The sequence below is a fragment of the Nerophis ophidion genome, linkage group LG16 (genome assembly GCF_033978795.1).
Source record: "Nerophis ophidion isolate RoL-2023_Sa linkage group LG16, RoL_Noph_v1.0, whole genome shotgun sequence".
NCBI lineage: Eukaryota > Metazoa > Chordata > Actinopteri > Syngnathiformes > Syngnathidae > Nerophis > Nerophis ophidion.
In genome coordinates, this window is record NC_084626.1 from 6,564,928 (window position 1) to 6,709,106 (window position 144,179).

Below are 144,179 nucleotides of genomic sequence, written 5' to 3' on the forward strand. Positions count from 1 at the left end.
CTGTAGAATGGTTGCCCCGGGAGATTTTTGGGAGGGGCACTGAACTTCGAGAGTCTCCCGGGAAAATCGGGAGGGTTGGCAAGTATGAGTAATCGCAGTGAATGTGGTGTTACAGCGATACCGCCGCTCTATAATAATGGTGGGCCAGCTCTGATGAAAATTTTTTACGAAATTACACGGCGGGCCAAATTTAGCCAGAGTTTGACACCCATGGTCTACAACGGGGGTCGGCAACTCGCGGCTCTATGCGGCTCTTTAGGACCGTCCTAGTGGCTCTCCGGAGCTTTTTCAAAAATGTATGAAAAATAGAAAAAGATGAGTGGAATTTTTTTTTTTTTTTAAATATATTTTTTATTTTAATATAGTTTCTGTAGGAAGACAAACATGACACAAACCTCCCTAAATGTTATAAAGCACACTGTTTTTAATAAACATGCTTCGCTGATTCGAGAATTTGGTGAGCGCCGTTTTGGCGGTCCTTGAACTCACCGTAGTTTGTATACATGCATAACTTTCTCCGACTTTCTAAGACATATTTTATGCCACTTCTTTTTCTGTCTCATTTTGTCCAACAAACTTTTAACAATGCGCATGAATGCACAAAGGTGAGTTTTGTTGATGTTATTGACTTGTGTGGAGTGATAATCAGACATATTTGGTCACTGCATGACTGCAAGCTAATCGATGCTAACATGCTATTTAGGCTAGCTATATGTACATATTGCATCATTATGCCTCATTTGTAGCTATATTTCAGCTCATTTGATTTCCTCTAAGTCCTCTTAATTCTATTTATATCTCATGACACACTATCTGTATGTAATGTGGCTTTTAATTTTTTGGGGCTCCAGAAATATTTTTTTTGTAATTTTGGTACAATATGGCTCTTTCAACATTTTAGGTTGCCGACCCCTGGTCTAGAACAACAGGCATGTTCACTTCAGGTTCCGGTGTTAGAATCCCACTATAGACTCATATGGGAGAAAGCTTAAAGTACTTTCCAATTAAGCCAAATACAGATTTGTCCAAACGGGATTTTTCAGTTTCCGAAAATGAGGTCAAAAGGGCACTTAAACGAGGCAAACCCTCAGGAGCTCCAGGCCCTGTCGGTAACAAAATAAGTAAAGTTAGAGAATGGGACTCGGAGGGTTCCAAATTATCCAGGTTATAGGGTTATAGCAAGAATATGCTAATTATCAACACGTCTTAAAATGTAACCAAATATACAATTAATCAAATTTACCTGAGTTATGTATATACATGTGCTCAGATTTTCTGCCACAGTTTCCTACGTCTGGTGGAGAGGTTTAAGTCGGTTTGCAGTTTTGATTCAGTGGGTGTTTTCCAAAGTCTGGCTCTGTTAGAGGAAAAGGTTGACGTTCCAAAAGCTGTTCTAAACGTCCCAATCATTAAGAGAGACGATAACACACACGTCTTATTTGGGGCGATTTTAAAGATGATAACAATACGCTTGGAAATTGCGGCTAAAGGGAGTCCATGTTTAATGTCTCTAAAACAAGTTCAGAACCCTCCATCAATATTTTATATACACACTGCAATTATATATATGATGTAGTAACAGGCACCTTCATAACAATATGGAATATGTACTATATATATATATATATATATATATATATATATATATATATATATATATATATATATATAATGTATATATATATATATATACATATATATATATATATATACATATATATATATGTATATATATATATATATGTATATATATATATATACATATATATATGTATATATATATATATATATATATATGTATATATATATATATATATATATATATATATATATATATATATATATATATATATATATATATACTGAAAGTATATATAAAGAATCGGTAAAGAATCTGGGTATTATGTTTGACATAACTCTCTCGTTTGAGTCACACTTCTTTCATGTCCGTAATATTACTTACATTTTGTCCACTAGCAACGCTGAGATCATTATTCATGCGTTTGTTACGTCTCGTCTCGATTACTGTAACGTATTATTTTTCTGTCACCTTATGTCTAGCATCAAAAGATTATAGTTGGTACAAAATGCGGGTGCTCGACTTTTGACAAGAACAAGAACGTTTTATCATATTAGGCCTATACTGGCTCACCTGCACTGACTTCCTGTGCTCTTAAGATGTGACTTTAAGATTTTAATACTTACGTATAAAATACTACAAGGTCTAGCTCCAGCCTATTCTGCCAACCATATGTCCCGGCAAGAAATCTGCGTTCAAAGAACTCCGGCTTATTAGTGATTCCCAGAGCCCCAAAAAAAGTCTGCGGGCTATGGAGCGTTTTCTATTCGGGCTCCAGTACTCTGGAATGACCTCCCGGTAACAGTTAGAGATGCTACCTCAGGAAAAGCATATAAAAGTCCCTGTGGAGGGGGCCTGCAGCGAAGCGGGGTGTGCCAGGACCGGCCTCGAAGTCAACGATAGGTGCGTAGATGGCCCAGGTGGGCCTTATTATCTAATCGCCTGTCGCTCTGTTTAAGCAGCAGCCGGGGAGAAGAGGGGGAAGCTGGCGTGGGAGAGAGAGAGAGAGAGAACCGGCCTGTCAAAGCCGAAAAAGACAATTGCTGGAAAACAACCGACAGCCTTTTATTGAAAAATAAAACGGTACTGCACCATGAAACAGGCTCGCAGGGTGGTCTGAAGGACCCACTGGAAAGCGACTTCCACAGTCCCATCTTAAAAGTCATTTGCATACTCTAGCCTTTAAAAAGACCCCCCTTTTAGACCAGTTGATCTGCCGTTTCTTTTCTGCTCTGGAAGGGTAGCACAGATTCGGCGACCACAGATGAAGCGCTAGCTGTCCAAAGTCAGAACCCAGGGTGGACCACTCATCTGTGCATCAGTTGGGGACGTATCTGCGCTGCTGACCTGTCTCTGCTTGGGATGGTGTCCTGCTGGCCCCACTTTGGACTGGACTCTCACTATTATGTTAGATCCACTATGGACTGGACTCTGACAATATTATGCTAGATCCACTCGACGTCCATTACACCGGTCGCCCAGGGGAGAGGGGTTAGGGGGTGGTCTATATAAGTAAACATTGATTGATTGATTGATATATAATGTAGTAACAGACGCCCTAACAAAAATATGGAATATGTACAATATTTACCGTGTTTTGGTCATTTTAATCATTGCTGGAACTTATTTTTCGGCGCATTTATTTCCGTGCACGTTCCACAATATGTGTTCTTACTTCCGGGTACAAAAAGCTTGTGTGCGTTCTAATCATGGTAGACTGGTAACAAACAACGAAGATGACTATTTTTGGACAAATTAAGGATTAACAACCTTATCTTTTTGAATCTGAATATGCTGATCATGAACTACTGCTTCTAGTAGCGCACACAAAGGAAGAGTGAGGTGAAAGTGCAAAATGTGGAATTTGAAGCTATGCTATTCTTACATAAATGGAGTGCTTACCCAAATAAACCGTAAAAAACGTATTTGGCCAGCTGGATCAAACTCCATTGAGTGAGTCACACTTTATATTGATCATGATACATGCAGAACGTCATGCGTGTTATTACAACTACAGTACATACCTTGTCCGGCTAGCTGTGTACAAACAAAACATGAAATAATACTTTATAGATACTGTAATATGATTGTTAATGCTTTTAACTATGTAAAAAATTTTATCGTCACATTGTGTTGTGCATTTCAAACTCAAACATGTTTCGTGCTGACGTAGAAGCTAGCTTATCTCTTGTCGTAGCTAGCTTTTACGGCTGGTACCGTAGCACGACAATGTTTTACTACGCTAGAAAAAGAGTTCCTCAGTGTTCACTCCTATAATAACAATGTCACTACAGCTTGGTTATTATACAAGGTACGGGATGTAAATGAAGTATTGGTTTCTGAATGCTTTTTTAAAGTGATTTAGAAGTAGAATTGATAGCTCCCATTAACTGCATTGCTAGCCACCTCGAACGAGACAATTTTTAGAATGCAAAAAACCCCCCAAAACCTTTGTTTTCTTGTCTCTCATAATGATTGTGAACGAAAATCCTAAAACAAACGTCCCCCAAAAAGTGCAGTTCCCCTTTTAATACCTTGATCGCCTACTTGTACAGGACTGTGGCGGAAGTTTGTGGCCATGAGGTTAAACAATCGGAGAAATGTGAGAATATCATTGCGAGAGCAATTCAAATTCTACTTGACCTTTTTACACACTTTTTACCTGGTTTTGGAACATTCGATTATTATCAAGAATTATTTCTGTCTTTAACTTCTTGGATAATTTTATTATTTATACATACCTTAAATAAATTATAAAACTAAACAGATTGTGATTGTCTTTCTTGACATTCAGTTTTATCCTTACTTCAATCAATCAATGTCAATCCATGTTTATTTATATAGCCCTAAATCACAAGTGTCTCAAAGGACTGCACAAGCCACAACGACACCCTCGGTTCAGATCCCACATAAGGGCAAGGAAAAACTCACAACCCAGTGGGATGTCAATGTGAATGACTTCGAGAAACCTTGGAGAGGGTAGACCGGATGCAATGGACGTCGAGTGGGTTAAGAGGGGAGGAGTATATTTACAGCTGTTGTGTGCGCAGTTTCTTTCTAAAGTAGATGTTGTTGTCACATATGCATGATTTGTCGGGAAAACGCATGGCTGCCGTTTTGTTACCCCAAGATGCAAGAACAAATAGAGCTGAGAGCAGGTAAGATGACTTTGATTATCATCAAAAAAAAACACGGCGCAGTCTTGCAAACAGAAGTTCCAAACAGAGAATTATCCTCGAGCACTGAGGAGTGCTCGAGTGAAAACATAACTAGACATATGTTGATTGGCAGGTGAGGAGAAAACAGTGCTCCGCGGAACAAACAGGAAATTTAACAAAATAAGAGCACTGACGGGAAGTAAATACAAAAACAAGGAGAAATGAAGTGACAGATCGTCACATGATTGATTGATTGATTGAAACTTTTATTAGTAGATTGCATAGTACAGTACATATTCCGTACAATTGACCACTAAATGGTAACACCGCAATAAGTTTTTCAACTTGTTTAAGCCACGTTAATCAATTCATGGTACAAAATATATACTATCAGCATGATACAGTCATCACACAAGTTAATCATCATAGTATATACATTGAATTATTAAAATCCAGGGGGTGGGATGAGGAGCTTTGGTTAATATCAGTAATTCAGTCATCAACAATTGCATCAACAGAGAAATGGACATTGAAACACTGTAGGTGTGACTTAGTAGGATATGTAAAGCGAGCAGAGAACATAGTGAGTTCAGATAGCTTAATAACAAGTATATATATTAGAAATACATTCGATTATTTACATTAGGTTATTTACAATCCGGGGAAATGGAATGTGAATGTAGGAGGATTAGTAAAGGGTTGAAGTTGCCTTGAGGTGTTGTGGTGCATGTACAGTAGATGGCAGTATTGTCCTGTTTAAGAGTGTCACATGCTGTTTACGGCAGACGAACTGCCTTACGGTAGAGTGGTAGACGTAAATGTGACTGCTGTTGTTGTGTGTGTTGCTACTGTGCTGGGAGGACGTTAATGAAACTGCCTAACAATAAACCCACATAAGCAACCAAGAACTCGCCCTCGATCATTCTACAGATATAAAGTCATTGGGTAGACACGCTCTCAGACACATCACTCAGGTCCTCATGGAGCTGGAGGGGGCGTGGCCTCCAGCTCCGCATGAATATCGGTAGATTTTCGGGAGAAAATTTGTCCTGGGAGGTTTTCGGGAGAGGCGCTGAATTTCGGGAGTCTCCTGGAAAATCCGTGAGGATTGGCAAGTATGATAATGGTATTTTGTGAATCTCACTTAAATGTAGATATATATTTTCTTTACATTTAAGTGAGGTTTACAAGAGGTGCATATTCACTGTCAACTGATCAAGTTTGTCAAGTGTTCTAATTTACAAAAAAAAAATTCTCTATCTATGATGATAATTCTATCATCAAATCATTACACAATTATATTGCCTGGCTGCTGTAAAAACAATTATTTCTTAGCTTTTAACTTCAGTGTTACAGGGATCCAATTTTACTGTTAGGGAAGTGTTTTATTCACTTTAAAGAAAATACCTGGGAAAGTGTCCAGGTCTCTGACCCACCCAATTTAACCCTTATGTTAAACATGTTTCGGAATGAGAAATAAACAAAGTTTTAGATATATTTTGATGTGTGCTCTTTATTTTATTTATTCATTCAGCATTTCTTAAAAACAATTACAGCAACATAAATGTTACTTGACTTATAAAGGAAGTTTTCTAACTGAAGTAACAAGAATTTCCGAGTTAGTTGAAGGTAAAAATACATGGAATTGAAGCATGAACTTTATTTTTGGTCCGACGTAAATATCATAATTAGGTGAACAAGATCGAGTTGGCATAACTCTTATCTAAACTTGGAAACCTTAGTTAAGTCGAAAACAGTAGTCAAAGTTCAACAAGAATATATGAGTTTCTTGAAGGTAAAAATACATGGAATTGAAGCATGAATTTTATTGTTGGTCCCACAAAAATATAATAATTTGGTGAACAAGAAGATCCGAGTTGACATAACTCTTATCTCAACTTGTAAATCTTAGTTAAAGGCCCACTGAAATGAGATTTTCTTATTTAAACGGGGATAGCAGGTCCATTCTATGTGTCATATTTGATCATTTCGCGACACTGCCATATTTTTGCTGAAAGGATTTAGTAGAGAACATCCACGATAAACTGCGCAACTGGAGAAAAGCCCTGCCTCTACCGGAAGTCGCAGACGATGACGTCACATGTTGATGGCTCCTCATATATTCACATTGATTTTAATGGGAGCCTCCAAGAAAAACAGCTGTTACGACCGAGAAAACGACAATTTCCCCATTAATTTGAGCGAGGATGAAAGATTTGTGTTTGAGGATATTGATAGCGACGGATTAGGAAAAAAAAACAAAAAAAAAGTTAAAAAAAAAAACGCGGTTGCAATCGCGTTGCATTGAGACGGATTCATATGTTTTTAGACACATTTACTAAGATAATTCTGGAAAATCCCTTGTCTTTCTATTGTGTTGCTAGTGTTTTAGTGAGTTTAACAGTACCTGATAGTCGGAAATGTACGTCCACGGCCGGGTGTTGACACGCAGTGTCTCGGGGAAGTCGACGGCAGCTGTACGGGAGGCAGAAGCTCAGCTGATATCCGGTAAGTGGCGACTTTTTAACCACAATTTTCTAACCGAAACCTGCTGGTTGATATGTAGTCGGGATCCATGTCCGCTGTAATCCATACTAAAGTTTCACCTCCGGTAATTTTGAACAAGGAATCACCGTGTGTTTGTGTGGCTGAAGGCTAAAGCTTCCCAACTCCGTCTTTCTACTTTGACTTCTCCAATATTAATTGAACAAATTGCAAAAGATTCAGCAACACAGATGTCCAAAATACTGTGTAAATATGCCGTTAAAGCAGACGACTTTTAGATGTGTGTGTACGCAGCGCTCATATTCATAACAGCCCGTGACGTCACGCATACATGTCATCATTACGCGATGTTTTCAAGAAAAAAGTCCGGGGAAATTTAAAATTGCAATTTAGTAAACTAAAAAGGCCGTATTGGCATGTGTTGCAATGTTAATATATAAACTATTAGACTGCGTGGTGGGTAGTAGTGGGTTTCAGTAGGCCTTTAAGTCAACAATAGTAGTCAAAAGTTGAGAAAACGCAAAAATCTTGTTGCATCATGTTACCTTGAAAATTCGCGTACATAATTAACCATGGTTAATTATGTAAGTTATTGGTCTTGCAAAAACCCCTTTGTATTTCTTTCGTAAAAGTGGATCTTGGAGTTTGAGATTGAGAAGATAATTGTATTGACCTTGTCTTCACTCAAGCATTCCATATTCATCAGAGTGAGTTGTAATCCTCCTTTGAGACCACAGGCCATTGTCCCAGCAGAGTCAGCAGAAGATGTTGATGCTGTGTTCGAGGGTTTACTCAGTTCCAAGATTGAGATTACAAAAGAGTTGTTGAACAAGTTAGCAACCATTAGGCTATCCTTTACAGTGGCTTGTGTATCAGGTATGAGTGTTCTGTAGTTGCAGGAGTTTATGCCAAGTTCAATGGGTTCATTTGTAGTCAGCTCTCTCCCAGATAGATTGTCAATGCACTTCCATATCATCTTACTATTCCCTTTAGCCTGTTGTGGTATTTTTAAGAAAAAGTCTGCATTTGACTCTGAGCTGTCCTGTAACTTTGTCTCTAAGGCAGGGGTCTCAAACTCAATTTACCTGCACTTTTTTGATGAATTCACCTCCTTTGAAAGGTTTTCACGCCCTAGCAATCATCTCACTCACCATGTAGCTAGCTTTGACTGCTGCATCGCTCTTTTCGGTTGCTTTCTTGAAGAAATCTTGTTATCTCAGTAGACTGGTTTTAAAATTTGCAACTTGGTTCACTCTCTCATCTCCCTGGTATTTTGCATGCTCCTAAGCATGTCTAGTTGTATAATGACGTTTCAAATTGTATTCCTTGTGCACCGCAACTTTCTCTGTTCAAATAAGACACGTCGGCGTGCCAATGTGCTCAACAAAGAAATATTGCATTTCCCACTTTTCCTGGAAATGCTTTGCTCATCACCAACCTTGCTGCTAGTGGGGTTTATAATATAGTCAAGAATTGTCATGGATGCAAAGGATTCTGAGTATTTGTTGTGTTGCGTTTGTGTTCTGTTACTGTGAGGATGTTCTCCCGAAATGTGTTTGTCATTCTTGTCTGGTGTGGCTTCACAGCGTGGCGCATATTAGTACGAGTGTTAAAATTGTTTGTATCACAACTATTAGTGAACTCTGTATCACCCAGTATGCCTTGCAGTCGTGTGCGTGTGTCAGTGGAAGCCACACACAACATATTGCTGGACTTGCAAGTAAATTGTACATGTTGTAGAAGGCGTCAAAGGCAAAGGCTTCATAGCACGCCCTAATACTTATTAACTGGGTGACTGCCGGCAGACATACTTGAGACTGTTTACGTCAACTAATGTCTTCTTCGCTTTGTGACACGGGTCCAAAATGGCTCTTTGAATGGTAAAAGGTTCCGATCTCTGAACTATGTATATCATATATTTCCAAATGGTTCAACCGCCACCCGCCCGAATCTATTTAAAATCTATTTTTTCGTCATGTCACCCGCCCGACCCGCGGTTTATCCGCGGACTCTGCGGAGGAGACCGCAAACCGCGCATCTCTAGTCTCTGTGCTTTCACTCATTTGCCGCTTTTCCACTAACGCAGGGGTAGGCAACCCAGAACGTTGAAAGAGCCATTTTGGAGCCAAATAAAAAAAATTGTCTCTGTCTGGAGCCGGAGAGGGAGGGGGGAGGGCTCGCCTTGGAGTTTACAGTTACGGTAGCACAATTATCCCCGAACGGGCTAACCTCACGGCTAACGTGTAACACATCCGATTCCCCAGCAACTCTCTGCTAGAGTATCACCACTGGGGTCAAGTGCACCACAGTTTTGTATTGTTGCTCGGTCCTTCAGCGGGGTGCTTCGGAAACTATCGGACCGCTCGTCTCCCCGGCCTGGACTGTTTACAGCGGCGCCAGGGGAGAGAGCAATAGAGAGACACACACAGTGACAGAGAAAGGTCGAGAGAGAGAGAGAGAGAGCAGGTGGGCAAGCGAAGGAAAGGGGGAGAGAGGAAGAGCGCGTGCGGGTCTAGTGGAAAAGCAGCAAAACGTTTCTCTGCTTGCATCACACAAGTGACGTCAATGTTTGGCCCTTGAGAGTCATATACCACACTTTGATTGGTAGATTCCTTCAACTCCGCACACAACACTGTCAAGCGCCATTCATATAAAACTTGCGGGCTGCACTAACTTTAAACTTTCATATTAAGGTAGGGGCCGCAAAATAACGTCTCACGCTACGTAATTGGCCCGCGGACCGCATGTCTGAGACCCCTGGTGTATGGCTTTTGAAGATTAACTAAGGCTGTTGCCTTGACTTGAGGTATTTCTTTAGGGCAGCATCTCTGTCCTTCATTAAAAGCCGTAACCTCTCTACTTTTATATTTTTTGTGGTGGCCCTGCGATGAGGAGGTGACTTGTCCAGGGTTTATCCCGCCTCCCGCCCGAATGCAGCTGAGATAGGCTGCAGCACCCCCCGAGACTCCCATAGGGACAAGAGGTAGGAAATGGATGGATGGATGGATTTTTGTGGATGTGTTTTGGTGAATTTAGATAGGATCTGAGTGACTGCATTTTTAAAAACACTAGAACCTTTTCTCACCGTCCTGGCCACAAACTAGATTATTATGAAAAGTCGTTTTTAATTCAGTGTCCAAAAGCTCCATATCACGCCTCTTTGATGAATGATATGTAAGCTTTTTCTCTATTTTGGTTTCCATAACGTGTTTTAGAGAGTTTCCTTGAGACCAGTGTTGGATTGTGGCCAGATAAACCAGTTCTTAAATCATATGTTTTATCGACACAATCTATATTATGTGTAAATATCAAGTCTAGCAGGGTTTCAGTGGAGCCAGTTATTCTGGTGGGATCCTTTATCATTTGAGTAAGGTTAAACTGTTTAGGGGGCTTCACGGTGGCAGAGGAGTTAGTGCGTCTGCCTCACAATACGAAGGTCCCGAGTAGTCCTGGGTTCAATCCCGGGCTCGGGATCTTTCTGTGTGGAGTTTGCATGTCCTCACCGTGGGTTCCCACCGGGTACTTCGTCTACCTCCCACTTCCAAAGACATGCACCTGGGGATAGGTTGATTGGCAACACTAAAAATTGGCCCTAGTTGTGTGAATGTGAGTGTGAATGTTGTCTGTCAGTCTGTGTCGGCCCTGCGATGAGGTGGCGACTTGTCCAGAGTGTACACCACCTTCCGCCCGATTGTAGCTGAGATAGGCACCAGCGCCCCCCGCGACCCCAAAGGGAATAAGCGGTAGAAAATGGATGGATGGATAAACTGTTTAGGTAAATGTTTTAGCTTATTGGAATGTGCTTTATCCAACCAATTTAGGATAAAATCACCCATCAAAATATTTTCCTTGTTACTGCAAGCTTTTAAGTACATTTTTCAACATGTCATAAAATACATCCTTCTCATTAGGTGGCCTATATAAAACGACAACATTAAAATACATTTCAGGAGCTAGGCAAATTGTTACTCCGACACATTCCTAGCTGTTCTGGGGACAATTGATCTGCTTGCATTGGATTTTCTTTTTAACATAAAATAACACGCCATCTCCTTTTTTATTTAGTCGTTTTTTTCTTAAAACATTATAATTCTGAATGGTGAAGACACCTACCAGGCTAATTTTTTTGTTAACCATGTTTCTGAGAGGAGTTCAAGTATCTTGGAGTCTTTTTCACGAGTGAGGGAATAGTGGAATTTGAGTTTGACAAGCGGATCGGTGCGGCGTCTTCAGCAATGCGGACGCTGTATCGATCCGTTGTGGTGAAGAAGGAAAGGCAAAGCTCTCAATTTACCGGTCGATCTACGTTCCCATCCTCACCTATGGTCATGAGCTTTGGGTCGAGAGACAAGATCACGGGTACAAGCGGCCGAAATGAGTTTCCTCCGCTGGGTGGCGGGGCTCTCCCTTAGAGATAGGGTGAGAAGTTCTGTCATCCGGGAGGAGCTCGAAGTAAAGCCACTGCCTGTCCACACCGAGAGGAGCCATATGAGGTGGTTCGGGCATCTGGTCAGGATGCCACCCGAACGTTTCGGGCACGAGGCCACGGGGAAGACCCAGGACATGTTGGAAAGAATATCTCTCCCGGGATCCCCCGGGAGGAGCTTGACGAAATGGCTGGGGAGAGGGAAGTCTGGGCTTCCCTGCTGAGGTTGCTGCCCCCGCGACCCGACCTCGGATAAATGGAAGAAGATGGATAGATGGATGTGCCATGATCCGTGGTCCGGATCATGTTTTGTTTAGTTATGTTCTGTTAGTTTTGGACTCCCTTAGTTCCTGTTTTGTGCACTTTGGGTGTTTGTTTTGGTTACTATGGGTGCTAATTGGTTTCACCATGGGGCGGAATGGCGTAGTGGGTAGAGCGGCCGTGCCAGAAACCTGGGGGTTGCAGGTTCGCTTCCCACCTATTGACATCCAAATCGCTGCCGTTGTGTACTTGGGCAGGACACTTCACCCTTGCCCCCGGTGCCGCTCACACTGGTGGATGAATGATGAATGAATGATAGGTGGTGGTCAGCCACGCTTCCGTCAGGGCAGCTGTGGCTACAGATGTAGCTTACCACCAACAGGTGTGAATGAATGATGGGTTCCCACTTCTCTGTTAGCGCTTTGAGTATCTAACAATAGAAAAGCACGATATAAATCTAATCCATTATTATTATTATTATTATTATTATTATTATTATTACCTGCCTCTGATAAGTGCTCAGCACGTTCACCTGCTGTTGAGCACTAATCAGAGAGCTATTTATTGACGTTGCTCGCCACAGTCGGTGTTGCTTCATTGTTTGCGGTGTATTCCTGTTCTTGATTCCTGTGCTAAGTTGTTGCCTTAGCTTCCCGTGCGATCGACACATTTTATGATTTATGATTAATAAATCTACTCCTACCTCACGCTGTCGTTTCTTAGCTGTCCGTTCTGCATTCCGGGAAAACAAACCTCAACCCGACTACCCACATGTGACAGGATGGATGTTTATGAGAGTCCAAAATAATCAAGATTCCAATCGTGCAATATTTTTTTCCAGTTGTTATGTTTTAAATGCAAGGCTTCTGATATTGATGTATCCACCAAATATTCCCTTTGGTTTAGCTAGAGGGTCACGGATCATTTTTGCATGAATAACAGCTTGTAGCAGTTTAATTTTCATTTCATTTGTTACCTTAGTAGTTTTAGATTATGGCGCTGCTGGTGGTTGTAGCTCCGGAGATAGCTCATGATGCATTGCCAGTAGAAGTACCTCCAGTAGTCATTTGCAGCCTGCTGAAAAAAACAGCCTGGTTTTTATTCAGCGGATTCCGAGGCCAGTCGCTCAAGCTGGCAAGATTTTTCAAAAAGTTTCTTCAGCGCAAAAATTATAATTAAAGTGGGGAAGCTGTATTTTCATTTGCACTTCAATAATATTAACAATTGCGTCAAGAAACATATTCATTATCAATTTTCTTTATTTTAGCACAACATAATTATATGTAAATGTGAATGTCATCAATTATTTATGAGTCCCTTCTTATGCAGTATATATTGTTAGAACTTATTTTTCTAATCAGCCTGACCTCAGCCTAAGGTTTTTGTGTTTAATAAAAAATAATCTTTGCGATTAACACATGGTTTCATCTCATGCATGTATGTAATGTAAGTAGGAATAAATCATTATTAAAATCAAGAATAAGATTACTAATTGGGTGTTAATATTTGAGTGGCCTCTCTGTAGTGGATTTAAATGCAGACGAACGAGGAGGCAAACCAAACGAACAAACCAAAAGCGAGAGCAGCAAGGGAAGAGCTCTGACAGGACAGACTATGAAAGCAACAAAACAAAAGGTTGGAACACAGCAAAAACACTTACAAGGCTTGTGGAGCAGACGGCGTCCACAAAGTATGTGCGAAAGAATCAACTATGCTATAGCTCAACTTAAGTAGTGCTAATTATAAACAGGATACCGGTAAGGGGAAACGCGCTCAAAGGTAAGCGTAAAGCTGCTGCAGGAAAAGGAAAAACAGGAAGTGAAAAAACAGAAAATAAGAGCGCAAGATAGGAACTAAAACTACACCCAGATATTGACCCATAAACTATAAATAAGACAGATCCAAGCAAATATTCCTTTCCCATAGGTCTAAGAATAGATAGACTGTTTGAATTTAGAGTTGGAGTGATACTTCCTGTCCCATTTGGGAGTTCAAATACCTCATGGAAAATAATTTTGGGCAAAGGGCAAACAAAACTAGTGACGAAGTAAACACATTTTTAGTGGGGAGAGACGCTGCATGCTATGAATTTTCTTTCTGACATTTCAAAAGAACACAATATTATCAAAACTTCAATAGATATTTTTAATAAAAACCCCATTTCCATATGAGTTGGGAAATTTTGTTGGATGTAAATACTGTATAAAAAGAATACAATGATTTTCAAATCATTTTCAACCTCAAGTCAGGTGAATATGCTACAAAGACAACATATTTGATGTTCAAACTGATAAACATTTTTTTTTGCATATAATCATTAACTTGTGAATTTGATGCCAGCCACACGTGACAAAGAAGTTGGGAAAGGTGGAAATAAACACTGATAAAGTTTAGGAATGCTCATCAAACGCTTATTTAGAACATCCCATAGGTGTGAAGGCTAATTGGGAACAGGTGGGTGCCATGATTGGGCATAAAAACAGCTTCCCAAAAAAGGCTCAGTCTTTCACAAGAAGGGCTTCACGGTGGCAGAGGGGTTAGTGCGTCTGCCTCACAATACGAAGTTCCTGCAGTCCCGGGTTCAAATCCAGGCTCGGGATCTTTCTGTGTGGAGTTTGCATGTTCTCCCCGTGAATGCGTGGGTTCCCTCCGGGTACTCCGGCTTCCTCCCACTTCCAAAGACATGCACCTGGGGATAGGTTGATTGGCAACACTAAATTGGCCCTAGTGTGTGAATGTTGTCTGTCTATCTGTGTTGGCCCTGCGATGAGGTGGCGACTTGTCCAGGGCGTACCCTGCCTTCCGCTCGATTGTAGCTGAGATAGGCGCCAGCGCCCCCCGCGACCCCGAAAGGGAATAAGCGGTAGAAAATGGATGGATGGAATGGACTTTCACAAGAAAGGCTGGGGCGAGGTACACCCCTTTGTCCACAACTGCGTGAGCAAATAGTCAAACAGTTTGAGAACAACGTTTCTCAAAGTGAAATTCTGGGATTTCAACATCTACGGTCCATAATATCATCAAAATGTTCGGAGAATCTGGATAAATCACTCCACATAAGCTGCATGGCCGGAAACCAACACTGAATGACCGTGACCTTCAATCCCTCGGACGGCACTGTATCAAAAACCGACATCAATCTCTAAAGGATATCACCACATGGGCTCAGGAACACTTCAGAAAACCACTGTCACTAAATATAGTTGGTCGCTACATCTGTAAGTGCAAGTTAAAGCTCTACTATGCAAAGCGAAAGCTATCTTTCAATCAATCAATCAATTTATCAACAACATCCAGAAACGCCGCCGGCTTCTCTGGGCCCGAGATCATCTAAGATGGACTGATGCAAAGTGGAAAAGTGTTCTGTGGTCTGACGGGTCCACATTACAAATTGTTTTGGGAAATATTCGACATCGTGTCATCCGGACCAAAGGGGAAGTGAACCATCCAGACTGTCATTGACGCAAAAGCCAGCATCTGTGATGGTATGGGGGTGCATTAATGCCCAAGGCATGGGTAACTTACACATCTGTGGAGGCACCATTAATGCTGAAAGGTTTTGGAACAACATATGCTGTCATCTAAGCGCCGTCTTTTTCATGGATGCCCCTGCCTATTTCAGCAAGACAATGCCAAGCTACATTCAGCACGTGTTACAACAGCGTGGCTTCGTTAAAAAAGAGTGCGGGTACCTTCCTGGCCCGCCTGCAAGTCCAGACCTGTCTCCCATCGAAAATGTGTGGCGCATTATGAAGCGTAAAATACGACAGCGGAGACCCCAGACTGTTGAACGACTGAAGCTCTACATAAAACAAGAATGGGAAAGAATTCCACTTTCAAAGCTTCAACAATTAGTTTTTCTTCAGTTCCCAAAACGTTTATTGAGTGTTGTTAAAGAAAAGGTGATGTAACACAGTGGTGAACATACCCTTTCCCAACTACTTTGGCACGTGTTGTAGCCATTAAATTCTAAGTTAATTATTATTTGCAAAAAAAAAAATAAAGCTTATGAGTTTGAACATCAAATATCTTGTCTTTGTAGTGCATTCAATTGAATATGGGTTGAAAAGGATTTGCAAATCATTGTATTCCGTTTATATTTACATCTAATAAAATTTCCCAACTCATATGGAAACAGGGTTTGTGGTATTCTTTTGTTCTGTGAAAAACAAAAACATTCATCCAAAATGTGTTTCCACTGCGGACTACGCCGTTAAATTTGGCGAAGATATCAAAATAAGAAAATGTGTTCATGGTATTTCACAACAGCGCGGGACGTTTCAACAGTGAAGTCGTGAATGTGTCTCAGCAGCACAATAAATCATCTTAATGGGACAGTTTTAATGCGAACATTTTTGTGAGAATCCATTTTATTGTCTTATTATGCCAACGTGGCTGTGTTGTAATGTTGAAGCCACTGAAATAAATGTATTGAATTGGAGAGCTTAAAAGTACAACATCATTTTGTGCGCCACACATTTCATCTTCACTCATATTCTTACACTGCCGGCGGCTCAGAAAATGAAGTCCTTGCCATTCCAGCCTCATCGTGGCGGTGAAATTGTCGGAAACATTGTCAGTGCCTCCAAATGTGTGCAAGTCTGTGGAGGGTTGATGAGGAGCCGCACGTTCTCGCATTCTCTTTCTAAATCATCAGCCATCTAGCCACACACGGTCAACACAATCACAATAGGCCTCAATGTAAGATGGAGTGTGTCTGTGTGTGTGTATGTGTGTGTGTGTGTGTGTGCGTGTGTGTGCGTGCACGTGTATGTGTGTGTGAGACAGTCCATTCAGTCGCTGATTTTGTCGATGCAGGAGAACAAACTGATTTCACTCATTTACGGAAAGCGAGGTTTATTGACATCTATTTACATGCAAGACCTGCACCCTAACACATGAATTGTGCTCGAACTAACAAAGGAGAAAAATACATATTTTTATTTTGACATCTAACTTGAAGGTTTGACGAATATCCAAACATTTATTTGAGATTTTTTTATCCACCAGAGTAGTATGTTTTTGTCAGCTTTAAGGTGGCCTCCGGGGAATTGAGGATATATATATATATATATATGTATATATATATATATATATATACAATACAGGCCAAATGTTTGTACACACCTTCTCATTCACAACACAACTGATGGTGCCAACCTCACTGATAGAGCAAGAAATTCCACTTACCAGCCCTGATAAGGCACATCTGTGAAGTGAAAACTACTTCAGGTGACTGACTACCTCTTGAAGCTCATCCAGAGAATGCCAAGAGTGTGCTAAGCAGTAATCAGAGCAAAGGGTGGCTATTTTGAGGAAACCAGAATATAAAACATGTTTTTAGTTATTTCACCTTTTTTTGTTTTGTGTTCATTCATAGTTTTGATGCCCTCAGTGACCATCTACAATGTAAATAGTCATTAAAATAAATAAAACATATATAATGAGAAGGTGTGGCCATATATGTGTGTGTGTGTAAATATATATATATATATACACACATATATATATACATATAAAATATAAAATAAATAAAACATATATAATGAGAAGGTGTGGCCATATATGTGTGTGTGTGTGTGTGTGTGTGTAAATATATATATATATAAATATATGTACATATATATATACATATATATATATATATATATATATATATATATATATATATACAAACCCAGTTTCCATATGAGTTGGGAAATTGTGTTAGATGTAAATGTAAACGGAATACAATGATTTGCAAATCCTTTTCAACCCATATTCAGTTGAATGCACTACAAAGACAAGATATTTGATGTTCAAACTCACTAAACTTTTTTTTTTTTTGCAAATAATGATTAACTTAGAATTTCATGGCTGCAACACGTGCCAAAGTAGTTGGGAAAGGGCATGTTTACTACTGTGTTACATCACCTTTTCTTTTAACAACACTCAATAAACGTTTGGGAACTGAGGAGACCAATTTTTGAAGCTTTTCAGGTGGAAATTTTTCCCATTCTTACTTGATGTACAGCTTAAGTTGTTCAACAGTCCGGGGTCTCTGTTGTGGTATTTTAAGCTTCATAATGCGCAACTCACGTTCAATGGGAGACAGGTCTGGACCACACGCAGGTCAGTCTAGTACCGGCACTGTTTTACTATGAAGTCGCATTGCTGTAACCTGTGGCTTGGCATTGTCTCGCTGAAATATGCAGGGGGGTCCATGATTATGTTACTTGGATGGCAATATATGTTGCTCCAAAACCTGTATTTATCTTTCAGTATTAATGGTGCCTTCAAAGATGTTTAAGTTACCAATGCCTTGGGCACTAATGCACCCCAATTCCATCACAGGTGCTGGCTTTTGAACTTTGCTCCTGTGACAATCCGGATGGTTCTTTTCCTCTTTGTTCGAGAGAACACAACGGCCACAGTTTCCAAAAATAATTTGAAATGTGGAATTATCAGACCACAGAACACTTTTCCACTTTGCATAAGTCCATCCTAGATGAGCTCGGGCCCAGTGAAACCAGCGGCGTTTCTGGGTGTTGTTGATAAATGGCTTTTGCTTTGCATAGTAGAGTTTTAACTTGCACTTACAGATGTAGCAGCAAACTGTAGTTACTGTGGTTTTCTGAAGTGTTCCTGAGCACATGTGCTGATATCCTTTACACACTGATGTTGGTTTTTGATGCAATACCAACTGAGGGATTGAAGGCCTGTGATATCGTCACTTAAGTGCAGAGATTTCTCCAGATTCTCTGGACCTTTAGATGATATTATGTACAGTAGATGGGGAAATTCCTAAATTCCGTGCAACAGCTCGTTGAGATGTTGTGCTTAATCTGTTCGATAATTTGCTTGCGCATTTGTTCACAAAGTGGTGACCCTCACCCCATCCTTGTTTGTGAATGACTGAGCATTTCACGGGAGCTACTTTTATACCCAATCATGGCACCCACCGGTTCCAATTGGCCTGCACACCGGTGGGATGTTCCAAATAAGTGTTTGATGAGCTTTCCTTAACTTTATCAGTATTTATTTCCATCTTTCCCAACTTTTTTGTCATGTGTTGTTGGCATCAAATTCTAAAGTTACCGATTATTTGCAAAAAAAAAAAAAATGTTTATCAGTTTGAAAATCAAATATGTGGTCTTTGTAGCATATTCAACTGAATATGGGTTGAAAATGATTTGCAAATCCTTGTATTCCGTTTATATTTACATCTAACACAATTTCCCAACTCATATGGAAACGGGGTTTGTACATATGTATATGTGTATGTATGTATATATGTATGTATGTAAATATGTATATATGTATGTATATATATATATATATATATATATATATATGTATATATATATACATACACACACGTATATATATATATATATATATATATATATATATATATATATGTATATATATATATATATATATATATATATATATATATATATATATATATGTGTGTGTGTGTGTGTGTGTGTATATATACATATATATATGTGTATATATATATATATATATACACACACACATATAAATACAGTTACGCAGTGCTACAATTGATACATTCTAACTAAATTAATAATAAATAACGATAATATAAGTTTCTTACAATAAGCAGCCTACTGGAAAGGTAAACAATATGTATGCTCCCACAAGCATGTTGTGTTATGATTATCTAATGTTATTATTAAGTTGGTTTTATTCCTTTGTTTATTTTAAACAAAAGGCAATTGTACCTCTTGTTCGTTTGTGTTTACTTCGAATACCTCCATAGTTGTATCAAGTCTATGTATGTTTGTTCCTGATAAAAAACAATAAAAAATAAAGTAAACATTTTTTTGTGTTCATTTCTTAACTGTAACAATGAAATCAACGTTCAAATGACAATACAGTTTCACCACTTTAGTTATATTTTTTGCGCTAAAGAAACTCTAGCTCCAGATTCTTCCGCTTGTTTGAGATTGTCAGTACTGCCACAAGTGGTGTAAAGGTTTACTACATGTATTACATAATGCCGCTGCGGCCCATACAGACAACAGCTGAGAAACACAGCCCTATGGTTAATAAACACTGATTTAGACCACAAGGAAGTGTTTTAAATATAGAAAAATAATAATAAAATAATATGACTCTTTTAAAACACCAAAAGTCCATTCCAGATGGTTAATAATAAATAGCGTAGTGTTTTCCATGCCGCTGTTCTCTGTTTGACCTATTTCACTTGACCAAGCCTTTTCTAACATCCCACACTACACAATAACACAAGTGTGTATGATTCCTGCTGATATTCTATCGGCTCAATATCGATATCGGCCGATACTTCGCATTGGAAGTGGAAAAAGTTGTATCTGGACGAGCCTTGTCATACCATACCATACCAACTTCATTTATAAAGCCCTTTAAAAACAACCACAGTTGAAGAACAAAGGGCAGCACACCACAAAGAAATATAGGCAAAGGACAGACTAAAAAAATAACATTTAAAACAGAAGTAAAATATACATTGAAAAAGCAAATACAAATTACCTTAAGAATAATTTGTTAGATAAAAAGCAGTTAAAAAGTTAAAAACATTTAAAAAAGTTAAAAGTTAAAAATAGTTTAAAGTCTCATCCAGTGAATAAAAATGGGTTTAAGAAGGGTCTTGAAAGTAGCCAAAGAAGGGGTCTGTCTCAGAAGGAGAGGGAGATCGTTCCAGAGTTTGAGACCCGCAACAGAGAAGGCTCTGTCCCCTCTGAGCTTGCGCTTTGATCTGGGTAACTCCAGGATCAGCTGATCAGCTGACCTGAGGGACCGGCTGGGGGCATAGAGGTGGAGCAGCTCAGAGAGGTATGGTGGGGCAAGAGGTTTAAAAACGAGTAAGATCATTTTAAAATGGACTCTAAAAGACACAGGCAGCCAGTGGGGGGAGGCTAAAACATGCTCTCTTTTTCTCGTGTTAGTTAAAAGTCGGGCAGCTGCATTTTGGGCCAGCTCCAGACGTGAGAGGGAGGATTGACTAATTTCAAAATACAAACTGTTGCCTAGAAAGAAGATTTTTAACCTTGGCCAGCTGACGTAAATAATGCTGGCTTTCACCACTGTGCCAATCTGACGGTCCAATTTAAAATCACTGTCAATACAAAAGCCCAGGTTGGTAACCATGGGTTTAACGTGCAAAGTCAAGGAGCCAATGTCAACCGGGGGGAACTCACATGTACCACTAGGTCCAAACACTATTACTTCTGTCTTAAGAATCAGAATCAGAATCAGACATATTTTATTAATCCCAGAGGGGAAATAAAAATTTGCAGCACAATCCCATTCAAGATCAGACAAACATTACAGAGAGACAGAACAGGATCGCAGACGGGTCTGCCAACTTCCGGCGCCCCTTTAAAAAAAGAGGTGAGATACAGGTAAACAAATGGGGGGGGGGAATGGGAGAAAAAAATAAAAGATTAAAATAAAATAAAAATAAAAAATCGTTCTAAGCCTGGGCCCCCTGGAGAGGGGGTCCAGACTGAGGCCAAGGGAAAAAAAACAACTCATAGCCATAGTATACATCCCTCTTACACTCATGTAAGAGGGAAACATCAAACATCAAAAACCACAAAGGACATGAAAGACATTAAAGTAGCGGAGCTGATGCAACCAGCCACTTCTACATACAGCTATGAATAAAAAGTAAAAGAAACATATACACTGTGGTGGCCTCTGCGGTGTTCCACGCCGTCGTCTGCTGGGGTGGAGTGAGCAGGGCCAGAGACAGGAGCAGACCCAACAAAGCAACCACTCTCGATCGCCAACCAACTCTTGGCCAGTGTCCAGTCCGCATGGATGAGCGAGGATACGTCCAAGAAGACTGAGATCTCCGATACCTGCTCATTCAGCCAAAACCCTGTGAAGTTTGTCCGTCCCGGCGCTCAGTGCCAGCTCTGCAGCCCAGTTTCTTCATCCGCATCTCCTCCAGTCTCTCAAAATTGACTCTGGTGTAGCAGAGACCCAGCAGCTGGTGTCCATGGCCAAAAGGCTCCCGGGAGGCAGATCCAGAAGTATATATATACATCCACATATATATATATATATATATATATATATATATATATATATATATATATATATATATATATATATATATATATATATATATATATAAATAAAATAACACATGAAAACAAGAGGGAAACACAAACGGATGAAACAAGAGCACAGTGCTCCTGCCAACAGCAGCCACTACAGCGGCGCCATCTTGAGAAAAAATAAACAAATAAATAAAAAAAAGTTTATGAAGTTTAGGGTCATCCAGGCCTTGATATCTTCAAGACAAGCAAGTAAATGAAAAGAAAAGAACAGTGATCCTAAAACTGAGCCCTGTGGGACCCCACATGTCAAGGGAGCAACAGAGGATTCAGAATTGGCAACATTTACAGAGGCGGTCCTGTTAGTCAAATATGACTTCGGCCAACTCAAAGCAGTACCACAGATGCCCACTTGATGCTGTAGGCAGCCAATTAAAATATTATGGTCCACTGTATCAAATGCTGCTGTTAGATCCAGTAAAACTAAAATCACATCAATCAATCAATCAATGTTTATTTATATAGCCCTAAATCACAAATGTCTCAAAGGACTGTACAAACCATTACGACTACGACTCGGAAGAACCCCGCAAAAGGGCTAGGAAAACTCACACCCAGTGGGCAGGGAGTATTCACATCCAGTGGGACGCCAGTGACAATGCTGACTATGAGAAACCTTGGAGAGGACCTCAGATGTGGGCAACCCCCCCACCCCCCTCTAGGGGACCGAAAGCAATGGATGTCGAGCGGGTCTAACATGATACTGTGAAAGTTAAATCCATAGTGGCTCCAACACAGCCGCGACAGTTCAGTTCAAAGCGGATCCAAGACAGCAGCAAGAGTCCCGTCCACAGGAAACCATCCCAAGCGGAGTCGGCTCAGCATCGTAGAGATGTCCCCAACCGATACACAGGCGAGCGGTCCATCCTGGGTCCCGACGAGCGGTCCATCCTGGGTCTCGACTCTGGAGGGGGGGACAGAGGAGAAAAAGAAAAGAAGCGTCAGATCAACTGGTCTAAAAAAGAGGTCTATTTAAACGCTAGAGTATACAAATAAGTTTTAAGGTGAGACTTAAATGCTTCTACTGAGGTAGCATCTCGAACTGTTACCGGGAGGGCATTCCAGACTACTGGAGCCCGAACGGAAAACGCTCTGTAGCCCGCAGACTTTTTTTGGGCTTTAGGAATCACTAATAAGCCGGAGTCTTTTGAACGCAGATTTCTTGCCGGGACATATGGTACAATACAATCGGCAAGATAGGATGGAGCTAGACCGTGTAGTATTTTATACGTAAGTAGTAAAACCTTAAAGTCACATCTTAAGTGCACAGGAAGCCAGTGCAGGTGAGCCAGTGTAGGTGTAATATGATCAAACTTTCTTGTTCTTGTCAAAAGTCCAGCAGCCGCATTTTGTACCAACTGTAATCGTTTAATGCTAGACATGGGGAGACCCGAAAACAATACTTTACAGTAATCGAGACGAGACGTAACAAACGCATGGATAATGATCTCAGCGTCTTTAGTGGACAAAATGGAGCGAATATTAGCAATATTACGGAGATGAAAGAAGGCCGTTTTAGTTACGCTTTTAATGTGTGACTCAAAGGAGAGAGTTGGGTCAAAGATAATACCCAGATTTTTTACCGAGTCACCTTGTTTAATTATTTGGTTGTCAAATGTTACAGTTGTATTATTACATGATCACCTAAATCTGTTGCTCGGAGGTATCATTAAAACCCTTCATAATGCTGACTCGTTACTATGGAGGGGTTTCATCACAGACTGAAAGACGGCGTGGCGCAGTGGAAGAGTGGCCGTGCGCAACCCGAGGGTCACTGGTTCAAATCCCACCTGGAACCAACCTCGTCACGTCCGTTGTGTCCTGAGCAAGACACTTCACCCTTGCTCCTGATGGGTGCTGATTGGCGCCTTGCATGGCAGCTCCCTCCATCAGTGTGTGAATGTGTGTGTGAATGGGTAAATGTGGAAGTAGTGTCAAAGCGCTTTGAGTACCTTGAAGGTAGAAAAGCGCTATACAAGTACAACCCATTTATTTATTTAAAATATCACTGTCCTCTAAAAAAGTGTTTAACTGGGTAAAAACAATCTTCTCCAAGATCTTTGAGAGGAAAGGCCGCTCAGAATTTGGTCTAAAATGGGCTAAAACTCAACTGCCCAGACCATGTTTCTTTATTATTTATCTATTATTTATCATACCAATCCGTTTCCATCCTTGATGCAGATTCCTGTCGGTCATGTAATATTTACAGACATTAAAAAAGGATCTTTGAACAACTTCCCGCTGCAAAATTTTCCCAACTTCCCTTGGGAACAATTTCCCTTGTGGATCATTAAAGTTTTTCTAAGTCTAAGTCTGAGACAAACTGAGAGAAATCCGAGCCGGCCTTTGCGCTCCAACATTGCACCGTTCTCTGCTGGATGTGGACTACAGTCGACTAAAGTGGGTCACTGGGACAAATACTTCCCGGCTTTAATCCATCTCAGCTCTGAGAATGTCTGCGTCATGTAAGACTTGACCCGAGAAGCCCTTGAGGCCATTTTAAAAACAGCAGAACAAGCACACACATGTCCATTTACCCAAAAAAACAACTAATAAGTTATTTCAAATGTCAATCAATTCATTATGTTGTTTTAAAGTGAGCATTCATTTTCTCTGACTGAGTCACTGCAGGGATTCTGTCAAGACCTGAACCCACAGGTCATGCCTTGTCATGCTTTTTGTTGTTATTTTCCTTTGTTTTGAGTCTATTTCTGTTTCAAGCAATTACAAATTATTCATGTAACCCTCGAAGTCAAACAGCAATGACATCGCTGGTCTAAACCCACATCCTGGGTGAAAGGCTGCAAGTGGGTGCAGTTGTTGGAAATTACAAGTTCATTGGGGGGCAAGCAGAGGATTGTAGGGGGTCTTCATCCAGGTCATAGAGAACTGGTCCACGACGGTCCATGACTTAGAACAGTTAGCGCCTCTTAGAGACAGGTTTCTCTCCACGGATTATCCGCGGGCTTCTGGTAACCTCTCCACACAGGAGAGGTGGGCAAAAAAAGAGAAGCGGTAGGTCAACTGGTCTAAAAAGAGTCCATTTAAAAGCCACAGTATATAAATGAATTTTAAGGTGCAACCTAAATGTTTCTACTGAGGTAACATCTTAATAGAAAACGCTCTTTCGGGACTAATAAATCTGCGTTCTTGGAACATAGGTTTTGGTATTTTAAACCTAAGTAATAAAACCATAAAATCACATCTTAAGTGAACTAGGAGCCAGTGCAGGTGAGCCAGTACAGACGTATTATGATCCATCTTTCTTGTTCTAGTCAGAAGTCTAGCAGCAGCATCTTCAGCCGACTGTAGTCTTTTACTTCTGGACATGGGGAGCCCCGAAAATAATAGGTTACAGTAATCGAGACGAGACGTACACGTTGTATGTTTCAGCACTCCTTCCTTTGGGCGGCATATCTCGGTTGGTAGAGCGGCCGTGCAAGCAACTTGAGGGTTGCAGGTTCGATTCCCCCTTCCGCCATCCTAGTCACTGCCGTTGTTTCCTTGGGCAATACACTTTACCCACCTGCTCCCAGTGCCACCCACACTGGTTTAAATGAAACTTGGATATTGGGTTTCACTATGTAAAGCGCTTTGAGTCACTAGAGAAAAGCGCTATATAAATATAATTCAATTCAAATTCAATTCAATTCCTTTGCTTGCTAGGTGCACTGATTACACACACACCAGTGTCTGTTTATTGTAGTGTCCCCACCTGCTGCCGCCACTAATCACGCACCTTTTTATACCCGTCTCACCCTGCCAGTCCTTGCAGAATTTTTGTCTGCCTGTCATATTTTGAGGATCTTTGACTATACTGTTTTTGCAGCCCATCTTTAAAAACCAAAAGCGTGCTCCTGTCATGTATGAAGGATCTTTGTCAAGTGTTTTCCGCAGCACATCTCTAATAACAGCTACATTTAGAGGATCTTTGACTGGTGTTTTTGCAGCACATCTTTAGAAAAAAAACAAACAGCTTTTTGACTACTGTTTTTGTGGTAAACATGTGAAGAAAGAGCAGAGTGCTCCTGTCATTTATAGAAGATCTTTGGCTTAAATGTACTAGTAGCCAGTGCAGGTGGGCCAATATAGGCGTGATATGATCCAACTTTCTTGTCCTAGTCAAAAGTCTAGCAGCAGCATTTTGAACTAACTGTAATCTTTTACTTCTCGAAATGGGGAGCCCCGAAAAGAATACATTACAGTAATCAAGACAAGATGTACATGTTGTATGTTTCAGCAAAATAGTGTCCCCACCTGCTGCCACCACTAATCACGCTCCATTTTATACTCGTCTCACCCCGCCAGTCCTTGCGAAATTTTTGTCCGCCTGTCATATTTTGAGGATCTTTGACTATACTCTTATAGCAGCACGTCTTTAAAAAAACAACCCAAAACTGCAGAGTGCTCCTGTCACGTATGAAGGATCTTTGTCAAGTGTTTTCTGCAGTGCATCTCTAAAAACAGTAGAGGGTTCTTGACATATTTAGAGGATCTTTGACTGGTGTTTTTGCAGCACATCTTAAAAATAAAAAACAGCCTTGTGCTCCTTTCATATATAGAGGATCATTGACTACTGTTTTTGTGTTAAACTTGTGAAGAAAGAGCAGAGTGCTCCTGTCATTTATAGAAGATCTTTGGCTTAAATGTACGAGTAGCCAGTGCAGGTGGGCCAATATAAGCGTGATATGATCCAACTTTCTTGTCCTAGTCAAAAGTCTAGCAGCAGCATTTTGAACTAAATGTAATCTTTTACTTTTCGAAAAGGGGAGCCCCGAAAAGAATACATTACAGTAATCAAGACAAGATGTACATGTTGTATGTTTCAGCACAATAGTGTCCCCACCTGCTGCCACCACTAATCACGCTCCATTTTATACCCGTCTCACCCTGCCAGTCCTTGCGGAATTTTTGTCCGCCTGTCATATTCTGAGGATATTTGACTATACTGTTTTAGCAGCACGTCTTTAAAAAAACAAAACAAAACTGCAGAGTGCTCCTGTCACGTATGAAGGATTTTGTCAAGTGTTTTCTGCAGTGCATCTCTAAAAACAGTAGAGGGTTCTTGACATATTTAGAGGATCTTTGACTGGTGTTTTTGCAGCACATCTTAAAAATAAAAAACAGCCTTGTGCTCCTTTCATATACAGAGGATCATTGACTACTGTTTTTGTGGTAAACTTATGAAGAAAGAGCAGAGTGTTCCTGTCATTTATAGAAGATCTGTTGTATGTTTCAGCACAATAGTGCACCCACCTGCTTTTGCCACTAATCACGCCCCTTTTTATACCCGTCTCACCCTGCCAGTCCTTGCGGAATTTTTGTTCGCATGTCATATATAGAGGATCTATGACTATACTGTTTTTGAAGCATGTATTAAAAAAAACAAAAACAAAAAAACTGCAGAGTGCTCAAAAAAAACTGCAGAGTGCTCCAGTCATGTATGAAGGATCTTTGTCAAGCACATCTCTAAAAACAGCCAAGGGCTCTTGACACATTTAGAGGATCTTTGACTGGTATTTTTACAGCACATATTAAAAAAAAAAAAATAGCTTTGTGCTCTTTTCGTAGATCTTTGACTACTGTTTTTGTGGTACATAGGCGTAATATGATCCAACTTTCTTGTCCGTGTCAAAAATTTAGCAGCCGCATTTTCTACCAACTTTTAATGCTAGACTTAGGGAAACCCGAAAATAATACTGTGTAATAATCAAGACAAGACGTAACGAACGCATGAATATGTTGTATGTTTTAGCACTTTTCCCTTTGTTTAAGTTCTGGTTGCAAGGAGCGCTGATCACACACACCAGTTTCTGTTTATTGATTAGTGTCCCCACCTGCTGCCGCCACTAATCGGAATTTTTGTTCGTTGGTAGCGACTATTTATGTTTGGCTTTACCCTACTACCCAGGTTGTTCAGGTTATGCTAAAAGCTTTATGTTAGCTACGCTTCTATGTATTTTTGCCTTGTTTAAAGACGGATTTAACAAGTAAACGTACCTAATTGTTTCCAAACGATGTCTGTAACACGGCAGTAAAACGGCTGATCAAACAAAACAGAAGTCATCCCCATGGACATACTAGCTGCGGAAGCTAGCTCTCCAATCGGATAAACAGACTCACAGTGACGTTTTGGTGAATTTATTGAGGAATTTGTGAAACAATACAAAAAGAATGCCATTGTAAGTTAATAATACTAACACAGGCACTCGTACATGTTTTAGCATATGCTAATGCTAACGGCACTAGCCTGGTTACATTAAGATAGCACGTACAAATATGCATGAAAACACTCCCACAAACATCACGCATGGGATGGTTCAGTAAGTAAGAATTGTTTTAGTTATATTGTAAAACTTACAAACGTTGCTTGGAGTGATGAATGAAGAGTCCTTTCGAGCAGAAACGCTATTGACGGTTATACTTCCGGTTGAAAGAACAAACCAGGAAGTGCATTTTTCAACCCGCAGCACCTGCTGTGAGCCAACTCGTCCAAAAGTTGGCGCCATAGCCCAAACAATAACACACCTTTTCAGTGTTGAGTACAAAACAACATGGCCGTTAGCAAAGAAAAATCCATCAATTAGCCGCACCCTTTTATAAGCCGCAGGGAACAAAGTGTGGGAAAAATAATTGTGGTTTATATTCAGAAAAATAGGGTAAATGCAGAATATTGGATGATTATCAGAACGCACATAATACTGGGAAGAGGTGATGCAAATGTAATGAAATAGCACATGCAATGTGATTTAGCAAGACTAAAACCATACTGCGGCCGCTGTTTTGCGTTACATTTAGCACATGTTGAAAGTGCGTGCAGACTGGCACAGTGACGCACAAATGGTCATGGAGAAGCACAGACACACGACGTACAGTCAATCCTCGGTCCAAAAGGGAACTGTGAGGGGTGTATTCTCTTCTGATACTGTTCCCGCCATTTTTTACTATACTGATGATGTCATCGGTGTGGGAGAGGGGCAGGTGGTTTTTTGCAGATGTGAAATATGTCTGTGAGCGATGAGCTCCTGACATATGATTCATGGATACATGAATCATCTCCTTCATTTCACTCACGGTGAGGAGAAGGAGAGCACTCATCAATCTCCTCGTACATGTGCTGGATCTTAATCTCCTGGGAATACAACTCCGAGTGTGACATCACTAAAGTCTTTACATGGGCTTGAGGTCTGGGCTCTCAAGTTCTTCTACACCTCACTTTGTGCATGAGGGCATGTCTTCATACTTAAAACTTTGACCCATGTTTTTGTGGATTGTCTTAATAAACTATTTAATGAAATACCACAGCAGAGTACTCCTGTCATATTTAGAGGATCTGTGACTACTGTTTTTGTTCAATATCTTAATAAAATATTTGAAAAAAATAACAAAGTAGAGTAGTCCTGTCAATTATAGAGGGTCTTTGACTAGTGTTTTTGTGGAACATCTTAATACAATATTTACTACAATAACACAGCAGAGTACTACTGTCATATATAGAGGATCTTCGACTAGTGTTTTTGTGGAACATTGTAATAAAATATTTATTAGAATAACAGCAGAGTACTCCTGTCATATGTAAAAGATCTTTGACTAGTGGTGCATCTTAATAAAATATTTACTACAATAATACAACAGAGTACTCTTGTCATTAATGGAGGACATTTGACTAGTGTTTTTGTGGAACATTGTAATAAAATATTTATTAATTAACAGCAGAGTACTCTTGTCATATGTAGAAGATCTTTGACTAGTGTTTTTGTGGAACATTGTAATAGAATATTTACTACAATAATACAGCAGAGTACTCCTGTCATTAATAGAGGATCTTTGACTTGTGTTTCTGTGGAGCATCTTAATAAAATATTTACGACAATAACACAGCAGTGTACTACTGTCATATATAGAGGATCTTTGACTAGTGTTTTTGTGGACATCGTAATAAAATATTTATTAAAAAACAGCAGAATACTCTTGTTATATACAGAGGATCTTTGACGAGTGTTTTTGTGGAACGTCTTAAAAAATATTTAATACAATAATACAATAACTCCTGTCATATATAGAGGATCTTTGACTAGTGTTTTTGTGGAATGTCTTAAAAATATTTAATAAAATAACACATCAGAGTAGTCTTGTCATATATAGAGGGTCTTTGAGTAGTGTATTTGTGGAACATCTTAATAGAATATTTACTACAATAACACAGCAGAGTACCACTGTCATATTTAGAGGATCTTTGACTAGTGTTTTTGTCCAATATCTTAATAAAATATTAACTACAATAATACATTAGAGTACTCCTGTCATATATAGAGGGTATTTTGAATAGTGTTTTTGTGGAACATCGTAATACAATGTTTACTACAATAACACAGCAGAGTACTCCTGTCATAAATAGAGGATCTTTGACTAATGTTTTCGTCCAATATCTTAATAAAATATTTACTACAATAATACAGCAGAGTACTCCTGTCATATATAGATGGTCTTTGACTAGTGTTTTTGTGGAACATCGTAATAGAATATTTACTACAATAACACAGCAGAGTATTCCTGTCATATATACAGGATCTTTGACGAGTGTTTTTGTAGAACATATTTAAAAAATATTTACTACAATAAGACAGCAGAGTACTCCTGTCATATATAGAGGATATTTGACTAATGTTTTCATCCAATATCTTAATAAAATATTTACTACAATAACACAGCAGAGTCTTCCTCTTAGTTTATAAAGGATCTTTGACTAATGTTTTTATGGCCCATCTTAATAAAATATTTACTACAATAGCACAGCAGAGTACTGCTGTCATTTATAGAGGATTTTTGACTAATTGTTCTGTCCAATATCTTAATAAAATATTCACTACAATAATACAGCAGAGTACTCCTGTCATATATAGAGGATATTTGACTCGTGTTTCTGTCCAATATCTTAATAAAATATTTACTACAATAACACAGCAGAGTAGTCTTGTCATTAATAGAAGATCCTTGACTAATTTTTGTGGAACATCTTAATAACAGATTTACTACAATAATACACCACACAACTCCTGTCATTAATATAGGATCTTTGACTAGTGTTTTTGTGTAACATCGTAATAAAATAGTTATCAAAATAACAGCAGCGTGCTCCTGTCATATGTAAGGGATCTTATTATTGTTATTTATAGAGGATCTTTGACTAGTGATTTTGTACAATATCTTAATAAAATATTTAATGAAATATGTTATTGACGAGAGTTTTTGTGCAATATCTTAATAAACTAACTGAAAAAAACACATCAGAGTATTCCTGTCATATATAGAGGATCTTTGACTAGTGTTTTTATAAAACATCTTAATAAAACATTTACTACAATTACACAGTAGAGTACTCCTGTCATATATAGAGGACCTCTGACTCATGTTTTTGTCCAATATTTTAATAAAATATTTACTACAATAATTAAGCAGAGTACTCCTGTCATATATATAAGATCTTTGACGAGTGTTTCGTAGCAAAGTCCCCCTGTCATTAATAGAGGATCTTTGACTAGTGTTTTTGTGGAGCATCTTAATAAAATATTTACTACAATAATACAGCAGAGTACTCCAGTCATCAATAGAGGATCTTTGACTAGTCTTTTTGTGGAACATCGTAATGAAATATTTATTAAAATAACAGCAGAGTATACTCTTGTCATATGTAGAAGATTTTTGACGAGTATTATTGTGGAACGTCTTAAACTTTTTTTTTTATACAATAACACAGCAGAGGTCTCCTGTCATATATAGAGGAACTTTAACTAGTGTTTTTGTAGAACGTCTTAAAAAAATATTTAACACAATAACACAGCAGAGTATTCCTGTTATTTATATAGGATCTTTGACCAGGGTTTTTGTGCAATATCTTAATAAAATATTCAATGAAATATGTTTTTTAAAGAGGATCTTTGACTAATGGTTTTGTGCAATATCGTCTTAAACGTCTTAAAAATATTTAATACAATAACACAGCAGCGTAATCCTGTCACATATAGAAGATCTTTGACTGGTGTTTTTGTGGAAGGTCTTAAAAATATTCTAATCAATAACACAGCAGAGTATTCCTGTTATATTAAGAATCATTGAGTAGTATTTTGTGGAACATCTTGATCAAATGTTTAATAAAATAACACAGCAGAGTACTCCTGTCATGTATAGACAATCTTTTGGCTTGTCTTCTTACTGCACAAAATTCTGGAATAAAAAAAAAAGTATAGTGTTCTTGTCATTTACAGAGGATCTTTGACAAGTGTTTTACCACAAATCTGTGAAAAAAGAAAAGAGTGATCCTGTCATTTATTGAGGATCTTCGACGAGTGTTTCTGTAGCACATCTTTAGAAAACAAAAAGTTAAAGTTAAAGTACCAATGATTGTCACACACACTCTTGGTATGGCGATATTATTCTCTGCAATTGACCCATCACCCTTGATCACCCCCTGGGAGGTGAGGGGAGCAGTGGGCAGCAGTGGTGCCGCGCCCGGGAATATTTTTTGGTGATTTAACCCCCAATTCCAACCCTTGATACTGAGTGCCAAGCAGGGAGGTAACGAGTCCCATTTTTATAGTCTTTGGTATGACTCGGCCGGGGTTTGAACTCACAACCTACCGATCTCAGGGCGGACACTCTAATTCTCATAATTCTTCTTTTTTGTACTTTGTAAGCACTATTAATTTGAACAGCTTCTTAAACTGGATCATATCAGCACAACGTTTGACTTCTTAATCCATTCCATAATTTAATTCCACATACTGATATGCTAAAGGTTTTAAGTGTTGTACGGGCATACAAATGTTTTAAATTAGATTTTACCTCTAAGGTTATATTTTTCTCTTTAGTTGAGAAAAAATGTTGTACATTCTTTGGTAGCAGGTTATAGTTTGCTTTGTACATCACTTTAGCTGTTTGCATCTTTACCAAATCACCAAACTTAAATATGTTTGACTCAATAAATAAAGTGTATGTTCTCTATATCCAACATTATGTATCAGTCTAATTGATCTTTTTTGTAACACGGTTAACGAATGTAGCACACATTTATAGTTATTTCCCCATATTTCTGCACAATAAGTCAGATATGGTAACACTAGCGAGCAGTAGAGAATATAAAGTGATTTTTGGCCCAGGACGTATTTTGGTTTATTCATTATTTAAATGTTTTTTGCCACCTTATGTTGTATATTTTGTATATGAGATTTCCAGTTCATTCTATCATCTATTAATACTATCAAAAATCTGTTTTCTTTTACCCTTTCAATATCTACTCCGTCTATTTGTATTTGTGTATGATGCTTTATTTTAGTTTTACTGAGTGGGCTGAAAGAGGTGCTCTGGACCAAGATGGAGGCCAGGAGGCGGGGCATGCGGCGGCGAGGAGAGCCGTGACGCACGCGGAGTGGCAGGAAGACGGCAATCGGAGTCAGGTGCGTAGGACACGCACCTGCTCACAATCTGCGCATCTGCTCCTAGACTTTAAGAGAGGCGAAGGGGGCACGATCGGGAGAGAGAGGAGGAAACCAAGGCAACCCGACCACGAGCCCGACAACAGAGCACGCCAAGATGAGTCCCTGCCACAGACACACCAGCGACCAGGAAGCAGGGCCCGCACACTAGAAATGGGCGCGCCTGACTGGCCCGAAGACAGATTTGCTGAAAGAATAAAAGTGAATCAAACCTGCTACGACGCGTCGTGTGTCCAGTGTCACCGCAACCCACACGAGGACGGCTGGGAGTCTGTCACAGTCTGTTTTTATCAAACCATTTTTTAATTTGTTCATTTCTTCTGTTATTTGTATTATGTATTTGTATTTGTAGTATGTTCTCTCCTAAACAGAAAGCAGTTGTGTCATCTGCAAATAAAACTAACTTTAAGTCCTTTGTAACTTTAGAAATGTAATTTATACAAAGATTAAACAATCTTGGTCCCAGTATTGATCCCTGGGGTACACCACAAGATATATCTAGCCGTGTTGACATATTTTCACCTATCTTCACATATTGCTTCCTGTTGTATAAGTAGCTTCTTATTCTTGATTAATTGATATACAAAATGAGGTCCATTGTCACCGTATGGATTTCTTGGTATTGTATTTTTGCATAATGCTCTCCGACTGATAGTACATCTGCTTTTCCTTTGGGAAATATTTTTACTCACTTTAGAAATGCATCTACTATGACCAGACAATACGGTTTTTCTTCACTCCTATTTAGTTCAATAAAATCCATACATAGATGTTGGAACGGGTGTTTTGGTTTGGGGAATTGGCCTCGCATATGTCATGCATGCCTTACAAAAAAAAAAAATTTGAATAAGAATGAAAGATGTAGGTAGTATAGTAAATCTGTATAAGGGTCACCATCCCTCCTGTTGAGGCATGAGTACAATCATGGCTCAATACTGATGCCCACTTATACAGATGTTTGGTAAGATTGATATATTGTCTGGACATACATGGATGTCTTCTCTGTTCCGTTTTTTATTTATTTATTTTTTTATCTATTCATCTTTTTCTTTTGGAGTACTTTGTTGTTGCATGTATTTTAGTATATCATTATTCATGTCACTAATTTGTAGTTTAAAAACTTCAATTTCTTCTTCTGCTGTTTGTTTTGCTGTTTTGTTCGCAAACGTGATATTGCGTTCGTTCCGTTGATGTGTGCCGCACATTTGCACATTGCTATTTTAGCCGGAACTGTACCACTTTTATTAATTATTTTAATAGTTCTCCCTGTGTTTACAGGTTTTCCTGTTGACGTAATCATTCCTCTATTTTGCCACTGTTGTGCAAATGTGTGTACTGTTGAGGATATATGTGTGTACTCTAGCATTTTGATCTTTCATTAATTTACATGCTTTAGTGCTACTAGTTGTGCAGCTTGCATTGAGTAATGATGGTCATTTGATATATTTCCAAACTTCAGTTGCCGTAACAACAACACATCCTATTCTATTTTTATTTCACAAAATGCTCCTTTAGCTTCTAATTTCCACTCTACAGGTAGTTGACATTTTTAGATCTTTTTCATAAATTAATTTACTTTAAGGAGCTACTATTTTAGCGTAATTCGGTATCCAACTTCTACAATAATTAGTGAATCCTAGAAATGACATAATTTGCTTCTTTGTTTGTGGTTTTGGTGCTAGTAGTACTGCTCTTTTTCTGCTTCCCACAATAGTGGGTCCATCTTTGTTCAGAGAATGTCCTAGATATTTGACTTGTGTTTTGCATAATTAGATTTGTATTTTGCTTACTTTGTGTCCTTTACAACGTGGATGATTTAATAACGCTAATGTATCATTTCTACAGGTTTCCTTATCTGGTGATGCTTATAATATGTCATCTACGTATATCAGGACTTTTGTCCTCCTTCTGGAGGGTTGAATTTGGACATGGTTGCATGCATTGCTTGTGAATAGATTGTCGGACTTTCCGCATACACTTGCGGTAGTCTTGTATAAGTGTATTTTTTCCCTTTATAAATACATGCAAACCAAAGTTGACTTTCTTTATGTATTGGTACCGAAAAGAATGCATTACTGATATCAATCACTGTGAAATGTGTCCAAATCCTGCATATGATGTTTAAAATTACAGCATTTATTGTCCTAATAAACATTAAATAAATAATCCTAATTCAAATGTTATTCTTATTACTTCATGTAATTTCAAGTAACATTTTAAACCCACTAAAACTGTCTATGTGAATCAAACTATAATTTTATAACTCAGAAGAGACGTTCTTCAATTTCTTTATATTTTTATTTGTAATTATTATTCAACAATATTCAAAGCAAACCGTTGTAATGCTTATAGTCATTCTCCTGCCCATGCACCGACTGAGAAAATAGTGCTATTTACTCAGCACATCATTTAAATGTCATTGTTTTACTGATTCTTGCGTCTTGGGCTTTTTAAACTATAATTTGTGACTGTCAGTTACATTCCAGCATGCTGTCATGCCACACTTTTCACTTGTGCACCCTGACTTCCTGTCGTGAGTGATATTCTACAAAATAAAAGCATGCATTTATTCTGGTTCGTTTATTACTCGCATTATACTATCAAATGTCTAAAGTTAACTGATAGCTGTTGTGATTGCCATGGCTCCTTATTTGTTCTGTTATGCCATTATCTTATCTTAGCTCAGCACCCAGATGAATGGTGTACTTGCTAATGTCTAAAAAAATAATAATCCAATTTAAGAATGTTATACTACACTTTAAAAGTTAAACCGACTTTAAACTTACACGTAATCAGAGGTGGGTAGAGTAGCCAGAAATTGTACTCAAGTAAGAGTACTGTTACTTTAGAGATTTATTACTCAAGTAAAAGTAAGGAGTAGTCACTCAAATGTTTACTTGAGTAAAAGTAAAAAGTATGTTGTGAAAATCTACTCAAGTACTGAGTAACTGATGAGTAACCTGATTACGGCAACAAATAATGGACAAAAACATAAAAATAGCAATGAGCAAATTCAGAGCCAGGAATATCTCTTAAGCAACTAAAACAATAATATATATTAAATAATAGTACATTAAAATAAAATAAAAAATTAAGGCACATTGAGTCACAATAACTTAACAGCACCATAGCCTCAGTAGGCATTGATTGATTAATTGCTTGATTGCTTGATTGATTGATTGATTGATTGAAGCTTGTATTAGTAGATTGCACTGTACAGTACATATTCCGTACAATTGGTAACACCCCAATAAGTTTTTCAACGTATATCAATTACTTAATAAATGACCAAGTCGAGGTGATCTACCTCATAAATACATATACATACACACACATATCATTTATACACACATATCATATATATGTATATATATATATACATATATATATATATATATATATATATATATATACACATTTATATATACAGTATATCATTTATATTTATTTATTTTGCCGTTTTTGTTGACATGTTGAAGGTGTTTTAATGAATATACATGCATGTTTAACATATAGATTCCTATCTTTCATGAAGACAAGAATATAAGTTGGTGTATTACCTGATTCTGATGACTTGCATTGATTGGAATCATACGTCCACGTTTTCAAATGGAGGAGAAAAAAAGTTCCTCCTTTCTGTCCAATACCACATGAAAGTCGTTGGTTTTGGCATCTTATCTGTCCAGCTTCCATATTCGTTTTTAAACACTTTACAATAAATACATTTGCGGCACACTCGTAGCTTGCTAGCTTGTTTGCTCTGGCTTTCGGAGACTCTTATTTTGTTAGTGCAGGCGCGATGGAGCAGCACTTTTATTGTGAAGACAGGAACTGTGCGATCAGTCTTTAGGCTTATGACGGGAAGTACGGTTGAAATAAAAAGTGTCTTTTTTCCTTTACACTTTTGATTGATTGATTGAAACTTTTATTAGTAGATTGCACAGTACAGTACATAATCCGTACAATTGACCACTAAATGGTAAAACACCAATACGTTTTTCAACTTGTTCAAGTCGGGTCATGTGACCGCCTGGCTCTGTTTGATTGGTCCAACGTCACCAGTGACTGCATGTGATTGGTGAAACGCAGGCCCGCGTATCCTACGTTGAAGCTCTGTCATAAACCAAAACAAACATTAACAGATCGATAAACAAAAGTAGCGAGTAGCGAGCCGAATGTAGATAAATAAAGTAGCGTTTCTTCTCTATAAATTTACTCAAGTAAAAGTAAAAGTATGTTGCATAAAAACTACTCGTAGAAGTACAATTTATCCCAAAAGTTACTCAAGTAAATGTAACGGAGTAAATGTAGCGCGTTACTACCCACGTAAAGAATTCATTTTCAAACGTCCGCTCCTAATGCGCCACACACGCACACACACACCCAAGGTTGTGTGTGTGCGTGAGTGCACATCCCAAGAGATAAGGTGAACAACAGTTGAAGAGCGTTTTTCTTTTTTTTTCTGCCTATAAACATGTAACAAATTTTATATCACTTTATCATAATATACATATCCACTCTTATTATAGTGATTAATATAGGTTTTTATTTGTTTCATTATTTTTATTATATATACATATATATATATATATATATATATATATATATATATATATATATATATATATATATATATATATGTGTGTATATCTTCAGTCTACATTTTCTTCATATCTTATTTCAATACCCCCACGTACGCATTAGTTTATTCCATTTTGCATTTAATTATTCTTATTGATTTCTTCCCATTTCTTCATCTATTTTTAAATATTTCTCTCACTCCTCACCTCTCTTTCTCCACACTACTCACAATAACACTTACATGTAATACATCCATTTTTCTATTTTACTCCTTAACAACACATCAATCCAGAATAAATCATTCTTATGAAATACAACAAGGTCAACAACAATCCAAAACCATATGTCATGCGTCTTTCTTTATCCACTTAGTTTTATTCTCTACATGCTCCAGTTTCACACAGAAATTTGATTTCTTTACCATTTATTTCAATTATTATTTCTGGTCTACTTGCTGTTTTCTCCTAACTTAGTATGTCCTCATGATCACTCTGATCATTTTCTTTGCGTGGTCTTTGGAGATTTGGATGTCTCCTGACCTAGGAATGCTGAGTAACCTTGATCGTTGTTTTTTTTCTTTTTTTTCATGACAGTCTTTTATGAAGTGTCCTTCTTTCCCACAACACCAACATGCAGCAGGCTATAACTGCTGTTGTTCTCATTGTTATCTAATATTTTGGTTGGAATAGATTGTAAAAAAAACAAAACATTTCAGGTCTGCATTCTGTTTGGGTCCCTTTTTGATCTTACTGTTGGTTGTTCCGATACACTTTCATTGTATGGCGGTGGGTTTTTTATTTGTTTAACGCTGATCTACGTTTTGTTATAATTGAAGCGCTGGGTGTGGTGGCTTCTGTCTGTACCTCTTCCTCACCATCTTCTCCTACAATTTGCCCATTTCTTCTTTTAACTGGGCCTATCTCATAAGCTCCCTCACTGCTGCTGCCCACTGCTCCCCTCACTTCCCAGGGAGTGAACAAGCACATGGGTCAAATGCAGAGGACCAATTTCACCACACCTAGTGTGTGTGACAATCATTGGTACTTTACTTTTAACTTTAACTTTCATCCCTCTTAGCCCCTTCTTTTTCCTCTTCTATTCCTTTTCTTTCCCATTCTTTCTGTTCCTTAGCACTTTGAGCCATCCTCATCCAGCACTCCAAGTGTTCCCACCCCACTCTGGCCATTTTATTTTTTTTCCTTTCTGCATTGTTTGTATTATTGATTCCCACAGCTTTAATATATCACCTACTTCGAAGTGTCCGGAAAATTCATGTTTTGAGGTCGAAAAATTTCAGTAAGTCTGGATTTGTTTTTTCTACTGCTTTCCAGTCTTTACATTTTAACTCGTCTTTTGGACTAACCTCTGGTTTCATCATCAGCCATTGTCAGTCCACTGCTGGACGAAAGCCTCATTATGTTTCTGCCATTTGGCGTACTTTTCATGCTGGTTATTAGCCTACACCTTCCACGCTGGCTTGGTGCGGGGTGGAAGGGGTATTTTATATCAGAGATCCTTCTCCTCGACTAATTGCCTTACTGGGCTGTTGAACTTAGTCTGTCTTGTTTGTTGTCTGCGCCCCATTTACCCAGGGACCCGCTCATGGCGCTGACTGCCCGCCAGTCACAAGAGAAGGTGCAAACGGTTCTTTGTGTGCATTTTATAGACGTTAGTTGGGACTCACTAACTCCACACACAACCTCCCATCTCATGCCTGGATGTAGTTTAACGTCGTACCCAGGACACTTTAACGTCATACCCAGGACACAACCACTGGTTTACTTGTCCCTTTTCCCATTTTGAGAATTTGGAGTAATCCGTCGTCCCCTACAGAGCCAAATTTATAAGGATTACTTTTTTGTTGTTGTAAGATAGTGGTTTAAGTTATTAATGTGGTACATGTCGCTTCTGCTGGAGGTTTTCCCCCCAGTGGAGATGTCATGCCTAATGCATCCACAATAACTCACTATTACTTCTCACAACTTTAGTATGTGAGATCACTCGCGCACTCTCTCACGTTCACACCTTTCACACTCGTTTTACTGAATTTTCTGTTCCCGCGGACTCAGTCGTCTTTCTATGGCCTCTTCTGTTTTAGAATTGTTGGTTTTTATGCGGACTCCGTGGTCCTTAATTTGGCTTATTTTCAATGTTGAATCTTACAGAACTTTCATTTTTTGTGGACTCTACCGTCCTCTGATTCTTAGGCCTTTTTACCTGTTAGAGACTAGGATTCACAGGGTTGGTTTTTGCGTCGTAACCCTTAGTCACACACTTTTTCTATGCGTCATAACTCTTAGTTACACGCCTTTTCTATGCGTCGTAACCCTAAATTACACGCCTTTTTTTTCTTCTATGTGTCGTAACCCTCAGTCACACGCTATTTTTCCTTTGTATTTCAAAACGTACTCACTGAAATCTGTTCCTTCCTCTTGTCCTCGGTCTCCCGTCAGTCGTCCCGATCCCAGCCCGCGTTGAAGAAAATCAGCTCCTCAAAATGGGAGATGCGGGTGCCATGGTCTTCTGATTTTACTCACCCGGCTGGAATCGTCAGACGTGTCGGAATCCGGCTCGAAGGACCAAGAAGATGTCAGGTTCAAACAATCATGACATCTATTAATCAGACAAGAAGCAAGGAATCATGCAGAGACAGAGTCAAAATAGAGCTCATGAGGAGACACGTGTTTTGGTTGTACTCTAATTACAGATCCAAAACTACGTTCTAAAAAAAAGCCCCCGTGCCTCCTGTATTTATTAGGAAAGTCCCTATTACATCACTGTCGCCAAGGGAAGGAGATAGACTCGATAACTCCACTTAGACACAATATATGATTATAAAAAAGTGCAAATATGTTGACACTTGGTGCTATCACCCAGTCTCTGCTTTGTCTGGTCCCGGAACCCAATATTCGGACTTGGCAGTCAGCAGGCCGAGTCTGGACACAACACTTACAAAAACAACTGGCAATCTTTTGGATTACCACCTTGCATAGATACAAAAATGCCACTTCAGCACAATTGACAATAATTTATTTCAACGGCCCTTAACCATAAAGTTATGATTATAATATAGAAATAATTATTCTAACATTCTCTCAATTATAGAGGATCTTTGACTATTGTTTTTGCCGCAAATCCTTGAAAAAGAGAAGAGTGCACCTGTCATTAATAGAGGATCTTTGGCTAGTGTTTCTGCAGCACACATTTAGAATACAAAAAGCATAGTGCTCCTGTCATTAATAAAGGATCTTTGAATACTTTGTTAGCGCAAATCCGTGAAAAAGGAGAAGAGTGCTACTGTCATTTATAGACGATCTTTGGCTAGTGTTTCTGCGGCACAAATTTAGAAAACAAAAATCGCAGTGCTCCTGTCATTTATAGAGGATCTTTGACTAGTGTTTTGCCCCAAATTTGTGAAAAAAGTAAAGAGTGTTCCTGTCATTTATAGAGGATCTTTGGCTAGTGTTTCTGCGGCACACATTTAGAAAACAAAAAGCATAGTGCTCCTGTCTCATAGAGGATCTTTGACGAGTGTTTTTGCCGCAAATCTGTGAAAAAATAGAAGAGTGCTCCTGTAATTTATAGAGGATCTTTGGCTGGTGTTTCTGTGGCACACCTGTAGAAAAGAAAAAGCAAAGTGCTCCTGTCTTATAGAGGATCTTTGACTACTGTTTTTACCACAAATCAGTGAAAAAAGAGAAGAGTGCTCCTGTCATTTATAGACAATCTTTGCCTAGTGTTTCTGGCACACCTTTAGAAAACAAAAACCATAGTGCTCCTGTCATTTATAGCGGATCTTTGACTAGTGTTTTTGCCGCAAATCCGTGAAAAAAGAGAAGAGTGCTCCTGTCATTTATAGAGGATCTATGGCTAGTGTTTCTGCAGCACACCTTTAGAAAACAAAAACATGTGATTTATGGAGGATCTTTGACTATTGTTTTTGCCGCAAATCCGTGAAAAAAGAGAAGAGTGCACCTGTCATTAATAGAGGATCTTTGGCTAGTGTTTCTGCGGCACACCTTTAAAAAACAAAAACATGTCATTTATAGAGGAACTTTGACTATTGTTTTTGCCGCATATCTGTGAAAAAAGAGAAGAGTGCACCTGTCATTAATAGAGGATCTTTGGATATAGTGTTTCTGCAGCACATCTTTAGAAAACAAAAAGCATAGTGCTCCTGTCATTAATAAAGAATCTTTGACTACTGTTTTAGCGCAAATCCGTGAAAAAAGAGAAGAGTGCCCCTGTCATTTATTGACGATCTTTGGCTTGTGTTTTTTCCGCAAATCTTTGGCTAGTGTTTCTGCGGCACACCTTTAAAAAACAAAAACATGTCATTTATAGAGGAACTTTGACTATTGTTTTTGCCGCATATCTGTGAAAAAAGGGAAGTGTTCCCGTCATTTATAGAGGATCTTTGGCTAGTGTTTCTGCAGCACACCTTTAGAAAACAAAAATCATAGTGCTCCTGTCATTTATAGAGGATCTTTGACTAGTGTTTTGCCGTAAATCTGTGAAAAAAGAGAAGAGTTCTCCGGTCGTTATGGAGGATCTTTGGCTAGTGTTTCTGCAGCACACCTGTTGAAAACAAAAAGCATAGTGCTCCTGTCGTTTGTAGCGGATCTTTGACCAGTGTTTTTGTCGCAAATCCGTGAAAAAAGAGAAGGGTGCTCCTGTCATTTATAGACTATCTATGGCTAGTGTTTCTGCGGCACAGCTTCCATCCATCCATTTTCTATCGCTTGTCCCTTCCGGGGTCGCGGGGGGTGCTGGAACCTATCTCAGCTACATTCGGGCCGAAGGCGGTGTACACCCTGGACCTTTAGAAAACAAAAAGCATAGTGATCCTGTCATTTATAGAGGATCTTTGGCTAGTGTTTCTGCGGCACATCTTTAGAAAACCAAATGCATAGTGCTCCTGTCATTAATAGAGGATCTTTGACTAGTGTTTTTGCCCCAAATCCGTGAAAAAAGAGAAGAGTGCTGCTGTCATTTATAGAGAATCTATGGCTAGTGTTTCTGCAGGTCACTTTTAGAAAACAAAAACTTGTCATGAATAGAGGATCTTTGACTACTGATTTTGCCGCAAATCCGTGAAAAAAAGAGAAGAGTGCTCCTGTCATTTTTGGAGGATCTTTGGCTAGTGTTTCTGCGGCACACCTTTAGAAAAAAAACATACTGCTCCTGTCACTGCTAGAGGATCTTTGACTTGTGCTTTTGCACCACATAAAAAAAAAAAAAACCACAGCAGAGAAAATCTTCGACTAACGTTTTTAGTTAAACAACAAATACTATTTAAAAAACATGAAATAATATAATATATTTTTTGTCATGTAGAAAATATTTGGCAATATAAAAAATAAAAAAATAAATGTACAAAAAATAGATAATATTTTTTCAGGCAATATTTTTTTAAGCAATTCCTTAAAAATCTCAGAACACTCGTGTCGTAGAGAGGATTTTGACTTGTTTGTTTTAATTTTGCGGTTCCTAAAAATAGCTCAATGCTGCTGTCATTTAGAGCAAGGCTCTCAGGAGGCGGCGGGAGGAGAAAGAGTTCTTCCGGATCCACGATGAGTCACTACATGTTTGACGAGGCGCCGGTTCGAATTCCTCACAAAATGATCGCTTCTCTGTAAAAATGACTCACTTGAGTGGTACATCTGGTGGTAAGCGTGTCTTAATGAAATTAAACAATGGATGTCCGCTAATTTTTTGCAACTTAACGCCAAAAAAATGGAAATGCTGATTATCGGTCCTGCTAGACACCGGCCTCTATTTAATAATACAACTTTAACATTTGACAACCAAATAATAAAACAAGGTGACTCTGTAAAAAATCTGGGTATTATCTTCGACCCAACTCTCTCCTTTGAGTCACACATTAAAAGTGTTACTAAAACGGCCTTCTTTCATCTCCGTAATATCGGTAAAATTTGCTCCATTTTGTCCACTAACGACGCCGAGATCATTATCCATGCATTTGTTACGTCTCGTCTCGATTACTGTAACGTATTATTTTCGGGTCTCCCCATGTCTAGCATTAAAAGATTACAGTTGGTACAAAATGTGGCTGCTAGACTTTTGACAAGAACAAGAAAGTTTGATCAGATTACGCTTGTACTGGCTCACCTGCACTGGCTTCCTGTGCACTTAAGATGTGACTTTAAGGTTTTACTACTTACATATAAAATACTACACGGTCTAGCTCCATCTTATCTTGCCGATTGTATTGTACCATATGTCCCGGCAAGAAATCTGCGTTCAAAAGACTCCGGCTTATTAGTGATTCCTAAAGCCAAAAAAAAGTCTGCGGGCTATAGACCGTTTTCCGTTCGGGCTCCAGTACTCTGTTCGAGATGCTACCTCAGTAGAAGCATTTAAGTCTCACCTTAAAACTCATCTGTATACTCTAGCCTTTAAATAGACCTCATTTTTAGACCAGCTGAACTGCCGCTTCTTTTCTTTTTTCTCCTATGTCTCCCCCTTCCCTTGTGGAGGGGCTCCGGTTCGATGACCGTGGATGAAGTACTGGCTGTCCAGAGTCGAGACCCAGGATGGACCGCTCGTCGAGACCCAGGATGGACCGCTCGTCGGGACCCAGGATGGACCGCTCACCTGTGTATCGGTTGGGGACATCTCTACGCTGCTGATCCGCCTCCGCTTGGGATGGTTTCCTGTGGACGAGACTCTCGCTGCTGTCATGGATCCGCTTTGAACTGAACTCTCGCGGCTGTGTTGGAGCCACTATGGATTGAACTTTCACAATATCATGTTAGACCCGCTCGACATCCATTGCTTTCGGGCCCCTAGAGGGGGTGTGGGGGAGGGGGGGGGGGGGGGGGGGTTGCCCACATTTGATGTCCTCTCCAAGGTTTCTCATAGTCAGCATTGTCACTGGCGTCCCACTGGATGTGAATACTCCCTGCCCACTGGGTGTGAGTTTTCCTAGCCCTTTTGTGGGTTCTTCCGAGGATGTCGTAGTCGTAATGGTTTGTGCAGTCCTTTGAGACATTTGTGATTTAGGGCTATATAAATAAATATTGATTGATTGATTGATACACCCCCCAAAAAAATCACTCAATTAAAGTACCGTGTTTTATTTTCCTATATTCAAACAGCGTGCTACTGTTCAAATTGTGTGTGATGTTACAGTGGTCAAAATGATTATTTCGCCTTGTTTTTAATGAATACTAGAAGCTACTGCGCTACTGTAGCATCAGTGTGGGTCATTATGGTGGCACTTGGAGTGCCAAGTGTTTTCTGAGGTCTTACTTGGTGAAAAAAGTTGGCAAACCACTGATATAAACATACTTGCCAACCCTCCCGATTTTTCCCGGGATATTCCCGGATTTCAGTGCCCCTCCCGAAAATCTCCCGGGGCAACCATTCTCCCGAATTTCTTCCGATTTCCACACGGACAACAATATTGGGGGCGTGCCTTAAAGGCACTGCCTTTAGCGTCCTCTCTCGCCTGAAAAGGAGACTATTATATATGTCTCTGTTATCCATAGGTTTATCTATAACCCATAAAGTAGGTTTTTTTAGGCGGTCTGTCATCACGTTTTTAGCATTCAATCTAACATAATAGGTGAGGTTTTGTATGAGTGATTCCTAAAAATAGATATACCGGCCCCCAGGCACATTTTTGTTCTCTAAATCTGGCGCTCCCCGAGACAAAATAATTGCCCATTGATATAGAGGAGCTTTGTTTTGCTTCTCTGACTATTATTGCCATTTGATTAGGTACAAGGAATAAACCAGAAGTGGACAGAAAGATCATATTTATTGTTTACTTTCTGGCTCCACCAGATGGGAAGAAGACTCCCCATGACCGACTTTTTGGCTCACATGACACAAAAAACAAACAAACAAAAAAAAAACAAAAAAACAAACAAAAAATAAAATCCACGAACGTCTGCTCACTGAAGCTGCAGTACATACAGAAAAGTGCTGCTAGGATCCTGATAAGAGTGCGGAAATACGACCATATCACACCAACTCTAAAATCCCTTCACTGGCTTCCTGTTCCACCTAGGATTGAATACAAAGTCTCCCTATTAACTCACCATTGCCTCCATGGAAATGCCCCCCTCTACCTCAAAGAACTACTCAGCCACAAATCCTCCACAAGACACCTCCGCTCCAAACAGGCTAACCTCCTCCAACCTCCAAGGACAAAGCGCCGCTGCTCCCAGTCTGTGGAACGCTCTCCCTGACCACCTGAGGGCACCACAGACTGTGGATGCTTTTAAAAAAGGCATTTTTAAAATTTTATTTTATCTTTTTTTTTTTTTTTGGTCCTGTCCAGCTTCTCAGGCAAATCATATAGTTGATGTAATGCCCATATTGGCTGTTCAGATTTACTTTACAAACGAGAAGTGTAGGATACTTCTCTTGTTGCCTTATTTGAATTTGACTTTATTAAATATATTTATATTATCATTTGGTGCAGCCGGGCCGCAGCAGGAGGGGATAAAAAGAGAAAAAAAGGAAGATAGAGGGGGAAATTGTGGGGATAAGAGGGGGATTACAGAGAGACAAAAACAACAACAGCAAATACAACAATAACAACAACAACAATAGAACAACACCAGCACATACAATATGTACAAATATGATCGTAAAAGTGATAGCAAATAAGCATTTAGTGAAATAAATAATATAGTAATGACAATGAGCATTTTTACACTAAAACTGGAGCAATACAAATACTAATGTGATGACTCTTCTTCGGCATGGTAATGCCGGTGTGGTTTTTCCAAGGATGCGTCGAAGCAGAACACAGCAAAGGTATGTTATAAATGGATTTATTAAATAATAAAAAGGCTAGGAACAAAAACACTGGTGTAAAGAGAAAGCAAACAAAAGACGCTAGCGTGAAAGCTAGGATAAAACACTAGGAAACTAAAACTTGGCACGAGAGCACAAACGAGAAAACAAATCATCAGTATGAAAACTGGAATAAACAAGTGGCGTAGCGTGAGAGCTAGCGAGAAAATACATACAGTTGAAAGATGAGAGTCGTCACTGTAGCACGTAGGCAAATTAGGATCCGAGAATGAGTGAACAGAAAAGGCGAGCTTAAATAAGGAAGTAATCCACAGTGACAGGTGTGCAGGGACCGTGATTGTAGCAGGTGAACTAACGAGCTACCATGGTGACAGACTAAACAGGAAATAAAGACGGCAAACAGGGTGATAATAAAATGCAACAATAAACCATAATATGGGAAGATCGAAGTACGGATCTTAACAACCAATAGAAAAAGCGCTATTGATCATGAACAAAACCAATAGTTTACCTCTATTATCAACAATACAGTTGTTCAAATGCAACAATACGTATACATAATGGTAGCTAGAAAGATAATACAAATAAATAAATAAATGGAAAAAAAAAAGGAATACCGAAAGAAGAAAGGGAAGAGAGAGAGGCAACCTATATTAATCTTGTAGATTGTTATAGTAACAATGGGTTAAGCTCTGTCAATATGCCTTGTGTTACCCAGTTTATTTTATCTTTAATACACTGTAGCACTTTGAGGTTGTTTGCTCAATGTAAAGTGTTTATTTTTTACAAATATAATCTAATATTATTATTATTGCTGAATAATCGTGACGACGTGATAAGATGTGATGTTGCAATTAATCACGTGAGTCGTTTTTCCGCAGAAGCGATCGTTTTGGGAGGAATTCGAACGTGTTGTGACTCATCGTGGATCCAGAGGAACCACTTTCTCTTTCTCCTCCCGCCGCCTTCCCGACAGCGTGAGTGCGTGTCCGCGCGCGCGTGCACGCGCGCAGGACCAACTCGGGCGGCCCGTGCGCGCATATCCCCCCCACGTCCCGGGGCGAGACGACTCGACCCGAGTCGGACTTTTTCCTCTGGGAAGCTTTTCTTTTTTATTTTTTTTATTTTGACGCGCGGTTCCAACCCGCGTCCGAGCGCGAGGCCCGGATCATGGAGTATACCCCGGTAACCTTCCTCTACATATGCATGGAGTTGCTCGTCGCCGTGTCGTCGGTGGTCGGTAACGTGATGGTGGTGTGGGCCGTGCGCATCAACCGCTCGCTGCGGGACACCACCTTCTGCTTCATTGTCTCCCTGGCCTTGGCTGACATTGCGGTGGGCGCGTTAGTAATCCCCCTCGCCATCACCATGAGCGTCGGACCCCAGGCGCACTTCTACAGCTGCCTGCTGGGCGCCTGCATCATGCTGGTCCTCACGCAAAGTTCCATCCTCGCCCTGCTGGCCATCGCCATCGACCGCTACCTGAGGGTGAGGATCCCCATGAGGTAGGAGGACTCCCAACCTTTTTGTGGTCTTTTGTGGTCCCGCGCCTTTGTGTCTGGGTTTTAACGGCGCGCAAAAGTCCAAAAAACGGGATCTGGACCGTCAACTTTGTAGAGTTTAAAGGCTTTTTAGTGCGATACCACTGATTTTGACAGTTGGTATCGACGATACGGACATACTTGCCAACCTCGAGACCTCCGAATTTTGGAGATTGTGTGTGTGTGTGTGTGTGTGTGTGTGTGTGTGGGGAGGGTGTATATATTTTCAAGTATTTCTTATATATATGTGTGTACAGCAGGGGCGTCACTAGACCTAATACTGTACTGGGGCACACCTGGGGCACAAATAAATCATGTGAGCGTGCAAAGCGCGCAAGCAAAAACATTTTTAAGCACTTATTTATCATAAAAAATACATAAATAGTGCTTTAAACTATGAAATTATATCAGATTATGTTGTATGTGAGCGTGCAAAGCGCGCAACCAAAAACATTTTTAAGCACTTATTTATCATAAAAAATACATAAATAGTGCTTTAAACTATGAAATCATATCAGATTATGTTGTATGGATCTTTGATTAACCACCTGAAATTAACTAATGCATTTGACCTACTTGTGCACTTTTTTTTTACTCCAGACTTCTAAACTGCTACTGGTAAAAGCAAAAAGGAAGATCAATGAATCGTTTTGAAATATATATTATCAGTAATGATCTGCAAATTTAACATCTACAAAAGTAAAACAAAAAATAAAGCACCCCTACATCTCTGGGTTCTTTTATATTATTTAATTTCCATTTATGGCAATGTGGCTAATCCTATTTCAGATACACAAAACTATAAAATATACACAAAACAATAAAGCCACAGTAGTAGAATAAATGAACAACTGTTGTGTGTCTGTTCAGGGAATCATTTTCTGAGAAGTAATCTGTAACGTCTCGTTTTCATTTCTGCAAAGTGGTCAATCACTCTGGTCAGACATGGAAATATTACAGTAACTGTTATACAGTTGACCAGTGGTTCCCAACTGCTGGGTCGTGACATAAAAGTGGATTGTGTGTCATTTTCAGTGTGTCGCAGTCAGATGTGTGCATGAAAAAAAAAAGTTTAGGGAGAAAAAAATCAAATTGTGGCAACAAAATCAGATATTTTTAGCCATTTTTCTAGTGACTATTAGTTAGTATTTTAGCAAAAGGCAAACCGACTAACAAGTTGGAGGAGGACTCAGGACAGACATGGAAATATATTTTAAAAAATTCTAAATGGGGCAACAAAACCCGATATTTTCGGCCATTTTTCTGAAAACAAATACAGAAATGTTACTATTTTTTCTGGAAACAAAACCAGATGCTTTAGCTGTAGCCATTTTTCTGGTGACAAAACAAGATTATTTTAGTCAAAGTCACACCGATTAACCAGACAAGTCTACTGTGCTATTTTTCTGTGAGAAGCACCCAACTCACACATGCTTACTCCAAATCATCATTGATGCAGAGGTCCTGAGCAGAACCAGCAGACAATAACCAACATTATGTTTCATGTTCATTGGAAATTCCCCCGACAGCTCGTACAGCAAATGAATATGTTTGTCTTGATACAAGGAATAAAGTTAGCTAACGTAGCATCAACTTAAGACAATGATGTTGCCTAGCTAGCTAGGACTTCACTTACTCATTCCTCGCTGCTTCTTCCCTGCTGCGGGCGAAAAACTTTCTGATATCCATCTAGGAGTTACAGTTTGAGTCAAATCAAAATCAAAACAATATAATTAACAACATGTTGTTGGCTAACGTTACCTACCTCACGCAGTGATTCACATCCCCTCTCTCTCTCTCTCTCTCTCTCTTGCTCTCTCTCTCAACTGAAGTTTCGATCCACATGTGAATAAATTACCATATTAATTTGCCATGTGCTCATTGTTACGTGGAGTGAATACAGTAGCAATCAATTACCATACTAAGTAGTGTGTACGCTGTTGTCTATGTTATGTAGACTTAAAACTCTGAAGTGTTTTTTTTTATTGGTGAAATTTTTACTGGGGCACTGCAGATCAACACTAGGGCACGTGCCCCAGTGAAATCTGTCCGGCGACGCAGCTGATGTACAGTGGGGCAAAAAAGTATTTAGTGAGCCAAAACCTCCTTCCATCAGTGAGAGCTTTGAATGGTTGACCAAATACTTATTTTCCACCATAATTTACAAATAAATTATTTTAAATTCCTACAATGTGAATTCCTGGATTTTTTTTTCACATTCTGTCTCTCACAGTTGAAGTGTACCTATGATGAAAATTACAGACCTCTGTCATCATTTTAAGTGGGAGAACTTGCACAATCGGTGGCTGACTAAATACTTTTTTGCCCCACTGTACAAACCCCGTTTCCATATGAATTGGGAAATTGTGTTGGATGTAAATATAAACAGAATACAATGATTTGCAAATCCTTTTCAACCCATATTCAATTAAATGCACTACAAAGACCAGATATTTGATGTTCAAACCCGTAAACTTTATTTTTTATTTTTTTGCAAATAATAATTAACTTAGAATTACATGGCTGCAACACGTGCCAAAGTAGCTGGGAAATGGCATGTTCACCATTGTGTTACATCACCTTTTCTTTTTTAACAACACTCAATAAACGTTTGGGAACTGAGGAAACTAATTGTTAAAGCTTTGAAAGTGGAAGTCTTTCCCATTCTTATATTATGTAGAGCTTCAGTCGTTCAACAGTCCGGGATCTCCGCTGTCCTACTTTATGCTTCATAATGCGCCACACATTTTCGATGGGAGACAGGTCTGGAATGCAGGCGGGCCAGGAAAGTACCCGCACTATTTTTGTAACACGTGCTGAACGTGGCTTGGCATTGTCTTGCTGAAATAAGCAGGGGCGTCCATGAAAAAGACGGCACTTAGATGGCAGCATATGTTGTTCCAAAACCTGTATGTAACTTTCAGCATTAATGTGCTTTCACAGATGTGTAAGTTACCCATGCCTTGGGCACTAATGCACCCCCATACCATTACAGATGCTGGCTTTTGAACTTTGCGTCGATAACAGTCTGGATGGTCGAATATTTCCCCCAAAAATTTGAAATGTGGACTCGTCAGACCACAGAACACTTTTCCACTTTGCATCAGTCTATCTTATGTAATCTCGGGCCCAGAGAAGCGTTTCTGGATGTTGTTGACAAATGACTTTCGCTTTGCATAGTAGAGAATTAAAGGCCTACTGAAATTATATTTTCTTATTCAAACGGGGATAGCAGGTCCATTCTATGTGTCATACTTGATCATTTCGCGATATTGCCATATTTTTGCTGAAAGGATTTAGTAGAGAACATCCAGGATAAAGTTCGCAACTTTCGGTGCTAAGAGAAATGACCTGCCTCTACCGGAAGTCGCAGACGATGACGTCACATGTTGATGGCTCCTCACATATTCACATTGATTTTAATGGGAGCCTCCAACAAAAAGTGCTTTTCGGACCGAGAAAACAACAATTTCCCCATTAATTTGAGCGGGGATGAAAGATTTGTGTTTGAGGATATTGAAAGCGACGGACCAGAAAAAAAAAAAAAAACGCGATTGGACGGATTCTGATGTTTTTAGACACATTTGATAGGATAATTCTGGGAAATCCCTTATCTTTCTATTGTGTTGCTAATGTTTCAGTGAGTTAAATAGTACCTGATAGTCGGAAGAGTGTCTCCACGGGTGTCTTGACGCTCAGTGTCTCAGGGGAGTTGACGGCAGCTGTACGGACGGCGCAAGCTCAGCTTTTCGCCCGTAAGAACTGACTTTTTAACCACAATTTTCTCACCGAAACCTGCTGGTTGACATTCCGTCTTGATTCATGTTCGCTTGACCGCGCTCTGATCCATAGTAACGTTTCACCTCCAGGAATTTTAAACAAGGAATCACTGTGTGTTTGTGTGGCTATAGGCTAAAGCTTCCCAACTCCATCTTTCTACTGTGACTTCTCCAATATTAATTGAACAAATTGCAAAAGATTCAGCAACACAGATCTCCAAAATACTGTGCAATTATGCCGTTAAAGCAGACAACATTTAGCTGTGTGTGTGCACAGCGCTCATACTTCCTAAAAACCTGTGACGTCTTGCGCACATGTCATCATTACACAACGTTTCCAGGACGAAACCCCCGGGAAATTAAAAATTGTAATTTAGTAAACTAAAAAGGCCGTATTAGCATGGGTTGCAATGTTAATATTTCATCATTGATGTATAAACTATCAGACTGCGTGGTGGGTAGTAGTGGGTTTCAGTAGGCCTTTAACTTGCACTTACAGATGTAACGACAAACTGTATTTAGTGACGGTGGTTTTCTGAAGTGTTCCTGAGCCCATGTGGTGATATCCTTTAGAAATTGATGTCGGTTTTTGAGGGATTGAGGGTCATGGTCATTCAATGTTAGTTTCCGGCCATGCCGCTTACGTGGAGTGATTTCTCCAGATTCTCTGAACCTTTTGATGATATCATGGACCGTACAGTAGATGTTGAAATCCCTAAATTTCTTGCAATTGCACTTTGAGAAACGTTGTTCTTAAACTGTTTGACTATTTGCTCACGGAGTTGTGGACAAAGGGGTGTACCTCGCCCCATCCTTTCTTGTGAAAGACTGAGCATTTTTTGGGAAGCTGTTTTTATACCCAATCATGGCACCCACCTGTTCCCAATTAGCCTGCGCACCTGTGGGATGTTCCAAATAAGTGTTTGATGAGCATTCCACACCTTTATCAGTATTTATTGCCACCTTTCCGAAATTCTAAAGTTAATGATAATTTGCAAAAAAAATATGTTTATCAGTTTGAACATCAAATATGTTGTCTTTGTAGCATATTCAATTGAATATGGGTTGAAATGATTTGCAAATCATTGTATTCCGTTTATAATTAGATCTATCACAATTTCCCAACTCATATGGAAACAGGGTTTGTATATACAGGGTTTCCCGCAGCGCTTTGTTATTAAGGTAGCCGCCTGAACAACAAAGAGAGACTGCCTAAACCAGGCCTGGGCAATTATTTTGACTCGGGAGCCACATTTAGAGAACAAAAAATTATGTCTGGGGGCTGGTATATCGATTTTTAGGAATACTAATACAAAAGCACAGTGACAGAAAATGCCAAGCTTGATGATGAGATCAGACTCAGGATGGGGAGAGCGAGTGCTGTGTTTGGGAAAATAAGGGAACAACTCTGGAACAACAGGCATGTCTCTATTTGCATCAAGTGCAAGGTGAACAGAGCAACTGTGCTAGCTACACTTTAGTACGGTGCTGAAACTTGGAGCATCTACAGATTGCAAGTCAGAAAACTTCACGCCTACATGATGCGCCACTTTAGGACCATCATGGATATCTCCTGGACAGACAAAATCCCGAACACAGAGGTCCTAAGTCGTGCTGGACTGCCTTAGATGGATGTCATCTTAACCCAAACGAACCTGAGATGGGTCGGGCATGTAGAGAGAATGAGTCACGAGAGGCTCCCTCCCCATCTGCTCTACTCACAGTTGGAGGAAGGGAAACGAAACCGAGGGAGGCCAAGGCTAAGGTAGAAGGACACCGTTAAACGGAATTTGAGGGAACTGAAGATCGACACTGCAACCTGGCAGTTGAAGGCAAAAGACAGGGCTGAGTGGAGGTCTATGATCCGACCTAAATGAAACAGTCATTGTCGCGCTCGACAGACTGCTATGATGATGATGATGAATACAAAACCTCACAAAAATGTCTGATGGAATGCTAAAAACGTTATGACAGACCGCCTTAAGAAACGTAATGGAATTTTAAATTTTTATATGAACCATAAAACACTGAATATTGACAAAATATGAACGTCACACCCCCTTTCGATCGACATATTTTACAATCAAGTGAAACGCGTCAAAAATGCAACAAACAGTGAAATACGAACACAAAGGGTACAAAATAAACCCACCTACAATCTGATATATCTGATACATCACTAAGCTTTATAACTTTGTTGTGAAAATCTCCTTCCGCGTCTGTGGAAACGCTTCTTACCCACACTGCTTGGTGCCTCGTCTGACCTGCTGTGACGTAGATTACCATAGTAACTAATTAAATGACCATAGTAACTAATTAGAATACCAAAATAACTGGTATATCATCCAAAAACGCAGATTCCAACCATTGAAATACTTTGTACGGTTCAAGACTTACGGTCATTAGAAAACATCACTGCACATCATAATGGCAGCTACACTTTCCATCTTAAAGATAAAAAAAAAAATATATTTGCAAATGTCCGGCAGGCCAGATTGAAAAGCTTAACGGGCCGCATGTGGCCCCCGGGCCTTAATTTGCCCAGCTCTGGCCTAAACTACAGTCTTGAAAAAAAAAAAAAAAATATATATATATATATATATATATATATATATATATATATATATATATATATATATTCCATCCTGTAAATTAAGCATGATGAGTTGATCGTATGTCAGCAAGCGGTCCCACTTTTAACTCTTTTTCAAACACCTATTGCAAACGCTTATTTACAGTAAGTCATTAGTTTGACTTAGTCATTATTTTGTCTTAGTAAGTCAATATTTACTAAGTCCAAATAATGACATACTTAGTATCTCAGGTAACTAGGACTGTTTTGTGTTTTGTGTTTACGAGATATATATCGTATATTGCCACCTAGCATACTGAGTGGAAAACACACCCTAAAATTGTAGGCTTCTTCACGCGACAAAGCCGGCCTACTTCACTACAGTCTGTAGTCTATTGCCCCCCCAGGCTGTGGTGAGATGTAGACGTGATGGTGGCGACAGGGCAAATTACACATTTCCTTACACCCACCAAGCCTCTTCTCCGTTCGTCCGCCTGTCCCGGGCGGCGCCACCTTCCCCCGGGAGAGACAACACCTTACCTAACAAATTCTCTGGGGGAAACACTGTTTTATACATATAAATAATCCGTTCATGAATGAGTATATCCAATCATCCACCGTGTTCAATGGAGAAGTCCGATCTACATTTGCAGGCAGCATACTGATGGCGGGAGTTGCTATGCAAGGCCCTAACCAGGACCCACAAGGGGCAAGGGTGAAGTTGTCTTGCTCAAGGACACAACTGACGTGACGAGGTTGGTAGAAGATGGGGATTGAACCAGGAACCCATAAGTTATTGGCACAACCACTCTACCAACCGCGCCACGCCGTCTCGATAATAGGCGTCACTGCATTTATTCTGGCTGGCCCTTGATAAAAATGGATTCCCGCACGCTTGCTAAAGCTTTGTCTGTCCACAACTGATTACTAACAAACCAAGACCGATTTTTATTTTTTATTTTTTTTATTTCATTTTAATCTTCTATTTCCCCCCCCCCCTTGTTTACCTGTATCTCATCTTTTTTTGTAAGGGGCGCTGGAAGCCGGCAGACCCGTCAGCGATCCTGTTCTGTCTCCCTGTAATGTTTGTCTGATCTTGAATGGGATTGTGCTGAAAATTGTAATTTTCCTGAAGGAACTCTCCTGACGGAATGAATAAAGTACTATCTAATCTAATCTAATTTTAGATGGTGGTAGGGTGTGTGTCCCGGAATCCTGGAAGAGTTAGTGCTGCAAGGATTTCTGGGTATTTGTTCTGTGTTGTTTATGTTGTGTTACGGTGCGGATGTTCTCCCGAAATGTGTTTGTCATTCTTGTTTGGTGTGGGTTCACAGTGTGGCGCATATTTGTAACAGTGTTAACGTTTTTTATACGGCCACCTTCAGTGTGACCTGTATGGCTGTTGACCAAGTATGCCTTGCATTCACTTGTCAGTGTAATTGGGTCGGCACGCAAAGGCAGTGCCTTAAAGGTTTATCGGCGCTCTAGTACTTCTCCCTATGTCTGTGTACAGTGGCGTTTTAAAAAGTCATAAACTTTACTTTTTGAAAACAATAATTTCAGATATTACATTTTAAAGCATTTATCGGCCCATAATATCGGAAGTCCGATATTATAGGACATCTCTAATAATGTTGTTAGGGTTTTTTTGGGGTTGATAATATTCTATCTTTATTTGTCGTTATTTATCTAATTTAATTTAATTTAATTTTTTTTATTTTCATCCATCCGTCCATTTTCTACCACTTGTCCCTTTCGGGGTCGCGGGGTGTGCTGGAGCCTATCTCAGCTGCATTCGGGCGGAAGGCGGGGTGCACGCTTGACAAGTCGTCCCCTCATCACCTCACAGATAGACAGACAACATTCACACTCACATTCACACACTAGGGCCAATTTAGTGTTGCCAATCAACCTATTTTATTTATTTCTGAAAAAAATTATGTGATAATGTTCATCAGTCAACTGATTGTTGTTAATTTTCATTCCATCAAGATAAAAAGAATAATATCGAAAATCAAATTACAGGATGTTTTTTATGTAGTTTGCTCATTTTCCTCGACTGGTGCACTAAAATCATGTGGTTTATCAATTTTTTTGTTTACATATGTAGCATAATCCACAAAGATGCAAATAATTGTTTTCATCCTCAATCTTTACAAAAGATTCTAAATGTTATGGATGCATTTGATTTAATTGATATCTGGAGATTCAAAAATCCTAGGTTAGTACGGTATACATGGAGAAGACAAAACCAGGCAAGTCGTATTGACTATTTTTTGATATCATTTTCATTGCTAAACAAAGTAACTGCAATATCAATCGATGATAAATTACGTTCGGATCATAATTGTATAGGATTAACTATTTCAATTGAAGATAATACACGTGGACCAGGATATTGGAAGTTTAATCAAATGCTTCTACAGGATGATACATTTATTGAAAAAACAAAGCAATTTATTACTGACTTTTTTAAAAACAATGTAGGATCATCAAACCCTCAAACAGTTTGGGAAACCTTCAAATGTTGTTTTAGGGGATACGCAATTGCGTACTCTTCATGGAAAAAAAAAACAATTTAAAATGGCAGAACAGGAATTAAAGAAAGAAATTGAGGACTTACAAAAAAATATAGATGGTAATGATAATCCAACTAGTGAGCAACTAAATTCCTTTACAGCCAAACAAGAAGAGTTAGCAGACTTAGTTGAAAAAAAATTATTGAAAAGTTATGACTGCAACAGAGCAATCTGGATGAAAAAAGGTGAGAAGTGTTCTAAATTCTTCTTAAATATCCAAACAAAAAATCGTTCCAAAAAGAACATTTCCAAGCTTATTAAAACAAATGGAAAGGTATTGAATACGCACACCACATTGTTGAAAGAAATGGAAAATTACTTTAAAAATATTTTTTCTAATCCGGTAATTCCTCCTAAAACTACAATTTTTTTTCCAGAAAATTATGAAAGAAAATTGAATTATGAGGAAAGGCTTTTATGTGAAGGCCTCATTGGAGAGGAAGAACTTGTGGAAGCTGTTAAATCTTTTCATCCAGGGAAAACCCCAGGATTAGATGGAATACCTATTGAGGTTTATCAAGTATTTTATGAAGAGATTAAGAAACCATTGCTTTCTAGTTTTAATTACTCATATAAAATAGGTTATTTGTCTAACACTCAAACAGAAGGTATTATTTCTTTATTGTTGAAACAGGAAATAAATGGTCAGTATAAAGACCCAGTTTATCTTAAAAATGGAGACCAATAACACTTCAATGTTATGATGCTAAAATACTGGCGAAATGTTTGGCCACACGACTTAAGTCTGTTTTGTCAAATATTATTCACCAAGATCAATCAGGTTTCCTACAAGGAAGAAACATAGGAAATAATATTAGACAGTTATTAGAAATTATTGAAAATTATAATATGGAGAATAAAAGAGGCTTAATTTTTGTAGCCGACCTGGAGAAGGCTTTTGACAAAATTAGCTTAGATTTTATTTGTAAAAGCTTAGTTTTTTTCAATTTTGGCAACTCTCTATTACATTGGATCAAGACACTATATAATAAAACTAACTGTAAAATTATCAATAACGGATACATCTCTGGGACAATACCTCTATTAAGAGGTCTAAAACAAGGGTGCCCTTTGTCTCCATACCTATTTATTATTGCTATGGAAATATTAGCGATTAAAGTTAGATTGAATCGAAATATTGAAGGGCTCAGCAATAATAATATTGAAAGTAAAATAACAATGTATGCAGACGATACAAGCTTCTTTATCAGCCCCAATCCTCATTGTTTGCGGAACCTCCTTGATCTTTTGGATATATTTTCACAGCAATCTGGGTTTAAGCTTAATTATGATAAATGTAAAATTTTAAGGATCGGAAATCTAAAGGGAACATCCTTCCGAATGGAATGCAAAGTGCCTGTTTTGTGGACAGATGGACCTGTTAACATACTTGGTGTTGTTGTACCAGAGAATCTGGAAGATCTATGCTCAGTAAATTATGATAATCGACTAAGAAAGCTGGACAAAATATGGTAAAATATCTATTGTCAACTCGTTAATTATTCCTCAGTTTATTTTTTTGTTTTTGTCATTACCAGCTCCATCACAAAACTTCTTTAAGGTTTATGAACGGAGGGTCTTTGATTTTGTCTGGGACGGCAAACCAGAAAAAATTAAAAGAAAGGTTTTGTACAATGAGTATGAATATGGGGGCCTAAAACTTCTCAACCTCGAAGCTATGTGTCTTTCTTTAAAAGCATCAATTGTTCCAAAGATGTACTTAAATACTGAGTGGTACACAAGTGTCCTGTTGGACAGAAAACATGTAATGTATCAAAGAAAATTGTATCCTTTTTTACAAGTGATCCCCTCCCATTATTCTTATGTAGAGAGTCTGCTGGGAAACATGGAGGGGTTCATAAAGGAAACAATCCACTCATGGTGGTGTTTTCAATTTCATGTGCCAAAAAAAAGAGATGATATTTTGCAGCAGATAATATGGATGAACTCTAATATTTTAATAGATGGAAAGCCTTTCTTTTGGAAAAATATGTTTGAAAGAGGAATAATTTTTGTCAATGATATGATCAATGACAATGGTAAAATTATGAAGTATGATGAATTTAGAACTATGTATGGTGATGCTTGTTCAAGCTTTTCTTTTAATCAACTAACTGGAGTAATTAGGAAAAGATGGAAACAAATAATTAATTATGGAACTACTAAATTACTAGTTTGTAAACCTCTAATAAGAAATTCTAGTTGGCAAAAAGGAACTAAAATTAATGAAAAAATATATAATTTTTATTTAATAAAGAAATCTTTGAAGGCTGTCCCATATAACACATATGGAAAATGGGAGGACTTTTTTGACTGCCCGTTGCCGTGGGATAGCATATTCAAACTAATCTACAAAACTACTATCGATGTGCAAAACCGTTATTTTCAAATTAAAATTATTTATAACTTCTTACCAACGGGGAAAATGTTAAAACTATGGAATATGACTGAGTCAGATGATTGCCGCTTTTGCTGTCAGGAATCTGAATCCACCCTGCATTTGTTTTGGTATTGTCATATTGTGTCTTCCTTTTGGGTGGAAGTTGAAAAAACGTGTTCAAGGATTGGTTTGTTTATGAAGCTTGATATAGTTTCTGTTATTTTAGGAGAGTTTATTGACAAGCATGACTTAGTCAATTTAATTATAGTACTTGGTAAAAGGTTTATTTTTAAGGCCAAAAATAGATATTCACTTAGTATTACTTTCTTTAAAACATTTATTCAGTATTTTTTAACTTTAGAAAGATACATGATTGACAACGATAATGATGCCAAAAAACATGAAAAAAGATGGGAAATCCTTAAAGGCTTATTATGAAAATGTAATAATGTTTATGGATATGCAACAACAGCAACATATATGCTATCTGTTGTTGTGTTCCCTTTTTTTGAGTGTACAAAATGAAGGTGTGTGTTGAATCTGACTTGGACATAATATGGACTATACACAAATGCTTTTTATGAAAATGTAATTTTGTTTATAACTTGTTTCCCTAATTTTTGTTGTTGTACATGGATGAGGGTGTGTGTTGCTGAGGCCCACTTTGACATTGTCTGGACTGGACCTGGTTTTAAAAACCTTTTAGACAAGTCTAATTCCATTAACAACCTGGTCTGATGAAGATAAGGTTATTTTTTATTTATTTTTTAATAAAATAAAATGAGATTAAAAAAAAGGAAAACAATGACATTTTTTTGGGGATAAAAAAGAAAGTAAAATCATATAAAACAATTACATAAAAAATAGTAATTAATGATAGTGTTAGTGGACCGGTGACACACACAATCATGTGTGTTTCAGGGACTATGTCCCTTGCAGACTGTGTTATATATGTTGTGGGAACCAGCATTTTGGTAGCAGAAAGAAACAACCCTTTTTGTGTGAGTGGGTGTGGCTGGGTGTGAATGGGGGAGGGAGGGGGTTTTCTTTGGGGGGTTGATGCACTGATGGAAAGTGTATTTTGTGTGTTTTTGTGTTGATTTAATAAAAAAAAAAAATAAATAATAATAATAATTGTTATTGCGACATCTAGGTGACACATTTAGAAAAGCGGTTTCTTTCATTCAAAAATTTTGGCTAAAAAATGTTGGCAAATTTTTATACTTAGCAATCTCATCCTGCGGGCCGGATAAAACATGTTGAACTAATTTTTGATTGGGGGCCACATGGAGAAAAATCAACTCCCAAGTGGGCCGGAATGGTAAAATCACGGCACGATAACTTAAAAATAAAGACAACCTCAGATTGTTTTCTTTGTTTAAGAATAGAACACGCACATTCTGAAAATGTACAAATAATGGTTTTTTACACTTACATATTGCGGTTGATAGTATTCTATCTTTATTTGTCATTATTTATTTTATTTTGTTTATTTATTTTAAAAATGTATTTTATTTATTTATTTTTTTAATAAATTATGCTGCGATGAGTTGACGACTTGTCCAAGCTGTACCCCGCCTTCTGCCCGAATGCAGCTGAGATAGGCTCCAGCGACTCCCCGCGACCCCAAAAGGGACAAGCGGTAGAAAATGGACGGATGGATGAATAAATTATGTGACAATGTTCATCAATCAACTTATTGGTGTTAATTTTCAATCTAATAAAAATAAAAAAAATTATATCGAAATCAAATTACAGGATGTTATTCATGTAGTTTGCTCATTTTCCTCGACCGGTGCACTGATATCATGTGGTTTATTATTATTATTTTACATATGTAGCATAACCTACAAATATGGAATGTATACAAATGACAAATAAAGAATTGCTATTGTGACATCTAGTGGACACATTTAGAACAGCATTTTCTGTCATTCAAAAATTTCTGCTCATTTTTCTATTTATATTTTTATACAAAGTCATCCCTTGGGCCGGATAAAACCGAACGCTTGACACCCCTGCTGTAGGACAAATACATACGTTTGTATATATATATATAGCCTTCCCGGTAAGGTTTTTTCAGGTGTACTGGAGAGGAGGCTACGCCGGATAGTCGAACCTCGGATTCAGGAGGAACAGTGTGGTTTTCGTCCCGGTCGTGGAACTGTGGACCAGCTCTATACTCTCGGCAGGGTTCTTGAGGGTGCATGGGAGTCTGCCCAACCAGTCTACATGTGCTTTGTGGACTTGGAGAAGGCATTCGACCGTGTCCCTCGGGAAGTCCTGTGGGGAGTGCTCAGAGAGTCTGGGGTATCGGACTGTCTTATTGTGGCGGTCCGCTCCCTGTATGATCAGTGTCAGAGGAGTAAATCGGACACGTTTCCAGTGAGGGTTGGACTCCGCCAAGGCTGCTCTTTGTCACCGATTCTGTTCATAACTTTTATGGACATAATTTCTAGTCGCAGTCAAGGCATTGAGGGGTTCCGGTTTGGTGGCCGCGGGATTAGGTCTCTGCTTTTTGCAGATGATGTGGTCCTGATGGATCATCTGGCCGGGATCTTCAGCTCTCACTGGATCGGTGTGCAGCAGAGTGTGAAGCTACCGTAATGAGAATCAGCACCTCCAAGTCCGAGTCCATGGTTCTCTCCAGGAAAAGGGTGGGGTACCATCTCCGGGTTGCGGAAGAGACCCTGCCCCAAGTGGAGGAGTTCAAGTACCTAGGAGTCTTGTTCACGAGTGAGAGAAGAGTGGATCGTGAGATCGACAGGCGGATCGGTGTGGCGTCTTCAGTAATGTGGATGTTGTACCGATCCGTTGTGGTGTAGAAGGAGCTGAGCCGGAAGGCAAAGCTCTCAATTTACCGGTCGATCTACGTTCCCATCCTCACCTATGGTCATGAGCTTTGGTTCATGACCGAAAGGATAAGATCACGGGTACAAGCGGCCAAGATGAGTTTCCTCCGCCGGGTGGCTGGGCTCTCCCTTAGAGATAGGGTGAGAAGCTCTGTCATCCGGGAGGGACTCAAAGTAAAGCCGCTGCTCCTCCACATCGAGAGGAGCCAGATGAGGTGGTTTGGGCATCTGGTCAGGATGCCACCCGAACGCCTCCCGAGGGAGGTGTTAAGGGCACGTCCAAGTAGGAGGCCACGGGGAAGACCCAGGACACGTTGGGAAGACTATGTCTCCCAGCTGGCCTGGGAACGCCTCGGGATCCCCCAGGAAGAGCTGGACGAACAGGCTGGGGTGAGGAAAGTCTGGGCTTCCCTGATTAGGCTGCTACCCCCGCGACCCGACCTCGGATAAGCGGAAGAAGATGGATGGATGGATGGATCAATGTTGTTGCAAATTATTGACATATTTAAGGCTCCAAAAACTCCACATCAAATATTTGAGGTTTGAGTTTTTGATGGAAAATATTGCATAGTGTTTGTTTTTTCCTTACAAAATATGTTTTTCTTTAAGAGAAAAGGGGGGAAAAAACATGCAAAAACATAAAAAATAACAAAAAACTTAAAATGCACGGACGTATCTGAAACTCATCTAAAGATTTAAGAGTTCAAAGTAAAAAAAAAAGAAAAATATATATCAGACTTTCATGAGTGGGACCCTTTTTGAGTCCAAGGGTCTTATAATGTTGTTTTTATACGAAACAGACAAAAGTTAAACAATAATGAATCAAAATCAATGTAGTTGTGAACGATTGACCTGTTTAAGACTTCAATTACTTCACATTAAATATTTGACTTTTTAATTGGGAGTATTTTATTGTTTGTGAAGTCAATTATATTTATATAGCACTTTTCTCTAGTGATTCAAAGCGCTTTTACATAGTGAAACCCAGTATCTAAGTTACTTTTAAACCAGTGTGGGTGTCACTCGGAGCAGGTGGGTAAAGTGTCTTGCCCAAGGACACAACGGCAGTGACGAGGATGGCGGAAGTGGGGATCGAACCTGGAACTCTCAAGTTGCCGGCACGGCCGCTCTACCAACCGAGCTATACCGTTTATATTGTATTGTGTTTTTACATGACAAGAAACTTTGACCATTTTTTATAAAAAGGACATAAAATATATATATGTATATATATATATATATATATATATATATATATATATATATATATATATATATATATATATATATATTGTTTTAACTTACTTTAACACTTTTATTAGTGGGACCCTGGGACCTTGAACGTTCACAACATTCAGCGAATCCCTAAGGGTTAATGCTGCATATTTGATGAAGCACTGAACAATTGTGCATTATGAAACAGTCATACAAACAATGAAAAGTATTCAAGAATTCCTAGTATTGCTGCCATTGTGTCAACACCAGTGAGGTGTGTGCGTCTCTCTCTCTCTCGCTCTCTCTGTCTCTCTCGCTCTCTCTGTCTCTCTCGCTCTCTCTCTCTCTCTCTCTCTCTCGCTCTCTCTCTCTCTCTCTCTCTCTCTCTCTCCACTGCCAGGCTCACAAATGATGTAATCCACTGAGAGAGCAGCATGAGTCTATTGACCGATCACGCATTCTTGTCACAAGCTTGCAGGCCCATTGTCACATGTTTAAAATGATGATGTCATCAAACAAGACCAAGGCCAAAACCTAATTGTGATCATCCATCTATCGGTCTGTCCATCCATCCATCCATGCATCGATCCTTCCTTCTGGCATCCATCTATCTATCTACAAAACCCAAAAGCAGTGAAGTTGGCACGTTGTGTAAATTGTAAATAAAAACAAAATACAATGATTTGCATATAATTTTCAACTTATATTCAATGCTATAGACTGCAAAGACAAGATATTTAAAGGCCTACTGAAACCCACTACTACCGACCACACAGTCTGATAGGTTATATACCAATGATGAAATCGTAACATTGCAACACATGCCAATACGGCCGGTTTAGTTTACTAAATTACAATTTCAAATTTCCCGCGGAGTTTCTTGTTGAAACCGTCGCGGAATGATGACGCCTGTTTGTGACGTTATTGGTTGGAGGGGACATATTAGCCCAGCACCACTTGCGGCTAAATGTTGTCTCTTTTCATCGCTCAATTACGCAGTATTTTGGACATCTGTGTTGCTGAATCTTTTGCAATTTGTTCAATTAATAATGGAGAAGTCAAAGTAGAAAGATGAAGGTGGGAATCTTTTAGCCTTTAGCCACACAAACTAGGGATGTACAGATCCAGGTTATTGCACTTCCGATCCGAGACCGATATTGTTTTTGCACTTCCGATCCGATACCGATACTGGCTGATACTGGCCTATCCGAGCATGTATTAAAGTTTAAAGATATTTAGCCTATTTAGTTGTCAGATTCATGCTGAAAAGGATTTTAGTACTCTTAATAACAACTAGCCAGCCGAATTAGGTGAGTTTGAATAATACACAATAGTATTCAAGGATAAACACAAAATATCAAAAATTATACATGACAAACAGAAATGGCATCATTAAACAGTAAAAAAGTGAACAGTATAAAGTGCAAATTATGCTGTAAACATTATTAAAAAGAGCAAAACACACAAACAACCTGAGTGGGATAAAATGTCTATAACTCAGCATCAATTTTTGCTCTTGTACAAGCGTAAACTTAAAGAAATATATCTACACACGTCATTAAAATGTCTTACAACTTTACCACCACGCTTGACTTTATTGTGGCATGTTTTGCACTCCACCTCTTCATCTTTTTCGTTTTGTAGGGTAAAATAATCCCACACAGCTGACATTTTTACCATAACTTTTAATTCACACGGCCGTCTCAACGGTTAGAACACAGACCTGTGGATGTGTTGAAGGTGTGCTGGAAAATGCGGAACGGAGTTTAAGGTGCAGCAGAAGAGTGAAATGTATTATTTAAATCGGTGCGTTGGAAAACATGGACCAGAGTTTTTTTTTAAAACTGGATCTGGATCGTCATTTTCCCATGCCTTGCCGATACGCATTTTTTGGCAAATATCGGCGGCCGATCCGATCCAAATATCGGATCGAGACAACCCTAACACAAAAAACCCACAGTGTTTCCTTGTTTAAAATTCCCGGAGGTGTAGCTTTATTATGGATCAGAGCAAACATGGATCCTGACTACATGTCAACTGCCAGTTTTCGGTGAGAAAATTGTGGAAATAAGTCGCCTCTTACCGGAGACATCAGCGGAGCCAGCGACCTCCTGCAGCTGCCGTGACTTCTCTCAGAGACACTGGCGTCAAAACACCCATGGCCACACCCCTCCGACTTTAAGGTACTATTTAACTCACTAAAACACTAGCAACACAATAGGCAAATAAGGGATTTTCCAGAATTATCCTAGTAAATGTGTCTAAAAACATCTGAATCTGCCCTCGCCCTTATTTTTTTAAAAACTTTTTTTATAAAACATTTTTTTTCCTAGGCTTTGACTCTAAATTTCCTCATCCACGAGTCTTTCATCCTTGCTCAAATTAATGGGGAAATTGTCGCTTTCTCGGTCCGAATAGCTCTAGCTGCTGCTGGCTATGATTGTAAACAATGTGAGGATATGAGGAGCCCTACAACCCGTGTTGTCACGCGCACATCGTCTGCTACTTCCGGTAAAGGCAAGGCTTTTTTATTAGCGACATAAAGTTGCGAACTTTATCGTCGATGTTCTCTACTAAATCCTTTCAGCAAAAATATGGCAATATCGCGAAATGATCAAGTATGACGCATAGAATGGACCTGCTATCCCCGTTTAAATAAGAAAATCTAATTTCAGTAGGCCTTTAATTTTCGAACTGAGAAACAGATTTTAATTTTTTTTTGCAAATTATCATTAACTTAGAATTCAATGGCAGCAACACATTGCAAAAAAGTTGGCACAGGGGCATTTTTCATGGCGTTTCCTTTTAACAACACTCAGTTAACATTTTAGAACTGAGGAGACCCATTTTTGAAGCTTTTCAGGTGGAATTCTTTCCTATTCTTGCTTGATGTAGAGCTTAAGTTGTTCAACAGTCTGGCGTCTCAGTTGCGGTATTTTAGGCTTCATATTGCGCCACACATTTTCAACGGCAGACAGGTCTGGACTACAAGCAAGCCAGTCTAGTCTTTTACTACAAAGCGACACTGTTGTAACACATGCAGAATGTGGCTTGGCATTGTCTTCTTAAAATAAGCAGGAGCGTTCCTGATAACATTGCTTGGATGGCAACATATGTTGCTTTGAAACCTGTATGTACCTTTCAGCATTAATGGTGCCTTCACAGATGTGTAAGTTACCCATGCCTTGGACACTAATACACCCCCATACCATCACAGATGCTGGCGTTTGAACTTTGCACCTAAAACAATCCGTTAGATTCTGTTCCTTGTTGGTCCAGAGGACACAACGTCCGCAGTCCCCAAAAACAATTTGAGATATGGACTCGTCAAGACCACAGAACACTTTTCCACTTTGCATAAGTCCATCTTAGATGAACTTGGGCGCAGCGAAGCTGGCGGCGTTTCTGGGTGTTGTTGATAAATGGCTTTCGCTTTGCATGGTAGAGTTTTAACTTGCACTTACAGATGTAGCGACCAACTGTAGTTACTGACAATGGTTTTCTGAAGTGTTCCTGAGCTTATGTGTTGATATCCTTTACTCACTGATGTCGGTTTTTGATGCAATACTGCCTGAGGGATCAAAGGTCACGGCATCCAATGTTGTTTTTCGGCCTTGCCGCTAACGTGCATTGATTTGTCCAGATTTTTTGAACATTTTGATGATATTACGGACCGTAGATGGTGAATTCCCTAAATTCCTTACAATAGCTCGTTGAGAAATGTTGTTCTTAAACTGTTGGACAATTTGCTCACGCATTTGTTGACAAAGTGGTGACCCTCGCCCCATCCTTGTTTGTGAATGACTGAACATTTCATGGAAGCTGCTTTTATACCCAATCATTTCACCCACCTGTTCCCAATTAACCTGTTCACCTGTGGGAGGTTCCAAATAAGTTTTTTATTAGCATTCCTCAACTTTGTCAGTCTTTTTTTCCACTTGTGCCAGCTTATTTTAAACATATTGCAGCCATCAAATTCCAAATGAGCTAATGTTAGCAAAAATTAACAACGTTTTCCAGTTTGAACGTTAAGTATTTTGTCTTTGCAGTCTATTCAATTGATTATAGGTTGAAAAGGAGTTGGAAATCATTGCATTTTGTTTTTATTTATGATTTACACAACATGCCAACTTCACTGATTTTGGGTTTTGTATCTATCCATCTATCCATCCATCTTTCCATCATCTGTCCATCCATCCATCCATATGATTTATTGATGAAAATGTCAGGTACAACAAGATCATTTTTCAATCCGTGTAAGAGAGAGATGTAGAAACATTTACAAGCCCACAAAAATAACACCTTGGCCCGAGTGCGTACATTTTCTTAACTGCAGAAAGTACCATACATCTATCCACATGTATAACTGCAGAAAGTACCATGCATTTAATAACATGTATACATCTACATGTATAACTGAAGAAAGTACCATACATCTATCCACATGTATAACTGCAGGGAGTACCATGCATCTATCAACATTTATAACTGCAGAAAGTACCAGGCATCTATCCACATGTACAACTGCAGAAAGTACCATGCATCTATCAACATGTATAACTGCAGAGAGTACCAGGCATCTATCAACATTTATAACTGCAGAGAGTACCATGCATCTATCAACATGTATAACTGCAGAAAGTACCATGCATCTATCAACATGTATAAATGCAGAGAGTACCAGTCATCCATCCACATGTATAACTGCAGAGAGTACCATGCATCTATCAACATGTATAACTGCAGAAAGTACCATGCATCTATCCACATGTATAACTCCAGAAAGTACAATGCATCTATCAACATGTATAACTGAAGAGAGTACCAGGCATATATCCACAAGTATAACTGCAGAAAGTACCATGCATCTATCCACATGTATAACTGCAGAAAGTATCATATATTTACCCAGATTTATAACTGCACAGACTGCCAGGCATCTATCAACATGTATAACTGCAGAAAGTACAATGCATCTATCCAGATGTATAACTGCAGAATGTGCGATGCATCTATCAAAGACACGCCCTTCCAAGATGGCGCCAGTATGTGCTTTGGCCTGCCGTCTCTCGCTGTCAGCTCTGTTCGTTTTTGTGTTGTTTGTGTCTATTTTCGTCTCTGTCAGCTCACTGCTTGTGTATGACCGCCAAACACTGTTGGATCTTTGCCACTCTCCCACTGATATGATCAACTTCGACGTTAGTTTTCCGACGTCCCAGTCAGCTTTTTCACCTGGCCGGATTCCTGCCTTCCTTTCCCGTCTCGTGGCTCCTCTCCCCTGGCGGAAGCGTCCCCAGCGCCGCGGTAAACGTGGCGGCCAGCTGGTGAAAGTTAGGGCACTCCTGGCCCGGCTCCCTGTGGCTTCCCGAAGGAGGAATGGTGCGGTATCCGGTCTCCTCCTGCACCCACGCTCGCTGGATATCATCGGTTTCTGGCTTGTTCCTATCGTTGGTTTGGAGGATGAGGCTTGCTGCTGTTGCTCCTGCTGTCCCCGGCCCCGGAAGCGCGGGGTGGATACCCGCCACCTGCGGGCTGTGTGTCGGGCTCCACCTGGATTAGCTACGGCCTTGGACGTGCTGGCCCCCGCCAAGTTCGGTCTTGTGAACGCAAGACCATTGACAAACAAAACGTTTATCCTGAAGGATTTCTTCACTTCCCTCGGACTTGGCTTCCTCTGTGTGACGGAAACATGGCTGAGAGCCGGTGAGTCCGCCCCTCTTAATGAACTACTGCCCCCGGAGTGTTCCTACTTTAATTCTCCCCGGTCGTCCGGTTGAAAAGGAGGAGGATTAGCAGTCGTTTTTAAAAATTACTTTAAATGCCATCAGATCCGCCTGCAATCCTCCTTTTCAAGCTTCGAACTGTGCATGTTTGAACTGGGTCTTTCTGATGTCGTCCTGTGTGCCGTCGTCTATCGACCACCCAAGTACCACAAAGACTTTATAACTGACTTTTTTGAATTTCTGGCTGAAATCCTGCCCAAATATGATTGGGTCCTTATTGTGGGTGATTTGAATATTCACACCTGCTATACAGACGAGTTGCTTTCCAGGAGTTTCCTGAATGTAATTGACTCTTTTACCTTTGTACAGTCTGTGTGTGGTTCCACACATGAACGCTGGCATAAACTCGATTTAGTGCTCTCGTATGGTTTGTGTGTTTTTAATTTGGACATTTGCGACACTGAGTTCTCTGATCATATGCCGATCCTGTTTGATATTCCCACTCAGTGTCCGGTTAAATTGGCACTGGGGGCATTTTTTTAAGCAGGGCTGTCTCTCGCATGTTTAATTCTTCGTCTCCTGCTCTGTTCTCCTCAATTTTTTCGACTCTTTGTGATGATAATTCTGCAGCCTCTATATGTCTGAATACTGAAGAGTTGGTTTCTGGGTTCAACTCAAATACTGGACACGATCGCTCCTTTCAAGTACAGCCGCTCTAAAGCCACGCCTCAGCCCTGGTTGAATGACTTCACTCGTGCAGCCAGGCGTAAGTGTAGGATAGCAGAAAGAAAATGGAAAAAAGATAGGCTACATGTGTCCTTTGCCATTGTTAAAGAAAGCCTGCTTTCCTTTCAGATGACTAAAAGCAGAGATGAATATCTATCTATCTCAGATTATATCTTCTAACTGTAAAAAACCCAGAGTTCTGTTCAAAACTATTAACACTGGCATTGATGCTCCCAAATCTGTTATTTTTTATGCTTATTTTGAATTCTGTGAAAATTGTATCCATTTTTTCACTGACAAAATTGTGTCAACTAGAGCCAGTTTATCCCAGCTTTCATATGACTCTTCTGTTCCTCTGCATTTCTCTTCTGTTTTTCATCAGTTTGAACCGGTCTCCTTTTCTTTTTTAAATGACACAGTTAGTCATATGAAGCCCTCTGGTTCTCCTGCAGTTGCCCTCCCACCTCGCCTGTTTAAGGAGGTACTTGCTACTATTGGATCAAGTGTCCTTAACATTATCAATAGTAGCCTCTCTTTTGGAATAGTTCCAGTAGAGTTTAAACATGTAGTGGTACGACCTCTACTTACAAAACCAAGCCTCGGCCCCTCACTCATCTCTAACCTTAGACCTATCTCTAATCTTTCACACATTTCCAAAATATTAGAGAAAGTTGTCTACAGTCAGTTGTTGCCCTTCTTAGAGGATAATGGTATCACTGAGCTGTTCCAGACCGGTTTTAAAGCCCTTCACAGCACAGAGTCAGCGCTTCTAAAAGTGTTTAACGATATCCTCCTGTCAACTGATTCTGGTAAATATGTTGTCCTGGTGCTTTTAGATCTGTCTGCTGCGTTCAACACAGTCAACCACGACACTTTAATCACTCTTCTTGAGAACTGTGTGGGTATTAAGGGCACCGCTCTCAACTGGTTCCGGTCGTACCTAACCGACTGAAGTTTCTGTGTAAAAATAGACGGTTTTATGTCTTCCACAGCTCCTTTACCACATGGTGTTCCCCAGGTCTCTATCCTTGCCCCAATCTTATTTGCGCTTTACCTTCTCCCCCTTGGTTCTATTTTTAGGAAGTACGGTATTGCATTTCATTTTTATGCCGATGATTGCCAGATCTATTTTCCTATGGCACAAAATAACACGGTTCAACGTCTCATTGACTGCCTGCACGACATCAAAGCCTGGCTTTCAGCTAACTTCCTGAGCCTTAATGAAGACAAAACAGAAATTATGTTGTACGGTTGAAGTCGCTCTCCCTCCCCCAACGTTGACCTCGGCATTCTGACCCCGTATCTCAGCGACTATGTCACAAACCTGGGGGTAAAGTTCGACTCAAATTTTAAATTCGAAAAACAAATCAGCAGTGTTGTTCAAAAAAGCTTTTATCAATTACGCCCAATAGCGAAAGTGAAACCGCTTCTATCAGGACATGATTTCGAGAAATTAATCCACGCCTTTATCTCGTTTAGACTACTGCAATGCCCTGTATGTCATACTTGCCAACCTTTAGACCTCAGATTTCGGGAGGTGGGGGATGGGGCGCGTCGTCGGGGGTGGGGCAGAGGCGTGGTTTGGGGCGTGGTTGGGGCGGGGGGGGGGGCGTGGTTAAGAGGGTAGGAATATATTTACAGCCAATTCACCAACTCGAGTATTTCATATATATTTCATATATGTTACATATATATATGAAATACTTGACTTCAGTGAATTCTAGCTATATATATTTATTTTATTATATATAAATAAAATAAATAGTTGAATTTCAGACGGCACCTATCAAATACACAGTAATAAAAACACAGTTGTTTTACTAACTTTACTGTGCTTGCCGGTTACTAAAAAAACAACAACACTTACCTTTCACTATTTGAGTAACGTCACTTCCAAGTTTCCTGAAGATGGTGCCAGTATGTGCTTTGGCCTTCCGTCTCTCGCTGTCAGCTGTGTTCATTTTTCTGTTGTTTGCATCTATTTTCGTCTCTCTCAGCTTACTGCTTGCGTAGGACCGCCAAACACTGTTGGATCTTTGCCCCTCTCCCACTGATATGATCAACTTTGACGTTGGTTTTTCGACATCCCAGTCAGCTTTTTCACCTGGCCGGATTCCTGCATTCCTTTCCCACTTCCTGGCTCCTCTCCCCCGCCACCTGCAGGCTGTGTGTTGGGCCCCACCTGGATTAGCTGCGCCCTTGGTTGTGCTGGCCCCTGCCAGGTTCAGTCTTGTGAACGCAAGATCTTTGACAAACAGAACGTTTATCCCGAAGGATTTCTTCACTTCCCGCGGACTTGACTTCCTCTGTGTGACGGAAACATGGCTGAGAGCCGGTGAGTCCGCCCCTCTTAATGAACTTTTGCCTCCGGAGTGTTCCTACTTTAATTCTCCGCGGTCGTCCGGTCGCAAAGGAGGAGGATTAGCAGTCGTTTTTAAAAATGACTTTAAATGCCGTCATATACACCTGCAATCCTCCTTTTCAAGCTTCGAGCTGTGCATGTTTGAGCTGGAGAGGGCGTGGCTTCCAGCTCCGGCTAAATTTCGGGAGATTTTCGGGAGAGGCGCTGAATTTCGGGAGTCTCCCGGAAAATCCGGGAGGGTTGGCAACTTTGCTGTATGTAGGCATTAGCCAGGCCTCCCTCGCCCGCCTGCAGCTCGTGCAGAACTCTGCTGCAAACACAGCTCCCCACTGCATTCAAGCAGCCTCTCCTCGGCGAGTCAAACAGGGCTAAGGAAATAAGAAATGTTGTTGGTGTTTTATTAGCAGCAGATTTAAGACCATATTGCATAACAAACTAGATTTTGACCCACTTCTATTGTGGAAGAACAATGAGCCCATATAGCTTCTTACTGCCAAGTTAGCCAGGCACTACCTCGCCCTACCTGCTACCTCCGTGCCCGGCAAAAGGGTATTTTCCACAGCTGGAGACATTGTAACTGCAAGCAGGTCTGCTCTTTCTGCAAACAATGTGGACAAACTGACTTTGCTGGCAAAAAACATGAAGGTTGAGTAAAAGTCACCAGGGTTAAAGGCAGGGGGGGAAAACTATAAGTTATTCTGAGGCTGAGTTGACTTGAAACTGTTTAATGTTGCACTTTTCATATGTAGAAGAAAAGTTTTGTCATTTTATCGTATCTGAGCAACAAATTCAGGCAGTTTGATGTTGCACTTTATATGTAGAAAATGTTGCAGTTAATATGTAGAAAGGTTTTGTTAAGAAACCACTTCTGAACCTTATCTAATTTAGTTTTTATTTTATATATGTTGACCACAATAACCCTAGCAATGGACCCTGCGTGTATATGTATGTTATTGTTATCCTGAGCATTCATGACCACCTACTGTTGCACTGATCAGCCTAATGGTGGCTCACATCCATCACACACAGAGCTATTTCTATTTTTGGGCAGAATTATTATAGTGTTCCCAATGTTAAAAGGATAAAGCCATTGTTTACAAATGTGTTAAATAAACAACAAAAAAAATTATACTTTGTTGCTTTCTTACTGTACCGAAAATGAACCAAGCCGTGACCTCTAAACCGAGATATGTACCGAACCAAGATTTTTGTGTACCGTCACACCCTTGATAACTGCTGAGAGTACCAGCATCTATCCACATGTATAACTGCAGAAAGAACCATGCATCTATCCACATATATAATTGCAAAGAGTACCATGCATCTACCCACATGTATAACTGTAGAGAGTACCATGCATCTATCAACATGTATAACTGTAGACAGTACCATGCATCTATCAACATTTATAACTGCAGAGAGTACCATGCATCTACCCACATGTATAACTGCAGAGAGTACCATGCATCTATCAACATGTATAACTGCAGAAAGTACCAGATATCCATCAACATGTATAACTGCAGAAAGAACCATGCATCTATCCACATATATAATTGCAGAGAGTACCATGCATCTACCCACATGTATAACTGCAGAGAGTACCATGCATCTATCAACGTGTATAACTGTAGACTGTACCATGCATCTATCAACATTTATAACTGCAGAGAGTACCAGGCATCTATCAACATGTATAACTGCAGAATGTGTGATGCATCTATCCACATTTATAACTGCAGAGAGTACCATGCATCCATCAACATGTATAACTGCAGAAAGAACCATGCATCTATCCACATATATAATTGCAGAGAGTACCATGCTTCTACCCACACGTATAACTGCAGAGAATACCAGGCATCCATACACATGTATAACTGCAGAAAGAACCATGCATCTATCAACATATATAATTGCAGACAGTACCATGCATCTATCAACATTTATAACTGCAGAGAGTACCATGCATCTACCCACATGTATAACTGCAGAGAGTACCATGCATCTATCAACATGTATAACTGCAGAAAGTACCAGATATCCATCAACATGTATAACTGCAGAAAGAACCATGCATCTATCCACATATATAATTGCAGAGAGTACCATGCATCTACCCACATGTATAACTGCAGAGAGTACCATGCATCTATCAACGTGTATAACTGTAGACAGTACCATGCATCTATCAACATTTATAACTGCAGAGAGTACCAGGCATCTATCAACATGTATAACTGCAGAATGTGCGATGCATCTATCCACATTTATAACTGCAGAGAGTACCATGCATCCATCAACATGTATAACTGCAGAAAGAACCATGCATCTATCCACATATATAATTGCAGAGAGTACCATGCATCTACCCACATGCATAACTGCAGAGAGTACCATGCATCTATCAACGTGTATAACTGTAGACAGTACCATGCATCTATCAACATTTATAACTCCAGAGAGTACCAGGCATCTATCAACATGTATAACTGCAGAAAGTACCATGCATCTATCCACATGTATAACTGCAGAGTACCAGTTATACATGTGGTCCTCGCCGACCACATTGAATGATCGCAATCTTGCTCGCTGCCTGTCCAAACCTCATCTTTGCAATCATCTCGCTGACTTTTATTTCTGAAAACTGATGTACATAATTAGTATTTTCAAAATCCTATTTTTATACAGTTTTCGTGTTATGTAATACGGCGAGGACACACCCTGACATGTATATCAACATGTATAACTGCAGAGAGTACCATGCATCTATCCACATGTATAAATGTAGAAGTACCATGCATCTATCCACACATACAACTGCAGAAAGTACCAGGCATCTATCAACATGTATAAGTGTTTTTTTATAACAATATTTCCTCCCCCACTCAAGTAAGGTCCATTATCTATGATTTTTTTATTGGACGATTACTGCAGGGTCGCTCCTCCTTTTTCTCTGATTATTTGTCTGCAAAATGCCGGCTTTGTCCCGCATGAAATGAATCCACTTTAAAAGCTTTCTGTCCGAGTCCTGACCAACTTTCTTTGTTTTTCCCTCCAGCCAACCATCAAGACATGGATGGTTATTATTTTTTTTTTTTTTTCAAACCCTGACTCCTTTAAGGTTGACATTGACTTGCAGAAGCACTTTCTCTCTTGGCTCTGTTTACCCTTCAGCTTTACAGATGCCCTTATCCTATCCATCATGCAGAAATGTATCTCTTAAAGGAACCTTGCTAGGGCCGCTCTGTCAGTTCTTCGACAGTCTCTAGACCAGGGGGCTTAAAAATGTTGACTTGGGGTCAGCATTGGGCAAAACAATATATATATATATACTAGAGATGCGTGGTTTGTGGTCTCATCCGCGGAGTCGCAGGTAAACCGCGGGTCGGGCGGTTGACACGACGAAAAAATTGATTTTAATTACATTTGGGCGGGTGGCGGTTGAACCATCCGGAGACATATGATATGCATGGTTCTGGGATCGGTATCCTTTGCCATTCAAAGAGCCATTTAAGACCTGTGTCATAAAGCGAAGAAGTCAATAGGAGACGCTATTATTCTCTCGAATGACTGCCGTAGTCACCCAGATTATAAATATTAGTGCGTGCTATTAAGCCATTGGATTTGTCGTCTACTACAACATGTACGATCTGCTTGTCAGTCCAGCATCATGTTGTGTGTGGGTTCCTCGGCAACACGCACACGACTGCAGGGCATACTGGGTGACACAGAGTACACTAATGGTTGTGATATAAACAATTTTAACACTCTTAGTAATATGCGCCACGCTTTGAAGCCACACCAATTAAGAACGACAAACACATTTCGGGAGAACATCCTCACAGTAACACAACATAAACGCAACACAACAAATACGCATAATCCGTTGTATTCATGACACTTCCTGACTATTTTATACACCCCAACCCCCCGTGTGTCGGTAAGGTGGGCGTGGTTGGGGGTGCGGGGGTGTAAAATATATTCAGGCTGTGTCATGAATACAAAGGATTATGGGTATTAGTTGTGTTGCGTTTATGTTTTGTTACTGTGAGGATGTTCTCCCGAAATGTGTTTGTCAAGCCTGTATTGTGTGGCTTCATAGTGTGGCGCATATTAGTAAGTGTTAAAGTTGTATCACCCAGTTTGCCTTTCAATCTCATACGTGTGATTGCAGAAGCTGCACATAACATGTGGCTGGACCAACAATCGGTTCGTACGTGTCGTTAAAGGTGTCTAAGGCAATAGCTCCACAGCACGCCCATATTCTTGTCATCAGGATGAACGCTATTGAATAGTCGCGAGAACGTTAGTGGTTCCAAATGATTACATTACTCTGTGAAACAGTTTTAAAAAGCTCTGTGAGTGATAAAGGTGGCCAACCTCTGGTGTAATTCAGCGGGTGGTTGGCGGGCGAGTACTGTCCCGATAAAATGTTGGTTCGGGTGGACGGCGGGTGGATGACGACTTTGGTGACGCGGATGCGGATCCGCGCATCTCTAATATATACATATTAGGGCTGCGAATCTTTGGGTGTCCCTTGATTCGATTCAATATCGATTCTTGGGGTCGCGATTCGATTATAAATCGATTTTTTCGATTCAACGGGATTCTCGATTCAAAAACTATATTTTTCCGATTCAAAACGATTCTCGATTCATTCAATACATAGGATTTCAGCAGGATCTACCCCAGTCTGCTGACATGCAAGCAGAGTAGTAGATTTTTGTAAAAAGCTTTTATAAGTGTAAAGGACAATGTTTTATCAACTGATTGCAATAATGTAAATGTGTTTGAACTATTAAACGAACCAAAAATATGACTTATTTTATCTTTGTGAAAACATTGGACACAGTGTGTTCTCAAGCTTATGAGATGCGATGCAAGTGTAAGCCACTGTGACACTATTGTTCTTTTTTTTTTACATTTTTATAAATGTCAAATGGTAATGTCAATGAGGGATTTTTAATCACTGCTATGCTGAAATTATAACTAATATTGATACTGTTGTTGATAATAAACATTTTTGTTTCACTACTTTTGGGTTGTTCTGTGTCGTGTTTGTGTCTCCTCTCAATTGCTCTGTTTATTGCAGTTCTGAGTGTTGCGGGGTCAGGTTTGGTTTTGGAATTGGATTGCATTGTTATGGTATTGCTGTGTATTATTTTGCTGGATTGATTGAAAAAAAAAAAAAAATAGATATTTTCAAATTGAGAATCGATTCTGAATCGCACAACGTGAGAATCGCGATTCAAATTCGAATCGATTTTTTCCCACATCCCTAATGCATATACTATATATATATATATATATATATATATATATATATATTATATATATATATATATATATATATATACACATATATATACACATATATATATATATATTTATATATATATATATATATATACACACACCAAATGAAGTAAAAACTAAAAATTGAGAAAGAATTACACGTGATAACAAAGTAAATGATAAATAAATAAATGGGTTGTACTTGTATAGCGCTTTTCTACCTTCAAGGTACTCAAAGCGCTTTGACACTACTTCCACATTTACCCATTCACACACACATTCACACACTGATGGAGGGAGCTGCCATGCAAGGCGCTAACCAGCACCCATCAGGAGCAAGGGTGAAGTGTTTTGCTCAGGACACAACGGACGTGACGAGGTTGGTACTAGGTAGGGATTGAACCAGGGACCCTCGGGTCGCGCACAGCCACTCTCCCACTGCGCCAATAAAGTACATAATGTACTGTTTACTTGTTGAAGTACTCTTTAAAAAGCTTCAATTGACCCCAAACGACATGTTAGTGATTTAAAATAATATTTTGATATCGACACATGTCACCTGTACATCTCCTGAGAGTTTCCTAGTAATATATGCACAGATAACATGTGCCAATATCAAAGTGTTACTTTGAATCAGTTTTTGGCAACCACGAATACATCGATTAAATGAATACATTCAAACACTTAATTCTTAAACATTATGTGCATGGAAAAATACGTGTTCAGCTTTTAAACAAGAAAGGTGTTTTGGCACAGCCACAACGGATCTTCAACAGTCCTTCACAGTTGATATCATAAAAACGGCCAACACTTTCATTTTTCAGACTCAATAAAAGCTTAAATGGTATCCATATAACCACAAATGTATGTTATTATATGTTTATGCTGTGCATGTTTAATTCCCTTTTATCGAAAAAAATATATATATCATTTTTTGGATGGCAAAAAAAATGCAATATTTTCCCTCAAAAAACCTAAAAAATAAAAAAAATGTATGTGGAATAATTGTAGCCACAAATAGGTCAATAATTCACTAGAATATCGATTTTGATTCGCAATAATTGTTTAAGCATTGACATTTAAATAAAAAACAACATTATAAGAACCTAGGACCATTAAAGGGGAACATTATCACCAAAACGTCAATATAAGCCTTGATGTTGCAGAAAAAAGACCATGTATTTTTTCAACCTATTTCCGAACTCTAAATGGGTGAATTTTGGCAAATTAAACGCCTTTCTGTTTATCGGTCTTTTAGCGATGACGTCAGAACGTGACGTCACCGTTGTAATACAACCGCCATTTTCATTTTCACATTACAAACACCGGGTCTGAGGTCTGTTTTTTTCTGTTTTTTCGACTATTTTTTGGAACCTTGGAGACATCATGCCTCTTTGGTGTGTTGTCAGAGGGAGTAACAACACTAACAGGGAGGGATTCAAGTTGCACCACTGGCAAGAAATCTGCCGCCAGACCCCCATTGAATTTGCCAGAGTGTCTGCACATTTTACCGGCGATGCTAAGACAGACATGGCACAGAGATGTATGGATAACCTGCAGATGCATTTGCAACGATTAACTCAACAAAATCACAAAGGTGAGTTTTGTTGATGTTGTTGACTTATGTGCTAATCAAACATATTTGGTCGTAGCATGACTGCCAGCTAATCGATGCTAAAATGCTATGCTAATTGATGCTAACATGCTATTTACGCTAGCTGTATGTACATTTGAAACTAGATACTCACATTTAATGCGAAACAAACACTTACCAATCGACGGATTTAAGTTGCTCCAGTGTCACAAGATGCGAAAGTCCTGATCGTTTGGTCCTCACATTTTACCGGCGATGCTAATAAGGCAGGCGTGCTGTGAGCACTTCATTAGGTACACCCATTTTATGGCCGAATAGCTATTCGCTCAATAGCTTCAATTTCTTCTTCAATTTCGTTTTCCCTATCTGCCTCCATACTCCGACCATCTGTTTCAATACATGCGTAATCTGTTGAATCGCTTAAACCGCTGAAATCCGAGTCTGAATCCGAGCTAATGTCGCTATATATTGCATGTTGTTTGTATTGGCAGCCCTGTATGACGTCACAGGGAAATGGACAGACGCATCGCAAATAGGGAAAATCAAGAACTTTAAAGCTTTTTTTAGGGATATTCCGAGAGGTGTAAAATTAAAAAAAAACTTCGAAAAATAAAACAAGCCACTGGGAACTGATTTTTATTGTTTTTAACCCTTTTGAAATTGTGATAATGTTCCCCTTTAAGGGTCCACCTCATAAAAGTGTTACAAGTAGGTGATATAATATTATTATTTTTACTTTAAAGGCTTAAATCTCTAGATTAACCTTATATCTTATCTGTTGATATACAACTATTGTTAAAGATTTATTTTTATGTATGTGTTATGCTCTTTTTGTTAAAGAAAACACAATGTAATGTAGCAAAATATGCAATAAATCTCCCCACTCCATTTTTTTTCATTATGACCATTATTATATATGAGGTAATTGTAGCCTTAAATAGGTCAATAATTCATAACATAGAACCTATGGCTCTAAAGCCAGATGCGGCTCTTTTGATGACTGAGTCTGGCTCTCAGATAAATCTTAGCTGACATTGCTTAACACGATAAGTAATTAATAATCCCGCCGGTAAGCACAGTGTTAAAAATAACGTTCAAATTATAAAAAATTCTCATGCATTTTTGTCCAACCATCCATTTTCTATCGCACCTGTTCAAGAAGTCGCTTTAATTGTAAGAAGTATCATATTTATTATTGGTTAGCTTTAGAATAACAACGTTATTATCTTGGGGTTTGCGTAGCGAAGTTGGGACAGTGGCTGTGCCAGCAATCTGAGGGTAACTGGTTCAATCCCCACCTTCTACCATCGTAGTCACATCCGTTGTGTCCTTGAGCAAGACATTTCACCCTTGCTCCTGATGGGTCCTGGTTAGCGCTTTGCATGGCAGCTCCCGCTATCAGTGTGTGAATGTGTGTGTGAATGGGTGAATGTGGAAATAGTCTCAAAGCGCTTTGGGCTCCTTAAAAAGGGGTAGAAAAGCGCTATACAAGTACAACCATTTACCTTTTTTTTTTTTTACCATTTTTAAAAAGAATAAGAGACTTATTATACTGTAAAAATGTTGGTCTTAAAAATGCACACATTTAGTTGTATTCAGTGTTAAAAAAAGATTATATGACTCTTACGGAAATACATTTTGAAATATTTGGCTTTCATGGCTCTCTCAGCCAAAAAGGTTCCCGACCCCTGCTACAGGATAACAATATATCAGTAACACTATCTACAACATTTAATTAATTTACGACTATTAACAGCAGCATGTTTGCAACTTGGTTGAGACTACCAGCTGGAGTACTTGGTACTTAGTCAGCAAGGAAGTGGACCTCGGTTGGGGAACTTGGGACCGCGGGGGCAGTTGCAAGACACTGATGTCTCTTTAAAGCACAATTTGCGAGGATGAAAACCTCCATTAGAGGTTTCTGCTTCAGATGTCTGATAAAGCATTGTTTACTTTGCCGTGTAAATAAAATTAGAAAGTACAAGTCAAGTTATTTTTTGATGGGGAGGGGGGGTGTTTATGTCTGCTCTGTAGGTGTACTGCAGCTGGGTTTAGTTAAAACAGGATATGACCAAAAGAATGATGTCATATTTGTCATTCTTCAACTAAGTTTGCTTATAAGTGAACAGGCTGTGACAAACTGTTTTTATTTAACACACTTAAGAAACAAATAGAACAAAGTTGAAATTGACCGGTGTGTTTTTTTTAGGGTCGATACCAAATATTGGTTGTAGAAAATGCAGATAACCGATATTTGGAGCCGATATTATTTACAGTAAAAGTTACATATCGGCGTTAGAAACATTGGCGATTAAATTATTTAATCGCGATTAATCGCATCTTGTCCATATTTAACTAAAAATTAATCGCTATAAGCGCAGATAGGTAGCAATGTTCATCATTGTGTGAACGCGCAAAAGCATGGTTTTCTACACCAAAATTCATCTTTTTATTAAACTTCTTCAACTTCTTCTTCTTCTCCAGATTTTGGCGCTCTCCACCTTCCACATTTTTCACCCGATTCAAACCGTTACAACTTCAAACTGTTCAGCCTATTCTGGAATCAAAGGGTTTCACTTGAAAATTTCCAAAAATTCCAATATTTCCCAGGATTCCAGGTTTCCCATTAATAATTAATTGGCCATGTAGAGGTTGCCCTCTAGTGGGTTCTGTGGACCACCACACACTGCCACGAGAGCCCGGATTTCAGAGTACAACACTGTTTTATTTTCATAAATAGTGGTAGGCTTTTTTTTATTTTTATTTTTTAATTAATTAAATCAACATAAAAAAATCACAAGATACACTTTCAATTCGTGCATCAACCCTCCACCCGGCCCCCAAAAAACCCTCCCACATACACACATCCACACCCACTCACACAAAAAGGGGTTGTTTCTTTCTGCTACCAACATTCTGGTTCCCACAACATAGACAACACAGTCTGCAAGGGACACAGTCCCTGAAGCACACTTGATTGTGTGTGCCGCTGGTCCACTTTCATTATCATTAATTAATATTTTTTATGTTATTGTTTTTATATTATTTTACTTTCTTTTTTATCCAAGAAAATGTTTTTAATTTATTTATTTATCTTGTTTTATTTTATTTATCAAATAAAAAAAAGGACCTTATCTTTGCTTTCCAGCAAATTGTCTTTCCCTCAGTTCGTGTCTCTCTCTCTCTCTCTCTGGCTCCCATTCTCTGCCGAGTTTCGTGCCGGCTGCTGCTAATATAGGCGACAGGTGATTGGATAACAAGGCCCACCTGGGCCATCTACTCACTGTCTTTGAGGCCGGTCCTTGCACACCCCGTTCCGCAGCAGGCCCGCAGGCCAAGCCCTCCTCCACAGCCATATTTCGACCTTTAACCATTTCCACATTTTTCAACTGATTCAAACCATTCCAACTTCAACACATTCCACCATCCTGGAAATTCAAACAACTTTTTTTTCCGACTGCAAAAAAATTCCAGGATTTTTGAGAATTCCTGTTTTTCCAAAGTATCTTTTCCACCGTTTTTTCTGGCCACTACTCCTACATTTTTCAACGCATTTCAACTGTTCCACTGTCAAAACATTTCTCTTAATTAGGACAAAAAACACAATTTCCGGTTTTCCCCAAATTCCAGGAATTTTATAATATCATTATACTACTTCAACATTTCTCAACCGATTTGAAAATTTGGCAACAACCATTTCAATTCATTTAGACCATTCCATTTTTTTTTACAATTTTCTAAAAAATTCCTGGTTTTCCCGAAATTACAGGAATTTCATAATACCATTTCTCAATTCAACATGTTACTACTTCAACATTCTCACCCATTTGAAAAATTGCAACACCAACCATTTCAACTTATTTATACCATTCAAGTTTTACCATTTTCAACAAAAAAAAAATCTGCTTTTCCCGAAATTCCCACAATTTTTGTAAATTCCTTTTGACATCAATGGGACATTTTTCAAAGTTCTAGAACTCCTGCATTTTTCATCTGTTTCCAACCGTTCCAACTTCAAAATATTCAGCTTGTTTGTAATTGTGTGTTCTACTTCAACAATTCTAAACATTTTTTCAAGGATTTCAGTTCAACTTCAGCGTTCATTCACACGCAATTCCTTCAGGAATTGCCTCATCTAGTTAATAAATGTACACTCGACAGATCGTTTTCAGGGTGGGTGGCTTCATATTGCTGCATGACATTGTTTTAACCTTCTCTATATTAATTAATCAAATGTAATATTCAGATAGATGAATGAACATTTAATATACATTTTAATGAAGAGAGCAATGAGCTTGGAGGGAAAAGCGGGCAATACCATAAAGCAGGGGTCCCCAACCTTTTTTTCACCAGGGACCGGTTTAACGGATGCATTATTTTCACGGACCGGCTTCCCACGTGTGGCAGATAAAAACAACAAAAAAATGAGCATGAAAAATCAACTCACTATAACGCTGAAGTAGTGGGAGCCTTGGGTGTGTTTCTTTGCTAAGAAATGGTCCCCGGCACGTTGATGGCATATATTATGTACCAGCGTATCTTAACCACAGGGCGAGCGAGCGCCCCCTAGAATAAAATATGTCTGTTTTTTCAGCTAGGGTCTGCATAAGCCGCAGCGGTACTTAGTTGGAATACACTTTTCTACCACAAACAGAAGAAGTCTGGAGCTAAAGTCATAGCAAAAATTCCTAAGCGCAAAAATTATGACTAAAGTGGTGAAACTGTATTTTGATTTGCACCTTAATTTCATTGCCAGTTTAGTTAACAAATATATTCATTATTGAGTTTTTTTTTATATTAGCCCAACATAATACATATTGTATGTGTATTTGTTTTTTCTAATCAGCCTGACCTAAGTCAAAGGTTTATTTAAAGTTAAAGTTAAAGTACCAATGATTGTCACACACACCTAGGTGTGACGAAATTATTCTGTGCATTTGACCAATCACCCTTGTTCACCCCCTGGGAGGTAAGGTTAGCAGTGGGTAGCAGTGGGCAGCAGCGGTGGCCGCTTCCGGGAATAATTTTTGGTGATTTAACCCCCAATTCCAACAGTGCCAAGCAGGGAGGTAACGGGTCCCATTTTTATAGTCTTTGGTATGACTCGGCCGGGATTTGAACTCACAACCTACTGATCTCAATGCGGACACTCTAACCCAGGGGTCTCAAACTCAATTTTCCTGGGGGCCACTGGATGCAGAATCTGAGTGAGGCTGCGCCGCGAGAAAAGATTTCTTCAAAAAATCTAACATGCACTTTTTAATGAATTCCCCTTCGATTAAAGGCCTCACGATTTTTCTGGGAGACTCCCGAATTTCAGTGTACCTCCTGACAATCAAACGGTGCAACCATTTTCCCGAATTTGTCCCAATTTTCACCCGCCCGACATTATTAAGGGATGCCTAGACTGCACTGCCTTGAACGTCCTCTACAACAGTGGTTCCCAACCTTTTTTCAGTGATGTACCCCATGTGAACATTTTTTTAAATAAAGTACCCCCTATTCAGAACACAGCATTTTGGTTGAAAAAAAAGAGACAAAGAAATAAAATATAGCACTATGTCATCAGTTTCTGATTTATTAAATTCTATAGCAGTGCAAAATATTGCTAATTTGTAGTGGTCTTTCTTGAACTATTTGGAAAAAAATATATAAAAATAACTAAAGAACTTGTTGAAAAATAAAAAAAATAATTCAATTATAAATAAAGGTTTCTACACATAGAAGTAATCATCAACTTAAAATGCCCTCTTAGGGGATTGTAATAGAGATCCAACTGGATTCATGAACTTAATTCTAGACATTTCTTCACAAAAAAGAAATGTTTAACATCAATATTGATGGAATATGTCCACAAAAAATCAAGCTGTCAACACTGAATATTGCATTGATGCATTTCTTTTAACAGTTTGTGAACTTACATCCATATTTTGTTGAAGTGTTATCCAATAAATATATTTATTAAGTATTTACGACTGACTGCTATTTTTTAGAATTTTTTGGATACATCTCACTTAACCCTTGGCATACCATCTATAAGAGAACTAGAAATCTACAACTCGTAATTGCGCACGTAACACATCTTAAGTAACAACTCTAAATCATGTTGTGCGAGACTTGTGCAGAACAACGTTAGTGGCTGCAAGACGTACTTACTCAACAGCCATACAGATCACACTGAGGGTGGCCGTATAAACAACTTTAACATTGTTACAAATATGCGCCACACTTTGAACCCACACCAAACAAGAATGACAAACACATTTTGGGAGAACATCGGCACCCTAACAACAACTTAAACACAAGAGAACAAATACCCAAAACACCTTGCAGCCCAAACTCTTCCGGGTTACAATATACACCATCAACCGAAGCAAGTAGGGAGGGTGGGGGTGTGGGGGGTTGGTGGTAGCATGGGTGTGTATATTGTAGCCCAGAAGAGTCAGGGCTGCATGGGATTCTGTGTATTTTTTCTGTTGAGTTTATGTTGTATTACGGTGCGGATGTTCTCCTGAAATGTGTTTGTCATTGTTCTTTGGCGTGGGTTCACAGTCTGGCACATATTTGTAACAGTGAAGGTCTTTTTACGGCCACCCTCAGTGTGACTTGTGTAGCTGTTGACCAAATATGTCTTGCAACATCACACATGCGTACTGCTCAGCCAAATGTAACAATCAAATAAGCATGCACACTATCTGTACAGGATTCAGAGGGCGTTAAGAACACTGCCATTGCGGCACCCCCTGAGTATTGTTGATTGGGTAAAAATTGGCAGGGATTACCAGAGAATGGATACCCTGGTATTAAGAGGACTTCTGTGAAAATTGTGAACGTTGGGAAGTATTAAGCTGTCAAGTTCCGTTCATATTAATTTCCCAGACCACACATACATTAAATTGTCATATCAAAGTGTGGGTCGCAAAATAACGTCTCACGGTCCGCAATTGGCCCGCGGGCCGCATGTTTGAGACCCCTCCTCTAACCATTTGTTAAATTAATAATATAATATTTCTGATTAACACGTTATTTTATATAATTTTACAAGCTAGTGAACTGTAAGTAGGTTAGATATATTATTAATCGCGATTAATCGCATTTTTGTACATAGGTAACTCAAAATCAATCGCGATTAATCGCTGATCGGTATAAATTTTCCTCATTAATAAGTGTACCCTAGACAGACTATTTTCAGGGGTTGTGGCTTCAAATTGCTGCATGACAATGTGTTAACCTTCTCTATTAATTAATAAAATGTATTATTCAGCTTGCTAATCATTCTGTAACTGAGGACTCGACCAGAATGTGCTATAAAAATTTTTACACAATATTTCAGCCAGCCAGAAACATCAATAGCATTTCTTTAGGTGCAAATATCACAGAGTAACACTACAAAACATATTTGACAATGCATGTTCATAATGTCAAGTCAGTGTTTCCCTTAAATTGAAAAAATACCTGTGGCGGTGGGAGCGTAGTTAGGGGAGTGCTGGATATGACATCATCGCATGCAAGATTTGCTATAATACATAAATTCTTTAAGAAGGCAAAACAATGTGAATATACATTCAAAACACCTCTGCTATTATTATGTATAGCAGGGGTCACCAACGCGGTGCCCGCGGGCACCAAGTAGCCCGTAAGGACCAGATGAGTAGCCCGCTGGCCTGTTTTAAAAATAACTCAAATAGCAGCACTTACCAGTGAGCTGTCTCTATTTTTTAAATTGCATTTATTTACTAGCAAGCTGGCCTCGCTTTGCTTGACATTTTTAATTCTAAGAGAGACAAAACTCAAATAGAATTTGAATATCCAAGAAAATATTTTAAAGACTTGGTCTTCTCTTGTTTAAATAAATTCATTTATTTTTTTACTTTGCTTCTTATAAATTTCAGAAAGACAATTGTAGAGAAAAAATACAACCTTAAAAATGATTTTAGGATTTTTAAACACACATACCTTTTTAGCTTTTAAATTCCTTCCTCTTCTTTCCTGACAATTATATCAATGTTCAAGTAATTTTTTTTTTTATTGTAATGAATAATAAATACATTTTGATTTAGTTCTTTATTTTAGCTTCTGTTTTTTTGTTAAAGAATATTTGTGAAATATTTGTTCAAACTTATTATGAATAAAATTCAAAAAAAATATTCTGGCAAATCTAGAAAATCTTTAGAATCAAATTTTAATCTTATTTCAAAGTCTTTTGAATTTCTTTGAAAAAATTTTGTTCTGGAAAATCTAGAAGAAATAATGATTTGTGTTTGTAAGAAATATAGCTTGGTCCAATTTGTTATATATATCTAACAAAATGCAGATTCGATTTTAACCTATTTAAAACATGTCATCAAAAATTCTAAAATTAATTTTAATCAGGAAAACTTACTAATGATGTTCCAGAAATTCCTTTTTTAATTTTTTCAAAAAGATTAGAATTAGCTAGTTTTTCTCTTCTTTTTTTTTGGTTGAATTTTGAATTTTAAAGAGTCAAAATTGAAGATAAACTATGTTTCAAAATAAAATTTTCTTTTTTTTCCCTGTTTTCTCCTCTTTTAAACTGTTCAATTAGGTGTTTTTTCCATCATTTATTCTTTACAAAAAACTTTACATAAAAGGAAAAAAAATGTACGACGGAATGACAGACAGAAATACCCATTTTTTTTATATGTATAGATTTATTTATTAAAGGTAAATTGAGCAAATTCAATCAATCAATCAATGTTTACTTATATAGCCCTAAATCACTAGTGTCTCAAAGGGCTGCACAAACCACAACACAAACCACCACCACATCCTCGGTAGGCCCACATAAGGGCAAGGAAAACTCACACCCAGTGGGACGTCGGTGACAATGATGACTATGAGAACCTTGGAGAGGACGAAAGCAATGGATGTCGATCGGGTCTAACATGATACTGTGAAAGTTCAATCCATATTGGATCCAACACAGTCGCGAGAGTCCAGTCCAAAGCGGATCCAACACAGCAGCGAGAGTCCCGCTCACAGCGGAGCCAGCAGGAAAACATCCCAAGCGGAGGCGGATCAGCAGCGCAGAGATGTCCCCAGCCGATACACAGGCAAGCAGTACATGGCCACCGGATCGGACCGGACCCCCTCCACAAGGGAGAGTGGGACATAGGAGAAAAAGAAAAGAAACGGCAGATCAACTGGTCTAAAATTGGCTATTTCTGGCAATTTATTTAAGTCTGTATCAAACTGGTTGCCCTTCGCATTAATCAGTACCCAAGAAGTAGCTCTTGGTTTCAAAAAGGTTGGTGACTCCTGATGTATAGTATTAACATATATATTTTTCGTACATAATATCATTTTGTTCTATTTGAAATTGTTGTTGCAATTATTTTTTCTCCAATCCTTATAGTCACTTTTTCTGTAATAAAAACGATTGGCAACAAATTTAGCACTCTTTTTTGGTATTATTGGAGACTGTACTCGTGTTTTAGGGACTGTGTTTAGTTTTTGTCGCTCCATGTCTGTAACTAAAAGAGAGCTTGACGGCACACTTGCTTTGCGTTGCTGCGAGCCTTTCTCTCATTAAAATCCGCCAGTGTCATCTTAAATTGTAAAGACAGCTGTCTGCGGGTATATCTGGAATATATTAAGTACGTCCATCCGTCACAGCTAGGGCTGGGCGAAATGGCCTTTTTTTAATATCTCAATAATTTTTAGGCCACGATACACGATATATATCTCGATATTTTGCATTAGCCTAGAATTAACACTTGATACATATAATCACAGCAATATGATACCTACATTAACTTTCATGCAGAGAGGGAAATCACAATTAAGTCAATTGACCAAAATTGTATTTATTAAACAGTTATTAAGCAGTGGCACAAACATTCATGTCATTTCCAAAACAGAAAGTGCAAGATTGTCAGAGACATTTTAAAACAAGCTATGAGTGCACTTTTGTGCATGATGCCACTAAGATGACGTATAAAAAAAAAACACTAAAATAAATTGCACGTTTTGTACATAACGCTACTACAATAGTATAAAACAAATAAAGTGCAATTTTGTGCATGATGTCACACAAAATATTTCAATAACTCAAATAAAAATAATAGGAAATCAAATAGTGTTCGTCCTTTGCAATGTGGTAGTTTACTGCGGACATTGTCTCCTTTTCTTGTTGACTATTTTTTTCATACGGCGTTGATCTGGAAATGTTTGCCTCGGCATTCTGATGGTGTGGGCAAGTGGCACCGAATGGAGATGTTGATATGGGGAGTAATCACTCTTCAATTTCTAGCAGGTGACTTTTTAAATGATGCTACATATGAACAGTAATGCTACTTTTTTATAGCAACGTTCGAGCCCCACACTTGACATATTACGGTTGTCTGCTCGATATATTCCCACTTGAAGCAAAACTACTGCCAGACGATGGACCACCTGGTGTTTTTCTTGGGAATTAATTCTTCCTTCATTTTTTACCAGATTCACACATTCTTTCTCTCCTATTACCACTCGCACGGCTCCGCTAGCATCACAGCTAACGTTACCCATGATGTTACCTCTCTGCTCCGCAAGGGCGTATACGTATGTGACGTAAGTGCGCTTGCCGTCTGTGAGAAGGAGAGACAACAACGAGTGATAAGAGCCTGCAGTCTAATGCCAGCAGCTAAAAGCAACTGCGTGAGAACGTATACTCGAATATCATGATATAGTAATTTTCTATATCGCGCAGAGACAAACCTGCGATATATCAAATATATCGATATATCGCCTAGCCTTGGTCACAGCAACAATCAAAATGTTATGTTATCAGTGCACTTTAATCGTAATCTGGGACAAATAGTCTTTTCTGGTCAGGAGAACAACTTGCCATGGCTTTGAACCTGATATTTCCATAAGGTAGACTTTCTTTCATTCATTTCTGCTCGCTTGTGTTTCATCAGTAGCAAGTGAACTGCAGCCAGGTTCCCCCACTTCGGCACGTCAGGAAGTGTTTGCATTTGTCGGCCGTTAAATAAATTAGTGCTGTTACTAAAATGTATAGTTAGCGCGTTATTATCGCGTTAACGTTCACAGCCCTATTTACAATCACTATTTAAAAAAAAAAGCGGATACTGCAGTACAACCAGAATGCTGCTGCTTGAGTCCTGACTAGAACCAGGAAATACGTCTTCTTCTTTTTAGTCTTATTAGTCTTAATATTTGTCTTTTCCTGGTCTTGTGCCGAACTGCATCTCTGACGTGTTAGAACCATATGAACCATCTCGGGCTCGGAGGACTTCTGGGAGTGGTCTCCTGCTGGTGCCCAGAGTCAGGACTAAAGGCTGTGTTTCAGTTTTATGTTGCTAAAATCTGGAATAGTCTTGCTGAAGATGTGAGACAGGCTTCAACATTGGCAATGTTCCAACCACGGCTAAAAAACATTTTTATTAAATTGTGCAAAAATAGTTCAAGATTCTACTTTTTATATATATTTTTTTAAATAAAAATTATATATGTCCGATAGTATCGGGCCGCCGATATTATCGGTCGATAAATGCTTTAAAATGTAATCAAAATCAAAATCAAAAAGTAATCAAAAAGTACAATGTATGACTTTTTAAAACACCGCTGTACGGAGTAGTACACGGACGTAGGGAGAAGTACAGAGCGACAATAAACCTTAAAAGCACAGCATTTGCGTGCCAGCCCAGTCACATAATATCTACGGCTTTTCACACACACTAGTGAATGCAATGCATACTTGGTCAACAGCCATACAGGTCACACTGAGGGTGGCCGTATAAACAACTTTAACACTGTTACAAATATGTGCCACACTGTAAAACCCACACCAAACAAGAATGCAAACATTTCGGGAGAACATCTGCATCGTAACACAACACAACAGAACAAATACCCAGAACCCCTTGCAGCACTAACTCTTCCGGGACGCTACAATATACAACCCCCGCTACCCCCTAACACCCCCCACCTCAAGCCCACCCACCTCAACCTCCTCATGCTCTCTCAGGGAGAGCATGTCCCAAATTCCAAGCTGCAGTTTTGAGGCATGTTAAAAAAATAATGCACTTTGTGACTTCAATAATAAATATGGGGGTGCCATGTTGGCATTTTTTTTCCATAACTTGAGTTGACTTATTTTGGAAAACCTTTTTACATTGTGAGATAGGCACCGCGACCCCAAACGGAATAAGCAGTAGCAAATGGATGGATGGATGGATTGTTACATTGTTTAATGCCTCCAGCGGGGCATCACAACAAAATTAGGCATAATAATGTGTTCATTCCACGACTGTACCGTATTTTTCGGAATATAAGTTGCACCTGCCAAAAATGCATAATAAAGAAGGAAAAAAAACATATAAGTCGCACTGGAGTATAAGTCACATTTTTTGTGGGAATTTATTTGATAAAACCCAACACCAAGAATATACATTTCTCTCTCTAGGTCATAGGTGTCAAACTCTGGCCCGCGGGCCATTTTTGGCCCGTCTTGTAATTTCATTTGGCCCTTGAGGCAATATCAAATTAACATTAGAGCTGGCCCGCCGGTGTTATACAGCTGTGCCGCTGTAACACCGTTTTCACTGATTTCCCTGGAGACTCTCGAATTTCAGTGCCCCTCCCAAAAATCTCCCGGTGCAACCATTCTCCCAAATTCCACCCGGACAACAATATTGGGGGTGTGCCTTAAAGGCACTGCCTTTAGTGTCCCCTACAACCTGTCGTCAAGTCTGTTTTTCCTCCTCACAAACAGCGTGCCGGCCCAGTCACGTAATATATGTGGCTTCTACACACATGTAAGTAAATGCAAGGCATACTTGATCAACAGCATACAGGTCACACTGAGGGTGGCCATATAAACAACCTAAACACTGTTGCAAATATGGGCCACACTGTGAACCCACACCAAACAAGAATGACCAACACATTTCGGGAGAACATCTGCACTGTAACACAACATAAACACAACAGAACAAATACCCAGAACGCCTTGCAGCACTAACTCTTCCGGACCGCTACAATATACACTCCCTCCCCGCTACCAACAAACCCCTACCCCCCTAACCCCACCCACCTGAGCCCCGACATTAACTGAGCAGTAAAAAGGCCTGAATGGTTGACTTATTCATTATTTTATTTTCAAATGTATTAGCCTCTGGAAAAAGTTAATGTTAATATTTACCTCAGAATGCTGCAAATACAAAAGAGGCATTCAATTTTTATTTAAATTTGATTTGATATGCCATTGATATTTTTTTAATTATTATTATTATTATTTTAAACTCAATTTTGCATGTCACTTGTTCAATATTCAATGAAAAACTTGTTTGGGTCCCTATTAAAAGATTAATTTGTTCAACCTCGGCCCGCGGCTTTGTTCAGTTTTAAATTTTGGCCCACTCTGTATTTGAGTTTGACACCCCTGCTCTAGGTCGTCCTCAGGCGAGCATTCCATCGTTGCTTCCGGTCATTCTGATTCTCCATACATTTGGCCAGTTCCTTGGTACTCTGAACTCCTGCATCCTTGAGTATGTCCACGCATGTTAGTGTGGGACGTCCTCTTGACCGATGCCCATGTGTTGGTTCCCACAGCACCAATTTGCTGGCTGGCAGCTCCCAAGGCCTTTGGCAGTGTCCTGCTAGTCTCATTCTCCTTACAGCAATTTTCTCGCTCACCCCTGGTATTCCCTTGTAGAAGATTTTGTTGGTTACGTGCGCACTCTTGTTGATGTTATGCACTGCACGCGGCATCCTGGTGTAGCAACCATCCGGAGACTTCCACAGGGTTGGCTTCAGGGTCCAGCATTCGCTGCCATAGAAGAGAACGGACTCAACTGTCGCGTAGAAGAAGCTGAGTTTGATTTGGCGGGGGTGGTTGGAGTTCCATACTCTGGTCATGCCGTTCAGGGCCCTCCATGTAAGTGCCTTCCTCACTTTTTTGAAAGGCAATTTAAAATAAATAAAGAATAGTAAACAACAGGCTGAATAAGTGTACGTTATATGACGCATAAATAACCAACGGAGAACGTGCCTGGTATGTTAACGTAACATATTATGGTAAGAGTCATTCAAATAACTATAACATATAGAACATGCTATACGTTTACCAAACAATCTATCACTCCTAATCGATAAATCCCATGAAATCTTATACGTCTAGTTTCTTACGTGAATGAGCTAAATACAATTGTTTGATATTTTATGGTAATGTGTTAATAGCTCCACAGTATGAGTCGCACTCCTGGCCAAACTATGAAAAAAAACTGCGACTTATAGTACGAAAAATACGGTATATAACGGTATCGGTTTTATATCGGAATCGGTAATTAAGAGTTGGAAAATATCGGAATATCGGATATCGGCAAAAAAGCCATTATCGGACATCTCTAAAAAAAATCTGTGAGGACCGATTAAAAATTGTGCCTGCTGACAAACATATTTCTGGCTCGTCCATCTTGGATATTCGCAGTGACGACAATGCCTCAGAAAATAGAGAAGGCTTCTGGACAAAATGGCACCACAGTGAACTGTACGGTTGTAAACTTTTTGTCCCGTCTCCCCCCCCACCTCTCGCCATAGCTACAAGCGAGTTGTGACCCGTCGGCGAGCCGGCACGGCCGTGTTGCTGTGCTGGATGGTGTCCATCCTGGTGGGCCTCACGCCGATGTTCGGCTGGAACAACGTGCGGCATGTCCGTAGCAATGGCTCCCTGATCGTGAAGTGCCAGTTCGAGACGGTCATCAGCATGGACTTCATGGTCTACTTCAACTTCTTCGGCTGGGTGCTTCCCCCCCTGATCCTCATGCTCCTCATCTATGTGGAGATCTTCCACATGATTCACAAGCACCTCAACAAGAAGGTGAGACCGTCTCTGGTACTCGGTTTAGCATTGATGACTGAATGATTAATTCTGTGATTCAGGACATACAGTGTAGCCGCAAAGTATTCCTTTTAAACTTTCCTTTATCAACTCTGACCGGGGATTCGGGAACAAAATGGCATCTAACAAGTCTATAGTACTCTCTTGTCCTTTGTCTTTGTGCAGATGACAGTGAGCCATGTGGACCCCAGCCATTACTTTGGCAAGGAGCTCAAGCTAGCCAAGTCCTTGGCCCTCGTTCTTCTACTCTTCGCGATCAGCTGGCTTCCCCTTCACATCCTCAACTGCATCACTTTATTTTGTCCGGCGTATGAGAAGCCGCCGTTCCTCATTTACGTAGCCATCCTCCTGTCCCACAGCAACTCCGCCGTCAACCCCGTCGTGTACGCTTTCGGCATTAGGAAATTTCGCACGTCCTTTGGAAAAATTGGGAAACAGTACGTTCTGTGTCGGGATTCGGACGGTCAGCTTCCTCAAAGTGTGAGTCAGAGGAGACAGAGGCGCAACGATCTCGAAAACGACGATGATGATGATGTGTGATCTTTGGCAACTAACATCTACCCTACCCTGTGACCTCAAAGCCTGAAGAAATACAGACTCTCCTCTCAAAGCTTCTACTGTAGATCGACTTCATCCAGAACTCTCCGTTCCTTGTTTCCTGGCGCCAACTGGCCACGGGGAGTGGAGCGTATGAGTGTTTTGGGTTGGTTTTGAACAATTTCCCTCGTGGATCATTAAAGTTTGTCTAAGACTAAGTCTAAGGATGCCCTTCCTACGCAACCTAGCTGGGAATCGGACAATTGAAAGGCAGAGGCAACTCCACCAGAGACTTTGTCCAGAACTTTCGAAACTATGAGTACGAGATAATTAGACACTGACTCAGATGGGAATGTTTTTGTTGATGTCTCTACCAGCTACCAGTTGTTGATGTCATTTGAGACCAGAGGCTTATCGGGAATGGGAATAAGTAAACATAGATCTTGTGATTTACATGAAGTATGACAGAGAGCACTCTTTGTAGTTTTTTCAAATAAGCTGAAATGTGCCACATTTAGGGGAATGTGGTGTTGGTTTGACAGTTTGGTAAACTTGTGACGGGCAAAGGGCCAAACAAATGCTTTGAGAGGGAGAAGATGGAATGTTGGCTGCATGGATGCAAAAAATGTGATCCCTCGCTATTAGGGAAACATCACAGTGTCGAAGGTTTGACTGAGGTCAGATTGATAAAGCTACCAACCACTAGTTGCGTTTCCATTGCAGTTGTTTTGCAAAATAAAAGAGACATTTAAAAAAAAAATTGACAAAGTACATTTTCGACTCATAAGTGTTTCCATTCTGGGGTGTTTTGAAGCAGTTCTCAAAACATAAAATGGACGAATTGCGATTTCATCCTTTTGGAGCTGGGATTGCAATTTCAGCCACTGCTTTTGCCGTGATTGTCAATTTGCTAGGATGTTACTGAGGTCACGTCCTGCCATACTTGCCAACTCTCCCCATTTTCTCGGGAGACTCCCGAATTTCAGTGCCCCTTCCGAAAATCTCCCGGGGCAACCATTCTACCGAATTTCTCCCGATGTCCACCTGGACAACAATACTGGTTGTGTGCCTGAAAGGCACTGCTTTTAGCGTCCTCTCTCACCTGAAAAGGAGACTATTACATATGTCTCCGTTATCCATAGGTTTATCTATAGCCCATAAAGCAGGCAGGCACTGAGCTATTTCTCAGCGTGTGTTTATTCCAGCCGGCACATTAATACACTAACACATCATGCATTGCTTCAAAAATACGGCAAGTAGTAATGTCCAAAAACTTAACAGAGACGAAGCAGAAAAATGAAGAAGAGACATGGCGACGACAAGTAAGATGAAGCAGTACGCTTGCCAAGTTCCAAAATGATTGGAAAAAAATAATTTCCAGTTCATCCAGGACAGCTTGAAGGGGAAGGGGTATGCTGCCTGAAAATTTTGTAGATCAGACTTCTCCATTGAACAATGTGGCCGAACGGATATACTCATTCGAGAACTACCCAAGAAATACTCGAGTATTTCCCCATCTCCCGAATTCGGAGGTCTCAAGGTTGTCAAATATGCGTCCCGTCCATTAAATAAGCGTGGTGGTCAAGCGAGCTCTGTTCTCAATGCATTTGTGTCTCGAAGAAACAAATGCCCTAAGCTTGCGTTGTTTTCAGCTGTAGGAACCATTCAAATCTCAAAAAGGCTAAAAGTTTCTTCAGTGTTCCTCGAGAGGTCATCAAAAAGGGCGGAAGAGTGAAAGATTTCACGAAACGACGACCAGAAAAGCAGTTCACACTCCAGTCCAAGGTAGCAGAGTCCAAGAATGCACGAGTTTGCAGTGATCACTTAGTTAAAAGTTTGTTTGATATACTTTTAACGTTTATTATTTCCCAATAATGTATTACCTTGATATTATTTGTAAATCTTAAACACATGTTTGCAATGAGCAGCAACTCGGCGAGTCTAACTGAAAGACAGCAAATGTCAACAAAACTTAAAAAATTTGGGTTTATACCTAAGACAACAATCATAATACATTTATCAAAAACATTATCACTGACGATAACACTATAGGATAACAATATATCAGTAACACTATCTACACAATTCCATTCACTTACGACTATTAACAGCAGCATGTTTGCTACTTGGTTGAGGCTACCAGCTAAAGTAATTGGTACTTAGTCAGAAAGGAAGTGGACCTCAGTTGGGGAACTTGGGACTGCGGGGGCAGTTGCAAGACACTGATGTCTCTTTAAAGCACAAGTTGCGAGGATGCAAACCTCCATTAGAGGTTTGTGTTTCAGATGTCTGATAAAGCATTGTTTACTTTGCTGTGTAGATAAAATTAGAAAGTACAAGTCAAGTTCTTTTTTGATGGGGAGGGGGGGGTGTTTATGTCTGCTCTGTAGGTGTACTGGAGCTGGGCTTAGTTAGAACAGGATATGACCAGAAGAATGATGTCATATTTGTCATTCTTCAACTAAGTTTGCTTATAAGTGAACAGGCTGTGACAGAGTGATTTTTTTAACAAACTTAAAAAACAAATAGAACAAAGTTGAAATTGATGGGTGTGTTTTTTTAGGGTCGATACCAAGGGTTGGTTGTAAAAAATGCAGATAACCGATATTTGGAGCCGATATTATTTACAGTAAAAGTTACATATCGGCGTTAGAAACATTGGTGATTAAATTATTTAATCGCGATTAATCGCATCTTGTCCATATTCAACTCAAAATTAATCGCTATAAGTGCAGATAAGTAAAATTGTTCATCATTGTGTGAACGCGCAAAAGCATGGTTTTCTACACCAAAATTTATCTTTTTATTAAACTTCTTCAACTTCTTCTTCTTCTCCAAATTTTGGCGCTCTCCACCCTCCACATTTTTCACCCGATTCAAACCGTTACAACTTCAAACTGTTCAGCCTATTCTGGAATCAAAGGGTTTCCCTTGAAAAATTCCAAAAAATCCAATATTTCCCAGAATTCCAGGTTTCCCATTAATAATTAATTGGCCATGTAGAGGTTGCCCTCTAGTGGGTTCTGTGGACCACCACACACTGCCACGAAAGCCCGGATTTCAGAGTACAAAACTGTTTTATTTTCATAAATACTGGTAGGGTTTTTTTTTTTTTTTTGGCTTCACGGTGGCAGAGGGGTTAGTGCGTCTGCCTCACAATACGAAGTTCCTGCAGTCCTGGGTTCAAATCCAGGCTCGGGATCTTTCTGTGTGGAGTTTGCATGTTCTCCCCGTGAATGCGTGGGTTCCCTCCGGGTACTCCGGCTTCCTCCCACTTCCAAAGACATGCACCTGGGGATAGGTTAATTGGCAACACTAAATTGGCCCTAGTGTGTGAATGTGAGTGTGAATGTTGTCTGTCTATCTGTGTTGGCCCTGCGATGAGGTGGCGACTTGTCCAGGGTGTACCCTGCCTTCCGCCCGATTGTAGCTGAGATAGGCGCCAGCGCCCCCCGCGACCCCCAAAAAAGGGAATCAGCGGTAGAAAATGGATGGATGGATGGTAGGCTTTTTTAATTTTATTTTATTCTTATTAATTAAATCAATAAAAAAAACACAAGATACACTTTAAATTAGTGCATCAACCCCCCCCCCACAAAAAAAAACAACACCCTCCCCCATTCACACTCATCCACACCCATTCACACAAAAAGGGGTTGTTTCTTTCTGCTACCAAAATTCTGGTTCCCACAACATAGACAACACAGTCTGCAAGGGACACAGTCCCTGAAGCACACTTGATTGTTTTTGCCGCTGGTCCACTTTCATTATCATTAATCAATATTTTTTATGTAATAGTTTTTATATTATTTTACTTTCTTTTTTATCCAAGAACATGTTTTTTATTTATTTATTCATCTTATTTTATTTTATTTGTAAATAAAAAAGGACCTTATCTTTGCTTTCCAGCAAATTGTCTTTCCCTCAGTTCGTGTCTCTCTTTCTCTCTCTCTAGCTCCCACTCTCAGCCGTGTCTCGTGCCGGCTGCTGCTAATAAAGGCGACAGGTGATTAGATAACAATGCCCACCTGGGCCTTTCACCCACTGTCTTCGAGGCCGGTCTTTAAACACCCAGTTCCGCGGCAGGCCTGCAGGCGAAGCCCCCCCTCCACAGGCATATTTGGAACTTCCCCCATTTCCAAATTTTTCAACCGATTCAAACCATTCCAACTTCAACACATCCCACCATCCTGGAAATTCAAACTCCTTTTTTTCGACTGCAAAAACATTCCAGGATTTTCCAGAATTCCTGGTTTTCCAAAGAATCTTTTCCACCCTTTTTTCTGGCCACTACTCCTAAATTTTTCAACGCATTTCAACCGTTCCACCGTCAAAAAAATTCTCTAAATTAGGACAAAAAACAAACTTGTTTTTTGAACTGTAAAAATTTCCGGTTTTCCCCAAATTTCAGGAATTTTATAATACCATTAATCAATTCAACATGTTACTACTTCAACATTTCACAACCGATTTAAAAATTTGGCACCAACCATTTCAATTCATTTAGACCAGAGGTCACCAACGCGGTGCCCGTGAGCACCAGGTCGCCTGTAAGGACCAGATGAGTAGCCCGCTGTCCTGTTCTAAAAATAGCTCAAATAGCAGCACTTACCAGTGAGCTGCCTCTATTTTTTAAATTTTATTTATTCACTAGCAAGCTGGTCTCGCTTTGCTCGAAATTTTTTATTCTAAGAGAGACAAAACTCAAATAGAATTTGAAAATCCAATAAAATACTTTAAAGACTTGGTCTTCACTCGTTTGAATAATTTTTTTTTTTTTTTTACTTTGCTTCTTATAAAATTCAGAAAAACAATTTTAGAGAAAAAATACAACCTTAAAAATGATTTTAGGGATTTTTAAACACATATACCTTTTTACCTTTTAAATTCGTTCCTGACAATTTAAAATTTACAGCCCACCAGGCTGCACCAAACCTTTGATGCCTTGTTGACACATAAAAGTACAGTGGTGTATGCGCAGCAGCTATGAAGGTTGCAAGCCTGTTTGGTTCAACTTATCTTTGGGAATCAGCCTTTTCTGACATGAAGTTCATCAAGAACAAACACAGAACACGCCTCACAGATGCACATCTGCAAGACTTACTCAGAGTTGCAGTGTCAAGTTACACACCAGAGTACAACACACTAGTTAACAGCATGCAATGCCAGGCTTCCAGACAACTGACAAAGAAACAGATAACAGATATGGTGTCCACTTCAATGTGTGACATGATTTATTTAAAAATTTGAGAGTTTACTTTTGTATTTTACATGAGTTATTTGTACAAACATGGTGCAATGTAATTTATGATTTGTTAAAAAATGTTTGTGGCTAGCTAGTTAAGATGGGATATTGTGATTTCACAAGACTGCCTTAGAAGTGATAATTTGAAAATGTTCAATTTGAAAAATGTGCACTTAGAGAAAATTCAAAAATAAAGTGTTGCATACTGATATTTATCTCTTTCTATATATATTTATTGTGAGAAATCATTAAGATGATCAGTGTTTCCACAAAGAAAAATATCCATCCATCCATCCATTTTCTACCGCTTATTCCCTTTTGGGGTCGCGGGGGGCGCTGGCGCCTATCTCAGCTACAATCGGGCGGAAGGCAGGGTACACCCTGGACAAGTCGCCACTTCATCGCAGGGCCAACACAGATAGACAGACAACATTCACACTCACATTCACACACTGGGCCAATTTAGTGTTGCCAATCAACCTATCCCCAGGTGCATGTCTTTGGAAGTGGGAGGAAGCCGGAGTACCCGGAGGGAACCCACACATTCACGGGGAGAACATGCAAACTCCACACAGAAAAATCCCGAGCCTGGATTTGAACCCAGGACTGCAGGAACTTCATTATGTATTAATATTTATAACATAGAGTTAAAGGTAAAGTGAGCAAATTGGCTATTTCTGGCAATTGATATAAGTGTGTATCAAACTGGTAACCCTTTGCCATAATCAGTACCCAAGAAGTAGCTCTTGGTTTCAAAAAGGTTGGTGACCCCTGATTTAGACCATTCCAGTTTTTTACAATTTTCAAAAAAATTCCTGGTTTTCCCGAAATTACAGGAATTTCATAATACCATTTCTAAATTCAGCATGTTACTACTTCAACCTTTCTCACCGATTTGAAAAATTGCAACAACAACCATTTCAGCTTATTCAGACCATTCAATTTTTTTTGACCAATTCCAAAAAACAAAAAAATCAGCTTTTCCCGAAATTCCTTTTGACATTAATGGGACATTTTTCAAAGTTCTAGAACTCCCGCATTTTTCATCTGATTCCAACCGTTCCAACGTCAAAATATTCAGCCTGTTTGGAATTGTGTGTTCTACTTCAACAATTGTAAACATTTTTTCCAGGATTTCAGTTCAACTTCAGCGTTCATTCACACGCAAATCCTTCAGGAAATGCCTCATCTAGTTAATAAATGTACCCTCGACAGATCGTTTTCAGGATGGGTGGCTTCATATTGCTGCATGACATGGTTTTAACCTTCTCTATATTAATTATTCAAATGTAATATTCAGATAGATGAATGAACATTTAATATACATTTTAATGAAGAGTGCAATGAGCTTGGAGGGAAAAGCGGGAAATACCATAAAGCATTGGTCCCCAACCTTATTTCCACCAGGGACCGGTTTAACGGATGCATTATTTTCACGGACCGGCTTCCCACGTGTGGCAGATAAAAACAACAAAAAAATGAGCATGAAAAATCAACTCACCATAACGCTGAAGTAGTGGGAGCCTTGGGTGTGTTTCTTTGCTAAGAAATGGTCCCCGGCATGTTGATGGCATATATTATGTACCAGTGTATCTTAACCATAGGGCGAGCGCCCCCTAGAATAAAATATGTCTGTTTTTTCAGCTAGGGTCTGCATAAGCTGCAGCAGTACTTAGTTGGAATACACTTTTCTACCACAAACAGAAGAAGTCTGGAGCTAAAGTCATAGCAAACATTCCTAAGCGCAAAAATTATGACTAAAGTGGTGAAGCTGTATTTTGATTTGCACTTTAATTTCATTGCCATTTTAGTTGACAAACATATTTATTATTGAGTTTTTTTATTTTAGCCTAACATAATGCATATTGTATGTGTATTTTTTTTAATCAGCCTGACTTAAGCCTAATGTTTATTTAAAGTTAAAGTACCAATGATTGTCACACACACCTAGGTGTGACGAAATTATTCCGTGCATTTGACCCATCACCCTTGTTCAACCCTCTGGGAGGTAAGGGGAGTAGTGGGCATCAGCGGTGGCCACGCCCGGGAATAATTTTTGATGATTTAACCCCCAATTCCAGCCCTTGATGCTGAGTGCCAAGCAGGGAGGTAATGGGTCCCATTTTTATAGTCTTTGGTATGACTCGGCCGGGCTTTGAACTCACATCCTACCGATCTCAAGGCGGACACTCTAACCCAGCGGTCTCAAACTCAATTTACCTGGGGGCCACGGGATGCAGAAACTGGGTGAGGCTGGGCCGCAAGAAAAGATTTCTTAAAAAATCTAACATGCACTTTTTAATGAATTCACCTTCTATGAATGGCTTTTGGCAGGAAACCCAACCCTCACGTTTTTTCCGGGAGACTCCTGAATTTCAGTGTACCTCCCGACCATCTACCGGTGCAACCATTTTCCTGAATTTGTCCAAATTTTCACCTGGCCGACATTATTAAGGGCTGCCGTGACTGCACTGCCTTTAACATCCTCTACAACAGTGGTTCTCAACCTTTTTTCAGTGACGTACCCCATGAGAAAAAATGTTTTAATTAAAGAACCCCCTAATCAAAACAAAGCGTTTTGGTTGGAAAAAAAGAGATTAAGAAGTAAAATACAGCATTATGTCATCAGTTTCTGATTTATTAAATTGTATAACAGTGCAAAATATTGCTCATCTGTAGTGGTCTTTCTTGAACTATTTGGAAAAAAAGATATGAAAATAACTTAAAAACTTGTTGAAAAATAAACAAGTAATTCAATTATAAATAAAGATTTCTACACATAGAAGTAATCATCAACTTAAAGTGCCCTCTTAGGGGATTGTAATAGAGATCTTTCTGGATTCATGAACTTCATTCCAAACATTTCTTCACAAAATAAGTCCAGTCCAAGGGAGCAGAGTCGAAGAATGCAGAAATTTGAAGTGATCACTTTGTTAAAGGTTTTTATGATGTACTTTTAACGTTCATTATTTCCCATTAATGTATTACCTTGATATTATTTGTATATCTTAAACACGTTTGCTATGAGCACCAACTCAGCAAGTCTAAATTAAAGAAAGCAAATGTCAACAAAACTTAAAGTGGAACATTATCACCACACCTATGTAGGCGTCAATATATACCTTGATGTTGCAGAAAAAAGACCATATGTGTTTTTTAACCGATTTCCGAACTCTAAAATCGTGAATTTGGCGACTTAAACGCCTTTCAATTGTTCGCTGTCGGAGCAATGACCTTTCACCCGTGACGTCACATCGTGAAGTTACCCGCCATTTTCTCAAACACATTACACACACCAAGTCAAATCAGCTCTGTTATTTTCCCTTTTTTCGACTGTTTTCCGTACCTTGGAGACATTATGCCTCGTCGGTGTGTTGTTGGAGGGTGTAACAACACCAACAGAGACGGTTTCAAGTTGCACCAGTGGTCAAAAGATGCGAAAGTCCCTCGTTTGTTCCGCACACTTTACCGACGACAGCTATGCTATGACAGAGATGGCAAGAATGTGTGGATATCCTGCGACACTCAAAGTGGATGCATTTCCAACGACAAAGTTAACGAAATCACAAAGGTGAGTTTTGTTGATGTTATTGACTTATGTGGAGTGTGCTAATTAGACATATTTGGTCACGGCATGACTGCAAGCTAATCGATGCTAAAATGCTATTTAGGCTAGCTGTATGTACATATTGCATCATTATGCCTCATTTGTAGCTATATTTGCATCCAGCCTTTCCCTCCACCCACATTTAATGCCAAACAAACAAATACCAATCGTTAGTTAGAAGGCGATCGCCGAATTCGTCCGCGCTTCCTCCCATTCCGCTGTCTGTCGTGATATGGCTCAGTAGCTTCAGTTTCTTCTTCAATTTCGTTTTCGCTATCTGCCTCCACACTCCGAAAATCCGTTTCAATACATGCGTAATCTGTTGAATCACTTGCGCCTCTTAAATCCGAGTCTGAATCCAAGATATCAATCAATGTTTATTTATATAGCCCTAAATCACAAATGTCTCAAAGGACTGTACAAACCATTACGACTACGACATCCTCGGAAGAACCCACAAAAGGGCAAGGAAAACTCACACCCAGTGGGCAGGGAGAATTCACATCCAGTGGGACGCTAGTGACAATGCTGACGATGAGAAACCTTGGAGAGGACCTCAGATGTGGGCAACCCCCTCCCCCTCTAGGGGACCGAAAGCAATGGATGTCGAGCGAGTCTAACATGATATTGTGAGAGTCCAATCCATAGTGGCTCCAACACAGCCGCGAGAGTTCAGTTCAAAGCGGATCCAAGAGCTACTATGCTATACCTTTCTGTACTATCCGCCACTTTTGCTTCTGGTGGCTTCACGCAGTGAAGTTAACAGGACAATAGACGGGTGGATATAACGACGGTCAAAATAAGGCACTTTAAAGCCTTTTTTCGGGATTTTGAGTGATGGGTAAAATTTTGAGAAAAACTTTGAAAAATAAAATAAGCTACTGGGAACTGATTTTTATTGGTTTTAACCCTTCAGAAATTGTGATAATGTTCCTCTTTAAAAAATGTAGGTTTTAACCTAAGACAACAGTCATAAATTAATCTTTCAGCAGATACACAATGTTGACATCTATAGTTATATTTTAAATAACGATCATAAATTAATCTTTCACCGCATACAACATTTTTACATCTAAAGTTATATTTTGATAAACAATCATAAATGAATCTTTCCGCACATAAACAGTGTTGACATCTATAGTTATATTTTAATAAAGACGGGTAAAACATGCTACTCGTAAATGGCGTGTGTACAATTATGGCTGTAGACACAAAGTTCAAGCATAAAATGCAACTTTATCCGAGGAAAAACTAGGCATATTTATCCAGGAGAGTCTTGATACCATTGTCCTTGACCCAGACACACAAAAATAAGTTGTAGACCTCCGTCTTTTCCAAGTTTTCATCTGTTTTGTCGTGTAGAATGAGGTTTGGAGCACAATGTTCCATATGTCTGGGAAGACGACCGATCGTATGATCCTTGATATCAAGCCACAAATATATTTTTTTGGATAAAGTATAGGATCTATTCCATTTCTCGTATTTGCTTTTTTCATACTCAGATAGTTTGCTGCTTGCTGTAGAGAAGCCGTCTTGGCTTGGTTGACCACCACTGGTTAGAAAATGAAGGTAACGAATAACAGATTTTTGGGAGAAAATTGTGAACAATAACATTTACAGACGAATTGTGGATTTCGGGCATGTGGGTCTCTCTGAGCATGTGGGTCGGGGGAAGGAACACCGTGAGACGGTTCGATGTTAGGGGCTCTGTAAATGCGGAAAAAGCGGTTTTGCGACAAACTTCAATATTGAAACGTCTAAAAAAACACCTCATGGGAGCTTGAAAATATTTTTGCGATATTTGAGTTTTTTCCTAATGTGGCTGTTTCAGTAACCAGGTTCCAATTGCGATATTTAGATTGCGCATTTTTTGGGGTAATGGAAACTCAGCTACTCACATTGCTGTTATTGTTGAAAATTCGTTTTTTCTTCAAATGTTAGGACTAAAAACATAACAGCAACACACCCAATACTTATCGCAGTTTCCGGACTATAAACCGCACTGGCATATAAATCGCACGGACTAAATTTTAGAAAAAAACAAACATATTTTCATATACTAGCCGCACTGGACTATAAGCCGCAGGTATGTACGTGTACGTTGTGAAATGAAATATTTACATAGAAATATTTTGTTAATGTTTATTTAAATACCTTAATTAAATCCAAACGCTGCAGTAAAACGTCCGATTAAACAAAACATGTCTTGATTTATAATGAGATGAATAAGATGTTTCAAGATGTTTACAGCGAGCCTTCTTCCTTGTACTTTGTCAACGAGTTGAGTTTGAACAGTTTCTTAAAGGGAATCGTTTTTGTAGTTTGTTTGATTTCTTTGCCTAATCCTTTCCATAATTTATCCATTAGCAAAGAAAAATCCCCAGATTAGCTGCACCTTTGTAGGAGCCGCAGGGTTCAGTGCGTTGGAAAAAAAAAAGATGTGGTTTATAGTCCGGAAAAAACGGTTAATTACAGCACTACAACTTATACCAACTGCGTTATTATTGCTGTGAATGTCACTGTCACCCTGTAAATCGACCACGTAGGGTCCCCAAGCCGATTGTACTCATAAGTGTGAAATACTCGAATCAATAAAGCATGTTTGATATATAAACAGTGTGCTTTCTAACAATTAGGATGGTTTGTGTTTGTCCTCCTCCAGAAACCATATTTAAACAAAGAATAGGTTTTTTCCCCTTATCTCTTTCCATTTTCATATATTTTTGAAAAAGCTCCAGAGAGCCACTAGGGCGGCGCTAAAGAGCCGCATGCGGCTCCAGAGCATATATATATATATATATATATATATATATATATATATATATATATATATATATATATATATATATATATATATATATATATATATATGGCTTCACGGTGGCAGAGGGGTTAGTGCGTCTGCCTCACAATACGAAGCTCCTGCAGTCCTGGGTTCAAATCCAGGCTCTGGATCTTTCTGTGTGGAGTTTGCATGTTCTCCCCGTGAATGCGTGGGTTCCCTCGGGGTACTCCGGTTTTCTCCCACCTCCAAAGACATGCACCTGGGGATAGGTTGATTGGCAACACTAAATTGGCCCTAGTGTGTGAATGTGAGTGTGAATGTTGTCTGTCTATCTGTGTTGGCCCTGCGATGAGGTAGCGACTTGTCCAGGGTGTACCCCGCCTTCCGCCCGATTGTAGCTGAGATAGGCGCCAGCGACCCCCGCGACCCCGAAAGGGAATAAGCGGTAGAAAATGGATGGATGGATATATATATTTTAGGGGTGTGGGAAAAAATCGATTCGAATACGAATCGAATCGTTTCCGTTGTGTGATTCAGAATAGATTCTCATTTTTAAAAAATCGATTTATTTATTTTTTATTTTTTATTTATTTATTATTATTTTTTTTTAATCAATCCAACAAACCACTACACAGCAATACCATAACAATGCAATCCAATTCCAAAACCAAACCTGATCCAGCAACATTCAGAACTGCAATAAACAGAGCAATTGAGAGAAGACAAACACGACACAGAACAAACCAAAAGTATCCATCCATCCATCCATTTCTACCGCTTATTCCCTCTCACGGTCGCGGGGGGCGCTGGCGCCTATCTCATCTACAATCGGGTGGAAGGCGGGGTACACCCTGGACAAGTCGCCACCTCATCGCAGGGCCAACACAGATAGACAGACAACATTCACACTCACATTCACACACTAGGGCCAATTTAGTGTTGCCAATCAATCTATCCCCAGGTGCATGTCTTCAAACCAAAAGTAATGAAACTAAAATGAATATTATCAACAGAAGTATCAATATTAATTATAATTTCAGCATAGCAGTGATTAAAAATCCTTCATTGACATTATCATTAGACATTTATAAAAATAATAAAAAAGAACAATAGTGTCACAGTGGCTTACACTTGCATCGCATCTCATAAGCTTGACAACACACTGTGTCCAATGTTTTCACAAAGATAAAATAAGTCATATTTTTGGTTCGTTTAATAGTTACAACAAATTTACATTATTGCGATCAGTTGATAAAACATTGTCCTTTACAATTATAAAAGCTTTTTTTTTATTTAAAACTACTACTCTGCTAGCATCTCAGCAGACTGGGGTAGATCCTGAGGAAATCCTATGTATTGAATGAATACAGAATCGTTTTAAATCGGAAAACTTTCGTTTTTGAATCGAGAATCGAATCGAAAAAATCGATATATTATCGAAAAAAATCGATATATTATCGAATCGTGACCCAAAGAATAGATATTGAATCGAATTGCGAGACACCCAAAGATTCACAACCCTAATATATATATATATATATATATATATATATATATATATATATATATATATATATATACAGTGACTGTGTAGATTCCCTCCGGGTACTCCGGCTTCCTTCCACTTCCAAAGACATGCACCTGGAGATAGGTTGCTTGGCAACACTAAATTGGCCCCAGTGTGTGAATGTGAGTGTGAATATTGTCTGTCTATCTGTGTTGGCCCTGCGATGAGATGGCGACTTGTCCAGGGTGTACACCGCATTCCGCCCGAATGCAGCTGAGATAGGCGCCAGCGGCCCCCCGTGACCCCAAATGGGGGTCTATAATATATACATATATATATATATATATATATATATATATATATATATATATATATATATATATATATATATATATACATATATATATATATATATATATATATATATATATATATATATATATATATATATATATATATATATATATGTATGTATATATAGAAATATATACATATATGTATATGTATAAATATGTGTGTATGTGTATATGTATGTATATATATATATACATATGTATATATATACATATATACATGCATACATATATATATATATATATATATATATACACATATTATATACGTTATATACGTATGTATACACGTATATACAGTATGTATCGATGTATATATATTAAAGTTAATTAAATTATTCAAAGATTGTCACACACACACGAGGTGTGGTGAAATTTGTTCTCTGCGTTTGACCCATCCCCCTGTTTTGACCCTGGGAGGTGAGGGGCAGTTAGGGGAGTAGTGAACAGCAGCGTGTGCCGCGCTAGGGAATTATTTGGTGATGTAACCTCCAATTCCAACCATTTATGCTGAATGTCAAGCAGGGAGGCAATGGGTCCCATTTTTTGTAGTCTTTGGTATGACTCGGCTGGGGTATGTATATTGTAGTTGTTTTCTGCAGTACCCATTTTGGCCACAAGAGGCAAAAGGAAATCTTATGTCCATCCATCCATCCATTTTCTACCGCTTATTCCCTTTTGGGGTCGCGGGGGGCGCTGGCGCCTACCTCAGCTACAATCGGGCGGAAGGCGGGGTCCACCCTGGACAAGTCACCACCTCATCGCAGGGCCAACACAGATAGACAGACAACATTCACACTCACATTCACACATTAGGGCCAATTTAGTGTTGCCAATCATCCTATCCCCAGGTACATGTCTTTGGAAGTGGGAGGAAGCCGGAGTACCCGGAGGGAAGCCACACATTCACGGGGAGAACATGCAAACATTTGTAATTTTGTGTTTCGACTCACTCTAATTCAAGCAATGGGTGTGTTGGTGAGACGGTGGTGCATGTCTGCCTCCAGGGGCCAAAGTGAGTATTACATGACATAAATGCAAGCGATAAGACAATTTCCAGAATGTAATTATACAATGTGTGACAAGAGGATTATTCTTATTCCACACAAAGTGTTTTCATTTTTTGAGCAGACTGAGTTTGGTGGCAAATCGAGGGTGGAAATTGCAATATTTAAAGAAATGTATTGTGTAAATATACTGTAGTAAACACAATCTAGTGCTCCAAATACACAATGTCCGTAAGTAGTGCCTTCTGTTGTCCGGACTGAATGTTTGCTGTCGAACTTAATCAATACATGTCGTACCTCAAATAAACCTTTTTTTTTATTAGGTGGCTGTAATTACTGTACTTTGAAACAAATGTGTGGCCACACTGTATCTGTACAGCTGTTAAGAAATAGACTAATTTGTGTACATTTTAATAATATTATCGTTGTTCTCTTGTTAGGCACAAATTCTTATTGTGAAGGGAGTATTGTTGTAAAGGGAGGAACAGGAAATGTTGTCACGGTTATTCTGTTGTGTCAGGGAAGATGGCAGTTGCCGAAATAAAGCCGTGGGCAAAACCTTAAGTTGGAGTTCTTATGAAGTAACAAAGCTAATGTTTGTAATTGATTTATGATGTCTACTGATATTATTTTAGAATAATAAACAATTTATATTTTATACCAGGGGTTCTTGACCTTTTTGACTTCGGGGCCCAAATTTTCCTCCACAGAGGGGTCTGTTCAAATATTAACACTGAATTAGTAATCTTTCTCTCGATTTCAATCGTATTCAAAATTTATATCTAACCTACTTAAACCTTGTCAAATGAATGAAAGCAAGTGTTAAACACAAAGATTATTACCAAGGCTTAGGTCAGGCTGATTACAAAAATAAATACTAATCTAATATACTGCATGAATACTAACTAATAAATAACTGATAAAAAATATATTTACATTACATTATTTAGTGTTAACATATATCACCTAAAGTAATCATAAATAATAATTAATATGTTTTTTAACTAAACGGTCAATAAATACAGCTTCACCACTTCGGTCATAATTTTTGCGCTTAAACAATGGAAATACCAGTACACGATTTGGATAAAGACCATGACATAAAAACTTCGCTAGAGAAACTAGACCCTCCAAGAAGAAAAGGACTGAGCCTATGGAGCTTATACAAACTTTGACCGGATTACAAACACTCCAGTGTATCGATTATCGACTTTGAACAGCGTTATTCTCGCGTGTGTAACTACAACAACATGGCTTTCAAATTGCTGGATACTGCATGCTTGGACACAAAAGACCGTCAATTAACTCTTACACCAGGCCTGGACAATTATTTTGCCTCAGGGGCCACATTTACAGCAGAAAATGTGCCTGGGGCCGGTATATCTATCTATGTGAGTATATATATATATATATATATATATATATATAAAGATATATATATATATATATATATATATACATATATATACATACTATATATATGTATATATATATATATATATATATATATATACACACACCCCGCACCTATTTTTAGGAACACTAATACAAAACCTCATAATATTGTCTGAATGAATGCTAAAAACGTTATGACAGACTACCTTAAAAAAACTAATTGGAATTTAAAATTTTCTACTGAATGAGACACCCGGAATGTACATTACAGAAAAGTGGGATTTACAATATGAACTATGAACGATAAAACATTGAATATTGACAACATATGAACGTAATATCCAACGGAATATCCAAGATGGCGGCGCCCGGACGGGCTGCGCTCTCGAGGAGCTCCTGCTAAAGATGGAACATTTGGCAGAAATACCGGACAATTCCACAAACTTTATGGCTGGCTCACATCGTGGTCACTCCGTGATCACGTACGACCGCCAGACACTTCTGGATGTGGACATATCGGGCCGTTTTGGACTGATAGACACTTGCGTGCTAGACATGCTAACTAGCATGGGAATACGTCGGCGGCTACATCCAGCGGCCTGTGAAGCAGGGGAGTCTAGTAGCAGCGGGGGCCGTCTACGGAGCAGACGCCAGCGGTGTGATTGGAAACGCGGATGCCGAGCGGGGCTAAAAACAAAGCAGAAGGCTAATCCCCACAGAACACCACTTTCCTCCATCCCGAAGACGGATTTAGATGGAAAATGCGAGACTACTGGTCTGGGTAAGGAGTCAGTTAAATTATAACAAGTTTTTTCTGCTTTGAGTGTTTCAGAGTTGGACATATGTTTTACTGAGGTGGCTAACTATGATGCGTGCAGTTTATCAAAGCAACAAACAAACAATCGGAAAATCCCCGTTACTGAGGTGGCTAACCATGATGTGTGCAGTTTATCAAAGCAACAAACAAACAATCGGAAAATCCCCGTTACTGAGGTGGCTAACCATGATGCGTGCAGTTTATCAAAGCAACAATCAAACAATCGGAAAATTCCTGTCGTATCAATTCCTAGATATGGTCGTAACTATACTAAATGCACTGGGCATAATAAACACAACATTATTAATATTGCTACTACGGATAATTTGATCAAAAACTCCCTAAAACAGCCCACTACCTATAATATAGGTTTTTTAAACATAAGATCATTGTCTCCTAAAACGTTGTTAGTTAATGATATTATCAGAGACAACAATCTTAACGTCATCGGTCTCAGCGAAACCTGGCTTAAACCAAACGACTTTTTTGCGCTAAATGAGGCATGTCCTCCTAACTTTACACATGCGCATATTGCCCGTCCGCTCAAAAGGGGTGGGGGGGTCGCACTAATATACAACGAAAACTTTAACCTTAGTCCTAACATAAATAATAAATATAAATCGTTTGAGGTGCTTACTATGAGGTCTGTCACACCGCTGCCTCTACACCTGGCTGTTATCTACCGCCCCCCAGGGCCCTATTCGGACTTTATTAATGAATTCTCAGAGTTCGTTGCTGATCTAGTGACACACGCCGATAATATAATCGTAATGGGGGACTTTAATATCCATATGAATACCCCATCGGACCCACCGTGCGTAGCGCTCCAGACTGTAATTGATAGCTGTGGTCTCACACAAATAATAAATGAACCCACGCATCGCAACGGTAATACGATAGACCTAGTGCTTGTCAGGGGCATCACCGTTTCCAAAGTTACGATACTCCCGTATACTAAAGTATTGTCCGATCATTACCTTATAAAATTCGAGGTTCGGACGCATGTTCGTCAAACTAATAATAATAATAACTGCTATAGCAGCCGCAACATTAATACAGCCACAACGACAACTCTTGCTGACCTATTGCCCTCGGTAATGGCACCATTCCCAAAGTATGTGGGCTCTATTGATAACCTCACTAACAACTTTAACGACGCCCTGCGCGAAACCATTGATAACATAGCACCGCTAAAGTTAAAAAAGGCTCCAAAAAAGCGCACCCCGTGGTTTACAGAAGAAACTAGAGCTCAGAAATTATTATGTGGAAAGCTGGAACGCAAATGGCGCACGACTAAACTTGAGGTGCACCATCAAGCATGGAGTGATGGTTTAATACTTATAAACGCATGCTTACCTTAGCTAAAGCTAAATATTACTCAAATCTCATCCACCGTAATGAAAACGATCCTAAATTTTTGTTTAGTACGGTAGCATCGCTAACCCAACAAGGGACTCCTTCCAGTAGCTCAACCCACTCAGCTGATGACTTTATGCAATTCTTTAGTAAGAAAATTGAAGTCATTAGAAAGGAGATTAAAGACAATGCGTCCCAGCTACAACGGGGTTCTATTAACACTGACACGATTGTATATACGGCGGATACTGCCCTCCAAAATAGTTTCTCTCGTTTTGAGGAAATAACATTAGAGGAATTGTTACAACGTGTAAATGGAATAAAACAGACAACATGTTTACTTGACCCTCTTCCTGGGAAACTGATCAAGGAGCTCTTTGTATTATTAGGTCCATCAGTGCTAAATATTATAAACTCATCACTCTCCTCGGGCACTGTTCCCCTAGCATTCAAAAAAGCGGTTATTCATCCTCTTCTTAAAAGACCTAACCTCGATCCTGACCTCATGGTAAATTACCTTCCCTTTATTTCAAAAATCCTTGAAAAAATTGTTGCGGAGCAGTTAAATGAACACTTAGCGTCTAACAATCTATGTGAAACCTTTCAATCCGGTTTCAGGGCAAATCACTCCACGGAGACAGCCCTCGCAAAAATGACTAATGATCTATTGCTAACGATGGATTCTGATGCGTCATCTATGTTGCTGCTCCTCGATCTTAGCGCTGCTTTCGATACCGTCGATCATAATATTTTATTAGAACGTATCAAAACACGAATTGGTATGTCAGACTTAGCCCTGTCTTGGTTTAACTCTTATCTTACTGATAGGATGCAGTGTGTCTCCCATAACAATGTGACCTCGGACTACGTTAAGGTAACGTGTGGAGTTCCCCAGGGTTCGGTCCTTGGCCCTGCACTCTTCAGCATCTACATGCTGCCGCTAGGTGACATCATACGCAAATACGGTATTAGCTTTCACTGTTATGCTGATGACACCCAACTCTACATGCCCCTAAAGCTGACCAACACGCCGGATTGTAGTCAGCTGGAGGCGTGTCTTAATGAAATTAAACAATGGATGTCCGCTAACTTTTTGCAACTCAACGCCAAAAAAACGGAAATGCTGATTATCGGTCCTGCTAGACACCGAACTCTATTTAATAATACAACTCTAACATTTGACAACCAAACAATTAAACAAGGCGACACGGTAAAGAATCTGGGTATTATCTTCGACCCAACTCTCTCCTTTGAGGCACACATTAAAAGCGTTACTAAAACGGCCTTCTTTCATCTCCGTAACATCGCTAAAATTCGCTCCATTCTGTCCACTAAAGACGCTGAGATCATTATCCATGCGTTTGTTACGTCTCGCCTCGACTACTGTAACGTATTATTTTCGGGTCTCCCCATGTCTAGCATTAAAAGATTACAGTTGGTACAAAATGCGGCTGCTAGACTTTTGACAAGAACAAGAAAGTTTGATCACATTACGCCTGTACTGGCTCACCTGCACTGGCTTCCTGTGCACTTAAGATGTGACTTTAAGGTTTTACTACTTACGTATAAAATACTACACGGTCTAGCTCCATCTTATCTTGCCGATTGTATTGTACCATATGTCCCGGCAAGAAATCTGCGTTCAAAGGATTCCGGCTTATTAGTGATTCCCAAAGCCCAAAAAAAGTCTGCGGGCTATAGAGCATTTTCCGTTCGGGCTCCAGTACTCTGGAATACCCTCCCGGTAACAGTTTGCGATGCCACCTCAGTAGAAGCATTTAAGTCTCACCTTAAAACTCATTTGTATACTCTAGCCTTTAAATAGACTCCCTTTTTAGACCAGTTGATCTGCCGTTTCTTTTCTTTTTCTTCTATGTCCCACTCTCCCGTGTGGAGGGGGTCCGGTCCGATCCGCTGGCCATGTACTGCTCGCCTGTGTATCGGCTGGGGACATCTCTGCGCTGCTGGTCCGCCTACGCTTGGGATGGTTTCCTGCTGGCTCCGCTGTGAACGGGACTCTCGCTGCTGTGTTGGATCCGCTTTGGACTGGACTCTCGCGACTGTGTTGTATCCATTGTGGATTGAACTTTCACAGTATCATGTTAGATCCGCTCGACATCCATTGCTTTCCTCCTCTCTAAGGTTCTCATAGTCATCATTGTCACCGACGTCCCACTGGGTCATTATTGTCACCAATGTCCCACTGGGTGTGAGTTTTCCTTGCCCTTATGTGGGCCTACCGAGGATGTCGTGGTGGTTTGTGCAGCCCTTTGAGACACTAGTGATTTAGGGCTATATAAGTAAACATTGATTGATTGAACGTCACAATCCTTCTCAATCGACATTATTTTTCCAATCAAGCGAAACACAACAAATATATAAGAAACACAACAAAATATGAATGTGAAGGGTACTATTTTTTTTTACCTACAATCTATATCTAATATCCCTTTTTTTGCTTTGTTGTGAAAATATCCTTTCACGTCTGTTGTTGACACCCGCATTTCAGGCTGGTTGCTCTGGAAACACTCCGTGGAAATGCTCCCCACCCACACTGCTTGGTGCCTTGTCTGAGCTGCTGTGACGTAGATTACCATAGTAACTAATATACCATGCAAAAGTGCAGATTTCAACCATTGAAATACTTCAAGACTTACGGTCATTTGAAAACATCACTGCGCATAATAATGGCAGATACAGTTTCCATCATAAAGATCTAAAAAAATAATTTGGGAAAGTCCGGCGGGCCGAATTGAAAAGTAAAGCTGCCCTTGGGCCTTAGTTTGCCTAGGTCTGTCTTACAGTGTGCACTGACTTCAAGATTTCGTCAATGAAGTCAGCATTGAACCGGATTTTTGGAGGAAATCCACAGACTGCTTCCAGCGTGGTAATTAAATGGGAAAGTTTGGAAAAAACTCGACTAAGAGGCAAGCCATGGCCACAAAAGGATCGACAGAAGACACCTCTGCCTGGCATAAATCCCCTGGACAGGAATGGTAGAACAAAGTGTTCCATTTGTCAGTCTACATTTCCCTGGGCTAAAGACTGTCCACACAAAAGTGAGCAAGTGACGTTAACAGAAGATTGAAACACTAATATTGCAGAAGAGTGCAATATCACTGTTCATGTGGTAAATTATGCCGTGTACAATTTTCTTACCTGATTGGGGTAAGAAGGTATTTGTATTTGGTCGTAGAATCCTTTAGAGGATTATTCTATTAAGGAAATATACCCTTAGACACTGTAGCTTCGGGTGCAAATGTCCATCACAAACTCTCTAGAGAGTGGTATCTCTTGCCCTCAGGAAATTGGAATCCCAAAGGAATGCAGGCTTGAATTTAAGTAGGACGTGTAAGCAACGTGTTAGCAACATCTGGTAGGAAGCCCTCACGGGTAGGAGTAGAGGATAGGGGTCGGAAGTCACACGATTCAAACCGATCAGAGGAAATAGATTGACTGGCCAAGCAACAAATTGGGCTTGTCCAGACTGGCCAGCTCCAAAGCTAGAGTTACGAAGAGTAGGTGTCTTTGTGTAAAAGGTATTTAAGGACAGTGGTCCGAGAGGACATCAGAAGAGTAAACAGGCCCATACTCTTTCTCCTGGAAGCTGCAGTTCCAGTCTCAGGCTCGCTGAAACAAATAAAGCTTTTTGTTGGACAATTCCTCGTTGGCGTCTTCTTGGCTCATCACCCATCACACAGTCAATCAGTCCTGGGACAGTAGTGACACGATCATCAAATATACGGCATTCACAAATGAGTCATCATATGCAGCTGAAATCTTCATGACAATGTGTTCTGGCACAGCAATCATTGACACAGGTGCACACTGACGGTGTGTGGACAAGAATGGCTAAATAACTACATGCCCGGACTTAGTCAGAATAAATTGGATGAGCTAAAACAAACAAAAACATCAAGCTGTTGACCCATTCAGGTTTGAAAATGGAAAAGGGGTTTATTCCACAAAAAGTTGAAAAAAATCCTGCACTTATTGGACAGACGATTCCAGTAAACATTCCACTGCTTTTGAGTAAAGCTTGTATGAAGCGAGCAGGCACAACTCTGAATATGAAGAATGACAGTGCTGTCATGTTTAATCAGTCTGTAGAACTCGACTTCACAAACTCTGGTCATTACTTTGTTAACATTATGGGCAGCAAGAACACGAATGATACATGGGATAACCAGGTCTTGAAAACTACAGTAGATAACACTCAAGGAAACAAAAACATTGAGGTTGAAGAAGAAAAAGTAGAGCCGTGAGGAGGGAGCACTTACAGCCGCAGAAGAAATTGTTAAAGATATTGTTAAAACTTCACAAACAATTTGGGCATGTCTCGGCTGAAAAGCTACAGAAGCTATTAAAATATTCGTGAAAAAATTGTGAGTTAATGGGAAATCAGCCAAAAATACAAAAAAAGACTACACCAATGCCAGCTGTTGGTCTACCACAAGCATCACAGTACAATGAGTTGATAGCAGTAGATCTTCATGCACTTGAAAGAGGTGTATGGTACCCACAGATCAGTTCACAGGGTTTAGTGCTGGCAGCATTCTGACCACAAAGAAATTATCCGAAATACAAAACCCAAAACCAGTGAAGTTAGCACGTTGTGTAATTCGTAAATAAAAACAAAATACAATGATTTGCAAATCCTTTTCAACCTATATTCAATTAAATAGACTGCAAAGACAAGATACTTAACATTCGAACCGGTAAATTTTGTTATTTTTTGCAGATATTAGCACACCTGCAATTTGATGCCTGCAACATATTTCAAAAAAGCTGGCACAAGTGGCAAAAAAGACAGAGAAAGTTGAGGAATGCTCATCAAACACTTATTTGGAACATACCACAGTTGAACAGGCTAATTGCGAACAGGTGGGTGCGATGATTGGGTATAAAAGCAGCTTCCATGAAATACTCAGTCATTCACAATAAAGGATGGGACGAGGGTCACCACTTTGTGAACAAATGTGTGAGCAAATTGCCCAACAGTTTAAGAACAACATTGTTCAATGAGGTATTGCAAGGAATTTAGGGATTTCAGCATCTACGGTCCGTAATATCAGAGAATCTGAAGAAATCAATGCACCTAAGCGGCTATGCCCATGACCTTCGAACCCTCAGGCGGTACTGCATCAAAAAGTGAAATCAGTGTGTAAACGAAATCATCACATGGGCTCAGGAACACTTCAGAAAACCACAGTTCGTAGCTACATCTGTAAGTGCAAGTCAAAACTCTACCAACAACACCCAGAAACGCCTTCGCTGGGCCTGAGCCTATCTAAGATGGACTGATGCAAAGTGAAAAAGTGTTCTGTGGTCCACATTTCAAATAGTTTTTGGAAACTGTGGACGTTGTGACCTCCCGACTAAAGAGGAAAAGAACCATCTGGACTGTTATGGGGCAAAGTTCAAAAGCCAGCATCTGTGAGGGTATGAGGGTGTATTAATGCCCAAGGCATGGGTAACTTACACAACTGGGAAGGCACCATTAATGCTGAAAGGTAAATACAGGTTTTGGAGCAAAATATGTTGCCATCCAAGCAACGTCTTTTTCATGGACGAATCTGCTAATTTCAGCAAGACAATGACAAGCCACATTCTGCATGTGGTGTCAGCTTCAAACACTGATGACATCTAATAAACAGAAAAGAAGCAAGGAATTAGACAGAGACAGAATTAAATTTAGCTCAATGAGGAGAAACGTCTGGGCTGTACTCTTTGTACAGTCTTCCACCACGCTCTGACAAAAGGTTGCACGCCTCCTCTTTTATTTTGACTTTCCCTGATTACATGGCAACAGCTGTTTCTAAAGAAAGGGGGGGTCGTAAAAAGCCGTCACCTTTGGTTACAAAACTGTTCAAAGAAAAGTTGCCTGGAGGGGGGTCAGGTCCGGCTTCCACTCCACTTTGTAGAAATCGGGTCAAGACAAAATCTTCTTGCGGATTAGAATAGATCACAGAAACCAACACCTTCATGTCGCTTCCACAGTCGTAAAAATGCCCCTGTGCCAACTTTTTTGCAATGTGTTGCTGCCATTAAACTCCAAGTTAATGGTTATTGGCAAACAAAAAGTTAAGTTTTTCAGTTCAAACTTAATTATCTAGTCTGTACAGTTAATTAAATTGAATATAAGTCGAATATTATTTCAAAATCATTGTATTCTGTTTTTATTTACAAATTACACAACGTACCAACTTCACTGGTTTTGGGTTTTGTATTTCCAATACTTACAGTGCTTTGAAAAGGATTTTCTTCGGTGATGCCTAATTTGGACATCTGTCTGATGGAGGTACCTAAGGAGGACACTTTATTACTCTGATGGGAAAAAATGGAAAGTTCTCACCTCTTTCTTGGCAATCTAAAAGACATCAGTCATGTTTGGCCCCAGAGGGCCACTTCTAACAGTGAACGCTATTGTTATACAGTTTTTGTAAGTATGTTATTTGTAGACTTTTTAAAAACTAAAATGGAAAAAAAAAAAAAAGGTAAGTTGCAATAATTTCATCTCAAAATTTAGTGTATATATATATTTTTTTTACTGTAAATAAAAAAAATGCAATTTTACGTAAAAAATTTGGGCACCTGAGCTGCCAAAATGTTTGTTTTTACCGCAAATCAACAACTGTAGATTTTTGGGTGTATTACTTGAAATGCCAAAACGGCACCACAGTTTATTACAGTAAAGAAGTACTGTTTTTTTTATCATTTAGAGATAAATGCTGTACAAATCACAGTAATTTTCACAATTTTACCATGAAATCTATTTCTACTTTTACATTGCACAATTTGATGGATAACTTCCTTTGAAATCGTTATTATTAGTAATAATTTGTATTTTAAAAATAGTTTTAATGTTTGATCATGTATTTTTGCAGAATTTAAGTTAACGTAATTTGCGATTACATGGAGTACACACCGTATTTTCCAGACCAAAAGGCGCATTAAAGGAGTCAGATTATCATAAAAAAATATATATTTTTTTATGTAAAACACTTCTTTGTGGTCTACACAACATGTAGTGGTGGTTCTTTGGTCAAAATGTTGCATGGATTATGTTTTACAGATAATCTTCAAGTCACTTTCTTTTTTGTAGCGGTGTAGCGTGCAAGGACGGGAGTGAAAGATGTGTCAAAAGATGGAGCTAACTGTTTTAATGACATTCAGACTTTACTAAAATCAATAAGGGAGCAGCATCTTCTCATTCGGTGAATGTGTCTCGTGAAAAACCATCCGACCAGAACTCTCTAATAACTAAAGTTCCTTGGGTTAATAATGTAAACTCACTACACCGGTTTGTTTTAGTACTGACAGATATAAGTAAGAACTTTACACTACTTTATGTTAGAAATGACAACAGTGGAGTATGAATGTCCCATAACAAGAAGATAGAGAACAAGAAGAAGCTTATCAACTACGGTGTCACCACGGACTACAAAGGCAGGCCACGCAATTTTTCAGGATTCATGCAGATTCCAAATACAAATCAGCAGGTACCAGAAGGTAAGAAAAGTTTCTTTTGCATAATATTGCAAAACAGAACGCCAGATAATATGTCTTACCTTATACACACACCATAATAATACTCGTATATTAAAGTACAGTACAATCCATCAAGCGGTGCGGCTTCATAGCTTACCAAAGTCATACTAAAACATTTTGATATATTTTTGAGCGCTGTGTGTAATGTTCTATATTTTCAATGGAACATATAAAATGTCGGTGTTGTTTACTTGAGTCATATTGCAGTCTACATGTATCGCTTATGTGTGACTGCCACCTACTGGTCACACTTATCATTTCACCATGTACCAAATAAAATAGCTTTGAGGTCGGTAAGCACAACCAAAATTATTCCGTACATTAGGCGCATCGGGTTATAAGGCGCACTGCCGAGTTTTGAGAAAATGAAAGGATTTTAAATGTGCCTTATAGTCGGAAAAATACGGTAATATTGCTGTTGATGTATTTTGTTAATAAGTGTTTTAGGATAATACGGCTTTTATATTGTTACTAAGTCACAAGACCATGGTATTACTGATTTTTTTTTTTTTACGATAGAGGGCGGGCGTTTGTTAAGATATAGACAGATTTGTGTAAATTTTTTTACTATTATTATTTATCACTTGATAAGCACATGTTATTGTGAAGGGGGGATTGTTGTAAAGGGCGGAACAGGAAATGTTGCCACGGTTATTCTGTGGGGTCAGGGAAGATGGCAGGTGCCGAATAAACCCAAAACATTAAGTTAAAGTTATTATTGAGTAACAAAGCTGACGTTTGCAATTGATTTATGATGTCCACTTATATCATTTTAGAATAATATACACAATCTATACTTTATACCTGTCAGGTTTGTAACTGACAGTTTAGTTATGTTTTGGTTTTTCCTCTGTCCTTATTTCCTGTCAGCACTCTTATTTTGGTTATTTCCTGCTTTTCTCCCTGCGCGCTGTTTCCCCTCAGATTCGGCTGATTGGCACCTTACCACACCTGGTGTCAATCAGCCAGCCGCTATTTAAACCTGCTTTGTCCTCCAGTCAGTGCTGGAGTATTGTCAATGTCATTGTCTACTACTGGTCGTTGTTTGCGGTAAACTGTTCCTGTTAGATAGTTCTTAATAGCTCTTTTGTTTCGTGTTTTCCTGTTAGCTAGATCTTGTTACCCATCAGCTGTTTCCAGTTTTTCTGTTTGGCTATTCCTAGTTCCTGGTTATGTCTTACATTTATTTTGAACATTAAATCATGTTTTCCTGGACAAAGCCTGTAATCTCTGCATCTCGGGGTTCGTCACCAACCACATCTGATAATACTAGGGGTTCTTAAACTTTTTGAACTCGGGGCCCAACTTTTCCTCTACAGAGGGGCCCGGGGCCAATTCAAATATTAACACTGAATTATTGATCTTTCTTTTCATTTCAATTGTATTCAATAATTATATCAAACCTTCTTAAACCGTGTCAAATGAATGACAGCATGTGTTAAACACAAAGCATATTATCAAGGCTTCGGTCAGGTTGATTACAAAAATAAATACTAATCAAATATACTGCATGAATACTAACTCATAAATAACTAATTAAAAATATATTCACATTCAATTATTTAGTGCTGAAATATAAACCAAAGGAATCATAAATAATAAAGAAAATGTTTCCTAACCAAGCGGTCAATACAATTTAGGTGCAAATTAAAACACAGCTTCACCACTTTGGTCATAATTTTTGCGCTTAAACTTCTCTACGACTTTAGCTCCAGACTTTTTTTGTTAGTTTGATGTTGTCATTACTGCCACAAGTGGTGGGAACGTGTATTACAACTTAAACACATTATTTTTTCGGCCATTCCCTCGGGGGTGCTCTAACCCCATACTGGTTTAAAAACACTGCTTCATACTAACTTTATTTTTTAAATGACAATTGATTTCCCAATGCATAGCACACTGCTTTTAATGAATGGTAAATTTAAAAAAGTAATAATAAATGTGTTTAAAAATTAAATTCCTTTTTTTTGTTTTTTTGCATTTAAAATAAATTAGTGTGATCAAATGATTCTTAGTTATCAGATGAATCACACTTTTGCATTGTGATTAATCATGATTAATCACAGTAAATTGCATAATTTCAATCAAATTAAAACATATTTATTTTTGATATAGTTTATTTTTGTAAGAGGTTCTAATAATTTTTTATATTTAATCACAAGTTAGTATTATTTTACTGTTTGAATTAACTAAATAGCTCAACATTGATTATTTAGGTACATTTAATTTATATTTTAAGAGCTTATAACATTTTTCAAATGCATTCATAAGTTAGTTAATTAAAGAAATTAAACACTACTATCTATCTATCTATCTATCTATCTATCCATCTATCTATCCATCTATCATTCTATCTATCTATCTATCTATCTATCCATCTATCTATCTATCTATCTATCTATCTGTCTGTCTGTCTGTCTGTCTGTCTGTCCGTCCGTCCGTCCGTCCGTCCGTCCGTCCGTCCGTCCGTCCGTCCGTCCGTCCGTCCGTCCGTCCGTCCGTCCGTCCGTCCGTCCGTCCATCCATCCATCTATCTATCTATCTATCTATCTATCTATCTATCTATCTATCTATCTATCTATCTATCTATCTATCTATCTATCTATCTATCTATCTATCTATCTATCTATCTATCCATTTTCTACTGCTTGTCCCTTTTGGGGTCGCTGGAGCATATCTCAGCGGCACGGAAAGACTCGAAGCCTGGGGATCAAACCAAGGACCTTCCTATTATTGAGCGTCAAATATTTTTCATATATATTCATAAGTTAGTATTATTAAATATTTTAATGAACTAACTAAAGTTTGTTTATGTTTTTTGTATATTTGATTTTATTCTAAAAGCTTCCAATATGTTTTATAATTTATTGAATGAATTAACTAAATAGCTAAACATTGATTATATTTTAGGTACATTTCATTTTTATTTTCGAGAGCATTTAATATTTTTCATATTTTTATGTTAGTTACTAAACAAAATAATACCAACTAACTAAATTGTATTTATATTTTAATTACATTTAATTTTAGTTTATTCTATTATTTTTCATATTTATTCACAATTTAGTATTATTTTATCTTTTAATTAGATGACTAACTAACTAAAGCTAGTTTATATTTTTTGGGTATATTTTATTTTCATTTTTATTTTTTTAAATTATTTTTCATATTTATTCATGAGTTAGTAATATTAATTTTTTTAATGTAACTAACTAAACTTTAATCCTATTTTAAATACTTTTCTTCTATAATGTTTCCTATTTATTCAGATGTAAGTCTTATCTTTTAATTAACTGACTAACTAACCAACGTTTGTTTATAATTTTTGGTATATTTTATTTTTGTTTTGAGAGCTTCTAGTAGTTTTCATATTTTTTCACAAGTTAGTTAATTAAAAAAATAAAACATTTCTAACTAACTAAACTTGATTTATATTTTACGTGCATTTCATTTTTTATTTTGGGACCTTTGGTATTTGTCACATTTATTCTTAATGTAATTCATTAAAAAAATAAAACAATACTAACTAACTAAACTTTGTTTATTTTTAAGGTAAATTTCCTTTTTATTTTGAGAGATTCTAATATTTCAGATCAGAGGTGTCTGAACTTTTTCCATCAAAGGTCGCATACTGAAAAGTCAAGTATCGGTGTGGACCATTTTAATATTTTGTTTTTATGTTAAAAAAAAATACTGAAAACAGATATTATATATACAACGTATTTAAAGACAGAACTTTATGTGTTATGGGTGTCTTAACACATAATTATTAATTACTAGTTTAAAATGTTCAGCTTTTTCTCATTACGTTCCAATGTTTTGCTCTTTTTTTCTTACATTTTTACTGTTGTTTTTTTATGATATGTTATTATTTGAAAATACCCAACTTTGAAAATGTTATCAGACACGTTACGCATTCGTGCACAAAGTATCGGTATTGATACCAGCCTTAATTTTACTTGGTTTTGGATCGGAAAGAAAATCACTAAAAGTTATCAATTATTTAACACAGGATTAAGAACTAAATGTGGTCTGGTAGCAAAGTGTACTGTGTTTCCATGGAATGGTACGCCAAATATTTGATTAATCATTTACGTAGTGTTTTATTTTTCTACTATTCCAACTCAGTGTTACTGTTCAAACTGTGTTACGTTACAGTGGCGAAAAAAATTAAATATTAAATTAATATTTATTGAATACTTAGGCCTACTATGCGACAGCATTTTAATGTTGGTCATGATGGTGGTAGTCTGAGGTGGTACTTGGTGAAAAAGGTTTGACAATATAATATCGAATATTAATTTTCATACTAACAGTAATTATTGTATTTTCTGGACTATAAACTGCTACTATTTTCCCACACTTTGAATCCTTCGGCTTATCAATCAATGTTTATTTATATAGCCCCAAATCACAAATGTCTCGAAGGACTGCACAAATCATTATGACTACGACATCCTCTGAAGAACCCACAAAAGGGCAAGGAAAACTCACACCCAATGGGCAGGGAAAATTCACATCCAGTGGGACGCCAGTGACAATGCTGACTATGAGAAACCTTGGAGAGGACCTCAGATGTGGGCAACCCCCCCCCCCCCCTCTAGGGGACCGAAAGCAATGGATGTCGAGCGGGTCTAACATGATACTGTGAAAGTTCAATCCATAGTGGCTCCAACACAGCCGCGAGAGTTCAGTTCAAAGCGGATCCAAGACAGCAGCAAGAGTCGCGTCCACAGGAAACCATCCCAAGCGGAGGCGGATCAGCAGCGTAGAGATGTCCCCAACCGATACACAGGCGAGCGGTCCATCCTGGGTCCCGACGAGCGGTCCATCCTGGGTCTCGACTCTGGACAGCCAGTACTTCATCCATGGTCATCGGACCGGACCCCCTCCACAAGGGAGGGGGGGACATAGGAGAAAGAAAAGAAGCGGCAGATCAACTGGTCTAAAAAGGAGGTCTATTTAAAGGCTAGAGTATACAGATGAGTTTTAAGGTGAGACTTAAATGCTTCTACTGAGGTAGCATCTCGAACTGTTACCGGGAGGGCATTCCAGAGTACTGGAGCCCGAACCCTCTATAGCCCGCAGACTTTTTTTGGGCTCTAGGAATCACTAATAAGCCGGAGTCTTTTGAACGCAGATTTCTTGCCGGGACATATGGTACAATACAATCGGCAAGATAGGATGGAGCTAGACCGTGTAGTATTTTATACGTAAGTAGTAAAACCTTAAAGTCACATCTTAAGTGCACAGGAAGCCAGTGCAGGTGAGCCAGTACAGGCTCATAAAACGGTGCGGCTAATTTATGGAATTTAATTCTCCAACAGCCATAATGTTTTGTGTTCAACAAATAGTTTTCATGAAACACTGACCGACACACTGAAAAGGTGTGTTATTGTTTGTGCTATAATTTTGTTCGACCAATTCGAGGTGGTGCGGTTTGTAAAAACGTACTTCCTATTTCATATCTTGAACCGGAAGTAAAGCCGTCCATAGTGTTTCTGCTCGAAAATATTTTCCATTCATCACTCCAAGCAACAGTTGTAAGTTCTACAATGCAACTAAAACATTTCATACTTACTAAACCGTCCCATGTGTGATGTATGTAGGAGTGTTTTCATGCATATTTGTACGTGAGATCATAATGTAATGAAATGCATGTTAGCTAATGCATGTTAGCATTAGCTAACATGCTAACATGTGTACGAGTGTTTGTGTTAGTATTATTAACTTAAAATTGCATTCTTTTTGTATTGTTTCAATTTTGTAAATGCATCAAAACATCACCGCAGAGTAACCATTTGGAAACAATTAACATATGTAAATAAACATTTATAAAATAGTTCGTACCGTGTATATATCTGCGGCTTATGGTCAGGTGTGGCTAATGCATGTAAAAATGTTTGTTTCTTCTAAAATATGGTGGGTGCGGCTTAAATACTGGTGTTCTCGCCAGCCCCGAAAATAAGGTATTTCTTATGCAGCCGTAATGACAAATTAAATCAAGATGGAATGACGGAAAGGTTTTTGTATCCGAACAGAAAAAAAATGTCCTTTCCGTAGCTTTTCAACTGAAAGGAGAAGCAAGGAATTGAAGCTATTTTTACCCTGGACCTTGTAAAGCATTTTATTCTCCCAGTTGGTTTCATGCCTAACAGCTCCAGACTTCCTCTGACATGTCGCAATGACTTCAAGTACTTGTGCTGAAGACCTAAAGATAGCAGTCAGTGTCTTAAAAAGGAGGCTTTTATACATTTGCCTTCATGTTATAGATTTGCACCAGAAGAAAGAATATGCACCTTGAGTCATTATTTATCTTTTATAAAACATGAAATGCAAATACTTGAACCGCATGAGAAATTAGACTAATTTAGTTCCTGGTTCTCTTTTGTAACAACGCATCCTGTCCGAAAAAGGACATGTTGCATCCATGTTTCTGTTTCACCATTTTACATGTAATTTCTATGTGTTTGGCATTTTTTTCTGTATATGATACTACAACTGTTATAAAATGTGTTACTATTTTTGTGTTTCTGGAAAAGATTAATTGGATTTACCGTATTTTCCGGACTATAGAGAGTTTCACCCACTACATTTTAGAAAAAAGTATTTATTTTACATAAATTAGCTGCACCGTACTATTAGCCGCAGATAGATACGTTGTGAAATGAGTTATTTACAAATAAATATTTGTGGAGGGGGGGCGTGGCCTGCGGGCCTGCAGCGGAACAGGGTGTGCCAGGATCGGCCTTGAAGCCATCGACAGGTGCGTAGATGGCCCAAGTGAGCCTTGTTATCTAATCACCTGTCGCCCCGTATAAGCAGCAGCTGGGAGAAGATAGGTTGTTGGAGATGGAGACAAACAGACAACTGCTGGAAAGCAACCTGAGAACATTATTGCAATAATAAAACTGTATTGTGAACCTGAAACCGGGCTCTCATGTGGGTGCTTGTTGGTCCGACGAACCTTGGAGGATAACCTCCAAAAATTCTGTAAATGTTTATTTACATATTAATTGTTTCGAAATGGTGCCTGTAACACGGCAGTAAAACGGCTGGTCAAACAAAACAGACGTCATCGCCATGGACCTACTAGCTGCGCAAGCTACCTCTCAAATCAGCAAAACAGACTCAACAACTCCACGATGACTTTATTAGAGCGTATCAAAACACGAATTGGTATGTCAGACTCAGCCCTGTCATGGTTTAACTCTTATCTTACTGATAGGATGCAGTGCGTCTCCCATAACAGTGTGACCTCGGACTATGTTAAGGTAACGTGTGGAGTTCCCCAGGGTTCGGTCCTTGGCCCTGTACTCTTCAGCATCTACATGCTGCCGCTGGGTGACGTCATACGCAAATACGGTATTAGCTTTCACTGTTATGCTGATGACACCCAACTCTACATGCCCCTAAAGCTGACCAACACGCCGGACTGTAGTCAGTTGGAAGCGTGTCTTAATGAAATCAAACAATGGATGTCCGCTAACTTTTTGCAACTTAATGCCAAAAAAACGGAAATGCTGATTATCGGTCCTGCTAGACACCGACCTCTATTTAATAATACAACTTTAACATTTGACAACCAAATAATAAAACGAGGTGACTCTGTAAAAAATCTGGGTATTATCTTCGACCCAACTCTCTCCTTTGAGTCACACATTAAAAGCGTTACTAAAACGGCCTTCTTTCATCTCCGTAAAATCGCTAAAATTTGCTCCATTTTGTCCACTAAAGACGCCGAGATCATTATCTATGCGTTTGTTACGTCTCGTCTCGATTACTGTAACGTATTATTTTCGGGTCTCCCCATGTCTAGCATTAAAAGATTACAGTTGGTACAAAATGCGGCTGCTAGACTTTTGACAAGAACAAGAAAGTTTGATCATATTACGCCTGTACTGGCTCACCTGCACTGGCTTCCTGTGCACTTAAGATGTGACTTTAAGGTTTTACTACTTACGTATAAAATACTACACGGTCTAGCTCCAGCCTATCTTGCCGATTGTATTGTACCGTATGTCCCGGCAAGAAATCTGCGTTCAAAAGACTCCGGCTTATTAGTGATTCCTAGAGCCCAAAAAAAGTCTGCGGGCTATAGAGCGTTTTCCGTTCGGGCTCCAGTACTCTGGAATGCCCTCCCGGTAACAGTTCGAGATGCTACCTCAGTAGAAGCATTTAAGTCTCACCTTAAAACTCATCTGTATACTCTAGCCTTTAAATAGACCTCCTTTTTAGACCAGTTGATCTGCCGCTTCTTTTCTTTCTCCTATGTCCCCCCCTCCCTTGTGGAGGGGATCCGGTCCGATGACCATGGATGAAGTACTGGCTGTCCAGAGTCGAGACCCAGGATGGACCGCTCGTCGGGACCCAGGATGGACCGCTCGCCTGTATCGGTTGGGGACATCTCTACGCTGCTGATCCGCTTGAGATGGTTTCCTGTGGACGGGACTCTCGCTGCTGTCTTGGATCCGCTTGAACTGAACTCTCGCGGCTGTGTTGGAGCCATTATGGATTGAACTTTCACCCGCTCGACATCCATTGCTTTCGGTCCCCTAGAGAGGGGGGGGTTGCCCACATCTGAGGTCCTCTCCAAGGTTTCTCATAGTCAGCATTGTCACTGGCGTCCCACTGGATGTGAATTCTCTCTGCCCACTGGGTGTGAGTTTTCCTTGCCCTTTTGTGGGTTCTTCCGAGGATGTTGTAGTCGTAATGATTTGTGCAGTCCTTTGAGACATTTGTGATTTGGGGCTATATAAATAAACATTGATTGATTGATTGATTGATGACGTTTTACCAAATTTACTGAAGAATTTGTGAAACTGAAACAATACAAAAGGAATGCCATTGTAAGTTAATAATACTAACACAGACACTGGTAAATGTGTTGATATATTAACTAATGTTAACAATGCTAGCTCGGTTTCATTACGATAGCATGAAAACACTCCTACAGACATCACACATGGGACGGTTTAGCAAGTAAGAATTCTTTTAGTTACATTGTAACATTCACAAACGTTGCTTGGAGTGAGAAATGAAGAATCCATATGAGTAGAAACGCTATGGACGGTTAGAAGACAGAAATAATTTATACTTCTGGTTCAAGGCGCAAAACAGAAGGCCATACTGTATACTTTCAACCCGCTGCACCTTCAGTGAGCGAACTTGTCCAAAAGGTGGCGCCATAGCACAAACAATAACACACCTTTTCAGTCTCTCTATCAGTGTTACTACTTTGTAAGTTTGTTCAAAACGAAAAATTATGGCCGTTAGCAAAGAAAAATCCATAGATTATGTATAGCCCGTTCAAAGCTTGGGAAACAAGTACATTTTAGATTTAAATTTGTTGGTCCCCATTGGGGAAATTCTTTTTCACTGCCGTACATTTAAACAATAAACATTACACATCACAAACAAAAATAACAAAAAGACTCTTATGATCCGCTGCCTGGATCATATTATGTTTTAGATTTTTGAGGGTTTTTTTGTGTTTTCTGTGGGTTTTGAACTCCTTCGGTTCCTGTTTGCGCACCTCTCAGTTGGTTTCCATAGTTACTCATTATTTTCACTTGCTGCCTGTTCCGAACGTGCACCTGTTTTGTGATTACTGTCATTATTATTTAAGCCTGCCTTCTCCAGTCAGTCAGCCTTGCTTCCTAATTTGTTTTCATACAACAAATAACGACTTCTGTTTTCCTGCTCGCTACCTGCTAGCTTCCACGCTTGGCCCTTTTGTTTTTTAGCTCCCATGCTAGCTCTTTTAGTTGTGTAAAAGTCTGTTTCATTGCTTAAATAAATCATTTCCTACCTGTACGCTGTGTCCGAAGCCCGTCTGCATCCCTGGGAGAACAAACTCCGCACCACGGTGCTACCAGGTCGTTACAAAGACATCATACATGACCAACACATTTACAGGCTTGTCAGGTAGGTCGGCCGGGCCGGCTTTTTAGGGCGACTATAGCTGCAGGGATAAGGCATTTTCCCAATTTGATTGTTCTGTACCTGCGCCCTGATGGTAGTGGGATGATGTATTGGTGTAGTGGGTGAGTGATATCCTCGACTATCGTGTTTGCCAGTCGAAAGATGAACCTGTGGTTTAAATCTGAAATGTTGGGTGTGGTTAGGCTTAGGCTATGTTTGTAATGCGCGTGAGTTTGGTCCGGTTGGTTACAGAAAGCATAGTGAACAAAAACATGTGGAACAGTACATAAGGATGGGTTGAACAATGCTTTGGTAAAGTAATAACAGGAGGTGAGGTGCAACGTATAGTCCTTTAAATTTACGGGTCGCTGACAGTCTTTGTTGACTCCTTTTTTGAATGTCTGTGGTGTGCTAATCAAAGGTGAGTTTATTGTCCAAGGTTATGCCCAGGTATTTTAAAGTGTCAACTGTTTTAACTGTTTGTGTGTTTATAATGATGGGGTGCTGGAGAGGAGGCTACGCTGGATAGACAAACCTCGGATTCAGGAGGAACAGTGTGGTTTTCGTCCTGCTCATGGAACTGTGGACCAGATCTATACACTCGGCAGCGTCCTTGAGGGTGAATGGGAGTTTACCCAACCAGTCTACATGTGCTTTGTGGACTTGGAGAAGGCATTTGACCGTGTCCCTCGGGAAGTCCTGTGGGGAGTGCTCAGAGAGTATGGGGTATCGGACTGCCTGACTGTGGCGGTCCGGTCCTTGTACGATCAGTGTCAGAGCTTGGTCCGCATTGCCAGCAGTAAGTCGGACACGTTTCCAGTGATGGTTGGACTCCGCCAAGGTTGCCCTTTGTCACCGATTCTGTTCATAACTTTTATGGACAGAATTTCTAGGCGCAGTTAAGGCGTTGAGGGATTCGGGTTTGGTGGCTGCAGGATTAGGTCTCTGCTTTTTGCAGATGATGTGGTCCTGATGGCTTCATCTTGCCAGGATCTTCAGCTCTCACTGGATCGGGTCGCAGCCGAGTGGGAAGTGACTGGGATGAGAATTAGAACCTCCAAGTCCGAGTCCATGGTTCTCGCCTGGAAAAGGGTGGAGTGCCATTTCTGGGTTGGAGAGGAGACCCTGTCCCAAGTGGAAGAGTTCAAGAACCTCGGAGTCTTTTTCACAAGTGAGAGAAGAGTGGATCGTAAGTTCGACAGGCGGACCGGTGCGCCATCTTCAGTAATGCGTACGCTGTATAAAGAGCTGAGCCGGAAGGCAAAGCTCTCAAATTACCGGTCGATTTATGTTCCTATCCTCGCCTATGGTCATGAGCTTTGGGTTATGACCGAAAGGACAAGATTAGTTTCCTGCAGCGGCCGAAATGAGTTTCCTCCGCCGGGTGACGGGGTTCTCCCTTAGAGATAGGGTGAAAAGCTCTGTCATCCGGGAGGAACTCAAAGTAAAGCCGCTGCTCCTCCACATCAAGAGGAGCCAGATGAGGTGGTTCAGGGGTCTGGTCAGGATGCCACCCGAACGCCTCCCTAGGGAGGTTTTTCGAGGACATCCGACCAGTAGGAGGCCACCGGGAAGACCCAGGACACGTTGGGAAGACTATGTCTCCCGGCTGGCCTGGGAACGCCTCGGGATCCCCCGAGAAGAGTTGGACAAAGTGGCTGGAGAGAGGGCAGTCTGGGCTTCCCTGCTTAAGTTGCTGCCCCTGCTACCCGACCTCGGATAAGCGGAAGAAGATGGATGGATGGATGGATGGCTGTGCATGACTCTGTGAAATGTTTGACTGTGTTATAATGGCCCAGGATGGATTGACTCATGGGTGAGGTGGAAGAGCTGAGGGGCGATATGGAGATGATGTTGTTTCTGGATCAGTAGATGCTTCGGTAGGGAGTTGAACGCGGAGCTGAAGTCCCCAAAGAGGATCCTGGCAAAGTTGCCTGGGGAGTCTAGATGCTTTAGGAGGAGATGCAGCAGGCAGGCCACAGCATCCTCTTTTTCCCTCCTGGTCCAGAAGGTAAATCGGAGGGGGTCCAGGTGTGAGGTGACAACTGGATAGATGATGTAGAGCAGCAGTTTCTCCAGGCACTTCATAATTATGGATGTGAGGGCTATGGGGCGGTAATGGTTGAGTTTTGCGGGTCCAGGGTGTACGCCGCCTTCAGTCTGATTGTAGCGAGATAGGCACCAGCGCCCCCCGCGACCCCAAAGGGAATAAGCGGTAGAAATGGGTGGATGTTTGTAACGAGAAATAATACTTCTGTTTTTGTACAATTCAGTGTTTGTCGGGCCTCTGGAACACCATAGATTTCATGCAGACCATTTTTAGAACCACAATTAACTGCAAGTCAATTAACGCATGTCTTGCATGCATGCAAAAACTGACAATAATCTTTGGTCGAAGTCTGAAGCCCTTGGACAAGTCAAAATAAAACAAGAACAATTAAGCAGGATGTGCCTGCACTAAATGGCCAAGCATCTCTAGGGATGGAATTATGAATTAAAAAGCCTTTTTCCTTGTCGGTTTATACCAGTGTTTCTAAACCGCCAGTGCACTCTAGAGCAGACCCAGGCAAATTAAGGCCCGGGGACCACATGCGGCCTGTTAAGCTTTTCAATCTGGCCCGCTGGACATTCTCAATTTTTTTTTTTTAAATCTTTAAGATGGAAAGTGTAGTTGCCATCATGATGTGCAGTGATGTTTTCTAATGACTGTGAGTCTTGAACTAAAGAAAGTATTTCAATGGTTGGAATCTGCGCTTTTGGATGATATACCAGTGACTATGGTCAACTAATTAGCTACTATGGTCATCTAATTAAGTACTATGGTAATCTACGTCACAGCAGCTCAGACGAGGCACCAAGCAGTGTGGGTGGGAAGCGTTTCCACAAACTCGGAAGGAGATTTTCACAACAAAGTTCTAAAGCTTAGTGATACATCAGATATATCAGACTGTAGGTGGGTATATTTTGTACCCTTCGCGTTCATATTTCACTGCTTGTTGCATTTTTGTCGCGTTTCACTCGATTGTAAAATATGTCGATCAAAAGGGGATGTGACATTCATATTTTATCAATATTCAGTGTTTTATCGTTCATAGAATTTGTTTTAAATTCCATTACTTTTTTAAGGCGGTCTGTCGTAACGTTTTTCACATTCAATCTGAGTGAGGTTTCGTATCAGTGTTCCTAAAAAATAGATATATCGGCCCCCAGACACATTTTTTTCTTTAAACGTGGCCCCCGAGTCAAAATAATTGCCCAGGCCTGCCCTAGAGGGTCGCCAAAAAATATCAGTTTTTTCTCAGCCGTGGTAGTCAGTGGTAACACACGTTTCCACCATTTGTGGGAGTAATGACAATATCAAGCAAACAGAAGAAGTCTGGAGCTAAAGTCATAGAAATTTTCTTAAGCGCAAAAATTATGACTAAAGTGTTTTAACTGTATTTTGAAATGTACTTACATTTTAATGGCAGTTTATTTAACAAAACATACCTATTCATATCAAAAAATTTTTTGTCAGTTTTTATGAGTCCCTTCTTTTGTGGTATAGTCGATCAGTATAATTTTGTAATCAGCCTGACCTAAGCCTTGATAATAATCTTTGTGATTAACACATGCTTTCATATCATTTGACAATGTTTATCCTGTTAAACTGTAATTAGGTTAGATATAACTATTAAATATGATTAAAATCAAGAGTAAGATTACTAATTCAGTGTTAATATCTTAAGTGGGCCCCCCTGTAGTAGAAAAGTCGGGCCTTGAGGTCCAAAAGGTTAAGAACCCATGGTATGCATGCGGTAGAAAATGAGATGGATGGATGATGTAGTCAGGGAGCTAAAGGCTCTGATTAAAATAATCCAAATAAATCTCGTTCTCTCAGAGTATTCATGTTGGCAAGGGAAGAAGAAAGTTGAATAAATCACAAACAGTTCGGTTCTTAGTAGCGAGACGACACAGCCAAGTGACTTCTGCTTTCACGTTTTTAAAAAAACTTCAAAAAAATGTTCTAGCATAAAAACGCCTATATGAACCAAAAATAATAATACTACAGTAGTATTGGCCACTAGATGAGAAAATAATCAGACCGTGCTGTTCAGTATTGTGGCCTTTGATTGGCTCAGGTAGCATTACTAACATTACCATGCTAACTTTTATTAGCCAGTTTTGCAGCTGAACGCCTCACTTATATACAGTATATCAATCAATCAAAGTTTATTTGTATAGCCCTAAATCACAAGTGTCTCAAACGGTTGCACAAGCCACAACGACATCTGTGGTACAGAGCCCACATAAGGGCAAGGAAAAACTCACCCCAGTGGGACGTCAATGTGAATGACTATGAGAAACCTTGGAGAGAACCGCATAGGGGAGACCGAAAGAAATGGACGTCGAGTGCGTCTAACATAGTATTGTGAAAGTCCAGTCCATAGTGGATCAAACATAATGAGAGTCCAGTCCATAGTGGGACCAGTAGGAGGCCATCCCAAGCGGAGACGGATCAGCACCGCAGAGATGTCCCCGACCGATGCACAGGCAAGCGGTCCACCCTGGGTCCCGACTCTGGACACCCAGCGCTTCATCCTGGCCACCAGACCTGTCCCTACCCCCCACACCCTCCACAATGAAAAGAAACGGCAGATCAAATGGTCTAAAAAGGGGGTCTATTTAAAGGCTAGAGTATACAAACGAGTTTTAAGATAGGACTTAAATGTTTCTACTGAGGTAGCATCTATAACTGTTACCGGGAGGGCATTCCATAGTACTGGAGCCCGAATAGAAAACATTCTATTGCCCGCAGACTTTTTCGGGCTCTGGGAATCACTAATAAGCCGGAGTTCTTTGAACGCAGATTTCTTGCCGGGACATATGGTAAAATACAATTGGCAAGATAGGCTGGAGCTAGACCGTTTAGTATTTTATACTATATATAACTTGTTACCTGACGCATGCTAACTGTTAGCATACTAGACTGCTAACAAGAACGTGTTACCTTTTTTTAGACAATTTTTCCGCCGAACTACCCTAGTCACGTGACTTGTTTACCATGAATTGATTAACGTGGACAAGTTGAGAAACTTATTCGCGTCATGATCCAAGGCCGGATCATGTTTTGTTTAGTTATGTTCTGTTATTTTTGGACTCCCTGAGTTCCTGTTTTGTGCACCTCTGGGTTTGTTTTGGTTTCTATGGGGATTCATTGGGTTCACCTGCCTCTGATTAGTGGTCGGCACGCTCACCTGCAGTCGACCACTAATCAGAGAGCTATTTATTCACCTTTCTCACCACGCTCAGTCTGGCTTCATTGTTTGCTTAATGTAACTGTTACGTTTGGATATTCTGGGTTCTTGCTTCTATGTTTCCTGTGCAAAGTTTTTGCACATCGGGGACCCCTGAACTAAATACTTGAACTTATTTAATGTTAAAGCATGAAAGTTATTGAAAAATATACACAGTTCTAGTATGTCTGCTGGATAACTTTTATAAATATCAAGTCTATTCACTGCCAAATGTTCATTTTAATACTCAGCCCTTTGACACAATATCTACGGCGTTACATTCTTCATACTTTTGAGCCAAATACTAATTTTTAGCCTTGTATTTGGTTTATTTTCACACGTAAGTCGCTCCCTCGAGTTAAACAAAATTCATAGATTGAGACAGTTTGTGTGGGAAGTGCAAAGCTGTGTCGAAGGCCCACTGGAGGCTTAAATGGAAACATAATGGGGAAACAAGATTAACCATTTCCTTTGGCACGATGGGAATGTGGTCTATAAAATGTAAAAACATTCAATTTTACCTTGGGGTACAATAAGAAAGAGCGCAGTAGGGATTTTAGTAATGTGGTAATATGTATATTAATACAGAACACGACACGCTATGATATAATATTTTTACTGCACAATTAAAAGCAGACATACAGTAGCCTACGAGACATTTGGTGTAGATATTTCTGTAAATGTTGCAAATATATGCATACATTAAATAAATAACTGAGTAAATTACTAGACTGCTTTATTTAAGTGCAATCTAAAATGCTGGGTAACTTCTGGACCAACCGACACTGGGTAAATTTCACCCAGAAAGATAGCTTATCTATTCAACCCAAATTCTGGGTCATTTTAACTCCAATGCTGAGGTTAATTCTACCACATATTCAACTAAAATGCTGGGTCAATTTACCACATAAACTGTTTCTATATTCAACCCAAATGCTGAGTCCTTTTAACTCCAATGTTGGGTTAATTCCATCACATATTCAACCCGAATGCTGGGTCATTTTAACTGCAATCCTAGGTTAAGTTTACCACGCAGACTGTTTCTACCAGATTTTTGGTAGCAGAAAGAAACAACCCTTCTTTGTGTGAGTGGGTGTGGATGAGTTTGAATAGGGGAGGGTGGTTTTTTTTTGGGGAGAGTTGGGGGGGGGGGGGGGGGGGGGGTGAATCTTGTATATTTTTATGTTAATTTAATTAAAAGAAAAACTGTTTCTATATTCAACCCAAATTCTAGATCATTTTAACCGCAACTCTGGGTTAATTTTACCACATAAACTGGTTCTATATTCAACCCCAATGCTGGGTCATTTTAACTCCAATGCTGGGTTAATTCTACCACATATTCAACCCAAATGCTGGGTCAATTCAACTACAATGCTGAGTTAATATTACCACATAAACTGGTTATATATTCAACCCAAATGCCGGGTCATTTTAACTGCAATGCGGGGTAATTTTACTACATAAACTGGTTCTATATTCAACCGAAATGCTGGGTCATTTTAACGCCAATGCTGGGTTAATTCTACCACATATTCAACCCAAATGCTGGGTCATTTCAACTGCAATGCTGGGTTAATTTTACCACATAAACTGGTTATATATTCAACCCAAATGCTGGGTCATTAAAACTGCAATTTTGGGTTACTTCTACCACATAAACTGATTATATATTCAACCCAAATGTTGGGTAATTTTAACTGCAATGCTGGATTAATTTGACCACATAAACTGGTTATATATTTAACCCAAATGCTGTGTCATTTTAACTGCAAGGTCGAGTTAATTCTACCACCCATAAACTGGTTCTATATTCAACACACATGCTGGGTCATTTTAACTCCAATGTTGGGTTAATTCTTCCACATATTCAATCAAAATGCTGGGTAATTTTAACTGCAATACTGGCTTAATTGTACCACATAAACTGGTTCTATATTCAACCCAAATGGAATGGTGGGTTATTTTTACCACATAAACTGGTTCTATATTCTACCCAAATGCTGGGTCATTTTAACTGCAAAACTGGGTTACTTTTTCCACATAAACTGGTTATATTTTCAACCCAAATGCTGGGTCATTTTAACTGCATTCCTAGGTTAATTCTACCAAAAAAAGTGTTTATATATATTCAACCCAAATGCTGGGTCATTTTAACTGCAATCCTGGGTATATTCTACCACATAGAGTAAACAGGTTATATGTTCAACCTAAATGCTGTGGTTATGTATTCAATGCGAATGCTGGGTCATTTTAATTGCAATTCTGGGTTAATTTTACCATATCAAATGGTTATATATTCAACCCAAATGCTGTGTCAGTTTAACTGCAATCCTGGGTTAATTCTACCACATAAAATGGTTATATAGTCCACCCAAATGCTGGGTCATTTTAACTGCAACACTGGGTTAATTTTACCACATAAACTGGTTAAATATTCAACCCAAATGCTGGGACATTTTAACTGCAATGCTGGGTTAATTCCACCACATAAACTGGTTATATATTCAACTCAAATGCAATAGTGGGTTATTTTTACCACATAAACTGGTTCTATATTCTACCCAAATGCTGGGTCATTTTAACTGCAATCCTGGCTTAATTGTACCACATAACCAGTTATATATTCAACCCAAATTCCGGGTCATTTTAATTGCAATGCTGGGTTAATTTTACTACATAAACTGGTTCTATATTCAACTCAAATGCAATAGTGGGTTATTTTTACCACATAAACTGGTTCTATATTCTACCCAAATGGTGGGTCATTTTAACTGCAACACTGGGTTAATTTTACCACATAAACTGGTTATATTTTCAACCCAAATGCTGGGTCATTTTAACTGCAATCCTGGGTTGATTCTACCACATACAGTAAACAGGATATATGTTCAACCTAAATGCTGGGTAATTTTAATTGCAATTCTGAATTAATTTTACCACATAAACTGGTTATATATTCAACCCAAATGCTGGGACATTTAAACTGCAATGCTGGGTTAATTCCACCACATAAACTAGTTATATATTCAACAATCAATTTTAAAAGATGACTTGGTGTAAAAAAAATTATCCTTAAACCTTTGCAGTAGTAGGAAAAGTGTAAATTGCTCATTACATGTCAAAGGAGTTGAGATTCAAAGAACACAGGAGATTAAGTTTTTGGGTGCTCAGCAATCACATATAAATGATACAAAAGCTAAAGTATCTAAAATTATTTATATTTTACACAAAGTGAAGGAATTGCTCTATCAAAAAGCATTTTGTATAACTCACTGATTGTTCCATATCTAACAAACTGTACTGAAGTTGGGGGGTAGTGCTGGTAAAAAAAAAAATTCAATCCAATCTTCCTTCTGCAAAAAAGAGCCATAGGAATCATTACTGGAAATGCACACGGGGATGCACACAAACCCAATGTTCAAACAGTTAAACTTCCATCCATTTTCTACCGTTTATACCTTTCTGGGTCACGGGGGGTGCAGGAGGCTATCTCAGCTGCATTCGGGCGGTAGGCGGGGTACACCCTGGACAAGTCGCCACCTCATCGCAGAACAATATTCACACACTAGTGTTGTCAATCAACCTATCTCACAGGTGCATGTCTTTGGAGGTGGGAGGAAGCCGGAGTACCCGGTGGGAACATGCAAAGTCCACAGAGAAAGATCTCGAGCCCGGGATTGAACTCCAGACCTTTGTATTGTGAGGCACATGCACTAACCCCTGTCTCACCATGCTGTTGAACTTACTAATGTTTATTGAACTGGTAAAGCTCATGCAACAATTCTACCAAAGAACATGCAAAACAGATTTGTAAAAATAGGAAGTAAATATATATCTTTGATAAATCTACATTTAGAATAGTGATAATGGAAAAAATCATGTCACACAAATAGTACTTTTCTCTCTCTCACTCTGGCTCCAGCTCCAACTCCCACTCCAACCATGTCTCTCCTCCTGGCTGCTGCTTATAACAGAGCGACAGCTGTCTAGATAACAAGGCCCAGGTGGGCCTTCTACTGACCTGTCACTGATTTCGAGGCCGGTCCTGGCACACCCCGCCTCGCTGCAGGCCCACAGCCCCCCCCCCACAAACACACACACACACAACATGCTTTTTGATGTTTATTCAATGTCAGGTTGTGATGTTGATTTGACCATTGATATTTGGTAATTTCCCAACCAATAGCGTGGATTCAATGTTAGACATCAACGTTGTCTCAATTTACAAATTCAACTATTGTGCAATGTTGTTTAGAAGTCAGTTTTAAAGGACGTGATTATAATCAACGTTGTATCAATGTCTTGTGCCTGCTAAAAAGTAAGTACAAAAGTAGGCTTTATTTTCTAACCATGTTACAGAAAAGGTCAGTTAGGATAAAACACAATGTTGGATATAGACAATGTCATGTTTTGTGGTCACATTCTGTTTGGTTTTGGACTCATTGGGCACTCTTTTTTGTTTTGTCACCATGACTACCAATTAGTTTTCACCTGTCATCTCACGCACCTGGTTCCTTTGGACTCATGCACCTGTTAATCACCACAGCATTATTTAAGCCTGTAGTTGCCAGGCAGTCAGTCTGACGACATCACCTTCTACACACCCTTGTTATTCATGCTGATGATCCATGCTGTTTTTTTGTTCCAAGTAAGTTTTCTTAATTCATGCCATAGTTTGCAAGTTTTGTTTTATGTCCATAGTTTTGCCTTTGTGTAAGTTTTTGTTTTCACAGCCAAGTTTTGTACCTCTGTGTGAGCGTCTTATGTTTGTTCTATTTTTGAGTTAAGATTAAAAACACGTATTTACCTTCACGCCATGTCCGATCCAGTCGCTTTGCACCACGGGAAAACAAACCGCACCAAAGTCCACGTCATGACAGACAACGTACAAACACTTAAATCGAAAATATTGAAATCCAACGATTTGGTGAATTTACAAGCTAGAATGATGTACAAAGCAAACTATAAAAATGTACAACAATTCTTCTCAACATAAAGAGGACAAATATAACCTGAGCGAAAAATGTAACCTGAAGCATTTGTATGCACATACAACACTTAAAACCTTTAACATATCTGGATGTGAGATTAAATTATGGAATGGATTCAAAGTACGAGGAAGAATAATGGTAAATGACTAGAACTTGATGAAAATAGGATATTATTCAACTCATAATCAATGACTTACCTACTTCGGAAGAAACCTGCATTGAGTGTGCACAAACTGAGTGAATGTGTTAGTAATTGAAATGAACTGGAAAAGGGGGAGGCTTAAATAAGCGGGGCTTCTTCCTATTCCTTTTTGAATATGTAAAGAAAATGTCAAAATGTGACGGATGATTTTTAATCTGTTTATAGGTTCAAATAAACCAACCTGAACCTCCATGACCTATGCAAAAACATGTTCCTGTGTACTTACTACTTCTACGAGGTAGAATGATTAAATTGAGAACTGCTGCCACCCAGCTGCAGGCCTGGGTATCGTTTGAACCCAAATACTAGTGTAGACACAAAGAATGAAAAAATCTCCCCTGAAACCTGATTGTGACTCACTATTTGAGAAACTCTGCTGTAGGGAAGTGCCAGAGGTCTTCAGAGGAGATGCAAGAGCCTGAAAAAAAAAAACAATTGATGGATTTTCCATTTAATTGCCACACAGACAAGGTATGAGAGTGGAGAGATTTATTACAATTTCTTAAAGACATTTCTGGATATGGAAGTTAAACAAATTTCAGTCACAGTAAAAGTTTTCAAATGCCACAATTTTGCAAAGACCCTCTAACTGTGGTACAAAGACTAGATCTAGTGGTCAAGTAGGAACACAACAGGCAAACAATTCTGTATCATAAATATTATTATTAGTGTCTTGCAATATACATCAGGGGTGTCAAACTTATTTTTTATTGGGGCCCATGTCGCAATGTACATATGTATTTATATGCATTTAGTGTATATTTTTTTTACAGATTGATGTATAACTTGCTTTAAAATCGTACGTCAGGATGACAAGCAGTTATTTAAGTGGTTATAATATGATAATAATAAAAAAAAAAAATGCTTAGTTCATCAGATAATAACCAAGAGAATATATCTGCCATTGCATGAGCAGCATGTTTCTGTCAAAATTGAGACAAATACATTAAGCCAGAAAGTGTTTTTTAATTTTTATTTCCAGCCTTTTGTAGGTAACCTAAAAAATGGCGTGGCGTGCCACATACGATTTGTGGGATGTGCCATGATAAAACGAAGTGACGGTCCACGATAAAATTATGTGGCGGACCACATACAGTTATGTGGTGGACCACAATAAAATGATTCGGCAGTCCACATTACAATTATGGGATGGGCCACTATTAAATTAAGTGGCGGTATCCACAGTAAAATGATATGGCCGACCACATAGAATGATGTGGTGGGCCACGATTAAATTATGTGGTGAGCCACTATAAAATTATGCGGCACTCCACATTAGAATTAGGCGATGAGCCACAATAAAATTAAGTGGTGGGGTCCACAATAAATTTTATATGGCCGACCACGTAAACTTCTGTGGCGGGCCACCATAAAATGAAATGAAAATCCACAATAAATTTAAGTGGCGGACCCCGTACAATTATGTCGTGGCCCACGATAAAATGATGCGGCAGTCCACATTAGAATTATGGGATGGGCCACAATTAAATTAAGTGGCAGGGTCCACAATAAAATGATATGGCCGACCATATAAAATTTTGTGGCGGGCCACAATAAAATTATGCGGCACCCCACATTAGAATTATGCCATGGGACACAGTAAAATTAAGTGGCGGGGTCCACAATAAATTTTATATGGCCGACCACGTAAAATTCTGTGGCGGTCCACATAAAATGAAGTGACTGTCCACAATAAAATTATGTGGAGGACCACATACAATTATGTGTTGGACCACCATAAAAATGAGCGGCAGTCCATATTAGAATTATGAGATGGGCCACAAATAAATTAAGTGGCAGGGTCCACAATAAAATGATATGGCCGACCATATAAAATTTTGTGGTGGGCCACCATAAATTGAAATGACGGTCCACAATAAAATTATGTGGCGGACCCCGTACGATTATGTTGTGGACCACGATAAAATGTTGCGGCAGTCCACATTACAATTATGGGATGGGCCAAAATAAAATTAAGTGGCGGTATCCACGGTAAAATGAAATGGCTGCCCACGTAAAATGTCGTGGCAGGCCAAAATAAAATTATGCGGCAGGCAGTCCACATTAGAATTATGCGATGGGCCACAATAAAATTAAGTGGCGGGGTCCACAAAGAATCTGATATGGCCGACCACGTAAAATTCTTTGGCGGGCAACAATAAAATGAAGTGACGGTACACAATAAAATTATGTGGCGGACCCCGCACAATTATGTGGTGGGCCATGATAAAAATATGCGGCAATCCACATTATAAGTATGGGACGGGTCACGATTAAATTAAGTTGCGGCCCACGGTAAAATTATGTGACAGAGCACATAAGATGTGATGGGGCATTAAGGAAAGTGCCATAATAAAATGAGGTGGCGGTCCATGATAAAATTTTGTAGCGGGCCACAATTAATTGATATGGTGGGCCAGAATAAAATGTATCACAATAAAATGCTATGGTAGACTGTATAAAATTCTGTGGTGGGCCACAATAAAAGGATTGGGCTGTGAAAAATGTTGTGACGAGCTACCTTACAATTGAGCGAAGGGCCACAAAAAATTAAGTAACTGTCCACAATAAAATTATGTGGCGGTATATGATAAAATTATGTGTCAAGCCACATTAGAATAAAGGGCCACCCTAAAATAAAGTTGTCATCCACAATGAAATTATGTGGCGGTCCACAATAACATTATATGACAATATTTTTTCATGCTAATGTTATATCGGGTTGATGAATCATTTTAGCTGGGCCCCACAAATTTGACAGCGACAAGCAAACGAAAGGGGGCATTCTTGCTAGCGACTAACGCCCCTCCAGAGTGCAAAACCATATCAAAGTCAGCCAAAAGTAATGGTCTTACAATTACCATCCTGTAGGACAAAAAGTAGCTAAAAATACTACGCCACACGAAGTGTGGATATGCTAACTGCTCCGCTAAAGCTCTTGAATATAAACATATGTGGGCGGATCGATACAAACATCAACAATAACGATACCAAGTCAATTTTCAGTATATGGTCGATACCACACTGCCTGGATCGATATTTTTTATTGTAAAAAATCTTTAAATCAGAGCAACTTGTAGGAAATTATTTATTTGATTGATAGTTCAACCGTCATGTTGTTTTTGTCTGAATGTAATTGTGATAAAAATGTAAACATTCAATGACTTTTTGAAGTATCAGTTATAGCTTTATTATGACCAATACTAACCCTGTAAATTCCTGCTAT

At 39.3% G+C, this 144,179-nt stretch overlaps 1 protein-coding gene and 1 long non-coding RNA gene across 3 annotated transcripts; one reads left to right on the forward strand and one right to left on the reverse strand.

The window, feature by feature from the left end:
- Window positions 1-22,480: 22,480 nt before the first annotated feature.
- Window positions 22,481-52,361, reverse strand: LOC133570034 (uncharacterized). Of its 2 annotated transcripts, none has more exons than XR_009810028.1 (4): window positions 52,108-52,361; window positions 50,217-50,277; window positions 50,088-50,140; window positions 22,481-22,948 (listed from the first exon to the last, which is right to left on the reverse strand). It is a non-coding gene; the product is annotated as an uncharacterized LOC133570034 (long non-coding RNA). The 2 variants fall into 2 exon arrangements; XR_009810029.1 differs by lacking the exon at window positions 22,481-22,948 and adding an exon at window positions 40,537-40,730.
- Window positions 47,870-100,390, forward strand: LOC133570033 (adenosine receptor A1-like). Its single transcript, XM_061922669.1, has 3 exons — window positions 47,870-48,415; window positions 94,097-94,376; window positions 94,563-100,390. The coding sequence occupies exons 1-3, from the start codon at window positions 48,081-48,083 to the stop codon at window positions 94,935-94,937; spliced, it is 990 nt and encodes a 329-aa protein (XP_061778653.1). The 5' UTR covers window positions 47,870-48,080; the 3' UTR covers window positions 94,938-100,390.
- Window positions 100,391-144,179: the final 43,789 nt, after the last annotated feature.

Excerpts from the sequence above, each read along its gene's own strand:
- LOC133570033 (XM_061922669.1), top strand. The coding sequence starts at position 48,081 with ATGGAGTATACCCCGGTAACCTTCCTCTACATATGCATGGAGTTGCTC. Across the intron at positions 48,416-94,096 it reads AGGGTGAGGATCCCCATGAG|CTACAAGCGAGTTGTGACCC; the intron begins GTAGGAGGACTC and ends CTCTCGCCATAG. Across the intron at positions 94,377-94,562 it reads ACAAGCACCTCAACAAGAAG|ATGACAGTGAGCCATGTGGA; the intron begins GTGAGACCGTCT and ends GTCTTTGTGCAG.